The sequence below is a fragment of the Dromaius novaehollandiae genome, chromosome 15 (assembly GCF_036370855.1).
Source record: "Dromaius novaehollandiae isolate bDroNov1 chromosome 15, bDroNov1.hap1, whole genome shotgun sequence".
Taxonomy (NCBI): Eukaryota; Metazoa; Chordata; class Aves; order Casuariiformes; family Dromaiidae; genus Dromaius; species Dromaius novaehollandiae.
This window is the reverse complement of record NC_088112.1, coordinates 16,389,695-16,511,590: the sequence shown is the minus strand read 5'-3', so window position 1 is coordinate 16,511,590 and position 121,896 is coordinate 16,389,695. Positions and strand designations below refer to the sequence as shown.

The 121,896-nt window shown below is 53.9% G+C and overlaps 2 protein-coding genes across 15 annotated transcripts; one reads left to right on the top strand and one right to left on the bottom strand.

The window, feature by feature from the left end:
* Positions 1 to 913: 913 nt before the first annotated feature.
* Positions 914 to 66,274, bottom strand: ABLIM3 (actin binding LIM protein family member 3). Of its 8 annotated transcripts, XM_064521041.1 has the most exons (23): positions 65,801 to 66,271; positions 30,012 to 30,152; positions 27,152 to 27,335; positions 26,516 to 26,628; positions 23,405 to 23,531; positions 23,098 to 23,191; positions 17,197 to 17,284; positions 14,596 to 14,654; positions 13,808 to 13,879; positions 13,225 to 13,380; positions 11,720 to 11,749; positions 10,883 to 11,012; positions 9,871 to 9,969; positions 8,251 to 8,301; positions 6,277 to 6,411; positions 5,939 to 6,003; positions 5,417 to 5,564; positions 4,490 to 4,519; positions 3,776 to 3,834; positions 3,098 to 3,158; positions 2,307 to 2,314; positions 1,620 to 1,700; positions 914 to 1,084 (listed from the first exon to the last, which is right to left on the bottom strand). In XM_064521041.1, the coding sequence occupies exons 1-23, from the start codon at positions 65,811 to 65,813 to the stop codon at positions 971 to 973; spliced, it is 2,058 nt and encodes a 685-aa protein (XP_064377111.1). In that variant the 5' UTR covers positions 65,814 to 66,271; the 3' UTR covers positions 914 to 970. The 8 variants fall into 8 exon arrangements, with proteins under 8 accessions (XP_064377111.1, XP_064377104.1, XP_064377105.1 ...); XM_064521034.1 differs by lacking the exons at positions 914 to 1,084; positions 1,620 to 1,700; positions 9,871 to 9,969 and having other exon boundaries at positions 1,788 to 2,314; positions 65,801 to 66,274; XM_064521035.1 differs by lacking the exons at positions 914 to 1,084; positions 1,620 to 1,700; positions 9,871 to 9,969 and having other exon boundaries at positions 1,788 to 2,314; positions 6,277 to 6,396; positions 65,801 to 66,274.
* A 9,748-nt stretch (positions 66,275 to 76,022) lies between these two features.
* On the top strand, positions 76,023 to 100,757 carry SH3TC2 (SH3 domain and tetratricopeptide repeats 2). 7 transcript variants are annotated; one of them, XM_064521028.1, is made up of 19 exons: positions 76,023 to 76,322; positions 83,064 to 83,261; positions 84,784 to 84,903; positions 86,081 to 86,185; positions 86,456 to 86,583; positions 87,709 to 87,814; positions 88,193 to 88,336; positions 88,462 to 88,663; positions 89,332 to 89,405; positions 90,231 to 90,426; positions 91,294 to 91,430; positions 92,598 to 92,639; positions 92,743 to 94,446; positions 94,561 to 94,741; positions 96,299 to 96,449; positions 97,080 to 97,202; positions 98,223 to 98,373; positions 99,024 to 99,220; positions 99,583 to 100,757. In XM_064521028.1, exons 2-19 carry the CDS (start codon positions 83,228 to 83,230, stop codon positions 99,772 to 99,774), a joined length of 3,987 nt encoding a protein of 1,328 aa, XP_064377098.1. In that variant the 5' UTR covers positions 76,023 to 76,322; positions 83,064 to 83,227; the 3' UTR covers positions 99,775 to 100,757. The 7 variants fall into 7 exon arrangements, 6 of the variants coding, with proteins under 6 accessions (XP_064377098.1, XP_064377100.1, XP_025978508.2 ...); XR_010391750.1 differs by lacking the exon at positions 76,023 to 76,322 and adding an exon at positions 80,340 to 80,976 and having other exon boundaries at positions 98,223 to 98,369; positions 99,583 to 99,611; XM_026122723.2 differs by lacking the exon at positions 76,023 to 76,322 and adding an exon at positions 80,342 to 80,976.
* The last annotated feature ends 21,139 nt before the right edge of the window (positions 100,758 to 121,896 follow it).

Sequence of the window (121,896 nt, the reverse complement as noted above, 5' to 3'; positions counted from 1 at the left end):
CATCGTTCCAGCACTTTGGGAGGAGAAACTGGCTCCTTGGCAATACCAAGTTTTCAGGGAAAGCTGACAGCTTTCAGGGCTCAGGACTGCACTTTGGGGTTGCACACTTGTCCCCATGGGGGTCCCTGCCACTGCTCCTCTCCATGTCTGCCCCCACACCGGGGAGGGCAATAAGCACCGGGGAGCCCACAGTGGGATCCCCTTTTCCTGCAAATATACCCAGGACATTTTCCAAACTTGTAAGTAAATACATAGACCAGCTGGGTGAAGGGTAAGGGGGAACAGGACCCCCTCAATTTCCGTAGTAGCCCAAAGACAGGTTTGCAACCCCCCCCCCCAGCTCCAAAGCATAGGGCCCCAGGAGGCTGGAGACCCTGCTGGGTTTGGTTGTCTTTGAGGTCCTCCTTGGCCAGGTCCCTTCCTGGCAGGGATTTTGGGGAGACCAGAACTGGGCCTTCACCCGCCTGAGGGGGGATGGAGGGAGCAGTCCCTGTCACGGGAGTATCACGGCCCCGCTGTCACCCGTCCCTGGGGACCCAGCTCCGTGGCATCCCAGCCAGCCGCTGTCTGTGAATCCTGCCCCTCCTGCAGCTGGAGCAGGCTGCTTGGGACAACGTGTTGGGGAAAATCCTCCCCCCTCGCCATGGTGGGTTGGCAGCGAGACACCAAGTGCTTAGGGCTCATGTGGCTTTAGCTCCTGGAAAACGCCAAGGGTTGTTACAGAATCAAGATACCCTCCCTGCCAAAGAGTACAAAGAGGAAGACCCACCCACCCCAGGCTCCCGAAGGGCATTTTGGGGTCAAAAAGAAAAAGAAACAGCATAAAATTATCTGCAAGACTCCAATTCACTCTCAGGGGTGCAGAGGGTGCCTCTGTCACATCCAGCATTGAGAATCATACAGAGCTGCAGTATAGAGATCTTTCTATGTATATATTTATAGGTATGTATATATTTATAGTGCACTGCATTTAAAACAGCCGGGCCTGCTTCTTCAGCTCGTTCCTCTTCCACAGGGCCAGGCGGTCGAACTCGGCGATGGTCATGCCGAAGATCTGGTAGAACTCCTCCTGGGAGAGGTGGCGCTGGGGAGAGAGGGGCTGGTGGGCTGGGGCCGGGTGCTCGGGGGGTTAGGGGGCCAGGAGCTTGGGGGGCCAGGGCTGGGCTCTGGGACCTCGGGGGGCCAGGGCCAGGGGCCAGGCCATGCAGCTATGGTGAGCTGGGAAGGCGCGTGAGGGACCTGGTGGCATGCCACCCCCGGCTGGGTCTGGCAGGGCTGCGCGGGGGTGCTTCAGCCCCAAGCGGTGCTAACGACGCAGAAGAGGAGCTGCCTGGCTCTCTCCTACTCCGGCCGAATGCACTCACGCCGCGGGCACAGGGAGCAGCATCTCTGCCCCATGCATGGAGCAGTGGTGCCGCAGCACCAGCACGCTGACACGGGTTTGCTCCTAGGGAGCTGGTGGGGATGCTCTTCCCACGGAGGACAAGCAGCACGCGTGAGCGCCTCGTGGCTCCGTGCAGCCTGACGGGGTGAGCCTCAGGTGGGCAGGGGGCAGCCCACAGCACCGGGTACCTCTGAGCCTCAAGGATATTCTCTCCAGCGGAAAAGGCTCCCCTCACCTCTAACCGAGTCCTGTCCACGTCTTTGGGCAGCTGGTTCCTCCCCCTTGTCTTCACCAGGAGCAGCTCGTAAGGGTATATCTACATGGAGAAACGAAGACCACGGGCTAGCTCTGGAGCTAGAAGAGCATGCCCACGAGGCGCTCCAGGGAAGCTCTGGAGCTATGGGGCCACCAGGGCAAAGGCTGCTTCCAGGGCACTTAGCAGGGCTTGGCTGGCACAGCCGCCCACCGAGGCTTGGACAGGGCATGACTGAGATGGGGACTGGCTTTCAGGGTGACTCTAGTCCAGAGCCTCTTTTCAACCACCTTGGTGGCTCCTGAATGGCAACCCGGAAGATCTTGCTTGCTCTGTAAAACCAGGAATGATCCAGAGATACGTGTGAGTTAGAGCTGAGCTCACAATAGCCAAATCAGCCACCCCTCTCTGCTTCTTCACCAGGGTGACAATTCTGCTCTGCAGTTTGGGACCCTGGCAGGAGGGGAAGGACTCTGGTCTGAGTCCCATAGTCCCGGGATGGGGCTGTCTGGTGGGGCGCTTAGAAGAATGGAGGAGAATGAAGTCTCCACCACAACAGGATCTGGAGACACAAGGGAGCTTCTCTGGGACGTCTTCTGGGTGGAACTTGGGCATCTCCAGGTGGCAACTGCTCCTTGGAGCAGGGACCTGCCAGCAGGGACATCTTACCTTGTACTCTGCAGGGAGAGAGAAAAGACAAGAAAGAGAGACATGAGCCACTCTGATGCCTCCTTTGCCAGGATCCCTTCCCCAGAGCTGCACAGACCCCAGCCTGTCCCTCTAGCCTGATCGCGTTTTCTGGAGCTGCCTGCTGCAGGGTAGGTGACCTCACGGTATCTGGCTTCCTGCCCTACTGAGGTGCCAGCCCCCGATGGTGGGGTAGGATGGCCTGAGAGAGCAGCGGGCTGGTGGAGCTCGGCACCCTCCCTTGGCACTGCCTCCAGGGGAGCCCCGTGCTCGGCCCTGTGCAGTGCAGAGCCTTGGGAGGACTTGGTGCCTGAACGGGACCAAAATGGGCCTGGCTTAGCCTGTCACCAGAGCAGAGCCTGAGCAGAGGACTTCGTGCAACTCACTCACACCCAGGAGCTGTGCCTGGCTCCACTGGCAGTGCCTGGGCAGACAGGTGGGGAAAGAGGGGGAAATAAAGCCCCCAGAGACTCAGGCAGGGGTGGCTGGGGCCTGGGTCTGCTGGGGTGAGGCTTGGGGAGGACCCACCACCACTGCACCCTTTCTGTAGAAATGGATCAGACCTCAGAAGCAGTTTCAACTCCACTCCTAAGGAAACTAGGCTGCTACAGGGCAGCGAGGCCAGCTCTTCTGCCTTTTGAGGAGGCTGGCAGTGATTCCCCCCTGCAGGCGACTCCGCCAAAGCCCAGACTCCTGAGTCCTGGCCAAGAGGGCTGTGTCCTTGTGCAGCACCTCCCCTGCCCTGGCAGCTCCCCAGCCCTCTGCCAGCTTACCTCGCATCCCCCAGTTGACGGCATTCGTGCTGTCGTAGTGGAAAAGCTCAGCACTGGGAGGCTGCAAGGTGGATACACAGAAGAAGGGAGTGAGCAAGAGGGGATCCCCTCCGGCCTCTCAGCACATCCACAGTGCCTGCGCCCGGGCACCTCCCAATGTCCCTGAAGGGGGAAGGCACCCACCACCCCAAAGCGAGACCTGCTCCCCAAACTTAACAATGGGAAAACAGGCGTGAGGAGGGGAAGTGATAAGACCAGGTCACACAAAGAGGCAGGATGGGGTCTCCTGACCCCCAGCAGTCACTGCCCCAGGGTATAAAGCAAAGCCCTCCTGTTGGAAAGCAACATCAGCGTCCCTCTGAAAGGTGACCTGCAGGACAGGGCAAGAGATCTGCCATTCGGGGCAGACACCTGTCTCTTCTGTATTGCCTGGACAGGGCATTTTGGTTCCCAGTAGAGACTATTTTGGGTTGGCACAAAACAGGAGTGAAAGTAGGGGTGCAGAGAAGGTGGGGAGCAGGACACCCCGATCCTGAAGGTGCTGGGGGAACACAGGGGGCTTTGAGGAACCCTAGGGAGAAGGACAAATGGAGGGATGCTGGGTACAGGAATGCCTGGTGGGAGCAAACCAAAGCACCGCTACATGGCAGCAGCAGGGCGCAGGCAGGAGGCACTTACCCTGTGCAGCCCATTCCTCCTGTACGCAGGGAGGGAGGCCGACTTAGAAATGAGGGGGTCTGAAAAGAAGCCATCAAGGTGCATAAATGAAAGTGCAAGGGCTGGCCCCACACCATAGGATAGGACCTGCCCCACTGACCCTACCCCTGTGCTCATACAGCCCTCTCTTAACAGCTCTCCTCAACCCCTGTGCTCATACAGCCCTCTCTTAACAGCTCTCCTCAGCCCCTTGCTCAGGTCCTTCCCCACACATGGCAAATACATGCTCTTTTGTCCCCGAACGACCTACTCCCAGTCTGTTTGCCTTTCTAGCTACTGCCCCATCCCTATTCGTTTCTGAACTCACCTAGATCTTTCTCCTCTCCAGCTCTGTCTCATTTCCAGCCTGGATTTCCACCCCCTCCTCCCCCATTCTGAAATTTCTCTCTCCAAAATCCCTCTTCCATGGCAGCCCTCCCTTCTCATCCTTCACCCTGACAGATAGCCAGGTCCTTCTCAATCTCCTCCTCTCTTGGTTCCTCAGACCCTGTCCTCTCATGGCTCTGCTCCCAGCACTATACTTGTCCCTTAGCACACCCTTTCAAGGAGGTCTTTCTCTCTCCCCTTCTTCCTTGTTGGTCCCAGTGTCTCCACCAACATCTGAAATGTGAAACTCTGGTCCCTGCTGTCACATGGGACCAGGTGCAGAAGGGCCATGAGGGATCACAGACTCACCACTGTCAGCTAGGTAGTGTGTCCGGGGAGCTGCAAGGAGAGCAGAGCGACGGGTCAGAGGGGAAGAAGTGCCCTGCACTATGCAGAGCTCCCCACCAGCCCTAGGCCCCCGCAGGTACCAGCCCCACCAGGTGCTCCTCAGGGTGTTTGGGAGCTCAGCCCAGGTGACACAGCTGAGCATCTACCTGGGCAACCTTGAATAGCCTCAGCTCAGTAAAGGCACACACACCATGAGAAAGGAGAGCGCAAAGCGGGCATGGACAGCTATGCTTGCTACCAGGTTCCCAGCTCCCCTGGACACTCCCTGCAACCCCAAGAAGAGAGGGGGTGGGTGCCCAGGGTGCTGCGCAGTGATAGCATTGCAAGCGAGGAAAGGAGCTGGGGCCAGCCAGTAGGTCTGGGGTGCCCGGCAGATCTGGACATGCCGTTAATGAGGTACGTACACAGCGAAGTGTGTGGCAGGCTAGGTCCCATATGCACCAAGCCTGTTCCAAAACAAGTGAAGGTCCCTATTTATGCCTCTTAAGATTGGGGATTGGTTTGCCTCCCTACATACAGTTATGGAGTCCAAAACTACACAAAAAAGCCCTGTGTGGTTGTGTTGTGAGATTTCTAAGGGACTCTTCAACCTGGTGTTGCACTGGGAGGTGTTTCATCAGACCGGCCAGGACTGCAGACACTGGCTACGTGATGTCCCATCTCCAGCCTCATACTGCATCCTGGGCTGGGGGCTCGGGGTAAGGACAGAGCCCTCCAGAGAGGAAAAGAGTCACTCAAGGCCAACCCTGGAGCCCAGCCCACCTCTCCCACCCACCCCTTCCCAGTCCTGTATCCTTCCCTCTCCAATTCCCACAGTGGCTTGGACCCTGCCAAGGCGGGACGGATGGGGACTATGGCACAACAGCCAGGGGCTGCTACTGTCCTTACAGCCGTTCAGGGAGCCCTCGTAGCCAGCCGTGTGAAGGGCTTCCCTGCTGCTGGCCGAGCTGCGAGGAGGCGTCCAGGGGTCTGCGTAAGAGTTGGACCGGGCCTTCATCTCCTCCCTCAGGATCAGCCTGCCAATGCTGCTCTGGATCTGGGCATCGAGGAAAAGCTGCTTCACACCTCTCCTTTCATGGCGCCATCCCCTCCCCCCAGCCCACGAGTTGCAGGAGGGCCCAGCACCTCCTGACATGGGCTCATCAAATCCCACCTGCTCCCCCTTGCCCAGGGCCAGGATGGTGGTGGTGCCTCGGCAAGGGGCCATCAAGGTGTCCATGAGGAAAGGGATGCCAGAGAGCCCCGGGGCCACAGTGGTCCCTCTCCAGCAGGGATCTCAGTGCAGCATGGAGTTAGCCAGCAGAGGCTCAGCCCCTTGCAGGGCTCCTCCATGCAAGCTCCCTCCGTGGGCACCTTGCTGCCCAGTCCCCCACCCTCCCTGGCAGGCTGCAGGCAGATAGTGTCACTCACCTTGTGCATCCCCCGCTCATACCCGTCCTCCTCACCTCCTGACGAGAACCTCCGGGCCCGGGGCGCTGCAAGGAGACACACGGTGTGCTCAGATGGGGGCAAAGCCAGTGGCAAGTGGGGAGCAGACAGTCCCCAGCTGGATGAGGACAGACAGTTCCCAAAGCTTTCTAGGATTTTGGGGTGGCCCTGGCAGGATTTCTGCCACCCCTCCTTCTTAAGCCCACTCTTGGGTCCAGGCCCAGCATGGAGGTCTCAGGGGAAGTCTCTCCCCAGACATGGCTGGTGTGGTGGCAGGAATGGGTTTCCTGAGTTCAGCACTGCTGTGGCTGGGCCATTACCTTTGGGGGACCCTTGGAAGGACCAATACTCTGACTCCGAGTGGTAGTACGGGTCCGGGGAGTAGGCAGGGCTGTACTTGGATGACTGCGCAATGTCTTCGCTGGTTTTGCTTTTTGTGGCTGAAGGGAGGTTGTCTGCAAAAGGAGTGTGGAGAGCTGTAACAAGGACACCTCGTCCCTCTGGCAGGACTTGCAAAGATCCACCCTGGGATGAAGGCAAATCCTCTTCCCTCCCCTGTCCCCACTGCCTGGCAGCAATTTGTGTTCAGGACAGCGTGGAGCAGAGCTGGAAATAATCTGTTTTCACACTGCGGGGCAGCTCCTGGAGATAGGAGATAGAGGCAGCTGGTGGGGACAGTCACAAACACAGGGTCTGTCACCAGTATGGCTGGGAAGGGACCCAAATGGCTCATAGCCCCAGGCCCAGAGCACCAAGCCAATCTCTGTGTCCTGCATGGTGCTCGCCCCTACCCCAGGTACCAATGCCCCTAGTGTCCCCATGCCAGTGAGCTGTGCCCCTCGGGCTGGCCTGTCACCAAGAGATGGCAATAACTGCACAGGCATCCCAGCAGGGCTCCAGAAGGAAGGGATGGAGGAAGGCACATTCCCCATGGGGAACGGGATCTCGGCAGGTTATTGCCAGGGGAAGGCCGAGGTGGGCTGCATAGCAAGGTGGGGACCAAAGGTGCCAGCCCCAGCATCTCCGTCTCAGGCAGGGGCTCAGCTCCCCCAGGGCAAATCCACGGCTCTGCAAGGCCACAGACCAGGATCCTCCGCCAGACCTCCGTGGCATGCACGGGAAACCCAGCAGTGGTCCCTGCTCCTTGGGACCCTCTCCTCCCGCCCTGGCAGTGGAGCCACCTGCGCAGCACCCTGCCCCGGCCTCATAGCACCCTGCCCTGTCCCTGGGGCTGCGGGCAGCTGCCCTCAGTGGCTGCCCCACATCCCGCTTGCAGGTAGGGGCACCCGGGGGGCGGGGCACAAAGAGCTGGGCACTTGGCAGGGGCAGGGAGGTGCAGGTAGAAAGCCATCCCACCACCTCAAGCCCTCGCTCTCGGCACAGGGTTGGCACAGGGGACTCAGCAAACAGCAGCTACTTACAGCAGCGGGTGCAGCCAGCCAGCGGGACATTAGGGGAGGTGGGCAGGTGGGAAAGGAGAACCCACAGAGAGAGAGAAAGGAGACATAGGGTTATTGCTTCATGGGTGAAGGTCCTCTCCCCCCATGCATGAATGCAAACCAGGGAGAGTGCAAGCCACCCTGCTGAGAAAGGCCCAGGCCAACACCAAACACCCCTATGCCTGTACCCTCCCCACCCCTCAAACTCCCCCTCAGGGCCCATTTCAGCCTGGAGCATCAGTCCAGGAGCGGCAGTGATTTTTTTGCACGGTCCCATGTGAAACTGTAATTTACTTTCTTCATCCCATTCCTAAGACTGCTCTGACTCCTGGCCTCAGCAAGCAATGGCCACCCTCATCCCTGCTCCCATCGACCTCTGTGGCCTCGTGCCCTCCCATGGCTCCCAGCCCTGTCCCCTGTGCTTTGCCTCTCTGCTCCCCTGCTGCAACCCTCCACATCCCTCTTCTGATAACCCTGGCTGAGAGCCTCCCCTGCTGTCACCCCTTTCAGGCATTCCTCGTACCAGGGAAGATTTTTTTCAAAAGCTGCCTTTTTTTGTGCTTAAGCTTGTGCTTCGCTGCCTAGAAGAGAAATAGGAACATCATCCCCCCCCAAACTCCCAATCCCCAGGCTGTCACCTTTCTCCCTGCTCACATCTGCTACCATGTCCTGCTGACTCCTGCCTCCCTAACCAATGCCATCCCTGCTCTCCTGCATGGTCCAGTCTCACACCCCTGCTGGCCCCACTCCAGCTCAGCCAGACCAAAACCCGCGCTGTTTCTCTAGGCTCATGCCTAGTGCTCTGTCCAGCTTTCCCAACAAACTAGAAACTCATGAGAAGAAGGCAGACTATACCGTGTCGTTTATAGATGGGGGGTTTCCGGTAGATGTTACTCTCGCCGGCAGCTGGTGGAAGAAGAAAGAAAGAAAGGGAAGAAAGAAGGAAAGAAGGAAGGAAGGTGAGATCAGTATGAGTTTGCTGAGAGCAGACAGGACAGAGGTCCTGCAGGAGATGCTCTGCCCACGTCGCATGTCCATCACGCTCGACTGCCTCCAGGTCCAGGCGTCCTACACCGAGGGCAGAGCTGGGCCAGGGCCAGGCTGGCTCAGGAGACGGCAGTGAGGAGCGTGGTCCCTCAGGGCTGAGCGCCTCGGTGCTGGGGGGCGGCAAGGGAACCCTGCGGGGCAGCGGTGTGCACACAGAGGACATGCAGCGAGCGCCCGAGTGTCAGCATGCACCTCCGGGCGGCAGATGCTTCTCCTCCTGGCCCTGCTCATGGCTCTCCTCTCGGACCAAGGGGCCAGGGAGGAGGGGAGGGGGCACAGCTATAAACCACGGGCTCTGCCCTGGACAGGCACACAGCACCACAGCTCTTTCTGGCGCATTTTCTCAGGGGGTGCCAGAGCCTAGAAGAACCATCCACGATCCACCTGAGGGCAAAACAAAATTAGCCAAAGCCTCTTTCTGCAGCAGAGAGAGAAAAGAGCGAGCTGGGAGGAGAAAGCAACCTGGAGCCTTGCAGTGAGGCTACTGCCCCCGCGCAGGGGCCAAGCAGCTGAGCTGGCGGAGCAGCGAGGGGGCCATCCATAAACGATCGACCGTCAGCAGGAGGGCAGGCCAGGCCGGGCAGCGGGGCCAAGCCCTGATGGGGATGGGGTGGGAGCAGGGGACTGTAGTGGGGAGCCTCAGGGTGTCCTCCTGGCTGGTGGTCGTGGTGCTGTCCCAGGGTATCGGCTATATGGGGGGGTCCCACCCAGCTCTGGTGCAGCAGAGTGCCTACGGCTGAGCAGGGACCAGCGTGTGTGGCTTGGGGCTAGCACGTGCCTGGGGCTGCCACAGGACACGGAGGGTCCCTCCTCCGGCCCCCCGTGCACACTGAAGGGCGGCTGTGCCTGCTCCCCTCCCGCCTCTCCCCCCTCTGCCCGCTCCATCCCCTGTCCCCGTGGGCTCTGCGTGGCCGGGAGAGGGTGGTGGCCCTTACCTGGTGGCCCCCTGCAATCCCTGCAGAAGGGGAGCAGCCATCTGGCAAGCCCAGAAGACTCTGGGGGGAGGGAGCAGCGGGCCCTAGGGGGAGTATAAAATAATCATCTGTAAAGGATGGGTGTGGAAAGGCTGCTGGCAGACAAGCTTCACCTTGTGATCCTGGGGGGAAGGCAGGGGAGGGGGCAGGCTCTCTGCGGGGGACTTGTCTGTGTGGGGAGTGGAGGAAGGTCAGGGAGAGGAGGAGGAAGAGGGACATTGCAAGGATCAAGCAGACTCTGGAAGGCTCTGGGACCTCTGGGTGGTGATGGGGAGGGAGGAGAGTTCAAGCTGCAGGTCCTGTTTATGGATGGCCTCTACCAGGGGGTAGATCCTGCTGCCAGCTGGCTCTAGGCAGGCGGTGGAGCTACGCATGCGACACACGGGGAACAGCACATGCGGGCATGCGACAGACACGGTGCTTCCCCACGGGGCTGGGGCGCTCCAGAGCCTACCTGGAATGTGGAAATGCTTGGGCGCTTGGTATGAGGTTGGAGTAGATGACCTCACATCTAACTGGCTATAGTAGGGGGAGCTGCGCCCACTCTCTGTGCCTATGTGGTGCCGAGCAGAAGCAGCCATAAGTGACCGAGAGAGAGAACAAGAGGCAGAAGAAAATGGGTGTTAAATGCAGCGGTGTTAGAAGAGCAGGGAACTACCCAAGTGGTGGGTGAGATGGGGACATGTGCCAGGCCGTGGTCCAGGATGGGGTGTGATGGAGTGAGGGGAGATTTGCTGCATCTCTAAACGAAGGTGGGATGCAGAGGAAACCCCGCGAATGGATGCTGTTACACGGCAGCAGGTTCCCCCATCATTCATGAGGGGAAGACCAAACATACTGCAATTGGAGGCAAAGTGAAGGGCCCTTGGCTATGCAACACAGGAATAACTCCAGGGATGCAGGACCTCCAGACTTACTGACCTCAGATTTTCCTGTCCGTTCCTCCCCAGCTCTGAACGTCAGGAGACATGGCACAGACACACTCTGCTTCCTCCCTGGACATGCTCCGGGTGTGTGTGCACATGTGTGTGCATAAGGACCCCTTGCAGCACTGGCTGGGCACAAGCACTCCCGTGCATCCCCCCTCCGGAGTTACCAACCCAGTTGAGGGGCCTTCTGCCTTCCGGACTTCACTGGATCTTGGGGCTACTTCCCTCCCCGCCCCATCCTCCACAAGCCTCAGCTCAGGTCTGGGCCAGGACGAGGCCCCCTTTGCCTCTCCTCACTGCTCACAAGGTGAGATCGGTAGAACTGGAGGATGTACCCAGCAGTCAGTCACTGCCCACAGCTCCCGTTCCTGCTGGTCCTGAGGAACCCAGCAAGCAGCCTGCGTCCTTGGCCCGGCTGGCTTAACCAGGGCACAGACCACAGAGGTCCCCTGGGAGAAGCGGGGGATGGTTTGGTGAGCCCAGCACCACGGGGCATCTGAGCCTGGCCCAGCCTGGGGCTGCGGCCGATATCCTTACCTGAGCGGTAGAAATGGTGTGGGGATCTCGGGATGGTGGGTGACATGCCCTGGCGACTGTAGGTGGGAGAGTCAATGTAGCCAGGGCTGGAGGCTCGCCTCTGCCGGATGTCAATGCTTTCATAGATGTCCTAGGGGCAAGGCAAGGTGTGGAACAGAAGGTCTGGGTTAGAGCAAGTGCCCAGGCTGACAGTACACAGGGGATGTTGGATGGAGACTGGGAGGTGCCAGTGATGGCAAGAGTAGTGCTTTGCAGGCCCCTCTCCTTCAGGGGAGCGTCCCATGGCCAAGGAGCTTGGTGTCCCTGGCAGCCCGGAGGTCGCAAGGTCTCAGGTGTGATATGCTGGGCAGCATGCACATATCTGTCCTCGATGGGCTGGAGGAGAGGCCCAAGTTGCTCCTCCCGTCTGCCACCTCTTCCTCCTGGGCAGTGCCCCCCACCAGTGCACTCAGCAAGCCCAGAGCCTGGGGCCAGGAGATGTATGTCTTGCTGGACCGTCTCCCTCCTTTACTGCCTGGAGAACACCCCTTTCCCCCTGAGCTTGTTCCCAAATACAAGCATCCCCCTCCATGGCACAGAAACCACCCATGCAGCTGCTCTGCTGCGGAGCGGTGCCGCTCTCCCTGACGGATAGGAGCAGCCCTTTTGGATGAGGGCTCCCACGTCTCCATCACCCACCCGGCGTTTAACAGAGCTCCTGCCTCTGCATGACGCAGCAGTCCTGAGGCATGAGATGCCCTGCTCTTACAGCAAGAAGGATGCAGCACTGCGGCTGAATCACCCCCTTTGCTGCCAGCTGCAGCCAACCCTCCCCCGGGCAGCACTGAGGGCCGTTACCTGAGAGTAAGGGGACAGGGCTCCCAAGGACTGCAGGCAGCAGGAGGCAGAGGGGAGAGAGAGAGAGACAGCACGTGATTAATGGGAGCGGTGACAGGCCAGGGTCACAGAGCAGCTTATTTTCCCCACATTACAGCCCACTTAGTTAAAATACAACCTCATTACAGCTGTCAGGCACCGAGGGAGGCTGTTGGGACAGCAGGCTCCAGTGGTGGGTGATAAATAATGGCTTGTTCCCACCTCCACTGCTCAGGGTTTGGGCCAGGGCTCAGCTGGGCTCCATGGCTCAGTAGCCTCTGCTCTGAGAGAAACGCACAGCAAAGGCAACCGCAGCCCCCCGCAAGCCATCGGTGCTTCCAGCCCTGGATGCCACCTGCCTGCACATGCCCTTAGCCTCCATCAAGGCCCAGGGAGCTGGAGGGAGCTCTCTTCTCTCCCCACCACACAGGGCATCACCCACCATTAAACACGTCAGCCCTTTCGGCAGCAGCACAGTGGAGTTGAACTCCAGAAGAAGCAGCAGTTGGCCATCCCTGGCCTGCACCTCCCTGGCGGTGCTCCCTCGCAGACTGTGCCCATGCCCTGCAGCCTTGGTGGCACTGTTACTGGGTGGGCTGCAGGAAGCAAGGCTTGTGATAAGCCCTGGGACTGGAGATGTAAGAGATGTTGCTGCTGGCCTTTACAAAGGCCTCCTCCAGGACCACCTCAAGGGGCTCAAATCCTGCCTCAGGGCCCCTGATCTCTGTGTGAGCTGTGCAGACCCTCTGCTCTCATTGCCTTGGTGAAATCACCCAACAGCCCCCACCTGCCCTGGGAAGTGGAGCAGGGAAGCCCCACGCTGGGTGCTGCTTTGGCATCATCTCATAAGATGCTTTGCAACAGGGCACTGAGTCTGCTTCCCTGGCTCCAGGGCCAGCAACTGACACGGGCGTCTGTGCCAGGGCCAGGCAGCCTGGGCTAGCCCTGCTCCTCCCTCCAGCTACGGAGGAGTAGGCACCTTACATGCAGGTCGCAGGACGCTGGACTGCTCGGAGTCAGGTTTTGAGCTGAGCCATTGGGTGCACACAGAGCCGCCCTGCAGGCAGTCTGTCCCCCCATCCCGGAGGGATGTGTGCTTCTCCCATGGTCTAGGCTGCAGCGGGAAAGCCTCCCTGCCACACCAGTCCTGAGAGTGACTTCTCCTCCCTGAGCAGTGCTGTCTTTCTCTGCCTGTCGTGTTCACGGCACAGCTTGGGCAGGGCCGTGTAACCAACAGATGAAGTTGCTGGTCTCTCGCTTACTCTACAACAGCAGCACCAGGGTTTCTCTCCTAACCCAGGTCCTATTCCAGCTGATGCAGAGCCCTCTGGGAGAGGTCTCACCCTCCATCCTGCCTCACTGCAGTATTTCCACTCAGGTGAGTGGAGCTTCATGCAGTTTGCCCCACCACCCTGAATCAGGGCCCTGTTCCCTGCCCTGTCCCCAGGCTCCTGTGGCTCTGCATTGAGCATATCGAGACTCAGTACCTCCCCATAGCTATATCTCTCCAGTGTTTCGTCCGATGTGTATCTGTGATAGGGCTCGTACGAAATGAGGTCAGGACGCTGCACTTCATAGATGGCTTTAATCTTGGGAAGAGCTGCCAGGTCTTTGTAATTAAGGATCTCATTATCCACTTTAGCCTAGGGAGAGGGAGAGACAGAGACAGAGAGACGGAGAGGAAGAGAAGGCAAAAGAGGAGTGCACAGTGCGGAGCCGAAAGCGGAGCAAACAGAGCCCGATTGTCACCGCAGCAGAGGGAAGAGGTAAGGAGAGACCCTCCGAGAGGCAGCAGTGGGAAGGGGAAGAGGAGCTGGAATTTTGAGACAGTGGGACAACATCCGTCTGAGCGCTCCTGGTCTGTTCTCATGACAGTGCTGGCAGGATGCATCAGTGGGGTGAGGCAGCATGTCTTGCCCACTCTTTCCCCAAAAGCTGGGCTTGTCCCCTCGGACACCTCACGCTGCAGACCGGCATTGGGAACTGTTGCTCCCTTCTCTGAGCCTACCCCAAATCTGTGGCAGGAGCTCTCATCCCTCCCCATGTTAAGAGGAGCAGAGCTGTACTTACGCAGATGACTCGGTTCGGGGAGCCGATGCTGGAACCAGGGGGTGAGATGGAGGTTTCTGACGTTCTCCTGTGCTGTGGAAACAGAAAAGCGGGGAGCAGATGACAGCCCAGGTGGCCCCAGCCATTGCTTGAGGCAGTCTGGCCGGGGCATGGTGTGGAGGTACCTGCAAGCAGGCGCAACGCTGTGCACAGCGAGGAAATAGTTTATATCACGGCTCTTGCAGGCTGCCCTGCCATCTAGCTTTGCATAGCCAGCAAGGCCCTGGCCTCTTTCAGGGCCAGATCTGGATCCAGCGGGACAACCCTGCACTTGGCATGGGAGTGGCCTTGCAAGACACTGCAGGCAGCTGTCTCTGATGCCAGCCAAAGGGCGAGAGGCAGCAGCGGCATGCGGGGTGCGAGGGGTTGGCGAGAGGGCTGCTGTGCCCAGTGCCACCTCCCCAGGCATCGCAAGGGCTGCTGCCTGCCAGGACACAGCCTAGACAGCAGCTGCGGCCAGGACCACCCTGCTGGAGCGCAGGCCTGGGGAGCAGGTTCGGCTGGTCGTCATCTGCAAGCCAGACTTTGTCCCAGGCAGAGTGAGGGAGTGAGAAACCAGTCTGGCTTAACTGGGATGATGAGGAAAGGAGCAAAGGCAACCAGCCTGGAGTCCTGGTCTTGGTGCAGAAATCACCCTTGGCTTGGACACTGCTACAGCAATTTATCTCCAGGTGGGCTGAGAGCCTGGAGGTGAGCATCACCAGGGATGTGCCACCTCCCTGAGCAAGGCACCTCTCCCTGCCACCTACCTTCAGTTTCTTCTCTGCTCTTGCTGCCTGCTTGCAGATTGGATGCCACACTTCAGAGCCTGAAACGCAGGGAAGGGAGAGTGTTTTAGTGGCATATGCAGCCCAGACCAGCTGTTAGGGGACATCCAACTGCCTCTGCCACGAGCGAGCCCCATCCTGTCCCTCTCTAGTACTGCTCTGGAACCCTACTGTTCCTCCTGGGGAGAGACATACCCATGCTCTCCCAAGCAGCAGCTACACTGAGACACCAAGGCAACTTTCACTCCACCTAACCAGCATCTCGCTTAGGTGTGCAATTCCCTGCATTAAGCAGCTCCTGGAGAGGGGCAGCCCTACAGGGGCAAGCAGATGGCTGGAGGTAGGATTCAAACTGTCCCTCCATGGGGAGTTAGGGGTCAGACAGTGCAGGCAGTGTGTGCACTGACAGAGCGGGGAGCCCTCAGGATCAGGAGAGATGGGCAAATCTCCTGGCTTGGGCTGCACCATCCAGCTGCATCCAAGTCTCCAGAGCCACTGGAGCCCCATGCACCTGCTTCTGGGGGGTGTCAGGATCCTGGGGGGGTGCCAGGATCCCCAAGGGGTGCCAGGGCCATCCCACGGCAGAGGCAGACAGCTCTCTGCTCACGCACCACTGAGGACCTTGCCCTGAAGAGATGCTTTGAAGGCTGCCCAGACACTTCTGTCCTCACCCTGTCTGCAGGGAAGGAGGGAGGGAGGGAGGCAGGCGACAGGCGCCGAGGCCCGGTGAGGGGCGTTGATCTGCTGGGTCCCACGGCCTTTCCCAGGTGCCTCCTGCATCGCGGCACGGCCACAGGAATGCCCTCGGAGGGAAGGCAGGGCAGCGCCGAGACGGCGCCGGGACTGCAATGCTCCTCCACCTGCCGCTTCAGCCCCGACAAATCACTCTCTCCGATCTTTCCGCCCGCTCCCCACAGCCGCCTGGGTCCAGTTGCCTTCCCTCAGCCCCAGCGGCTCCGTCCCCTCTGCGTGCCCGTGCCTGGGCCGGGGGGCTGTAACTCACCTCCCCGGGAAGGAAGGGCAGGGGGAGAACCGAGTCCCCCTGCAGGCAGAGAGGTGGTGGGAAAAGCAGAGTCAGCGCAAGGGGCCCTTTCACCAGCTGCTCTGAGCTCCGGACCATGTCCCCACTATTAAATTAAGCAGTTCCTGAGCACTGGAAGTTAGTGGCCAACGCTAGTAAATTGCGATGACAGACCCCGGTGTGGTTTTGGCCCAGCCAGCCTGGCTAGCCTTCAGCCAGACGATTCCCAGTCACGGTTCAGGAGACAGCAGGGGCCAGGCACAGGTCAGAGCTTTTGGGAGGCTGTACGAGTTTAACAGCACGGATAGGCGCCAGGCTGTGCCAGGCTGGCTTCAGGCGCTGCACCAGGGAGCAGTTTGGGATATGACTCATTTACTAGCAGAGAGGGGACATCCCAGGGGCTGCCCGGCAGCACCGCTCGCTCCACGGCAGCAGCGCAGTGCAGCTGCTGAATTGCAGGGCCACACGGCGCTTGGGGCATGCACCATCCCTCGGATGCTCCCCGAACCAAAACCAGCAAAGCTGAAGAGCTTCACCGTGCTGCTGGCTGCATCCCAGGGACAAGCAGGTCAGGAGGGCTGGCTGGGCAGAACCATGGGAGCATGCCAGCCCTGCCGCCCGCCAAGGGGGCCTTGTTGGGACCCCATGCCTCCATCCCCCCGCCTCGCCCCGGCCTCTTGCCTGGCTCTGGGTGTGTCAGCCAGCCAGCCCTGCAATTGCCCCTTTCCCACCCACACGGTAATTAGTGACTCAGGGTGTCAGGCAAGCACAGGTTATGAGAGAAAACAAGCCCTCCCTCTGCACCAGCGACAGCCCCCCAGGCAGCTCCAGGCAGGGATGAGCTCCTGCGAAACCAAACCGCCCGGCTGTGGCAAAGGCTTAACCGCTCCAGTGCCGCTCTCAGCGTAGCCCAGGCAAGGGGAGGAGAACCGGGTGGCAGGGAAAGGGTCCTGGACCACATCCCCTGGGGCTGGAGGAGAGGTGGCAGCAGGGGCCCCTGCACTCATCGCAGCCTCTGCTCACCGGGCATGGGCCAGGGACACATCCAGGCACGTCCCAGCAGCACTCAGAAGGTATTTGGGGAGACTCTGAGTGAGAAAAAGGCCACCTTACAAGAAGCAAAATCTCCTCTAGGGAAATGCCTCCAGGCTCCTGAGATTGCAGGGAGCTGAAAGGGGCAGCACTGGTCCTGCCTGAGCAGTAAGGATGCTGGGCGGACAGGCCTAACCCAGGGAGGAGCTTGGGGCTGCGAAGAAATGGAGAGGCATCTCTGATAGCCCCAGGTGAGCCAGACCTGCAGGAACAGGCTCAGAATCGCTGCTGCATGAAAAAACCCTTCTGACATTGATTACTATGAGGACCTGAACCCCAGACATGCTGCTTTCCACCCATGGCTGTGGGGCAACCCCTCTCCTACAGCCAGCACATCTCTGCGCAGCCGTGCTGGTGGCCATCTGCCCCAGCAGGGTGACACAACGGTCGTGGCCGACCCACCGACCACCCCAGAATGGCATGGGAGTCCCCGCTACAGTGGGGTCCCCCCGTGACAGGGGTGTCCCTACCTGTAAGGTACATCTCCTCTCCTTCCGTGAACATCTGGTGGCAGCGGACGCACCGGGCGCAGGTGGGGTGGTAGTGCTTCCCTCCTGCCTGCAACGGCGAGCAGAGAAAAGGGGCCCCTGAGCAAGGCGGGAGGTGCTGAGCTGCTCACACGCCCCGAGGGCGAGCGGCCTCTCTGCTGCAGGCAATATCCAGGTGAACGTGGCAAAACTCCTGGGGCAGCCTCAGAGACCACTGCAACACGCAGAGAAAAGAGAGCCTGCTTCATCCAGCCAATGCTTCTGACCTGCAAGACTATGAAGCACACTGGCAGCCTTTCACTTTCCTTTAACTGTCCAAAATACCAGAAAGCAGGGCCAGGAGGTCCCAAACCCCCAAAGTACTTTGGCAAATCTCACCTCTAGGAAATTGTCCTTGGACTCTAGAAATAACTTTGATCCTCTGAAGTAACGCTTAGCAAAGCAGCCATGATTTGCACAAGCTCCTTCTCTCTATAACTCTAAGGTTTTGGAGAAAACCGGCAGGATTAAGTGCCCCCTGTCTACAGACCATTGCTGGGAAGGGAGAAAGATAAACCTCGCAAAGCAAAGGGAACCGCAGGCTTCATCCTGAAGCTCAGCCAAGCCGGGGGGAAGCCCAGCCCTGAGGCTGGCTGTCAGAGCCTCCCTGGCTGTCATTGCTAGCTCCTCTCCCATGAGCTAAAGAAACTTTTCTGTTGTCTCCTTCTGGGAAGCCATGCCCAAACTCCAGCGCTAACAATATGCTATTTTCCCAGATGAGACAGAGCTGAGCTGCTCCCTTTGCTCTTTGACAGGGATAATAGGTTTAATTGGTAGCTTGTTTCCACTCAAAGTGTCTGTTAGCATTTCAATTATAGGCTCATTTTCTGGGCTTTGGAGCTTGGAGGTAGGAGCTAGCTCAGGGCTAAGAGGAACCTGGGCTGTGCTGTAAGAGCAAAACCCAAAGGGACATTTTACCCTGATGATAATCTGAGAGAGGGAGAAGGATGATTTAAGGTGGCAGAGGGAAGACGAGGCTCTCACTGACAAAGGGAATAGTTATGATATATAAAGCATGGAAACAGTTTGAAAGGGGGAGGATCAATAGGGAAATTTGCTGCAAAGATTGCTAAGAGTCCGCCACAAGGAAAGCGTTGATTGCCCAGATAATCATCCGGGATTCATCACGCAGAGATTCTCTTCAGGGACGCAGATGGTAGCTAGTTACTAGCCAGGGGCTTTTTCCGTGCAGCTTGTGCAGGATATGAGTGGATGGGTCTTTGGCTGGGCAGAGGAGCGGAGTGGGAGATTTTGCTGTTTTCAGAGGTTAGCAGGGACCCCTTTTCCTTACATTACAGTGCACCTTAGCACAGGGAGGTCATAGCCTCGTCTTGCCCCTTGGATGTGACCAAGTGTGCCAAGGTGGCAGAGAGGGCATCAGCTCCCTGAAGTAATCCCTGGCTGGCCCAAGTCAGCCCACAGCCCAGATACCACTAATCCAGGTCCAAAAGCTTGATAACAAGGTGGGAAAGCCACCCTTGGGGTGGCAGCAGGGACAGAGCCAGCACTAATAAGCAGCAACAAAGGGCCCAGTCCTTCGGGAAGGAAAAGGTCCCTAAGGCAATGTGAGCAAGGAGCTTTCCTGAGCACGTGGCCCCATCCACAATTTACAAGGTCAAGACCTTTCATTTAACACTTTGCCAATCAGAGCACATCAGGCCAACTGATTCTGGGCCATAGAGATCCTAAATGAATTTTGCTGCTAAAAATGGCCAGGACCTTGTCTGGAACCTGTTGTGTCTTTGACAACCTTCCAACAAGTTCATTGCATTTTATACCAAACGCTTTGAGAAGGTGACTCATTCTGTACAGGCAAGGGAAGAGGCTCATTAAGAAAAGGCCAGTTCCTCCCAATCTAAACTCTGTGCACATAACCCGGCCAGAGCATCTGCTCGCTGCGACAATCGCAATGCACACTCCTCCTCACAGCAGGCTTCAGCCAGTGAGCGCTGGAAATCAATGGCAGTCATGCTAAACTGTCAATCTGAAGAGACAGCTGTAAACACATGGAAAAGAAAGATTAAAAACAACCCGGCTAAATCCCAGCTCCTAAACACTACAGGCCATTCTGCGTGCAATTCCAGTTCTTATATTTCAAGATGGCTAGAGACCACCTAAAGTTGGAAACACAGGCCCTTGATAAACTGATCTATTGCCTTCTCAAATCCTTCTCTTTGAGTCTGAGATGAGTTGCAGCAAGATAGTTTGCTGCTTTCCAACCCTCCCATAGCACCTCCTACAGCTTGGTGCACTGTCAGTAAGAAAAAACCTATATATATATATATATTTGTGTTTTCCTATCTAGACCATATAGAGTATATGAGCTGCTGCAACACTGTGCTAGATGGGAAGCCTGAGATGTTTAGCAGATCTGGGAGATGCAGATGTGGAGCAAGGCTGGCTGTTCCTCAGGCAGTATATACCAGCTCTTCACATGACAGAGCAGCTCCATCTTTTAAATGCAGACCTTCTGCAAAAACACCCAAGATTTCAAGCACCCACCACTCCTCTTCAAGGAGTAATCACTCTCCAAACTGTACAAACCTTGTTTATTTTATATTGATTACTATAACAGCTCGTAAAAAGCTAATAGATGCTGTTAGTGAAGAGACCTGTTCATTATCGCTTGGGGTTCCTTAAAGACTCATTAATCATTCGAGCCTGGCTGCACAGCTCTGAGCCATTTGGAAAGCCCAGAGGCTCATGGGATAGCATGAGAAGGCTCATTAAGGCCTAAAATTATTTAAAGGCACCCTTTCCATTTTGCGCTTCGCCGGAGAAGACTATTAAAGCCTCCAGTTTTACAGGAAATCATTCAATATCAGCTAGCAAGCATGTGCCTGAAGCGGGTAAGGAGCCTGTGCTTGGCCCTGGCTGCCGGAGGAGGCAAGCAGCCAGGGGCTCATGGTTGCCAGGATGGAGAAGGGCCATGGCCAAACAGTGCCCTCAGGCTCCATAGTGATCTCCCTGCGCAGCCCACCAGGACCCAAGCCCTATGTTCATCTCGGCTCTCTGACAGTATCTGAAGGAAGGTTACACCTAGGCTCTGCCTGGCGGGAACCTGGAGCCAAACTGAATTACTTCCAGCCCATCTGAGTCCTCTCATGCAAGGAGGGCTTGCTTGCCTGGGCGCTGGTGCAGCAGAGGTGCTAATGCGAGATAACTGCTCTTCAGAGCATCTCATGGGATTCAGCCAGCATCTTCCCACATCCTGGCACAGGGTGGGCAGAGCTCACAGTCCCCTCTGGCAGGTAGGAGAGCCAAGGCTCAGAGGAGAGCCAGGGTTGGAGTGCAAGAGCCCAGTGCTGTCTCCAGTTCGCAGGCAGGCTGTAACTACCCGCCAGTCTCAGCCTGCCTGCTTGTCATGCCCTATGGAGCTGCTTTCCATCTATCCTCTCAGATGAGCTCAGGCAAGAAAGTCCTACACTCATCTGGACTCACTGCAGCTTAAGCAGGCGAGTGAAGGCCCCCAAGAGCAATGCAGTGAGCAGCAGCAAGGGAGCGGTGCCCACCAGTGCCGCCAGACACGGCCCCCAAGCCCAGCCCTCTGCCCTGGACCCAATGGAGGTCCTGCAGGCCTGCCCCGTGCAGGAGTCCCAGCTCTGACTCCTCTGATTTTCCTCACACACACTGCTCTGGAGGGGCAGAGCATCCTGCACCCACACATATCTGTAGCCCCCAGTTTGCCTTGCTGCCCCAACCACCTTTCTTGGCTGGAGGATGGGATGCGGGAGGTGGCTGAGGATGCTCCTTTCTGGTAGGGGGTTACTGGGGACCAGACTGCCCAGGAGGAGCAGGGGCAAGGATTTGACCTCAGGGGAGTCTCTGGCTGTGCTCTGCTTCACTCAGACGCTTGCTAAGTCAGCGACCCTGTAGTGGGCAGCTGGCCCGTGGCAGCTGCTGTAGTGCTGAGCTCACAGTCGCTGCAGCCTGTGCTGGGATTGCTGCCGAAGCCCTATGTCAGCAGAAAGCCTTTCCAGGCAGAGAATGCTCCCTGAAGAGGAAGGTAGGGGGGAAGTGGCTGGAGGACTTTTGGGACTCCAGCTTCAAGAGAGGTTGTCCAGGCCAGGTTTGGTGCCTTCAGGCCAGCCCAGCCAGCAGGGACCAGGAAAGGTGACCACTTCTTGGCAGGTTGTAGTTGAAAGGAGCTAGAGATGTCTCGGTGCAGCTCCCAGCAGGCTAAATATCTCTGCGTCCAGGGTTTCACAAGTTTGTGGCAAAATGGTTCCCAAAGGAGAGCCCAGCACAGACACTGTGCTGGACTCTTTGAAGCTCGAGGTGTGTTGCATCTCCCCTGACACAGCCAACCACTTTCAGGAGCCCTCTGCTCTCCACAGTGCTTCTCACACATCCCCTTGACAGCTGCTGAGACTCCCCTCCATGGCACCCACTCCCACTCAGGCAAGGTGCAATGGTGGAGGATGCACAGCTTTGCAGGGCTGGTGCTAGGGCTGTCCCCCGAGAGCGGGCAGCAGGCTCTAGCACAGCATGGAAACGTGCACAGGTGAGCTCTGAGCACACTGTTCTCCCATGTTGCTGAGCCCCATGTGGGCCTGCATCATTTCAGGAACAGCAGAGCTTTCTCCAGCACCTCTAGGAAGGTCAAGCTGCGAGCCCAGGCCACCACAAACTCTGGTACAGGGCGAGATCCACCAAAAGAGCAACAGGTTCCCCTTTGCTTCCCAACGTGTACACATTGCTCAGGCTGCCGGCTGCCTGAACACCCTTGCTGCAGCCGCTCCAACCCACTGCCCCCACTGGCTGGCTCTCTGTGGAACCAGCGTACCTCTGATTTTGGGATACTGCTTCTTAATCACAGCCGCCTGAGCATAGCCGAGTGAAACAGGTGCTGGTCCTGCCCTGGGAGCACTTCCCCTCCTGCTCAGCCGTGCACATGGGAAGGTCTCAGGAGGGACTCCACAAGCTTTCAGGATTGCTGCCTCTCTGCTCACCACAGCCCAGCCCTTCAGCATTGCCAGAGGGGCCAAAAAATCACAGCATGTTTCACTCTGACATCTTTCTCTCTGTCTCAGACCATGTTTTCCATTTTTTTTTCCCTGCAAATGTCAGCGCAGAAACAGAAAGAAAGAATGAGCTGGGAGCATGACAGAGCATTCTCCATCTCCTGGTGTTGGGAGCTCGGGAAGGACCTGACCATCTGGCTGATGGGAAGGACAGCTCTTGCCCTGAAGAACCTCTCCGGCCTTCCCAGACAGCAATCCCACTCCCTCTGGCTCTGCTCTGGCAGCTCAGCTCTACCATTGCCCAAAATGCTCTCACGGCTGCCGTGCCAGCCCCCTCCCCGCCTGGTCCGCCAGCTTTGTGAAGGGCAGCCGGCAGGCTGTGGGGATGGCTCTTTGCAGGCGCTGCTGCAGCTCCTTGGCCCGCACACCGCCACCGTGTTGGATGTGTTGCCAAGGCAACAGACAGGCAGCGCGTGCGAGGGATGCACGCGGGGATGCGGTTTGGGCAAGCGTGTCTGCAAGTGAGCTGGTAGCACTAAGAAGGAGGGTGCGGTGACGGCCAGCTATCGCGGGTGCTACCATCTCTCGGGCCCCAGGCATGTCCCACCCTGGGGTCACCTACCGAGGCCACCACGCACTCTGGCTCCTGCCTCTCCGGAGGCCTGCAAGGAGGTGGTGGGCTCTTTCCCCCACTTTCACCCTCCAGATGAGGTGACCACACCGTGTCCACACCCAGCTGTAGGGATGGCCCCAGCCCTGAGCGGATGGGGGTGATACAAGGGTGCAGGAGCACGCAGCTCCCCACGGCACGCATCTCTGGGGGAGACACATCATGTCCCTGCTGCCAACCAGGATGGGTGGCCCTGGCTGTGAGACTCACCTCCAGGACCCTGCCGCTGATGTACCGGTCACAGGTCTCGCACTTGATGCCAAACTGGGCATGGTAGTCGGTCTCGCAGTAGGGGATGCCATCCCTGTGGGAGAGAGGGGAAACTGGGCGTGAGAGGGGGCTGGGCAGCCGAGGTGTCTCCTATCACGTGCCTTGCCAGGACCCCCAGTGCCCCCCCAGCATGGGGCCCTTGCGAGCCCTTGTGCCCGTGGCTGCTCCCCAGCTGCCCAGGGCAAGCTCCAGGACTGGCGACCGACAGCTTGCACGGCAGCCCAGGCTGCGAGGGGGCGGCACTCACTTGCTGATGTACTCGCCGGTGAGGATGATCCCGCACGTTTGGCACTTGAAGCAGCTGACGTGCCACTGCTTCTCCAGGGCCAGGAGAGACTGGCCTTGCTTGATCTCCTCCTTGCAGCCTGCGCAGTCTGGGGAGACAGCGGGAAGGGGAGCGCGTGAAACCGCCTGAGCTCCCCACCAAGAGGGCTTGGCAATGCTGTGGGACAACCCACGAGCCTCCTGCATTTGCCGGGCAACTCAAGGGTACCCTGGGCGCTTAACACCCTCCCTGTGCGAGGTGGGACAGGAACTGGAGCTTTGGATTTGAGCATGAACGGCAGGATCCGAATGTACACATCCATGCTAACGGGCTCACATGCCCACCCATGAGCAAGTGCACCCTTCACACGCTCAGAGGAAAGCCCTGTGCCCCTGCCCTGCAGGATCTCCTTTTCTAGGGGATGATCCTGCTGTAAGCATGCTGGCCCTGGCACTGCAGCCCCCTGGGGATGACTCCTTTCCTCTGCCAGTTCCCTGGATGGAAATACACCACCTCAGCATGTTCCCTTGTCCAGAGATCTGGCAGACGAAGCATCAGGCTGTGGAGTAAAGCCTTTGCTGGGGGTGGGACCGTGGAGCAGCACCTGGCCACCCCAACGGGCCACCCTGGCTGTGTGCCCACTGTGGCCGCCCTGGCACGGAGCTTTTCCCTGCTGGGTGCATGCTTAGCCCAGGGGTACCGCGTGGGCTGCTGGCACTGTGCTGTCCGTGACAGGTCCCCGGGTGGCTCTCCTCTGGGGGCAGGAGTGGTGGGAAGCGTCTGGCAGCGAGCGGAGCAAAGGAAGGGCTGTGCTCTCCAGCAGCCGCATCCGGCCCCGTTGCAGTATTTACGAGACTCCCTTCCTTTCCCTGTTTCCCCTGGCTCTTGTCAAGGCTGGGAGCAGGAAGCACATGGGCCTCAGACCCCTGACCTTGACTCCTCCTTGTCCTTTTCTCTCTGGCCTTGCAGGTTTTCAGACCCACAGGGCTGGATGGGGTTTCTCCTTAACTCCCTCACTGCCACACCCCTCCCTCCTGTGACGCCCATGGAGCACAGCAGCACCTTGCAAGCTGCCTGAGCAGGCAAGCTTTTCTGCTCACCTTGTCTTCAGGAAAATGTGCACCAAGTCCCTGCATGCCGGGGCAGCATTTTTGACCCCATGCCTCAGGCATAAAGCACGCTGACCAGCTCAGCCAGGATCCATTCCCTGTCTCATGCAACTGCTGTGGCCCTGGTTTTTGAGTTGCTCACAGCTCTAGGGCTGCAGGGAGAGGCACAGCATCCTTTTTCTAGGGACGGCCTCCTCTCAGAGAGCTCCAATGTGGGCTATGGCATCAGCTGCTTCCAACATCCACCCCGCAGAGGTGTGCCTCCCCTGTCACCCCTTCTGGGGTGGCACTGCCAGTGCCACCCTCGCCCAGCCGGCAGGAGGGGAGATGCCAGCAGGCTCACGCACATCTGGCTGCTGCCTGCAGCTGCCCATGAATAAACCATGGTGCCCTCAGGCAACCTTGCTCTGCAGGCTGGGGAGGAGCGTCTGAGCGCATTTCAAGAGAACGGAATGACTGGCAGGGGAAGGGAAGGGAGAGGAAAGGAGGCAAGAGGCAGAGCATGTGGCTGCCCATCCCTTCCCCATGTCCAGGACCCTGTAGCTCAGGCCTTGTGACAGGGCAGGGTTTTGGTGACCATGCGGTGGCATGCCTCCTGGTTCTCCCTGCCTCCCACGTGTTAGGCAACTTCCCCGGTAACTTGGAGGGCAGTGAAAGTGGGCGTATGGGGACAGCAAAGCATGGACCACATGTTAACCCTGGACATGGTCTCAAGCTAGTCCCTCTGCAAACAACAGCTCGACACCCAAGGGATGCTCTGCAGGGTGCTACGTTAACCTGGCAGCAGCCCAAGGCAGAGCCTTGGAAAGGAAAAAAGAGGAAGGAAAGACTGTGGGGCAAAGGCCATGAGATGAGTGTGACATGAAAAGAAAGTATCATTAGGAACAACTTGGGGTAAAAACCCAAGGCTATATCCCTCCAAAAGAGCTTTTCTATTGCTCTTGCTGAGTTTTAGGTTGGGATCAGTGTGAGGGAATGAGCATAAGAAGCTTTTCAAAGCCAGCCTGCTTGTGTAGACACTGAATAACTCAAGCCCTTGGGAAAGCCTGGTGTGTGTTTCTAGGCTGCTATTCACATACAGAGAGATCTTGGACCCCAGCACAGAAAGAAAGCCAGGATGCCCCTTTGGGTAGCCCGTCTTTAGCAGCTGAAAGCACGAGATCCAGCAGTTTCCCACTGCTGGGATCTGCTCTCTGATGCAACAGCATTAACTGGTTCATACCAAGGCACAGAGCTGCAGCAGGGAGGCCCAGGGATCTCCTGCCTTCTCCTGGCAGTGCCGCCTCCAGGGAATCCCAGCAGGGCTAGGATGTACAGCGCCCACCAGGAAAGCAAACCTCCTCTCCTGTCACTTGCTGCAAACCCACTTCTGGGCACTGCCACAAACCAAGCCCTGTCTCCAAAATTTCTGTTGCTGCCTCAGACAGCAAAAGGCTTGGTGGCAGCACCCGCCCAGGTCACAAACAGGCCAAGGGAGTTTCCGAAACCAAAAGTGAATGTGCATAGCATGAAAAAAATCTTGGGTGGAGCCAAGGGGTTACCCCGTTCCTCCTCCAAAACCTCCGTGAACACTCATCTCTCCATGCTGTGCTGCATGCTGGTCCTGAAGCCCTTGCAGGCACTTCCCCAAGCTCTGGTCTGGCCGGGCAAGGGGAGCTGTGCCCGGGAGTACCCCAGCCTTGGTCAGTATTCAGGCTGAGCAGGAAAAGCCTGAGCTGTTACCCTGTTAGAAAACTCAGAGGACAAGCCTTCCAATAGCTTAAAAATATATTTAAGGGATAGCAAACACAAAGTGGACTGTGCATCACAGCCAGGGTGTCTGACTTCTTACCCTGGCTGGTTTTCCTGAAGGCCCAACCAGCCCCTGTACCACCAGCTGGGAGGGAACCATCACCAGTAACCCTGATAACCCCAAGGATCAGGGTCTGAAGAAGGCTTGTGTAATAACTTTCCTTGCAGACGTACATGAGAGCAGTCAACTTACGGCTGGGCCCATGGATCTTGATGGGTTTGGTGCTGATCAGAGAATGGGAGCAGTTTTGGCAGACACAGTCCTTCCCGCTGAACGTGACTTTGTCTCCGATGGGGAATGGCTTCCTGTGGCCAAGGAGAAGGTGACGACGTGTGAGATGCATGCTCCCCTCCACACAGTGCTCCAGCTGTCCCTGGCTTGCCCGGCTTCTCTGCTGTCACCTCTGAGGCTCTGTTCCTCCCCACAGGGGTAAGTAGGACCCATTGCCTTGGGCCAGCCCCATGTGGAAGCAGAGCAGCCCAAGCACCCTCCTTGCGCTCAGGTGAGGGTGCAAGGGGAGGCAGCGAGCGTGCATGTGGGCAGGGCTGGGAGGATTGACGTAGGTATTAAGGCAGGCCCCCAGGCTGCGAAGAGAGGGCTTGGAGCCATTTCATTATCTGTGAAGGATTTCTACTAAGAAAATGCAGTGGAGGTGTCTGCTGAGGTGCCAGCTTCTGGAGAATGGACTGAAGAACTGAGGGTGAATGAAAAACCCTCTTCATCAGTGCCCGACCAAAGGTTGCATGGGGCAGGGCAGACCTCCCTTGCCCCACTGCTGTGACCCCACGGAGAGGGGCTGTGTGCCCTGCAGCTGCAACTTCAGCTCACCTGCACGTGCTACACACAAAGCACTTGGGATGGTAGGTCCTTCCCAGGGCAGAGATGACCTCCCCGGTGATGAAGTCCCCACAGCTGTCACAGCGGGTCCCGTAGAGCTGCTGGTAGTCGTGGGTGCAGATGTACTCCTGATTCTTAAAGAAGAAGCCCGACTGGGCCAGGTCACAGCCGCACACTGGAGAGCAGAACATGCACCCACTGCAGGGCAGTGTCACCTCAGTGCCCCTCTGCCACCCGGCCCCTTCCCACCCATGCCACTGAGGGTGCCCATGACCGTGCAGGGCAAGCAATGCTGCAGCAACACAAGCACACTCAGCAGGCACATCCCAAGCGCACGCCGGGGCAGCCAGGGCCAGCGCCCCTCTGCGCATTCCCCATTTCGGCAGCCATGCCACACGCTGCCTGGACATGCAGCAGCCTCAGGGAGGCTTGGCTCCTTGCAGCCAGGAGGATGTAGCCCCTAGAGCTTGTAGGACACCCTAGAGGACAAAGCTTTTTGCAGGCATCTTGGAGGGTTTTTCCTTCCCAGCAGGCCAGCTGGGGACGTCCCCCAGCACCACAAGATGTCAGTGTTGGGCTGCAGTGGGGTGCAGGATGGGGCTGATGGGACAGCAAGGGCTGGGCGCTCCCAGAGGAAACCCCAGGGCTGGGAGGGGAACTGGCTGGAACCTGCACACCTCGGTGCAGACAGCCTGGGAGGGCCCATGGCATCCCCTCCTGGCTCCTGAGAGGGCCCACAACGTCCCCCCTGGCCCCATGGTACCTGGACAGGGTCTGTCCCTCCTTGGGGTGTCAGAAAGCCAAGAGCAGGACTGCAGGGTGTTGGGCACATGGTGGGGCAGCTGTGGCACGGGCCATCTCCAGGCCAAGCCACTCACTGCATGGCTGGGGGCCTCTCTGGAGCCTGCAGCACCATGGCCATACAGCCAGCCATGAGGGTGCTGAGCATACGCTGCACTGCCCATCTCTCTTTCTGCTTTATTCCTTGGGCCTGCAGGCGTGTGCAGGTCCCAGGACACAGAAGTGGATCCTGTCCCTTCTATCCCTGCAGAACACCCCAGGGCACTGCTCTACTCCTCCCCAGAGCTGCTGGCAGTAGCCCCAGTTGGTACAGGGAACAATACCTGCTGCCCTCAGCAAACAGGGACTCAGTGCTTCCCTTTGAGTATGGTTGGACAGACAGACTGGCCAGCAGCTTTGGGACAGCAGCAAGAAGCAGAAGCAAGACCATTGGGGGCAGGTTGAGACCCCATTTGCTCTGGGACCCAGAGCACATCTCTGCAGGCTGCACTGGTTGTGGGTCAGGCTCCCAGGGCAGTGGGACAGGGGGTGGCTGCAGCGTGGGGGCAAGCCCTGGGCTGGCATGGAGCTGGGAAAGTGAGCCTGAGGTGGCAGGGGGTACGAGCTGTGAGGGAAGGTGAGACAGGAGGATTTCCGCCCATTATTTATTCCCTTTCACTTGGAAATCAGGCAGCAAACACTGCCAAGCTCTCCCTGCCGGCTCCTTGTCCCCTTTGAAGCCAGCGACTGTCTGAGCTCTTTGTCTGGGTGAGCAGTTTTCTGCTCCTCGCAGACACTCAAGCCGGGAAAGAGGGCAAAGGGGGGTTAAGCACCAGGCTGAGCACGTGTCAGCCAACTCTGAGGGCACCTGCATGACCACGTGGAGGCCTGGGGCTGGCCATGCCGCAGGGAGGGCATGGGGTGAGGATGCACCCATGGTCTCAGGCAGGGATGGTGTGACCCCAGAGGGAGAGTCCCCCACAGCCAAACTGTTGCTGCAAAGGGAGCAGCAAAGTGGTGGCCAAGGGGACAGAGATTTATGCCCTACTTTGCACAAGGTGATGGGAGCTGAGGAGACCAGAGACCTTTTAAAACCCTGGTAATTTGATGCTTTGCAATCTACAGAACAGGCCACTGGCCTTCATAAGACTGGCTGTTTTAATAAACATACTAAGGAGCCCTTAAGCATCAGTTCTGGGCTGTTAGCTTTAATGGCTCCTCAGCTCTCTTCCTCCTGCATCCAGCCACAAGGAGGTCTTGAGCAACCTCCATCCTCTGGAGAGGGCATCAGTAGCGTGGAGCTCATCAGGTGACTGGCAGCATGGCCCCATCCCCCCTCCGGGAAGGGACAGCTCCCACCACCCTCCTAGGATCAGCAACCCCCACCTCCCTCCAGGCCTTCTACACCCCCAGCATTGCCCGGGCAGGGGAGGCTCCTTCCCATGCCCAGCTCACCCACCAGGTACAGAGGGCCCAGGCCAAACTCTGCTGTTTCTGCAGGCCCCAGGGGCAGCCTAGCCCCAGTTACAGCTCTCAGCATTGCAGCACCTCCATCTCATCCCTGCCTGCCAGCGTGAGGGTGGAAGCGATCAGTCACCCACCCCCAGCCTCAGCCCGTCACAAGCAGCTCAGGGCTCTCCCCCACCTCACTTCGCCTCCGCCAGGCTCACAACAGCTCCTCCTCGCTCGTCGGGGGCAGGCGGCTGACGGATGTGGCTGCCCCTTGGATCACACATGGGCCGTGGGTGTATCTGGGCCTGGCATGGCACAGGCTGGTGGCATTCAGGCAGCCCGTGGTGACTGTGCCCAGGTCTTGGCCATCCCTAGGTCATAGACTGTTCTGCTGGTTTTGGTTTGGCGTAAGGGCATCGCTGGCCCCATGCTACTGCCAGCTCCTTCACCTCCCCACCTGCACGGCATCAAATCCCCCCTGTGAGAAACGGCCACCGCTGGGGGTGCAATCACATCTCCGCAGGCTGGGCTGGGCCCTCCCTGGCCCTTTCCCTTCCAGGCTGTACGTGGGGCCCGTGGGGCAGCTTGGCTGCCGGCTCTTTGGGCTGCGCCCTCCTACCTTGGCAGGTGAAGCACCTGATGTGGAAGTGATTGCTCTGGACGCGTACCACCTCCCCCTTGCACGTGTCTCCGCAGCGGTAGCACTGGATAACGGTGGAACTGCTCCCAGGGGTGTACGGGTTTTGCTGATAGGGAACTGCTGGCAGAAAGGAGGGAGAGAAAAGCGAGAGAGAGGAAGGGTCTGTTAGCATTCAGAGGACAGTCTGGGTGGTTGGGAGTCATGGCACTGACCTCAGCCTGGCTGGAGAAGACCCCTTCCATGACCACGAAAGGGCAGCCAGATGTTAGGTATTGCTAGGGAGAGGCTGTGAAGCAAAGGCCAGCCAAAAACATGCCAATACTCCTTGACTCTGACCCAGGCTTGTGTCCTCTGTCTATCTAGCAGGATGGGCTCTCCCTGTCCCCACAGGAGAGCAGCCACCAGTGTTTGGCTCACAGGTAACTATCTGCAGGCTCAAGTGCTGTTTCTCACACAATCCTTTTTGGTGTCCCCCAAATCCAGGCAGAGCTCCCAAGGCACTCTCTCATGTCCAAAGCAGGCACAGCAGGGATCACAGAGGGACGAACCACCTACATGCTGCCCAGGTCTGCTCAGCCCTTAGTTGGTCCTGGGTTGCTGGTGATACAGCCAAAAAAAGCACCAGTAAACACCAATCTGGCAGCAGCACGGGAAGAGACTGTTACTTTTTGGAGTCTCCCCTTGTTTGGTTAGGAACTGGATGAAGAAGTAATTTCACAAAGTACTTTGAAGGATAACAGCGTTTGAGGGTTTGGCCCAGGCTGTACTTGAAGCTTCTCAGTGAGCCAGAGTGTCCCAGTGCCGCTGCTCTTTGGGGAGCAGTGCTGCAGAGCATGCAACCACCGCACACGAGCCTGGGGGCCACAGCAGAGGGGAGGGCAGTCCAACCCCACAGTTGGCAGGATGGGCTCCTCATGCAAACCAGTGCTAAGGGCTTGAGCCAAGTTCTCCTGCTGCAGACAGAGAGGGAGGACAGCCGGGATTCACCTCCACTCCACAGCCCTCCTCCCACCGCTCTGCAGACCACCGTGAAGGGCCGATACACTGCAACCTCAACCCACGCTCCAGGGGAGGAACTGCACAGAGCAGACGGTCTTTCTGCTGCCTCAGCACCAGCCCCAAATACATGCACATACAGAAAACACTTTGGAGAACAGCTCCTGCCTTCCCTGGTTTCAGAGTTGCTAATGCACACGCTGCTCGTGGGAGCTTGGGCTGCCTGTCACTGAGCTAATCACTGTTCTCATGGGCCAAGCTGTAAAGGACTTGTTTGCTGTAAGATCCCAGAGAGCTGTGGCCTGGGCAAGACGACCTGTAAAAGGCAGGGATTTCAATAGACCTGAGACTTGTTGACCCAGTGCTGAACTGCTTTCCCAGGAACAAGAGAAACAGCTGATTGAAACCTGGTACACAAACAACCTTCCAGAGTAGGGAGGAAGGGGTGCAAAACAGAAGAGATCACTCATCAGAAAGGCTCTTCATTCACCGTGGGGCAGATCGTATGACAGGGAAGAGAATCAGCCCATTATTGGCTTCAAAAGCAAATAAAGAAAAGTCAAAGGGACATTAGAGACTACCCCACAGTAAAATCCCATCCCACAGGCCAAGTGCCCAGAGGAGCCAGTTTACCAGTCCCTGAGATAAGCTCTATGAACATGCAGCGCTGCTCGCTGCTATTGCCTGCGGGGACATGGCAATGCCAAAATAGGCCAGCCTTCCCTGAGCACCACTCCATCCCTTGGATTTATGGATCTGCAGAACACAGATTGGAGGCTACCGCCTCTTGGCTGCCTCCTGAGGCCTGACCTGAAAGCTGCAAGAAAAGCCGAGAAGCTTTTCTATGGGTCCCCCCCCTTAAGCCCTGCTGTGAAGCTCAGAGTCCAGACTTGGAGTGAACTTCCAAGAGCTGCTGGGATTTCCCTCCTGTGCACACTCTTGGAGACTAGGAGCTGTCATGGGCCAGCAAAGGCACTTTAAGTACAAAAGGTTATGGTGTCAGAGGTACTATAAGATGGGCCTGGAGTTCAGACCAGCAGAGACACTCTTTTTTGTGTCTGTCTCTAGATCTAAATTACAGAGGTTCTTCATTGTATTTGGGGCCTCAAGGTAAGGGGGAACAGGGTGGCCTTGCCCATGCTTTTTCAGGTATGTTTTGCAGGGAGGTGCAAGCTCTGGGAACACAGGCTCCAGGACCACCTGCAGGGGGTAGGAACCTGTGAACTCTGCAATACCCTGGCAGCATCCTGGGGGAAGATCCAGGGCTGATCTCACCAGGAGCTTCTCAAGGCTGGGCCTCCTGGTTGTGCTGGCCTGTTGCAATAGATGGGGAATCTCTTCTGTAGGGGTCTCCAGCAGAGCAAGAGTTACAGCACTGAAACTTTTCCTCCCACACATCCCATGCTCGCATCCTCTAAGGACAAAGCAGAAGCCAAGCCCTGAGCCACAGCCACATCAATCCACAAGCTTTGGCTTGAAAAGCACAAGGGATGTGGGGAGAAAGTCCAGGAATTAATCAGCATTTAAATAAACATTAATAATAATAAAATCAATGGCAAAAAATGCAGGCATCACTTGTTCTAGGCTTCTGGTCTCTAGGGGAAACTTCTTGGTGGCCATAGCAACATGCCACCAAGCCCCTGTGCTGACAGGTTTGACGGGAGAAAAGGAAGCAGAAAAAAGAGTTTAGGATGGAAGAGGTGCTTACAGCTCCATTACACCACTGGCAGATTAAATCAATACAGTTGCTCCTGATTTGCATCTGTTGAGGTGGGTCAAGACCTTGCTTAGGGCACCATCACCCTCCCGCCTGCTGGCTTTGTTCAGCATTAAGCAGAAAGCTCTCTGATTTGCGATTAACCTCAGGCCCATGCTGGAATTTTTCTCTGGGAACATTAATGCATTGTTTTGCTGGGGCTCTGCTTGTTTTCGAGCAGCCAGCTGCCCACCTCGTGGCCTCACGCAGGAAGTATTACACATCACAACACCCCTGAGCAGAGGGACAGCTGATCAGGGCAAAGCTCATTACCCCAAAATAATCCAGTAATAATGTAAGTAGCATTAGCAGCCTTGGAGGCCGAGATACAGTAGTCGGGGTGAAGGGGTGGGAGCTGCCCAAGAAATGCCTTAATCTCACCCCAGTTTGCCCCTGCTCTTGCTTATCTAGCAAGATATTAATCTGGCTTTGCATAGTGATTAATGCATTTGTGCTCCCAAACGTAAGCACACAAAAGACTATCCCAGGCTGGACTCTTCTCGGGCTGCCTCCACGTGCTGGCTGGTGTTGGGGTGGACTTGATCCACAGAGCACATCACAGCAGCTCCGTCCTGAGGAGCTGCTGCAGCCGAGGCCGGGCAGTGATCTGCCGTGTGGGCACGCGACAGATTTCTCACTGATCCAGATTAAGGTGGCACCTCCGGTCATGGATCGATGCCCCATGCGATCCACAAGACAGGCAGCAACAACTGTATGCAAGCAAGAGAGCTCATGGCCTGAGTGGTTTGGGTGGGTATAAGACAGTGCCTCTGAAGAGTGGCCAAAGCTGTAGAGAGGAGCTCAGTCCACAGGGAGGGTGAAGGGACAGCGCACGAGCACAGGGCAATGTTCAGCCCAGGAGGGAGGCATGAAATGCTCTGAGCCACCCAGCTGCTGACCACCGCTGGGTTCCTGTGCTGTGATACTGGGCAACCCTCTCCTTCCTTCTCAAAGCACCACCTTCCATTTCAGGAGGGTCAACTTTGTTTGTCTTCCTGTCCATCCTTCCTGCCCTGGATGGCAGAGTGCTGCGTACACTGCGGCATGGTGCCTGGCCCTCCACCGAGGGGCGGCAGGATGGGGAGGGAGTGCTGCACCCTCGTGCTGCCTCCAGAGCCCTTTGAGCACTTGGGGATGGGGGACGGATTGGAGATGAACATCTACCTCATGAAGTAGAGGCTCAAAGATGATGCAAATCCAGCCTGGTGCAGAGGGAAACAGGCTGGCCCCGAGCGGCTGTTCGCAGCAGAATGTGGCTGATCATGCTGTGCTGCCACCAGCGTGGAGCAAGACTGGCAGCACGGTGACCTGGGCCCAGAGGGGACTCCAGGCATCAGGGACAGCAGTGCCAGCTCTGGCAGCCACCTGAGAGCCTGGGCATTGCTCATTTTTAAACCATGCCAGGCAGAGGTGAAGAGCTGCAATAGGAGCTGCTGCCCACAGGGAAAGGATGAGGAGGGAAAGCAATCGCAGCAGCTCATGCGGGGCTGAACGGCTGGCACACAGCAAGCGCTGCTGGCTGCGAGGTGCAAAGGAGCACATGCTGCCGGGGAGCTGCTCAGCCCCACCAGCACCGCTCCCCACCCACACCCCCAAGCCACCTACCTCACTTAGGGCAAGCCAGGACCAATTTTAGAGAAGCACAAACTGCAAGGAACAAGAGATCAAGGGGTATTTCTAACACCTACCTGTTGTCCCATACTAGGATAAGGCCAAGTCCTGCTGGTTTTCTTCTACTCACCCCACTCCCTCTTTTAACCCATTAGCCCTCCAGGAAGGTCTATTAGGTAGAAACTGCTGCAGCTGAGTTTTGCATCATTAGCAATAGGTAATTGCAAGCTCCCACCCAGCTTGGAGATCCTGCCTTGACGTGATGTTTGCTATCAGCATGTTTATGCGACAGCACCTCCACAGGGGATGGGGAGGCCTGATTTAATTAATTACCAGTAATTAATATTTGCACAATACTTGGAGAACCACAGGTGAAGGGGACTGTGGAAAAGCAAAGCATTCATCCTTTAATTAAGAACAAGAGGTGGTGCCACCGTGGGAAGCTGAGGCGGGTGTGTGCCAGTGGCGTGGGAGGGGGGTGTCGCCAGGGGCTGAGCACTGGCACGGCTGGTACGTGCAGCGAGGGTATGACTGCTTGGGAGACGTCTTGGCCAAGTGCCATGGGTGTCAGCACGGGGCTGGGCCCCTGCCGAGGCCGCCTCCGAGGGGGATGCAGCAGCGGTGCATCAGGGCTGGACGATGCCTTCGGAGGGCTCCCAGTCCTGGGGTTAGCAGTCTCCGCACAGACGGGTCCCCGTCCAGTGGCTGCTGCCTCCCAGCCCTCCCTGCTCTTCCCAGGGCAGGCGAGTGATTTATCAAATGAATCCTCTGCACGTTTCCTGCACTAATTGGCCTATAAATTATCCACTCACAAAAACCCACCGGGGGCAGCAGAGATGGGGCTCCCCCTGCTCATAGCATGCCTCCTGGGGCTGGGACACACGCCGTGCTAAACCCAAGCAGAGCCACTGCGAACGCGCTGGAGGCAGGAACCGGCCACGGTGCCCGGCTGAGGGGTGGCAGCAGCAGACCCGGGCAGGGGCCACTGCTGATGGCAGCCACCGGAGTGCGGGCACGGCGTGAATGGCTGGGGTGGCCGGGGTGCAAGGGAGCCTTTCCCAGAGAGGCGGTCACAGGGACAGCGGCAGCAAGGAAGGGGTTGGGAGCAGCGGGAGGAACCGGGAGCCCTGGCGGGGCCGGGGCGGCTCAGGAAGAGGAAGCACGGCCCGGCCAGCGCCGGCGCGTGGAGGCGTCAAGGCCGAGGGACAGCGATGACTGGCCAGAAAGGAATTTCACTGGAAGTGCATTATGTTGAGGGAGAGGCTGAGGTGAAGCGCCGGGGTCAGGACACGCTGTGCCGGGCTGGGGGCAAACAGCGTGGGAGAAACCCCCGCTCGGAGAATAAGCGGCGAGAGCCCACATCCCAAATCCCCCCACATTGCCTCTCTGCAGCAGGCAAATCCCAGAGAGCACAGCCTGGGGCGGCAGGGGACAAGCTCACGGGGCAGCTCCGAGCCCCTCCGGAGTCGAGGGCGAGGGGGAGGATTTCCCCTCCAGGCTGGGCGCCTGGCTGCGCCCCGAGGGCGGAGGGGCAGGAAGGGTGGGAGCTCCCGTGTGAACAAGTCCATGCAGCACCGCAATATGGGCTTCTCAGCAGCAGCTGGGCTGAGGGGTCCGTCCTACCATCCAGCAGCGAGAAACGGCAAAGGCAGGAGGAGTGCGGCTGCGGCCATAAAAATGCCTTGGAGAGGAAGGGAAAGACGGGCTTGGAGCCAAACAGAGTTGCCCTTTCCCAAAGGAGCTTCTCATCTAATCCAGCTGTCCGAGGCTGAGAAAGTGGGCAACCTAACCAGGCTAAAGGATGCTCCTGGCCCGGCACGCCAGCCACGTGTTGCTGGTATCCCACCAGACCGGCCTCGAGAGGAGCGCTTCCTCCAGCCTCCCGGGCAGTCGCGGTGCCTGGCCGGGAAGGGACGATCCTGCCACCCCCCAGGGCAGGATCACCTTCCAGCAGACGGGAGGGCTCATAGCGGCGGCTTAGCACCAGCCCCAGCCACGCAGGTTCAGAGGTGCAGGCATGATGCTGCACCGGCCCGTGCCGCTCGGCCTTGGCACGGCTCCCGTGCTGCGCAGGGCACCACGGCAAGCCCTGCCGGCTGCCCAGAGCCAGCGCCGGGCAGGGTGGGGAGCAGGACAGCAGCTGGAGTCCTTGGCCCAGGCTGCTGGCCGTGAATTTGTGGCGACATTTTTGTGGCCATCCCAGTTTTCAGGTAGCTGGCCAGTGTTTTCCACCCATCTTCCTGAGTCAAAAGAGTCATTTGGACCAAAGAGAATATTATATATTTACCTTTTCTTTACATCTTAATTTTTTCTTTGGATCTTTCTTCTAAGTAAAATCCAGAAGTGTTTCATGATTCAGTACTAACATCCAGGTTTTTAAACAAATTCCTGCACCCGTCAGTTTCCATTCTAATTTTTCATCAGAAAAGCCCATTTGCAAAAATCAGCAGGTCTGTTTCTAAAAACTTGAACCAATTACAGATTTTTCAAAATTTTGCAGCAAAGTTCACGGGACTCTTAACTGCCCTGATCAGCAGTGTACATTGCTAGGGGGCTGGAGGGCGGCCCGCCAGCTCCCTTTGCAGGTAGTCTGGTGATGGGGTCACGCAAGGCTCCCTTCTCTTTGCACCCTGCAAGAGGAAGGGGTCCGGGGCAGGACTCCCTCCAGGAGCCCCATGGCACAGAACATTGTGCAGGTGGGATTACGAACTCCCGGCAAGTCCACGCCAGCTTCTTCTCTCCCCGCTTCCAGGCAGAACCATCTGCGGCTTACAGCTAAAAACCCTCTACTGTGTCACCGCTCCTAATCTAGCCCTAGGCTTCCCTAATTAGATCACGACCAATTATTGCTTCCACCTGCCTCCCGCTGTCCCCTTGTCCCCCGCTGCTGTCACTCCTGCACCATGTCACCTCCCTCGGCGTGACACAGGACATAAACAAGACATGGGTGCTGGCGAGGAAGGCAGCCAGCAGAGCTCAAGTGGCAGATGCCAGCTCAGGCGAGAGCACCTCGCTGCCAGCAGCAGGACGCGGCTGGGACAGGCAGCCGCGACTCTGCACAGCGCCGGGCCGGCACCGGCGTTTGCAAAGGGGGAGGGAGTCCTCTCCAGCCGGGGTATCACAGGGAGGACCTGAATGAGCATGGCTGAGTTTCAAGGAGCATAATGCCAGCTAGATCCTTCCCGGCTAAGCTCTGTGCATGTCCTCTCTTTGCAGCGGTAGGTCAAGGATCCCCAGCAGCGCAGCCTTGCTAACACCAGCCCCCGTACCCCACACAGTGCTGCGTGATGAGATGCTCCCACTTCAGCACCCTTGCTTCTCCTCTGCCAGCACCGCGGCCTCTCCTCTCCTTCCCCAAATCTCTGCCATGTGTCACCATCCAGCCTGTCAGCGCCTCCTCCCACCCGCTCCCTCTCTCGGGAGCACTGCCAACAGGGCTGAAACCCTGCAACAGGCTCCTAATGAGCTCAAGTGCGTGCTCTGACCTTGCTCCAGCCCCCCGACCTTGGGGCTCGCTGCAGATTTGAACCTAGGGATGCAGAGCCCAAAGGCTCCCATGCTGCCCGGGCAGGTGGGAGAAGGGAAGGAAGGAGGCCAGGTGCTTTTGCACAGCCCGGAGAGCTGGCAGCACCTTGCTTTTCTGCAACGACACCCGCACAGAGGGGCCAAAAGGGCAGGACCAGGCTCTCCTCTTGCTCTGCTCCCAGTGCTCCCAGAGGCTGCGCTGGGAAGAGAAGCAGCCAGCACAGGGGCAATTGCTTCACCGAGCTTATGTCAAGTTGTAGCAGGGAGGTGGGTGGGAAGCAGCAAACTGTCAAACAGACTCAAGTCGCGGGAGCAGCAGTGGCTGGGCAGGGATGTGGGAAGGCTCCTGCGCGCTGCCAAAGCCTCATGCTAACAGGCAGGACATGCCAGGATCACGTGCTGGGGTGGGAGCTGGCCCGTGGAAGGGAAACACTGCTCCTGCTCCAAAAAGAGAGGGGGGGAAGGTCAAAAAGCAGAGCCAGGGAAAGAAAAGAGAAAAGAGGAGATGGAGGCAGAAAGGGAAAGAAAAGGAGGGAAGGAGAGAAGCAAACAGAGGAAAAAAAGAAAGAAGATGGATGGAAAAGGACAGGAAAAAAGACAGAGTGCAATGAACAGCGAGGGCTCGTCTGTGCAGCAGAGCTCATTTCTGGCTGAGCTCATGGAAATTATTCTCTAAATGCAAGTGCTGAGGAAGCTGGTGATTGTCTCCGCGCACGGAGTAACCCAGCTACCTGGCAGCCGCCCGTGCCGGGACCGGCCCACGGCTGCCTGCAGGATGTTTACTTCCCAAGGCTCTAGCAGGCTGGGCAGAGCCCTAACGCGCAGGGGAAAACCCAAAGACCCCACTGACGCTGCCAGCTGAGGCTGCAACAGGTTTTGTCTCCTTCCCTGCAGGGCAGAAGCCCACAACCCCCCTGGGAAACCCCCACCACAACCACCCAGCCTCAGCCCGCCCCGGAGCGGCCCCACTGCGGGAGACGCAGGGTTTCCTGGGCTAAGGGCCCCCATATATCACTGGTTTGCTTAAAGCACCAGCTGCAGGAATCATGTGGTTCTAACAGATTCTCAAGAAAAAGAGGAAGAAGTTGCTCTTCCAGTTCTTGCAGCTGCAGAGAAATGTGAAGAGCTCAGTGCTGAGCAGCAAAACAGTAGGGAGCCTTGTTCAACGAGCTTTCTGAGCCTGACAGCTATTCCCTGGCCTGCTCGGAGCTGGCAACCCAGGGAGCACCCTGTCCACAACGCCCAGTGTCTCAGCCATGCCGTGGGGACTCCCAAGCTCTCGGCAGCAGCCAGGGAGCACGGCTTGGCCCCAGCACTGCAGGAGCAAGCTTGCGCTGGCTGCATAGCAGCCTCACACACAGGGTCACGGGGATGCAGTAGCACCCAGATGCAAGAAGTAGCACCCACCACTGATGCAAAAACTATTGTTCAGAGAAGGACGTCCTTTGGCCACCCACAAGGCAAGGGGAAGAGTATGAGCAAGGCACCCTGCAGTGGCTAAACATTTCCAGCACCCTTGGCCACGTTTGCCTGTGTGAGCTGGCCTTGCACCTGCGGAGCTGGGCTCAGCTCCCTCCCCTCTCCTCCAGGCTGCATGCGCTGCCTGCAGCTAGCAAACGAAAGATGCTCTCAAACCAGAAGCAGTGACCACTCAGAGAAGCTGGGGTTTTTAACAGCATTCGCTTTCCAGTGCAGAACCATCTTTTAAAGTTTAATTGCCGCTCACTAATCCCAGCTACTAAATAAATGAAGAGGCAGAGGGCTTGGTTAGCATGAGGCTGGGATGAGCCTCCCACCACCTGGCAAATGCTACAGCTCTGGGCCAGCGTCTCTAGAGAGATTCTGCTAATACCTTCCCTTTCCAGGAATCAGCCCTGTCGGGAACACTGCGCTCCGGTCTGGAGGAGAGCGAGCCCTGGGGAGTGCGCGTGCACACACGTGGGCACGAGCATGGTGGGCATGGAGTGAGGGAGGAGGCTGGAGCAAGGCAGGACATCTGCGGCACAGGGCTGTGATGTGGGACGCTGAAAGACGACGCGTGTTAGAAGTGACAGGAATTTAATGTGTGCAGTTGAACACACGTGCTAACGGCGACATTAGTGCATGACTTGTACTGTGTGTACATGCCCTCTGTGCCAGCACTGAATTTCTCACAGCTCCAACAAGCACTGCTGGGGTCTTTTTCCTGCATAATAATTGTACAGCTTGTCATGGCAACACGATCTTCTTGAACTGAAATTGCTGCCGGGATGCCTGGCATTAGCATGTTTGTTTGTCCGCAGCCATCACGGAGCCTGTTGCAGAAGAGCTTGAGGCTCTGCAAGCCGCCCCTCCGTGCTGGGCGCGAGTGGGACCGCGTGGGAGGCCAGCAGCCTGCCACCAGCGCCAGCATCCGGCTGCTGCCCACCTCTGCTCCCAGTGCAGCCGCTTGTGCTCGGGAGATGGGCAGGGCCGATCTCCCTCCACCGCGCTCGCCCTCGCAGGAGGAGGGAACGGAGCAGCCTGGCTGGGAGCTGCCGTCACAGCCCACGCTTTCCTAATAGCATCCAGACACAGAGACGCCCCTGGGATTTCGATACCACCGTGAAAACTGCTCTCCACAAACAATATTGTTGTTATCCTCACATGCAGTATCACACCCAGAGTGCCTGGCCCTTAGGGACCCTAGCCTACATCCCAGAATAGCCGTAGTATTGACACCGAGTGCCGCGTGCTACAGATAACCACCCAGGTCAGAGCGGAGAAATGCAGCCCCTCTAACGGCTCATGGAAAAGAGATCCCCCAGCACCTGGTGCGCAGTAGCTGCATGCAGGCTGAATGCACCGCAGCTGCCTGTATATCTCATTCGGCGTGCCCAGTCCCTTGTGTAGGCATGCTGTTTCTACCAAGCGTGGGTCTGGATATGTAGCACTCAATGGGGAATCACAGGCTCCAGGAGCTGCAATAAAACTCCAAAAGGCACAGCTCAAATTTCACAGTTACTATTTAATTCCCCTCCATATTATCCCCGAGAATATTTTAGCAGTTCTTGGCATCTTGGGGAGAGGAAGAGAGAGGATAGATTGCTTTTTAATTAATAATGGCTGAAATGCACGGCCTCCCAGGGCAGGAGCTGCAGTGAGCCCCGAGCAGTGAGTTACACCGAACGGGAAGGGGTGGCACAGTGGTACCTCGGCGGTAGAGGGGTTGCACTTGGTTCTGCCCCTGCCTGGACAGCCGGGAACAACCCCCTCTGCCCCCTCTCAGGGTAGAAGCAATGATGCTCCACACCTCCACAAGTCCATCAGTCGCTTTCCACACTCCCTTCTTCATTTTAAAACCTTTGCAGAGGATATTAGTTAGTCATGGCCTTGAAGCTCATGCCCCGCACTGACACAAGATCAGGCTGATGAAGGAATCCCAAAATAGCCCAGTTAAGAGGGAGACGCCCTGGCTATGAAGCTGGGGAGTGGCGGCCGTCCACCGGGTCAGTCACAGTGGTAGCACCCAGAGATGGCGGAGGTTTGTGGGGCTGCAGGAGCATGGGCTTAGCAGGGCTCAGGGCAGGACCGGCAGCCACTGGGATGGACAGGGAGCATCATGGCAGTCCCAAGCTTGCTTCTGGGGATGAACAAGACTGCTTCTTTCTGGTATGGCTGCCTGCAGGCCAGGCTCCTGTAACCAGCTGGAAGGGATGTTCCCCAGCATTTGGCTATCCAACAGCACCAGATCCACTGCAGCAGTGTAAAAGCCCCCACCAGCAATTTGGGACTATTGATGCTGAGTGCACCTGGGAAGCGAGACGCTTCCCCCAGCACATGGGATATGTGTCTCTCCATCTCCTCATGGCCACAATGTGACTCATCCTGTCAGCTCTGTCTGGTTTCCCAAACCCCCTGCAAGGAGCAGCCCAGCAGGAAAGGGCCCTGGCTTATGCCTGTTTCAGGTGCAGCAGTAAATCCCTCCTTGCTGACAGGAAGGTGGACAGGACTGGATCAGGGCTGCTCTGTCCTATTGAGCAAACCTGCAAGGCCTGGGGAGATGTCTGGGGGGCTGCAGCAGAGCTGCACCAGATCCCTGTTTCATTTCACCCTGTTCCCTGCCCACCTCTGGGCAGTTTTGCCCGAGCTTGGGTGCCTGGTGGCCTCAGATGCTGGAGGCTGGTTGCATTCACTCTCAGGCAGCTATCTGACCTGCTCAGCTCCAGGCTGAGCCAGCAAATGAGCTGAATGAGTTCAAATGAGCAAATGAGCTGGGGAGCAAAACTCTTCAGGGTGGACCAGAAGAAAGCAGGGAACATTAGGCCAAGCCCTGGACATGATAGTTACGTTCAGCACACCAGAAGGCAAGCATGGAGGCAGAGGAAAACTGCAGGAGCAGGTGGGAGGAGAAACAGGAGAACAGGCCAAGCCAGAGAGGGGAGAAATGCATTGGGGGCCTTATTGTAGTCCAGCAGCAGTCCAAGCAAAGCATCTCTTCCCAGCACTACTCCTGGCAGCAAAGTCCTCTAGAGAAGCATTGCTTACACACATAGGCCACTCCTCCCAGCACGTGCAAGGTCATGATGGAGCAAAAGGGCTAGATTCATATACCATGAGCCACCTGGGAGTTCCTGATGCCAGGGCCAGGAGCCCAAGTGCCACTGCAGTACGGGAACAGACCTAGCTGCGCAGGGGCTCCCTCGAGCCGATCCTGCTGTCCGGGACGAGCAGTGAGCTCACCTGCACCTCCCAGCCCCAAGCAAGGAGGGGGTTCATCCACAAGGCTGAGCTGGCATGTCCCCAGTCCACCCACAGAGACATTGGACCTGGGACTCCATGCAGGCGAGGCTCAGCTGCAGGGGGAGACTCCCTAGGAGGCAGAACAGCTCCTACGCACCCTCCCCTACCTCCCACACCTCTGCTGGCCGCTCTGGGGGCAGGATGCGAGCACCGGGAATGGGTTCGGCCAGCTCCTGCTCCTCCCTGGGGCATTCATGCCACTGCACTAGCACAGAGCTGGCACCGGGGCTCAGGCGTGCCAGGCAGCACCGGGCTGGCTGCCGGCAGAGGTCTCCCAGCCCCCCTTGCTCCAGGGCTGGGTGAGCTGTGGGGCTGTGGGGCAGCACAGCATGCACCTGGCGCAGTGCAGTGCTGGAGGGCTGTGTGCTGGGAGAGCAATGCGCCCATGCCCAGAGCAGGCAGTGCAGGCCACCTATCCATCTGCTTTGCTTTCAAGAAAAATGGAGCATGCTGTGGGGGCGAGGGGGTGTGAGGTGCGTGCTTGTGGGTGAGCGAGGAGAGACGAACGTGGCCAGCACACAGGCATTCCCAAGGGTCAGAACCAAAGCACGGGCACAACTTGGGAGCCGAGCTCTTCTCGCTGCCCTTCATCCAAGCAGGAGATGACAGAGGTGCCTAACCCCCGCGGGGTATGCAGGCTGTCAAACACCCCCAGGCAGATGCATGCACGCACGCACATCGGCGCTTCAACTCAGGAGGCTGCTAAGATGCTGGATCCCAGCCCAGAAAGCCAGAACAGGTTTCTCTTGAGGGATTACATCTCAACGCTGAAGGGTCAGCCACGATTTAGGAAGTGGGATGAAGCAATAATCACCCTGCAAAGGAGGAAGGCTTCACTTGCAGGCCTGATCAGGCCTGTCCCTCCTACGGTGAAGCAAGCCACAGCCCCGGCCACCCTCGTCACCAGACACCGCGGGTCAGTCCTGCTATTCTCCCAGGGCCACCTCACCCCATCTGAGCATTGCTGCTTGCCAGCAAGGGCCACGGCATCAGTAGGAATCGCTGCTCATGGTCAGGCAGAACCCTTGCGGAGAGCCCAGCGAATGGGGTTGCATGTCCAGTGCAGCTGCGAAGCCTAGGGTGACACAAAGATGCAGGAGCCAGCTCCGAGCTGCTGGGATCCCCTAGTCTTACCCTCCGCAGCTCAAGAGGGGCTGCCACCCTCCAGGTCCAGAGACCTCTCAGCATCTGTCAGGAGAGGACCGAACTCCTACAGTGTTGCACAAACACCCAGCTTTTGCATAGAAGAACAACTACGATTTGGTTAGGAATAAAACGAGAGTGGACAAACATGCTCCTGCCCTCTCATCCTTGTGCCCCTCCATCCGTTGCTTTCTAGACCTGACCTACTTCAGGAGGAATTCACTGACCGCTGCGTACGGCCTCGGGATCGCACTAGGGCTGCTGCGGCTGCTCCTTCCGCTGGCTTTTTGATGCTGTTCCCACCAGTCTCCCCCGCCTCCCTGGCAGATGTGCAGCACTTTCTGAGATCAGCATTTTGGGCTGTGGAAAGGTTTATTTGAGGCGGGTGAGCAGGGATCCCTGCTGAGAGGCTGAAGATGGAATTTCATCCTTACATCTGTTTCAACTTAAAAATCTTGCCCAAGCCGCTATAGATACAAATAAATTGTATATGACTGAGGGGGCGTGAGGCAGATCACTGTGTCCTGCACAGATCTACAGCAGCACCTACAGCTTGCTGGGCTTGTTGTCTCTGTGGTTCCTGAGCCACGGGCCTGGGCAGAGGACTATCCCAAGAGAGGGATCTGGGTGAGCGCAAACCCATGGTCAGGAGGTCAGGAGACACATGGCTCACCTTGGTGGCTCTCTAAGGAGCCCAGGATGCAGGAGGAACATCTGAGGCCACATCTTCTGCAGGACCTCCAGAGACCTTCCCTCTGGGAGCTGGGTGAATGTGGACCAGGTAGGGTGAAAAGGAGCCCTGCTGTTGAACTGGTGGCAGGAGGGGTCCCAGGGAAGGTGAAGGGACCCTCCACAGGGACAATCACCTCCCCAGCAGACCCAGCCTCTCCTTGTGCCTTGTGACATTTGCTAAGGAGGGGGACGAGGACGTGTGGGGTGGCCTGCAAGTGGGCCAGCCAGCTTGGCAGCACGACGCCGGCCAGAGCACATCTCCTCTCCTCCCCCGGATTTTATTCATGAGGCATGACAAGTGGGTTTGCTACAGCCAGAGAAACAACTCACCAAGCAGCTTCAGACAGCTAGAAAACAGGAGGGGGGAGCCTTGCCTGGGGATTTAACCCAGCCCCAAACCCACAAGGTGCTATTTTCTGCTCTGTCCTGCTGGGCTGGACAGGTTTGGGTTGCCCTCTGAGCAGATGCCCTTGGGTCCTAGAGTCAAGGGGTGCCAAATGCGCAGAGTAGAAGACTCTGAATTTAAGGCCATGATCAATCAGTGAAACCGTTAGCTCGTAATTTTGCTTAAGCCAAATTTCTTACTAAATAGAGTCTGTATTCAATCCTGGGAGAGAGTCCCTGTTGCATGGGAGCGTAGCAGGCCTCTGGTGGGGGACTTTCTCCCCTCTGCTGCCAGTTGTCTGAGCAGATCTGTGACCACCAGCGAGAAAGCTTTAGCAGGAGGGATTGGTCCCAGCCAAAAAAGAAAAGCCAAGAGAGTGGTAAGGAAGGGACTGGGCAAAGGAGCGGTCAGACTGGCGGATGGTCTCTGACATGGTGGCATTTCATGCTGGGCCTTGAAGGGGGGGACAGTGGAATCAGTGCTAGGGTGTTGGGGACAAGAGTTGACACAATGGAAACATTGAAGCTGCTTCTTTGCACGCACACAAATGTGCTGGAGACAGCCAGGACAGAAAGGAGCTTATTCCTGGCTGATGCATTGAGGGATTTTCTGTTTGCTGCTGTGTTTTGTATTTGTGGCTTCCCGTATGGAAATGCTTTTTCCCTTTAACCTCCACCCACAAGCCCAATGGATTTTGTTACAGTTTTCAAAACATATGGTACATACATCAAAAACATAAAGGATGCTATATTTAAAATATTACAAAGCAAGTGAGGAGCCAGCATTTTTAAACTAGGGCAGAGTCCTGTCTGAGAGTGAAAAATGTGGGGATTTAGGATTTTCTATAGCAGATCAGAGAAACAGCCCTGTTAGACTAGAGAGATAGAGGCAGGTTGGCAACCTGCCACCTTGCAACAGACTGTTGCTCACATAGGCTGGTACCTGCTTCTCGGAGAGGATTCACCAGTTAGCTGGGGAGTCTGCACCCTGCTCTTTCAGATGGGCTATAGGGCCTCTCAGTCTGGCATGTCTCCTGCCCTGATAATTCAGTTTAGTATCTTGCCAATACTTGGCAATGTGGTCTATATGTGATGCTCTAGAAAGGCAGCCTGAAACCATAATGCACTAAGCTCATTTCTTCCTGATTTCTTCTTTGATCAATTGATTCCCTGATGGGCTGAATATCTCCTGTATTACTCCACTAATCGCTCTGTGTGTAACATCACTCATCTGGCCAATACAAGCACTATGAGAAAGATAAATTTGCGCTTTCTACAGGCACAGGTTAGAGGACCAGAGTTTCCTTTGTGTCATTTCTCCAGACTGGAGCTTGTTCTCTCATTCTGCAGAGTAAGTGCAATGCACTGATTTGTTTTATTTTAAACCATATTCATGCTGGCATTGTAATTCCAACCTGGGAAACTGCATCATAGCCAGGGAATGAGGGGTCTTGGATTTGCTATTTTTAATTCCTTCTACTCCCGGGAGGGAACTGAAATCAAATCTCTATCCAGAGACACTGTATAGATATTAATGCAATGAAATGGGAATTTGGACTGGGGGTGACAGCTGGCAAAGTGAGCCCTGGAGTCACAGAGCGGACAATCACCCCATAAATAGGATGCAACAAAGGGGTATATGTTACACGGGCAATCTCAATACCATCAGTGCGTGCTCAGAGAGGCAGGAGGTTCAAGACCAGCCACCCTGCAGCCAGTCCCATTCCAGGGGATGAATTACGGCTTAGGGCTGGCGGCTAAACAGCGTCAGGAGCTACCCCAGCAGGCTCCAGATTCCAGTATTCACAGTTATATCCAGGATGCTGCTTTCTAAAACAACTGGGATTTCATCAGCTGTGCTCCTGGAAGGGGTGTAACACAGCCCTGGCGCTGCAGTGTGAAGGGCACTTGCCATGTCCCCTTGGAGCCCTGCTGAAACCATCATACCTTCTGCAAGCCACTGGGTCAGAACAGACAGAACATACACCTGTAGTCAATTAATATGGACTGTCCCATGCAAAACTATGCAAGCCTTCTTTCAAATAAGGAGCAGCAGAGTCCCAGGCCTCCTGGCCCCAACAGGGTCCTTGCAGCTGCAAGAGCATTACACACACAATGCTTACCGCCTTTCTTAAGCTACTGTAATCCCTACTCTAATTCTGTTAAAGGTAGAAAATGGAGCCTTTACTGGTCATAAAAATATCATATCCTCCTACAGAGCTTACACGAGACACCTGGACATACATATGGGTGGTAGAAAGGGGACAGCAACAGGCTCCAGAGCTGGTTGGGTGCCATGGGGCACCATGCCAGGGAGAGCCCTATGGCCACCAAAGGTCTTTCGGCACCACAAACACTGCAGGACAGTGCAAGGCATCAGCCAGTCACCCATCCCTCTGGACTGTGCTAGGAAAGACCACGTCAGCAGTCTCTCACTGCCTGTTTGTCCATCCCATCCACCCGGTCGCTACTGTCTAGGGTTAGGGTAAAAACCCTATAAGGCAGATCATATTTAAAAGCTTTGAACCTGGAAGAGCAAAGCCCCTTGACACTGCGAGGACAAACAAATGACACCCCTGAGGGGACATGCCCCTGCCAGCAGCACCCACAGTCACAGTGACGAGGGGCTGGCAGGCAGATACCAATGATGACCAGTGACCAATGGCAACATGAGGCTTTTTTGTAAGCCAGCACCCTCACAGGGAGGTGGTTTCATAGAGGTAAGAAACTCCCTCTGCAATACAGGGACTCAGAAAGGAGTCCCTGCCTCCATGGCACACAGCATGCTGGAGCATCCATGGGCTACCTCCAGCGCAGAGCCAGCTTGGGGCTGTTAGATGCTTGCAGTGGCAAGACCTGCTCTCAGCTGTCCATTAGCATGCATAGGTGCACACTCATGCAAGTGTGTACAGTCAGCCGTGGCCCCAGCCTGGCCTCCCAGCTCAACTGCGGGCAGCCGGTCCGGGCTCACATCCATCCTTCTGCCCAGAGAGAGGCAGATCCCTCTCTGGGCTTTGCAAGCACTCAAAGAGCTCCTGAACAGGCTGGCGGTGCGCTCCGGTCTCACCCAAAGCTGTTAGCATTTATCTTCTGCCATGTGTTGGTTTCAGTTGGCCGGAAACAGAGCTTTCAATATTAAAAGACAGCAGTTTTTGTTCTTCTTGCCATCTGTATGTTTGTGTATTTCCCTTACCACCGTAATTAGCAGGCTGGGCTCCAGCCAGGCTCAGGAGGAGATCTTAGTAGACGTCTTCCCAGCAATTCAAACAGCTTCATCGTTTCTTTTATGGGTCCCCTAACGTGGTCCCTGTCACCAAGATCATCACAGCTCAAGCTGCCACTCCGGGTGCTCTAGCAGAGGCCGTGCTCCAAATAGGCACTGGCCCGCAGATCTCCAGGCTCACACCCAGAGGAGCAGTGGTGAGGGCTGAAACCCCCACACCACGAAAGGCAGCGGGAGGTTTGCCATGCTGTCCTTGCACCCCCCACTGAGTCCCTGCGGCAGGGACCCACAGTGCCAGCGGATCCAGGGAGGCAGCCCTGGGCTCTGCCTGCCAGTTCTCCAGCCCAAATGCACCCAGGTCTCTCTTCCCTCTTTGGTGTCTGCCACTGCGGTTAGCTGTGTATTTTTTGCACAGAAAAGAAGAGGATGAAATAAATCAGTGTGGCCCTGACAACAAACGGAGCCCAATTCGCGTCTGGAATCTCCCTGCAGCTCCAAAGGAAGCTGGCAGGAACGCATCCCGCTAACCCGGGGCCAGCTGCCTTTTCTCTGCATCACGCCCCTGTGCTTCCTTCCACTCTGACCTATCAACCTGCATTAAGGCTTAGAAAGTCACCCAAGCTGGCCCAAGGGCGGTAAGGACTAAACGAAGCCCAACAAGGCATCAGTTCCCATCAAAGCCTCATTGAATGCCTGCAGAAAGGCACAACTGAGCAAGAGGAGCTGGGAGCTAGGAGTTGCGTTCCCAGCCCTGCCCCCGTGGCCGTGTCACTCCGACTGGCTCCATCAAAGCGTCTACATGGGCTTGGCACCTGCTTCTCTCTGCCCCTGAGCCGAGCGTATCAGCGCTTTGTGCGCCTTGGAAAACAGGCTGCTCCAGGTGCAACTTCTCATATGGTCGCTCCTGCTTCCCCAACTGCAAAATGCCAGCACAAAGATAATGACGAGGAAGGGCTGTGTGTGTTCATGTTTGCAAAGCACTTTTCTTTGAGCAGCTCTGCCAGAAGGAAACAGGGATGTTCTGGCTTCTCCATGTAGGACCACAGGAGAGAAGCGTTGCTGTTGCTCTAACTGCTCCGCCTTGGCAAACCATATTCTGGTTTAGGGCTGTCTGATAAACAGACTTGAGCTAGCACATACACAGACATCTGCCTAAAGCAAACAGCAGGACAGAAATGTACAAGCAAATTTGGCAACTTTATGTGAATTAAATGTGCATTTAATTGAGATTTATTGGGGGGGGGGTTGCAATAGCAATTGATTATCAAAACCAGATTATTTATGGGGGTTTAGCAACTACACAGGAGATTAATGTTGTTTCCAGAATAAATCCTCAGTAAATATATTTTTCCCCAGTAATCAGCTAATAACACGTCATCCTAATTATCTCATGAAAGGGGCACAGTAGCACTGACAAATGCTGAAAGGATATATTGTTGTCTGCAGAGCAGCACCAGAGAGCCACAAACCACGCTCTGCCTGCTGAACCATGGCTCGGCTGCTGTCCTCCAACACCAGAATATGGCTCATACGAGACACCCTCCCAGGCCAGAGGACGCAGCTGAGTCCCTGCCACCAGTGTCTGCCCTCCACGTATGTCCTGCCCAGAGACTGGACGTGGGCTCCAGACCCCACTTTGCCCAGAGATTTTGGGAGGTTTGAACCCAGAGGCCTGACACTGGCCAAGGCAAGGTCAAGTCACCACAGTCACTTGCCTGGTGAGAGATGATGATATTGAAAGGAGAAGTAGCCCAGGTCCTGGGATGGGAAAAGGAAGCTTATTCCCAAGAGCAAGAGGAAAGGCGTGTGTGTCCTGTGAAAGCTAACAGGGTACAGCCAGGTATTCATACAGTTTTATATTCCTCTCTGCTAGCAGGCAGTGGTGGGCCATTAAATCTAAAGGGATGGCCCGTGCTGCAGCAGCTCCTCTGTTTTCCTTAAGTAGCACTCGCTCATTAAAAACATATTTATTGCAGATTAACAGCTCCAGTGACGAGAGGCTAACAAAGCCGTGCTATGAAATTAGCCCTGCCGCTGCAGTAAGGCGTTGCGGGGCCCCATCCCGGGCGGGCAGGGATCGCCCACAGCCCCGGCCGGCCGGCGGGAGAGCAGCCTCTCCCCGGCACCAGGACATGTCCCAGCCAAGCGGAGCACGGCGTCCCCAGGAACCTCCATCCCCTGCTGGCAGGAGGGGGATCTCGGCGGTGGGTGCCAAGGGAGGCCGGTAGAAAGGGCTCATCCCTCCAAAGGGGCAGAGGGGTGCCCTGCCTTTCCCTGCACCCACGGCAGGCGCAGGACCGACCATCCTGGGGATTTTCATCTTTCGGCAGAGTCGCCATGGCAACCCCAGTATACAGCCGGGGCGAACAAAGCTGACAGGAGAGAAAAGGGGAGAAAAGACGAAAAGGAGAAAGAAAAGGAAAAAAGAAGGAACACAAAACAGCCCAAATTCACAGAGAGAAGGCTGGGGCAAGAGGGCATGATGGGGTGGGAAAGCACTGGGGCCTCTGGGGACAGGTAGGATGAGGAGGAGGAGGACGAAGAGAGCCACTTCCCCTTCTGCTGCTCACCTTGGGACGACCTTCAGCGAGGCAACCTGGCAGCCATTGCCTCCAGGGGTGCCAGTGCTGTGCCACAGGGACATCATCTGCTGGACCCAGTCTGACCTGTCCCAGCCCAGAGCGTCCCCCCGGGATCGGGTGCTTCCCTAGCACCCTGCCATTCCCTCTGTGCCAGGCAAGGAGGCACTGCCCTCCGGCAGGGCCGATTCCCAGGCTGGCAGACCAGCACCATGCTGTGGGACTACCCTTCGCCCTGGCAGGCAGTGGAGCAGGGTGCTGCAGACCATGGAGGCTGCAAAGAAGCCCTTGCGATGCCCTGATGCAGCTCTCCAGAGACCCCAAACCAAAGAGATCCCATAGGTGAGGGATTGAGGGGTGCCTGGGGACAAGGACAAGTTATTCAGCACCTTTCTTCTTTTACCAGTGCAGGTAGGCTGGCCTAACCTTTGGGTGACCACACGTCATGTGAGATTCGCCAGCTCAGGGCTGGTCTCTGCCCACCATAGCTGCAACAAGCTGTCCACACTGCACTCCCAGTGCACCCCAGTTTTGCATTGGGCATTTCTAAGCCCATCTGGGCTGCCTGCATCCCATGAGTCCCCATACACAAGTGTTTCAGGGTGGCACACAAGGCCAGACTGCCAAGATACCCGAGAGGAACACAGGCTGCCTCAGAGCAACACCCATGCTGTTTGAAGGGTCCCAACACTGCAACCACAGGCCATCTCCACAGCTGGCTGTGGAAGGAGTCTGGCGACAGCAGAGTCAAAGTACATTTTGTTGCATGGTTTAGGGCTTTTCTGAACCCCTAATCCAATGCCAGAATAGGAAGCAGAGATGCAACCACAAATACATTGACATAATCCCTTGCACTGCAAAAACACAAGCTTCTGCCATTGCCAAAGCATGCTCAGCTCCTGCCTCTCTGTACCACTTCATTAAAGGCAAAGAGAATTAAAACATAAACGTCAGGGTTGGGTCAAAAAACAGCAACTACAACCTCTCTCAGCTGGAATGGAAAATAACATCCCACTTGACTGTTTATTCTAATGAAATGACAAATCCCAAAGGGGAAGTTCCCCCTTCTGCTGAGCTGCCCTCGCAATAGCTGATTGGCAAACACAGAGACAGCGAGCGGACACTTCTGGAGGAGGAGGGTTGTCAGAGGGGTGGGTGTCTGCGAGAGCGTCCGAGAGCACCCCAGGAGCCCGGAGCATCAGCTCTGACAAAACTCCCAGGGAAAGCACTGCTGCCTGCTAGCAGCCACCAAGTAAAACAGCTCAGCCATTTTAGCAAATGGGGAATGAGAGAAGCAGCAAAAGTAATCAGGGTGGATGCTACGAAAGCAGCCAGAGATGGGCAGCAGGTGATAGAGCACCAGGAGACAGAGCACCAGGAGAGGGGGTACCAGCAATGGCACATCTGCACCAGTGCTCACACAGCCCCCGCCAGCCTGGTGGTGGCACAGGCCCCTCCTTGCCAAGCACGATAGCCTCGGAGGGGGCTTTGGTACCCCCGGCCCATCCTCACAGGTGGGAAAGCCACAACGCCCTGGCCCCCACTCACAGGGTGACCCAGCAGTCGGGCTGCGACACGCTGAGCGGGGCAGGAACGGGGCTTGGTGCCGGGGGATGTCGGGTCCGGAGCAGCGGGGTTGACATGGCAGAGTGAGGGACAGGGGGCAAGAGGCATGTCTGGAACAATAAATTCCCTTGGATGTAATGCAGGGGTTTTGGCAGAGACGCAATCCTCTCCCCTCCTCCTTCCCGCACTCGTGCTCTCCTTGGCTTCTGCATACGCCCAGAAACCCAACTTCAAAAGGAGCAGGAGGGGGGGCTGCCAGCACGGGAAGCGGCAGGCAGACAGACGCGGCTGTCTCTTGCTAAAAGCCCTCGGTGCCTTTCATCACAGTCTGGGGTGAAAAGAAAACGCAAACCGACTGGGCAGCCAAGCACAGGCATCAGTGCCGCTGCCAGGCAGCACCACGGCATCGTGCTCCCTGTGGCCTGGGGTGGCTGCAGGGCTTAACCCTCCCTCCTGGACAGGGCGAGGTGAGCCCTCCCCATCCCCACCGCCCGGGAATATACACGTAAATAAATCCATCTGTGTACAATAAGCACCGGAGATCCTCTTAGCGCTCCATGCGGAGCGAAGCGCTGCCTCCCCGCACGGGCAGCACAAGGCCCGTAACAAACCCGTTCACGCGCCCAAACACACCCGCGCCCGGGGCACCACTCCCGTCCCCTCCGTGCACCAGCCACCACCCACTGCGACGGCCCTCCCGAGATGAGGCAGCAGTTTGTCCCCAGCGGGCCCTGCTCCTCATTAGTGACAATTAACGGGTGGTCAATGGGCCCAGCAGAGCCAGCATTTTCCAGGGAACAAGTCCTCTTTCGGCAGGGGGAAAATCAACAGGTGCTTTGTTGTGCTTGTTTTTGTCTTAAATGAACCAAAAACTGCCTGCCAGGGAACAGAATTATTTCCTCAATCATACGCTTTATGGCATCTAACTAACCGAGCGGGAAGAGAGAAGTTTGGGACAGCCTCAGATGACCCATGCCAGCACTGCCAGCACGCTGCCTCCTGCGGGGTAGCGGGAGCTCAGCAGGGAGGACAGGCCTGGCTCAAAAAGCACCCATGCTCCTCCAAAAGTTATTTCTCCATAGCTGATACTGAGTCCTTGGAGAACTGCAGGACTGGACTTGGCACCCGGTCACATCCGGCACAGGGAGCTCTGGAGCCTGCAGCTGGGACAGACAGTCATCATCCCCAAGCACAGCACATAGGAGAACCCACGCAGCCGCACATCCCCTACCCTGGGTCCTCATGGACCCACACCATCTGAGCAAAGGGCCCCTTTCAGAGCAGAGAAGTTGGTTGCATGAAGGCACCTCTTTGCCCTTCCCCAGGCACCGGCCGGCACCAGGGGTTGGCAAAGGCAGCAGGGTAAAGACCTCGATATTTCGCCTTTGTGCCCCAGCAGTAGAAAGCGGTGAGCTGGAGAAAGGCTGTGGGAACAAGCACGCGGACCAACAGCCTCCCTCCACGAGCAAGGCCAGTGCACAGGCCAGGGAGCACACGCTCTCGCTGCCGTCCCCATTCCCCAGCGCGGCGCTGGGCAGGGCTAGCCCATTTCCAGGCCGGCCTCTGCTTCTTTGCTTTCCCAATTATTCGCCTAACTGATGAGGAAGAGAGGAAAGGGGCGGGGGGGGGGGGGGGGGAGGGGAGAAGCAAGCCAGGGAGAGCAGGGGGGTGATGGCCTAGATGTGACAGGCTGGTGAGTTTGACAGAGGAGTCTTGTTTGTGGAGTTTTCACTGCGCTTCGAGCGGGGAGAAAGCCAAGGAATGCTTCCCAACAGCCAGCACCAAGCGCGGCCCCGCCAGGCCAGCCTCAAAGAGTTTTAATTGCCGGCAGCACAAGCAGAGCAGAAGAGGGTGGCGGTGGCAGAGGGGTCCAGAGAGGACACAAGGCAGAAAAGCACTGAAGGCTTCTGCTGCAGCACAAGATCTGTCGTGCTCAGGCCTGTTCCCCCAGGAAGGGGAACTCCTGCCATCTCTCCAGCCACCCTTGCTCCAACAGCAGAGATGCATTTGACCCCACACTCTGCCTGCCAGGGGTTGAGCTCGTGGTGCTTCACCTGAGGCCACAACGCCGCAGGGTCCAACAAAACCACACCGCACTCTGCCTCAGGGGCATTTGGGACCACCGGTGCCTTGGAGGCTGGGCCAATCCTGCATGCAGGCCTGCAGCTCAGCTGGGGTCCAGGCAGGTGGTGATCAGCAACAGCATGTTTTGGACCTCTGCTAGTTTTCCGGGGGAAGGAGAGGAAGGTTCTGGCAGATCTCTGAGCTGACTAAGAGCTCTGAATGCCCAGTGGCTCTGCTGTGCAAGCCAAAGCAATTAGCATTTCTTGGAGACACTCCGTATAATCTTCCCTGAGCGATGGGGGAGGACTGCCACAAGCGCAGGGATGGGCCCAGGCTGCACAGCAGCTCTGGAACCACTTCCCGGCACTGGGGACACGGCACCGACAGTGACGCAAGGCAAAGCTGAGCCTCTCCTCCTGAAGGGGACCTTCTGCCAAGGGCCCTGGGACCGCTGTGCCAGCTCAGCATTGGAAAACGGAGCCTTTCCAGGAGCCACCACAGCTCTGCCAGGGCCCCAGATCAACCAAACCTTGCCCTTGGATGCCATGAGCTATCAGATCATAGAAACCCACAAGACAGAGCAGAGACCTCACCCCTAGCATGCCTCTCTTGTCAAATCACTTCAGCTCAGCTCAGGTGTGAAGGGTCGTGTTTTGGGGGGGCCAGGGCCAGTTTCATCTGTCAGCTCCCTGGCCGGGCTGATGCCTCAAGGCAGGGGAAGCAGCACAGATCAGCCTGGAGATGTTCAGGGTATCAAGCAAAAGCAGCAGCAGAAGCGAGCCCAGGCCAGCTATCTAAAGTCAGGGATTACTTCATTCTACAAGTAGCCATTAAAAGTGAGTGTGTTCAGCAGAGACGCCGAGCTGATGCTGTCCCATCCCTCTCACAGGCACGTGTGAGGAGCATATCTCACATCCAGGCTTTTTATAGGGTTTCCAGTTCCCGCTGGGCACACAGCGCAGCGGCACAGTATGACCACACCACTCCCTGCCCCCAGTAATCACTCACATGCCGTTCACTGAAGTCTTTCCATTCCCTCTCTGGCTGTGTTTCCTCTTCTCTCCTTATTAGGGATCCACCTACCCATCCATCTTCTCATTCTCTCCCGCTCTGCGGCTATTTTTAAAATGCCATAAAAGCTTTCAACTGGTAGCATCCTCAGGGATGCGAGGGATTTTACATGTAACCCATCACGAGCCATCATCACCACATCACTCACCGTGGAGGCAGTGACTTTTCTTTTTTAAAAAGCAGGGGAGGGAAGAACTTCCCCGTTCCCCACACAAGTGCCACCTGGCCAGCCTGGGAAGTGCCCTACGCTGCCTCCAGCGAGGTGCTGGTACCTCTGCTCGTCCAGGACCTCCCTCCCACTGAGGAGGAGGATCAGGACCAACCCGCACCCCTCCAAGGGGACAGCTGCAGCAGAAGGCAGGGGCAGCAGCACAAGTCCCCTGAAGTAGGCTATATAAGGAGATCATTTTGTTCACTGAAAAAAGGGCTGGGAGCTGGGGAATCACCTGGCTTTGTGCCTTAGTGCCCACTGTCTGTGGCTAGATGAAGGGAGGCTTCTTAAGATGGCTGTGTTTCTCTGCTTGTTCCCATGTACATATAAGCTAGGAAGCTGCCTGTAGTGCTTGGTTCCAATACTGGTGGTGAAGAGGTATGAGATATTCAGGAGGTAGGAGATATTTTGTCATTGCAATCAAAACTCCCCCTCCGAAGGCACCAGACAGCCCCAAGATCTGAATTTCTCTGGAGACAGTCTGGATGAATAGGGAGGACCAAGGGTTTTTGACCAAACCTTACCTACAGCCCAGCCTAGAAGGAGGGAGTGAAAGAGCATTCAGGGACCACGGAGGCACATCACCAGCACCAGGGAAAACACTTCTCTCCCTGAGCTGATTATTCCCTACAGAAAAGCCATTTTCCCCATCCTTCCCAAGGGAAGGCCTGACATGCATACCAAAGAAACCTCCGTGCCTCCATGGCCCAGACCCTGCCACACCACCTGGGCCCAGGCGCAGCCTGGTGCAAGCCGAAGGCAGGCTGCTCAGCCTTCGCTGCAGGGTAGAGGCTCCCTGTTGCAAGCTGCCTGGCTGCCTCTGCCAGCGAGGTGCACACATGCCGACCTCGCTGCAGGATGCCGGCCTCGGCTGTTGCCAGATGGGATTACGCTGTGCATAACCTGAGAGGTGTCCCACAGCGCGCTAATGCGATGACATGCTGTGTGTCACAGGCGGGACCTGCAGGAGCCCTTTTCCATCAGCTCAAATGACCAAATGTTGGGTGTGTCTATAAGGAACGCGGCGCATCGCCCAGTGCCCAGACTCTGTCACATCACTCTCAGACGATACTTGGGTGACGCGGCTATTTATAGCACGTAAGCCGTTAAAAGGAACTCCTCTTACCTTGCCCCACCTTCTTCATCCTCTGAGGACACGGAGGTGATGCAGACAGCACCGAGGCAGACAGGAGAGCAGTGAGATGAGAAGGGTCACCCCCTGCCCCCCCCCCCAGCCCCCAGAGCGGGACCGCGCAGGGCAGAGCTGTCTGAGGCAGAGAGGGAGGAGTTTGCAGGGACCAGCGCTTTGCTGTGATCTGTGCAGAGACGAGAGAGGCTGTGTGAGCGCAGGCGAGATCCCCGGGAAGCCTGCACTCTACCACACTCTGAGGACTGCTGCGATACAAGCAGAGAGAGGGAAAATCCGGAGCAGAGCAGCCTGCTCAAACAGCAGGAGAAGCCGGCACTGAGCCGCACAGCACACCTCCGAGCACTGCCCAGCCCCAGCGCCTGTGGCACGGGCTGCATTTGAGCTAAGCGGTAAGAGCAAGTGGGGTCTGCTCCATCCGCCAGGGTCTCCATGCATGAGCTGGAGGCTCTCTGGGAAGAGGGCCTTGCCTGTCCCAGCCCCCATTTCATTGTGGCAAGCAAGGAGAGTTTTTCCATGCCTTTGCTGTACTCAGTACAGGATTGCTAAATTGCAGCTAGCGGGGCAAGCATGAGACATGGGGACCTGCGGCAGGCCAGAGACTTGTCTGCGAGCCTGTTCGTACACAAGCATCCTCAAGTCCCTAGATGATGCAGACTTTGCAGCCACTGGCAGACAAATCAGCTGGGTGACAAAACCTTCTCTCACAGTGCTCCCAGCTATGTCCCAGAGACCCCAGACCACTGAGACCTTCTCTTCTGAATGGTTTTTGTCCCAGTTGGAACTGAGATGGGGCAACTAAGCTCTGCAAGGGCTGCCCAATGGAGGACTGACCCCCCTGGCTGTGAGTGACTTGTCATCCAGCATCAAGCACCTGAACAACATCACAGCCCTCCATCTGCCCCTATCCCCAGCCAGCCTCTGCCTCCCATCCCAGCTCTCTGCCAACTCTGAGCTGCCCAGTCCTCTGATATCTTCGGCTTCTCAAAGTTTATCAACTTGCTAGCTCCTTAATGGCCCAGAGCCAAGATAAGGAAAAAAGGAGTAACTTCTGGAGGAAGAACAACCCCCAAACCTATCCCTAGTTAGGTGCCATTGTGGCTGAGCTGGCTGGGGGATTATTTTGCCCAGGAAGAGCGTTCAGTGATTTAACACGGCAGATAACAGGCTGGGCAGCAGCAGCGGCAAAGTGAGTCTTGATCCACCCCTGCCTGGTGGGCAAGGCCATGAAGTCTGGTCATTCGCAAAGATGCCCCAGCATGACGGCAGCCACCCTCCTTGCAGGCCAGCTTGTGCAGCACCACACTCCTGAGAAGCTCGGATGGGCTGCAGCTTCTGGACACACAAGGGAAATGAGTTTCACACACAGCTTCCTTCCCCTCTCCTCCTCCCCCTCTTTTAAAAAGCTTTCAGTAGGGAAAAGTTCTTGACGAGGGGGTGAAACAGCCCCCCGGCCTGGCCGCCTGGCAGGGCTCTCCCCGCCTCCCCTGGGAATCTGGGCTGCGCAGGAGCAGCTGCAGCGCCAGGAGATTCCAGCCACGACGCCTGACATGTCCCAGCAAGTGCTGCTGAGAGAGGGGAGCAAACCAACACCAACCCTGCCAGCTCCATAGCCACTTTAAAAATAGCTCCCCCTTTGCAAGCGCCCCTGGGCAGGGCAGTCTTCCCGGAGACTCTGCCCATGGGTGTTCCCAGGTTGGCAGGAAGATGGTCACCAAGAGGAAAGGGGCCAGATCTTCAGGGTCAACCAGTGCAAATCACAGGTGGTGGGAAGGACACGCAGGGCCTTAAAACATGCTTTTGCGAATGAGAGATGCTACAAGCATATTTGTGAGGGGTACTGTACTGGCGCCACACACCTTGGGAACTTGCACCAAGTCCTGGCCTGGGTCCAGCTGCACACTACAGCCTGGCTATGCACATCTGAGAAAGCTTCCTACAATCCACTACTGCGATAACAGGTCAAATCCTGAAACATGCTCAGGGAAATCTGCCACGGGCTCCAGTTGGGCTAAGGGCAGGCTCTGGGTTTAGCAGGAAAAAAAAAAAAGCACCTTTCATGGCCCAACAGCAGTTTGGGGCTCCCCAAGGAGTGCCACCGCTTGCAAGAAGGAACACAGACCCCACCAGAATAGCTTCAAATCAGCAAGGCATGTACTCCCTTCTCACACAGCCCAGCTCTCTAGAGACTACTGTTCTCCCAAGGATTTTTCCAGTTGTCCAGGTCTCCAACACAATGGTTCAAAGTGGAAAAGGAATAAAATGTGCATGAACAGAAAAACAAGTGACGCTTGGGGCTCAGAGAAGGACTTTACAAAGGCAAAAGGGTAAGAAGAAAGGAAGGTCAGACAGGCTACATAAGGAAACCACAGCACTGGCTCCTTTTTCTTTCGGATTTCAGCCCCAAGCAGCAGATCAGTTCCTAGCCCAGGGCTTATGGCTGATATCAATAAAAGATTCAGTGGACCATACCTGAAACTTAAAAATGTATAAACGCTGGCCTACGAAAAGCCATAACTGAGCCACCAACAAATATGTGGGAACTGTGTGCCTGAGGTTGCTGCCACACCTGATCAGTTTGGCAACGTTAAGCCTCAGATAGCCCTTTTCTAGATAGCAAGGCATGTCCATCAGGGTCATGCACCATGGCACTTCTCACTCTACATCACTGGGGAATCAGCCTGTGGACACAAAAGGCAGAGAGGCTGGACAGAGGACTCAGGATGGTGTACATGTCCCCCAGCAAGAACTACCTTCTCCAATGCAGGCTCCCACCACCCAGCTGTGCCTGCCCTGAGCTGCTCACAAGTAGGCTTCCTGGGGCTGAAACATCAGAACTTAGGCTCTGCCTTTCGTTGGGCTATTGAGATCACTTCTAGTACCCCTTCCCTCTATGAAGGCCCCTTCTTCCCCCATCACTCTCCTCCTGAGACCTTGCCATCACCAGCCTACCCCTAGGATGCTTTCTGGAGGTGCTGCAGTGCTCACAGCTGAGAGGCATGGATGTATTTAGTCTAAAAATATCTAATTAGATGTTCCAGCCACTTCATTATGGCACCATCACGATAAGACTACAGGGTCTGGCAGCAACTGGGTGGGTTTGCTTCCACTCCTTTGCAGATTTGCAGGGAGCAAAGGCAGCACCACTATCCTTGTTGATAGCAGGACAGTCTGTCATTAGTCCAGCCTGCTGGCATCACAAATACAATTATCTAGCTAAACTGATCATCACTGTCATTAGGAAACTTGCTATTTATTTTATAAGAGCATGGCAGGCCCTTGAAATAATTCAATTGATTCGATTGACTTTACAGCACGCACTCCATTGGCCTGCAGGGCCACTTTCCATGGCTGCTGCTCTTTGAGGGGCAAACTGCCAAGAAAGAAGGTTTGCAGGAAAGCCTGAATGTAGCTTGGTGAGAGGAGAGAGTCCATCCACCAGCCTGAGGACAGAGAGAAGCTGCCTAGGTTCTGTGTTTTCTGGGTTGGCACCAAAATGAACACAACGGACAATTGTCCCTTTCCTAGGCTGCCCCAGGAGAACAGAGGGGATGATTTGCAGAAGGCTGTTTGTTGCAGTGGAGTCGGGGTTCAGTATCAAAGGAGGGGAGCAAGATGGGAGTGGAGAGCCTGGAGCTCCCCTCAGCACCCCAGTTCTGCAAAATTCAGTGCTGCAGCCCTCCCTGGAGAAGCATGGACACTAGGCAGTTCATTTTGGAGCTCATGGTTAATTTGGGGGAGACATACTAGGAAGGTAGTTTTTCATCTCTTGCAATGCTCTGTATAAATCTCTCCCTGCCTACAGATGCACCTGCATCTTTCCTCTTTGTCCCATCTCCAAGGATGCTTTGAACTCCTAGTCTACTTCAGTCTTCCTTAACGCTCTCTCACCCTTTTGCAAACCTTCTCCATATTATTCTGCCCAGGAGAGAAGACTTCTACTTGGGGACCAGCCTCTTCCCTGTCACGCAGCTGCATGTGAAGAGCCTGCCCACCTTCCCAGCAACTGCTGGCAGACCAGGGGATGAGGAACGTGAGGGCTCACTCAGTGACAGAGCCCATCTCACCAAGCCCTCAGGGGCTAGGCATTGACACCGCTGCACTGGGCAGCATCTCACCCTGCTGGGTCCCCCTTGCTGGAGCCATGCTTTGTCCCTTGTTTATTGCTTGCACGTGGTAACCTCCAGCATTGCAGAGACTCCTGGAACAGGGAGCATGGGTGGGTATTGTGGTACAGCTAAATGAAATGGGAACCAATGTTGAACAGGAACCTTTGGTGCTAAGGCAGGAGAGGCTCATCCAAAGGCTCATGTGTACCAGAGCCCCTCAGGCCTGGCGTAATCCCTGCAAAAAACAGAGCCTTCTCAAAGGGAGGAAACTAACACTGCTTGACACACGGATGGGCTGATCCCTCTGGGTTCGCTGCACTTCTAAACACCGGAGCAATAACATGTCCTTAGCAGGTCCTACCCCACTGGGTGGGGAGACAAGACAGTGAATCACCCTGGCTGATGAGCTGGAAAGGGCAGTGCTAGAGCTCCTAGAGACATGCAGCACCATATGATTCCTCTTTAATTACACAGGGACTTAACAGAGTTTGCTGGTAAACACCTTGTAACCACATGTGCCTAGAGATTACTGGGTAATTATACTTAGTGGATCACCATGTAACAGGGAGTATGATTTAGAAGACAAAAATAACCAAGCAAACATGCTGCATTCATCAGTATCTGTCATGAAACCTTCCTGCCCAAATGCTTAACCAGCCAGCCTTTCCTCACATCTCCTTTCCCAGCTTTTTGAGGATGGTCTGGGGGAGCTTTCTACCTCATACACCAAACCCTTTGCAAGACCTTCCCCTGCTCTAACAGGCCATCAGCTGCTCAAAGGGAACAAGACAGGAGATAGGTTGCGCTTGTTTTTTTCTTCTCAGTTAACTTGGCACAGGGGCAGATTCTAGTTTTCCTCTTCAGGGCACTTGCTGGAGACAAGGAGGAGACTGGAAGATCTTCTAACTTCTGAGCCATTTTCTACCTCCCATTGCAGCCCTGGTCCAGAGCCTGCCAAACCAGATTTGACCCAGGAGTTTGCCAGGGTCCTCTGGGAGTTTTGCTGCATCTTTGCTTAGACAGGAGTGGCCCATAATGGCAAGGGGCATCTTGCTCCCACTGAGACCAGTGCCAAGACTCCCAGCAGCCTCTGTCCCACCCTGACACAGATGGTGTGCGAATGCCAGCTCCCACAGGTCCCTCTGGCATGGCTCGTGATCTGCTGTCTTTGCAGGCTGTACTCACTCACTGCACAGACCTACGGCACCCAAACACGGTCGCTACCTTCAAAGCAGCCAAAGGGATTATTCACATTCATTTCAGTGAGTCTCAAAGCCCCAGGGCAGTTGACAACTTCAGTCCTTTACCTTCTAGTGAATGCAAACCTAGAGTCCGCTGCATTAGGCCCTCTGCACAGGGCCAGTTTCTCAGGGAGACGTTGAAGCCCAGAAACTGGAGGATTTTAAAAGGTGATTTTAAGGCACCTGCTCTTTGGCAATGGTTTGTACCACAGGATCCAGCTTCAATGAAAGTGCAGCGCAGCACTGACGGACCTATTTATAACCTTATGAATCTATTTGCAACCAATTAGCAGTGCTAACTGGAGTGGGAGGTATAAATAGCGTAGCTAATGTAAATATCAACACTGCGCCCTCCAAACGCATGCTGTGTGCCTGCTGCACTGGGAAGGAGAGGCTGCTTTCCTGGCCAGGACCATCCTTGCACCCTCAGGCCTGCTTGATCTCCTCTGCAGCCCCAGGACATGAGTTTACACCCGAGATCAAGGGCCTTTTCCTCTCCCCTAGGAGCAGCATTTCCATATGGCTTTGCCTTCCCAGCATCACAGGAGAGGATGACGCAAGGCATCCAGCCCTGGGACATGTTTGGAGGTGGAAAGCAGCTCCCCTCCCGCAGCAAGGGCATCCAGGGTGCCTGCGTGCTGTGCCAGCAGCAGGGTCGCAGACACCTGCGCCGCCTGGCCTGAGGATGGCAGATCCTGCACAGAGCTCCCCGGAGGCCTCGCCAGAAGCTGTGCACAGCAGCGTGGCTTGAGGCCAGCACAGTGGCCCACAGCCCCACATTTCCTGCCTCACATCAGCTTCAGACAGGATAGAGGTGTTATCAAAATCCAGGCATTAAAATGGAAAGAACAGGTGGGAATTCACAGATCTGATATGCAGCTGGGGACAAAAAGTCACTGTATCATTGATTTACCAGCCCCGAAACACCAGTACTGCAGCCGCATCTGTGCATGGGGCTATGATCCAGAGGCACACTCCCTACAACATGGATTCATCATCCTCACAACCCTGCAGCTAGTCTCAAGCACCAGGAGGGATCAGATTTGGGAGGCTGGAGTGTAGCTGAGCCAGCTGGGCACACAGGCTGGACCCTGTTGCTCCTGAGCCCTCAATCGTTAACACCGCAAGTGCTTGGAAATGAATGCAGAGAACAGCAGAGGCTGGCCAGGCCTGGGAGGCAATGCCGTGCACGCCGGCTCTGCAAGCAGCTCGCTTCTCTGACCAACAAGTGGCCCCACGCACCTCTCGGCAACCAGCTGCTAACAAAGGGCTGCAAGCCAGAGCCATCGCGGGTCGCAGCCAGACGGCATCAGCAGGGCGAAATCAAAATGGCACAGAGGACACTGGCATGAGGCTCCTGTGCTGCCCTTCCGCTCGCAGGCACGCACGGCCCTGAGCGATGCGGCGCAGGGCAGGGCAGCGCAGGGCTGGGTTAGGCAGAGGCAAGAGGAGAGACGCAGCTTTCGGCAGCATTCGCTCCAGCTGTGGAAAACGCTGACAAAAGGGGTGGCCTCGTTCCCCGTGCCTTGCTCACGGTACAAACTAGGAGAGGAACATCGTATTGCTAAGAACAGACATAAGGCGGTGTTTGGGTGTGGAAAGCCCCACTTTGATACCCTCAGCTACTTAGGAGAATCCTGGGAGTCTCACAGGGCAGAGCCCAGTATCCCCCAGTACTTGCACAACCCTTACATGAAAAAGGCGGTTCCCTAAAGGTACCCACTGCAAATAATCAACCTACAGCACTGGAAACAAACAGCAACAGTTATGAACTTCCCAAACCTTAACTAAAACACATGGCTACACAGAGAAAGGTAATGGTAATATTTATGCAAAAATTGCAGAGCCCTACGGAGTGCTGGGCAAGAGCCATGGTACCAGCCTGCTGTTGGGAAAACAGGGTAGCCAAAGCAGAGCAAAGCGATGTGCCTAAGGTGACAGAGCAAGTCAGTGTAGAGGCAGGAGCGCACCCCGGGAGACTGCTGGCTCTCTGCCCTCACCATTGCCTGGTGGCCTCCCTCCTAGTTATGTCACAGCAACAGGCAGACAGCACACCTGGCTTTGGTTGGCACCTCTGCCCACACAGGGGAGGACCCAAGAAAGGAGCTCTGTGGTGCAATCAGATAGTTATGATATGCCGGCTTCATTAACAGTCCTTATCATTATCAGCATCCAAGCTGGCTATTAAGAGCAGGAAAGGAATCCCCCCCAGAAGGAACAACACATTTGTCAAAATTTGCTTAGAAGAAGCCCTTTTACATCCCTTTGTGTCTTACCTAACCATGCTGGTCATTGAAGCCAGCAAGCACCATGTACCATCCCACCTTGCCACACCACCTCTACATCAGACCTGGAGTTCATCACCCAGAGAGACAGAGAGGGAGGAACCTTTTGTTATCATGCATCTAGCAGGGTTAGGAAGGAATTGGTCCCTATTGTTTCCTATCCAAGCACTGCTGGCCTAGAGGCTCCCCCCAGAAGGGTCATGAGCCCATGTCCCAGGTGCAGCTCGTGTGGAGGGCACCTGGAAAGTTTTCTTGCCTCTGACGCAGTCCAACAGATCTGGAATCACCTGTTCTGTTGCCTGCAACGTGCCAAGGAATTTTTCATGCTGTTCTGCTTGGGAACCACCCCAAACCTTCAGATTGAGAAACCTCAACATGCAGATGGGATGGAGAAGTCACTGCTCTGCCACTTTCTGCCTGGGGGAGTTCCCCTTGCTTTGCATAGCCTGCAGGACCCAAAGGAGTGAGGGCACCTATCCCAGGAGAAGAACACTCAGGTGGCAATCAGCATTGACTGCTTTGGCCAGGGGCTTGTTGGAGTGTGTTTTTTTAGAGGAACAGACCAAAGTTCTGCTAGCAAGGTGGATACAGCAGTCACAGATAATAACAGGGAGGAAAAAGAAATTGATTGTGACTTGATCAAGCCTGATCAATCTCTCCACACTTTTCAACAAGGACACAAAAAGAAGCAATGTTAGCAATGAAGCAATGTTATTAATAGGTGCCAATTATGCTATTATGCAGTATATTTCTAAGCTCTGCTCTGCTTCTTGAGCAATTCATACATAGCACATGAAAGTCACTGTCCCTGTTTCTCACACACACACACACACACAATAGAAACACCCACATCTCCAGCTGCAGGAGAAGGTATATGTTTTTCTGTATTACACCTGTGCTTTGCTCAGCTCCCTCCTTGCCCTGGGTCTCTCCTTGCCCTGATGCTGCTCCTCCTCCCCGTTGACTGTTCCCCCAACGCCTCTTTATAGGTAGGCGGTGGCATTAGCAAGTGAGCCTACTGCCTGTCAGAGTGCTCCTGGCTCCCCCTCATCATGTTGCATATCGACATTTTAGTCCATGATCTGCCCTCCAAACCCCAGAAATACAACCTAAAAAGTACTCAGTGGAGACAAGCACCATGGCCCAGCCCACAAGAAAGAGAAGGGCCAGCAAAGCCACACACTGTCAGAAAGCAAGAAGCAGGGAACAAAAAAAAAAGAAAAAAAGAAAAAAAGAAAGAAAAGAAATCCATCCCATTAGGCTTGTCAAGCCTGGTGTGACATTTTCTTTCTGATTCCTCCCAGCCAGAACCATGCAGAATCAGCCCTGTTCCCATAGCAAAGGCAGGGGAAAGCTGTACTTACTGCTAGTGCTCATCTTGGTGGTCCTCCTCTGTCCTTCTCATTCAACAAAGAGGGTAAAGACGCTCTTTAAATCCTCTTTTTCTTTCTGCTTTCTTCCCCCACCCCCCCCCCCACCCCGTAAGTGGGATGGGGCTTCCTCTCTCCTTCCTAGGAGGAATATTTCTCCGGGGTTCCCTGGCTAGTTCATCCCAAGGTAGCTCCCCGATCCAGCACTGTTACCTCCCCAGGCTGCCTCTGCTCTTACTCTAGGGCTGCCGGACGGCAAGGTCACGGGCGGGGGTGGCTGGGGAGGGGGCGAGGTGAGGCGGAGGCCTGGAAGAAGGCGGGGAGGGGGCGTCTCTGCCCCAGTGAAGGCTCCACGGGCGGCAGAGCCTCGCGGCGGGAGCTGCGCGCCCGGGAAGGAGCTGTCATGCAATGCGGAGCGGCGCCCGCCGCCGCGCTCCTTATAGCGGGGGGTGGGAGCCGGGGCGGGGAGGGGGCACGCACGCACGCAGCTCCCGCTCCCCGCCCTCCCGCCCCGCTCCGCTCCGCGCCGGCCGGGGGTGCCGCGGGCCCCGCCGGCGGGCGGAGCACGGGCGCGGGGCTGGCGCGGGGCAGCGCGCGGGGCGGCAGCGGCGGCGGCGGCGGCGGCTCGGCCCCGGGGCGGGCGGCGGTGCCCCGCGGCCACGGCACCGCCGCCATCTGCTGGGCAGCGCTGCCGCTGCGGCGGGCACCGCCTGCCCGCTGCCCTGCCCGCTGCCCTGCCCTGCCTGCAGCCCTGCCCGCTGCCCTGCCCTCAGCCCTGCCTGCTGCCCAGCTGCCTGTCCTGCCTTCAGCCCTGCCTTCAGCCCTGCCTGCTGCCCAGCTGCCTGTCCTGCCTTCAGCCCAGCCCACTGCCCTGCCTGCTGCCCAGCTGCTTCTCCTGCCTGCAGCCCTGCCTGCTGCCCAGCCATCAGCCCAGCCTGCTGCCCTGCCTTTAGTTGTCTGCTGCTCTGCCCACCGCCCGGCCTGCAGCTCAGCTCCCCTGCTCTGCCTTCAGTCCTGCCTGCAGCTCTGCCTTCAGCTGCTGGGGCCCCCAGCCCCTCCCTGCCTTGGGGATTCCCCACGTGCACACAGCGTGGGGCACCCGCTCACCCCAATCCTGCCAGGGAGCTGCTCTCATCAAGCCCCTGGGCCTGTCCCCCCTCCTGGGTCAAATATGATTTATGCTGAAGAAATGGTTCTCCTGTTGCGCCAAAGTTCCCTTCAGGTAGCTCCCTAGATTGTCCCTGGGTCTCATGGCCAGCCCATGCAAGGCACCCCAGGCGTCTGTCCTGCACAGGGAGCAGGGAAGAGGCTAGGGGTGTCTGTACTGCACCTGGCTGGAGGATGGAAAGGAGGCTTTTCCCTCACAAACAGCAAGGAGCCTTCTCTGCCGGCATCACAGGATTCCTGGAAGGACTTCAAAGCCACTAGCTCTTTGTTTTGTTTGTAAGACGCTATCTATCAGAAAAAAGCGTTACCCAGCAGAGCTGCTCCCAGGGTGCAGCCGGCTGCGAAGTGTGAGCAGAGATGGGGGCTGTGCCAACCCTGCCTGAGGAGCCACCGAGAAGCTTTGCTGCAATTCAAAGAGCTGAGCTATGATCTTGCCTCTGATGAAAGGGGTTTCTTTATGCAGCGTGACAAGCACTGCATCTCTCCTGCTCCTCGGGCTGGAGTGCCTCCCAGAGAAGGCCTTTTGCTTTTCCTTTCTTTTGCTGTTTTGTGGAAGCAGATGTTTGTGGTGACATGACAAGACAGGTAGCAGGTCATGTGAATTATGCCTGTGCTGTTGGTGATGCAGCCAGCTCACCGGCAAAACCTGCTGCCGATTCCCTTCAGCCCTGTGCCCTCAAGAGAGGGCTGCTTGCTTGGGTGGGAATGGCAGAAACAGCAGTGGGAGGGAGGGGAGCTCAGGAGGCTGAGATGGCCCTGGGAGGCTGAGGGACAAACCAGGAAGGGAAAAGCCGTGCTGCCAATACAGCATGGTGGGGGATCACTTGGCCCATCCCATGGCACTGCTTTGGTGTCCTTCACCTGTAAAGTTCCCCTGTGTTTGACAAGCAGCCGGGGTGTTGCTTCCTCAAGGGAGAGTATGTGACACCAATGCAGCGAGGCTCCACGTTTATCGTATCAATAACATCCATTTGTGGAGTCAATAAAGCAGACACAATGTGAGCTGGTCCCCATGGTTCAGCAAGCTAATTAAGCTTCTTCCACTGACCTGGTTTCCAAATCTTGTTAACTTGCTGCCTTCAGAACAACTTGAAATTTCCAGAAGCGACAAACTGGGATTGCAGGGAGGGCTATGGAGGAAGACAGAGGTGCTTTGGCAGAGCTCAGGGTAGTCCAGAACTCTTCCCATTTCACCTCCTCCCAGCAGGCAGTCCAGGCATTGCTGAGCTATGTCACAGGGAAGGTGCTACAGCTGCAGGCTGGAAGAGCCAGTGAGGCAGCACGTCCAGTGCCCAGTGCCCTGGAGCACTGCCAGTTCTGGAGACGTACGCTACGGAGAGGTGGTGTGTGTGAATGTAATGCTCCATGCATGAGACTCTACAGGGCTGTAGTTTGAGGTTCTGGAGCTATTTTCCTCAAGATCGAGGAGTTTCCAGTGGAAGGGACTTGGCAGGACCCTCTAAGCAAGAGCTACAGCAAGCCAGCAACAGGATTCAATAATGACAATAATGTGTTTGGTGGGATGGCCTCAGCTCATACAGAGCACAACCTGATCATACAGGTTATGGAGAAGGAAAATGCTGTATATGTACCAAGTATTAATTTTTCCCCACCTTTTTGCCTAGAGGAAAGATAGTGCCCCTCTCTTACAAGAGCTACTTAAAAGAGCAGGCTGTTGTGATACCTGCAGGTGCTACACCTCAGGCTGGGCAACGTGCTGGAGCAGGGGCTCCCTGGGGGCAGGTCTTTTCAGTGCATGGGCAAAGAGATTCTTTCTCCACTGGCAGGTCTGCAAACTCTTCCTCAAAGGGCCAAGCTGGCCGTCTTCCACCACCCATGGTCCTAAGTGGCAGAACCTCTGTGAGCTGTTCTGGGGTGAAGCCATCTACAGGCAGTGATACCTAGGCTCCCTTACAAAACCTTGCTTCCAGTCATTTGTAATTGTGTGAAACCATCATCACTTGAGCTGATGTTTTCTATGCCACAATCTTTCTTTCTCTTACTCTCTCAGTCTGAAAAAAGACTGGGGAGCATTTGAAGGAAGAACATGCATCTCACCAGCAGTTACCCCAGGGTTAGACTACCCCCAAGAAAATCCACCCAAATTTGTCTAATTGATACAGGTATGGAAAATCATGGTTTGTTCAAGCTTCAAGGCTTGATGGCAGCTGGCAACTTCACTCTTTTAACTAGTCTTTGGAGCACATTCAGCAGCAAGGGCTTGGGTCTGCTTTTACTGTAGCTGCTTGGGGCAGCAGATGCTGGGACTTGGACTGGTGCCACTTGTGACTGATACCCAAAAGAAGGTGGAAACAGGCTGAGTAGAAGCAAGAGGAAGAGGTGCTGTCTGATGGGGCTGGAGTACAAGCATTTCCTTTCCGGACCCTGCAATTGCTTTGGGATTTCTGGGTTTCAGCACTCGTGAGCAGGGAGCTCTAAACCCACCGTCTCCCCAGCTCAGCCAGCAGCTCTCGTGCAGGGCTGTAGCGAAGGCCTGCAGGGCAGTGGTCTGAGCCCCTGGTGGTCAGCATTGTGTCAGGATTTGGGGGAAATGCCATTTCTTTGACTAAGGAACCTGGCTGTAAGAGCTGTCTCAAAGAATGTAAGGGATGCATGAGACACGAACTCAAAAATGAGAAAATGCCAGGATGTTAATGCAGCTTCTTTCATCCCTTTGTGTCCATGCATTACAACAGTCTTTCACAGCAATTATTACATTTGTATTTTTCCCATAAGATGCCTGCCTCATTCAGTACGCAGCATGTACAGAAAAACACAGGCTGTGCAGTGGAAGCTGTTGCCTGCATCATTCAGTGAAGAGAGACATGGCAGTGATGGAGGTAGGAGAATGGAGAAAAAGCAGTGCTAATTTCATTTAATTTTACTGACTGCTTCCCTGGACACTGGGTTTCTTATCCCTGCCTCTGCCTCTTTGTCCTCATGAGACACCAAGGGAGTCACTTGAACCAAACTTTTCATGTGTGGTCGATACCTCTCTGATTGTTATTTCCTGGATGCCTGACTTGAACACCGGTTGCCTGATTATTGAGAGAGATGCATGTGAAATCAACGGGAGCTGCAGTCAAAATACATGTTGTGCTATAGCAACACTGGAAACTCAGGAAAATCAGGCCCACAGCATCTCAGGCCAGTGGTCCAGGAAGCCAACACCTGAGCATTTCTGTTCTGGCTGTGCTCGTCTGCTCTCCCGGGGAGGGGGGTCCTGTCACCGCGTGTCTCCGACTGGCAGGGCCCGTCCCACTCCCACAGTGTGGGCTGCCATAGCAAAGCCCTCGGGGAAGGGAATCATTCCTAATTCTGTGTGTGACTTGGGAACCAGGGGACTAGGTAACGGAGAAGCTATAAGGGAAAAGTCAAATCGCAATTCCCAAGGCTAGGAGAGGAGAGGTCAGAGAGTTAAAAGACCATGTAAACATCTCTATACTCAAAGTGTTTGGGGATGGCTCATTAGCAGCCTTAACTCTGGCATTTCCAAGTGTTTTATTTGAAGCCATAACATCTCTGTTTGCACACTTGGTGCAGACACATGCATACATTTGCATGTTTGCAAACACATACAGGTGCAGACATACAGTCTGCCTGTAGGAGTCACAGGCTTTGAACCCTTTTCCTTTGCCTTTTGATTCATGGTGATCTTGGTGACAACCTTCACTGCTAGGCCCTGTGAATCATAGTTATGAGAGGAGTGGAAATGCCTTGGCCAGAGATCCCAGCTGTAGCCCTTGCTCGAGGGTATCGTGGCACAAATGTGTCTGTCCCAGAGGCACCGGCTGGCTGAATGCATCCGTCTTGGCCTGAGCTCCTGGCAGACTTGGTTGCACAGACACTGGCAGCACGACGCTCTGACTCCTGAAGAAGATTTAAGCCCAAACAATGTTGGTGTGATGCCTGCAGGCACAGCACAGCCCAACGCCCTGTGCGAAGCACTGGGCAAAATTGCAGAGAAGCAGGACTCTGACTCACAGAAGCTGGTAACATTTAACAAATAAAGCCTGTAAGTCCAGGGCTGTAGAGTTCCCAGTTGGCAGCAGAAAGGGCTAAGGGGTCTGGAGCCCCCATTGTATTGCAGTGCACCGTCTGTGTCATGGGATGGAGCAAATTCTGCAGCACCGGGTGGTTCCCTTGCCCAGTTTTCTCTTGCCTCCTCCATGAGATGGGATCTGCCACAGGTCAAGTGAGGAGTGGCCAGATGCTGCTGTCCACTGCCCTGGTGCAAAGCTAGGCCCACTCTTCTGATCAAGACAGAATTAATTTCCAGGTGATGGAGACAGCATTTGGCTTTAAGACTCCCTGGAAAACCCAGCAACTAGGACAGTGGCAGTAAATCAGGCAGTGGGTGTTTTAATAGAGCAGATGGGCCTGAGAACTTGTGGTGAGACCTGACAGCACATTTGGTGCTTTATCCAGCACAGGTCCCTGCTCCTGTTCCTCAGACACAGCAACTACTGAGTCATTCGCCAGTGGTTTGGCTTTCTTGCAGTTTACACAGCAGCACAACAGCTCTTCCCAGCAATTCCCAGTGTCAGCAGGAGGAGACACAGACAGAGGCAGATGTTCCCCAGGCTGCCTGCATTAAAGCGATAATCAAATGATAGATTATTTTCAAGCAAACTCACATTTTCAGACATTAATTTTAGTGCTGTGCAAATGGTTTCAGGGAAAAAAATACTACCACTCAGACCATGAAGAATGGTGGTGTGAGCCAGATCTGCTGCAGGCAATGCTGGAATGCAGTTTTGGGTGGCACTGCTACGCTCCACATCCTGGAAGCCACCTCTAACCTCCACGGCCGGGAAGGGATGTACACGCAATGCACGGGAGGAGCTACAGGTCCTCTCGCATTATCCATCTGATCGTGCGCATGGGCAGAGTCCCTAAGTCGAGTCTCATGAAAGTTTCCGTATCGAAAGCAGATCAGAGAAAAGAGAAGTGCTGTGGAAGCTAAGGCATCTGGAGTGACTTGTCATGCATGTCGGGACTGCTGGGCCTTCATCTCCCCTCCTGAAAGGTCAGAAAGCGGGAGAGAGGTGCTGCAAGATGTGCCTAAGGGGAAGGGTGACAGCAGAGTTTGGCATTACCTAAGGGACTGGAGATGAGCTTTTGTCCTGAAATCAGTTACTGAGTCTTCAACGTCTAGCCTTCTCGGTGAGACAATGTCCCTGGCCAGCCCACTGCTGCCTCAGCATTTCAGAGGAGCCAAGGGGCACGCAGCAAGGCCAGGGCTCCCTGGCAGCATCAGGGCATGTTGCCTGAGGTCAGGTCTTTCAGGGCTGCTGTTTCCTCCCCTCTGTGCGTGCAATGAACTTTGTGCATCCTGCTCACGCGGCTTCGGCTCCGGCCCCAGTTCCTCAGAGGCAGTGGGGCGCCGGCGGCAGCTGCCCCGCAGAGCCCGGCTGCGAAGCTGAGCGCTGCCAGCCGCGTCAGCAGCTCCAGCGAAGCAGCATCAGCAGAGTGATGCAAAGGGAGATTTATACCAGCTGAGGCTCTGGCCCCCGAGGTACCTGACCTGCTTTCCCATTGCCAACTATGCTTCAACCCGTTAAAGGTCATAGGAAGTTGGGTTTATTTTTAGTTTTCCTTTTCAAGTTGCCCTGGAGCGGTGAGGGCTGATGTAAGGAAGAAGCATCCTCCCTCCCATCAGCTGTTAGGTCAAGATCCCAAGATGTTGCTAATGGATGGCCTTGCCCATCGCGAGCTCCCTGCGAAAAGCCCAGCCCTCGGGCCCGTCCCTCTCCGAGGAAGCCCGCTGGCACACCTCCCGGTCTTCCTGGAGCTCCGCGGGGAGCAGCGCCGACCCGTACTTATCAGCCGACCCGCACTTATCGGCAGGAGCAATTTAGCCTTGGCAAATGCTGCTGCTTTCTCATTGCTGAAGTGGCATTACCCCAAGCACTTGTTTTTCCTTTTGTTCCTCGTATTGTTTCACGGGGAAACTCAGAACCAGGGTGATTCCTGCAGAATTTGGGGCACTTCAGGTGGGAATGCCGAACTCCTTGCAGGGCGCAGGCTGGCCTGGTGACACAGCAGGGGTTTTCCTCGCCGTCCTCCGGCTCGGCCAGTCTCGGCAGGGCCTGCCTGACCCCTGCTCGGGGCCCCCTTTCCCAATGGGCCTGGCTCAGGAGTCCCCCCGTGCGCGCTGGGAGTGCGGTCGTGTCGCCCATCGCTGCCCCGTCTGAGCTGAGCGGGATTGCTAGGCCTGGATACGCAGCAGGTTCTCTCTTTGGTAGGAAATCTCATGTTTTCCTTTTTTTTCCTCTGTTCTATAAATGGAACGAAGATGCTTAAAATAAATTCGCAGAGAACACCACTGAGACAACACAATGGGATCGAATCAAAGTGTTTGGATTAATTAGCTTAACTGGAACCTTTCATTCTGATTTCAACTTCAGCTTTATGTACAAAAAAATTAAAGCAACAAAGCTTTGTGAGTTGAAAAATCTAAATGTTCCACCCTGAAAAATATCAAAACGAGACATTTCAGCCTCACTGGTATGCTTTGTTTCTTCTTGAAATGAAATGACATCAACACCAACACCTTTTCATGTTGCCTGCATCGTTAAAAGAGCTTCAAAACAAAATCCAAATCAGCATAAGCAAGTAATATCTTAATTAGTTTTTCTCTTTTTCTGCCAAAGGAAAGTCTACAAATACTGATTTCTTTTTCCACCCCCGAACTATGAGCTGGCCAAAATTATCAAAAGATTTCTTTAAATATTTCCCCTTAATTTATGGTTGATACATGGAGCTTGAGCTGAGTGAGACAGATGAAGTGATTTATATCAGTCACGTCACTGCTCAGGCTTCTTGGTGGGCGCTGCTCCTATCAGAAGATTTCTGGTGTTATTGGCTGGGGGGAAAGTGACATTAAATTTGTTTTTTGGGGCTATTTGTGTGGGAGACGTATTTACTCAGCCCCTTACAGCTCATATCATGTGAATATTGAAAGGAAAAGTAATATGAAGGAGGCTGGGGTTTTATACATGCTTTTGTGGTCTCAAGGTGAACAAAGCAGAAGTTTTAGTGAACATTTTCCTACTGGATGAAATTGAAAAATGAAAAATAGGAGATCTGGGAGGGGCCATGCTCAGCTTGTCATTTTTCATTCTCCTTTCTTGTCCTTTTTATTTTTATTTCTGTTTCAAAGGCAAAATAGGAAAAGGGTAAAAATGGAGGAAGGGAAAAATAAGGGAGGAAAAGAGAGGCTAGAAGGGAGAAAAATAGGGAAACAGTGAAGTTAAAATGAAATATTTTGAAAATATGATTTTCTAGACCTATTTTCAAATGATACCTATTTCCTTCGGAAACCTCTCCAGTGAGAACAATTTTGACATTTTGACCAATTTCCCCTTCTCATTTTCCAGCGGCTCTATTCAGTGCAGCATCTGAACCAACCTTTGTGGAAATCTCAGGTGGGGCTTGCCTGGCGCGTTAGCTGACCCGCAGGGCCTTTAGAGCAGAGACAATAAAAACACCACTGGAAATAAGTGTGCCTTTCATGGACTGCTCATTATCGCAGCACACGGAGGATGGGTTTTGCAAATCAGCAGCCAGCGGTTCCTGGCCCCTGTACTCCCAGCAGGGGAGGGATCCCGGGGGTGCTGCTGGATCCGGCCGGTGGTGCTCATGTCAGTGCTGAGCACGGTGTCGGTGCTCAGGACTCTGTTCCCATATAACAGAGTCTCCCCTCATTTTCCCTTGCAAGCCAGGTTCCTCGGCTGTAATCTCACAGCGCTTTCCCCATTTAATGTTTATTATAAGGTGGGAACTAGCTGGTTATTGACAATTTTATCCTTTCTCTGTGATATGGCACTGGTTTTCGCTCCTTGGTTAGAGGGTGGGGTGAGACCGCGGAGTTGCGAGGACTCATCCCAACTCCTGTCGTGGTGCTGGGTGACCTTCTGCTTTCTGGGGCTGTGCTGTGCCACATGCCCTGATCCGTGGCATAGCACCGCATAGCACAGCATGGCACGGCACGGCACAGTGCCGTGCTGCAGCCTGTGGCCCCGTGGCAGCGTGCGGGCTGCTGGTGTCCGTGGGCTCTGGGCAGCCGGACTGTGGCCTGGCTCCAAACCAGTTTTTGCAAGGCTTGGTTGGCGCTGGGACCAGGATGCTGATGGCGCGGTAGTTGCTGCCATCTATTGGCACTGGCAATTAATATCCTGCAGGGAGAGAGCCCTGCTGCTTGGCATTTTGCACCTCCATGGGCTTTGCGGCTATTAGCTAATGAATTCTCCTACAGGGCTGCAGCTGGGAAGCAGAGATGGAGAAGCAAGGTGACCCACATGAGACCACAGTGAGCACAGCAGGCAAGGCAGGGCTCAGGCGTTCCCATTTCGAAGCCCACGAGAAGGTCGCTGGAAGAGATGCGTGCCTGTCCCTGCAGGTCCCAAGCTCTGCCCTCGATGGGGGCAGTCAAACCCAGCAGCCCCCCGCCCTGCACCGACACGAGCCCCCTGGCAACACCGGAGGCTCCTGCTGAAGCAGCGAGATCTGCCTGCCAAGGGGCTGCATCCCAAACCTGCCTTGGGAAAGGGGATGGGAGCCTCCGAAAAGGCTGATCCCCCTCTCTGCCCTGCTAAACTAGGCTGCGTGGAGTACCGCCAAGGCTGAGACCTGTCCCTGCACCCGGTGGCTGCTCTGAATTCACGGCTCCCCGTTCCCATCCCCTTCGCCGGGCACGGTGACCCCAGCGGCACCGCAAGGCCAAGGCAGGGCCATGTGTCACGTCGTTGGTGTCCGTCACCGCATGTCCGCCCATGGCAGAGCCGGGAGCTGGAATATGACAGCCCCTGCCGCGCTGCTTCGGTCTGGAGATAAGGGCAGCAAGTGCCGGCTGCGGTGCTCGATACGGCCCAGCACAGACCCTGCGTGCACTCTCCAGGGGGAAGTGCCGCCGGCTTGTTTTTGTCTTACGGCCCCAGCAACAATGGTGCTTTTGGGTGCCTGCCAGGAGCCGGGCACCGACGCTGAGCAGGGGCCTTATCAGCCGCATTTAATAAGGTCCGCGAGCGTTTCTTATCGGAGTTCCTGCCAAGGTGTCCGCAGGGCGCTGCCCGCCGCGGAGGCAGCAAGCAGCCAGCCGGTTCCTGTTCCCCGCGGGCCCGTTTCGTCGCCTCCCAGGTGGGCAGCCCCTTCCCGCGGCCGGCCGCCCTCCCTCAAGCGTTCCCACGCCCGGCCGGGGCAGGCAGCGCCGCGGGTGCTGGGCCTGGGAGCGCCGGGCTGGGACCGGAGCAGGAGGGACCGGTGGCGTCCGGGATGTGCGGCCGCGCTGCAGAGTCGGCCCTGCGGGGAGAGGTCGGCACCCGGAGGTGACGGCGGGACACCGCAGGTAAGTGGAGGAACTGATTATCAGTGATTTTACCTTTGCTACAAGCCTGCACAGCCCCCTGCTTTCCCCTGCAGCTGCTGAACGGCCCCGTGGTTACTGCTGCAGCCACATCCAAGAGGAAGCAATGTGAGGATTGTGTTCTTAGCCACCTTCAGCAGAATGAGTGTTTTTATAAAGCTTCATTTTTCAGTACCCCTCTGTCCTTCAGTTTGAGCCCTGCTTCCCCCCCCCCCCCCCCCCCCCCATCTCTGCTCACTTTAGCAAGCAGAACTGACCTTTGGCATCAACCGGTTTCTGCAGAGCACGAGCAGCTCCCAGACCAGCCTGTGACTTGCAGGAAACCAGCTCAGATTTGCATCTCTCCGGCACGTAGTCCTAATGAAATGGCTTTCCAAGCCTCTGTCAAAGAAAGGCGCAGTGCCTTTTTTTTTTTTTTTTTTTTTTCCCCCCAGTTTATTGGACTCCCCAGTACCTGTGGACTTCACAACAGCCAGTTGTGCCCCCAGGGGACACATCAGCTCGAGCTACCTCTACTGTCCCCAGCACAATCTGGTATCAAAGGGCTGCTGGGGCCTAGGGAAAACCTGCCCAGCATGCATGACCATGGTGCAAAGGCTAAACGAGGCTAAACGGCCCCTTGCCCACAGTCCTTGTCCAGCCGCTGCTCTCCCTTTCCCTTCTGGCCCTGTGGCCAGTGAGCAGTCAGCTCACATAGGTCAGCAAAGAGGCTCTCCTTCAGCTCGCTCTGGGTCTGCCAAGGTGAGCCAAGCCAGGAGGGCTCCTGGCACCCCAGCTCCTGCCTGAGCTCCCCAGCCTTGATGTGGGCACCAGGCATTTATCCGCACCCCAGGCCCCTCCTGGTGACGTTCAGGGAGGCCTGGGAGTCCCTCAGGGGCCGGCGGCTGTCTCCAAGCTACCTGCCATCAATTCTCCTGCATTATTGATAGGGTTAAGGCCATTTAATGCTCTGGCCATTGCAAGGGCAGAGATATTTCCAGCTTGGGATAACAGCAGGGATGAGGGGCCAAGGAGAGAAGCCATGACTGGATGGGCACAGCAGGAAGGGTGGAGCTCATGGACCTTTTTGCAGCAGCTCTTCCATCGGCAAAGAGAAATCAGGCGGTCGAGGGAGGCTTTCCACCATTTGGGGATCATCTTCTGCTGCTGTAAGTGCCAGAAGTATCCCATCCCGCCATCCCTGCTGCCAGCCAAACGTCAGGCTCTCAGGGGAGAAGGAGGAACCGGAGGGGATTTCCCTGCTGGCTCCCAGCACAGGCAAGGCTGCAAGGTACTTCCTGGGTAGATGTTCCTCGTGTCGCCCTGGGGAGCAGCATGGGAGCTTGCAGGTTGTGGGGCTGATTCCTGCGGTGGGGACCATTTTGCTATGGCAGGGGCTGGGCTTCATGGCAGAGGGAGGGCCTAGAAAGGGGTGTCTGGAGTGGAGAGGGGGCATGAAGGCTACACAAGAGGCATCAGTTAGAGAAGGGCAGCAGAAAGGGCAAGATCTTGTTCTGCATTTGTGGGGGAAAAGGTCACATGAAGAGCAGCCCCATCTCAGAAGAGTGAGGGGGTCTGGAACTGCACTGCATGGGGACCTGGGACGAGCTGGGGATGTTGAAAGCTCATGACACATATTGTCATTTCCCTTTGTGTCCTCTGCTGGGGCTGAGGGGTCCTTGTGCAGTATGGAGCGAAGTTGCTCTGTGGTGAAAAGCCTGGCATAACACTTCTCATCCCTATAACCTTGTCTTAGTGCAGGCAGGGAGAATCATGACAGGAGACAGAAAGAGGTGGGATAAGTGTCTTGAGAGTATGCTATGCCGTCATGAGCTATTTGCCAAGATCTCACAGAGGACATGATGTCCAGGCCACCTTTCTGCCCCTGTGACCTTGGAAGAAGCTGCTCTAGAGGCAGAAAGGTTTTCCCACAGAGCGCTGTGCCTAAAAACTGCTGTGGGGTGTGAGGCTGTGGCCGTCCGCCCCAGCTGTCCCCAAAGCAGTGCTGGCACCAGCAGGGGCTATAGCTCTGCCATCGCCTGGGTAGGGTGCCCTGGCAAAGCAACGCGCTGGAGCGGAGGCTGCAGGCACGGCCCCAGCGATGCTGGAGCAGGATGTCTAGGGGAGACAGGCAATAACCGAAAGCGCTGGAAGAGCTCAGTCTCGGAGAGACACTGAGAAACAGGGACTGTGGGGACACGTGCTTACTGCTGCCCTTCCTAGCTGCCTCCTGTACCTGATCATTCAGCAAAGCCTGTCTCTGCAAGACACCTGCACATTGTGTAACACAGCGAGGCTTTCCCTGAGGCCCCCAAGCCTTCCCGCAGGCTGAGTAGGAAAAACCCCCAACCTGTTTGCGCAGAGGCGTAAGCTAACAGAAGGATACTTTCAGCAACACAGAGTGCCTGGCAGGACCTGCAATGATCTTCAAACCCTTGAGCTCAGCTGACCGGCTCTGGTCCTTCCTTCTTCCTTCCCGTGCCTTATCTGCAGCCTCCACTTCCCTGCTCTGTCTCCGAGAAGTCTGGAGGCTCTCCTGGGCGGTGGCAGTGCACGCTGCTGCCTTTGAAAACTTGCTCATGGTTGGAGAGCGCTATGCAGGAGCAGAGAGGATGCTTGGAGGTTCATAACCAAATACCAGCATGGAGATCTCAAAGCAGCAGCCCAGACTGCTCCTCATATGCTGCCAAATCCCAGATGTTATCAGCCTGACAAATTAGTCTGGGAGCCGTTGCCGACTGCAGTATTTGTTGCACCAGGGATCGAAGGCATGCTGCCCTGCAGAAGCACAGCCGATACACACAGTCTGTTTTCCAAGAGCACTTACTTCCTCTGCTTCTGGCTGAAAACAATGCAAGCCGGAGGAGAGGAGCAGGCCTCAGCATTTCTGAAAATGAAGTGCTGGAGTTCAGCTTAGTTCAGCCCTAGAGTCTGCTTAACCCTTTAGTTACTGGATGAACCAAATTTCCCTGTGCAGACAGCAGCTTTGGCTTGTGCAGCCCTGTTGCTGCACAGAACACAGATGACTAAAAGGGGTCTTGGAAGAGAAAAAATTCTTGAGGGGGGGCCATAACGGAAAAGAAATGTCTTTAGGATCAGGCTGGTCTGCCACATTTCAGTGACTTGCTGTGCAGGGTTTGCTGTGGAATAGCTGCATTTCCCCTCTGGACTGCATCTGTGCAAGAGCCCCCTCCTGTGCAAGAGCCCCCTCCGTTTGCAGGAGAAGGCCTGTTTGGGGGTGTCTCTCAGCAGCTCTGCGCCCATTTTACAGAGGGTGAAAGCAAAAGCAGAGAGTCAGTGTGAGAATGAGAAAATGACGCTGCCGGTCCTGCTCACTCCTGCCACAACAGGCTCGGGACTCTGCCCTCCCTGTGTGGCAACGTGCAGTGTGGGCTCGGTGTCTCCCAGCCGTAGTCCTTGCTCGGCCCGGGTGAGTTTGCGGAGGATGAAGGAAGGAAAACACTGCCCCAGCTGACACCAAAACAGGTCTCCCCGCACAGTATCAGAGGAAAAAAAAAAAAAAAGCATGAAACAGAAATTCATTTGATCTGAAACAAAATGTTTCATCGTGTTTGTTTTTTTTCTCCCAACTGAAGTCAGGTTTAGGCTGACTTCCTTTTTCTTTCAGGTTCATTTTTAAATAACAAAATGAAAAGCAAAGGGGGGTTGTTTTGAACCTGCCAGGGAATGACCAACTCTTGAGCACTCCCAGAAGGAAGCAGGCATATCAGAAAAGGTCGATGTTAACTCTTTCATCGTTTTCAAAGCAAACAAAAAAACCCCCCTCCATATCTCTCTGCACGGACTGTTTGCAGAGTGCAGCCTGGCTGCACAAATGCTCCTGGGTCCACAGGTCTCTCATTCTGTTGATCTGTATTTATGGTGTCTCAGAAAAGAAGGAAGTTTTGGTGATGAGCGTCTCCCCGCTACCTCCCCAGGATGCCCAAATCCTGACGTAGGTAGAGCTTTTCCTCTGGCGCTTTGCTGCAGCAGGGGCAGGTGAAGTGTGACGAGGACAGAAAGTCCCGAGCCTCAAGGACTCGGGGACGGGGCGGGAGGAGGGCATGGGTGCGTGCCAGCACAGCCGGCTTACGCAAAACAGCCGCTTGCAACAAGCTGGACCCGTGGCTGGTCCAGCCGCGTGGACACCGATCGGCTTGAAAACCACCCCAACCTGTTCCCTGACTTTCCGCCCGCAGGCAGCCTCGCCGGCCCTTGTTTACTGCAAACCCAGCACGCAGGTAGTCCCTGGGGCTTGCACTTCCCCTCGGGAGCCGGCAATCCATGGACACGCTGGGCTGATTACAGCATAACTCCCTGGTAACTCATTGACCTCCGTGTTCGGCGGCTCTGCTAGGAAACGGAGGTTCCCAAGATGATAAGCCACTCTCAGAAGAAATTCCTTTCCTTGTGCGAGGGAGCGTCAGCGCTGGGCTCGCTCGCCTGCCTTGCGAACACGTACACACCCCTGCGCGCACACACGCACACGCACACGCATAGGCGCGCTCTGCGTCTCCGAGTCCGGCAGCGCTCCCTCTGGGGACCCTGCTTTGAAAGGTCGGAGTTTCGCAGCCAAGACTTCTCTGAGAGGAAGACGATGCTTAGGAGCAATGTTGGGGAGCGGAGCGAACCTGCGCAGATGAGTGCTGAGGAGCAGGTCAGTACAGCCGCTCGCACCGCTTCACCCTTGCGGTTGCCTCCGTTGCGCCTGGTCTCCCGCTGGATGCCTGTTGCGTGCCTGCGTGGCTTGTCCCCAGCTGCGTAAACATGGCCAGCAAGGGCAGCTTGCAGGTGTTTCCAGCAGTCCACTGCAGGGCCATGGCTACATAAATCCAGGCTGGGGAGGAGAGCATGGGTTTTTGGACCCAAATGAATCTGAGGCTCAGATATGGAGGTAATGGGGAAACTGGGGAAGAATAGGTTTGTTTTGGATCCTTTACACATAGGAACTGCTCTGATAGGAGAATGAAAGGAGAAATCACAGCTGCAGACATGCTAGATTTAATGAAGCAAATTCGGCTCAAATGAAAGGTGGTGTGTGATAACCCTTGAGATGGACAGTGTTTGCAGTGGTTGTATCCCCTGAGCAAAGGTTATGTGGACAGCAGATGGGCAGGGGCCTGTCTCTTGCTTCACACCCTGGGGAGAAAAGTGGGGTCTGCTGGTGAGCAGCCTCCCGTTGGAGCAGCCAAGCTGGCGCTGGCTATGCAGGGGCTGCAAAGGGAAGAGACCCCTGAGAGCTGGCTTTGACAGCAGTCCCCACCGGGCTGGGGAGCCAGCCCGTGCGAGGGCCCCTCACAAGCTGCTAGTGCACTTATTAAGATAGGGCTTTTCCAGGATGCCCAGGCTGAGACCTTCAGCAGGAGCAATGGGGGATTTCCAGAGGAGATCGAGGGCATGGAGAAGTAATCAACAGGGCAGGCAGCAGAACTGGAGTTTTTTTGGGTTGCTGCCCAAAAGGAAGGTTACATGTCAGGTCAAACAGGAGGCTGATATCTTTGCCTTTAGAGGGTTGGTTTTGGTCATTGACTTATTTAGGTAAATTTAAAAGCAAAAAGAAATTTCAATACCACAAATGATGATATCTTTGTTTAGAAGGTGAAACATAATCTTCTGTTGATATTTAAAAAAAAATCAGTATTTTGCCCGGTAAAAGACTTTGATGCACAGCTGTTGCTAAAACAAATAGCATTCTGAGTGACAGAATGTCTTCCTGTAAAGATGCACCTGAACTCCTCACAGAAACTTGGTCTGTGTGCTCTGAATGCAGGTAGACATGCCAAAGTCCGCATCTGGATGTGAATTTCCCTGGTTCCTGGATCTTCATAATATCTCCAGGTTGACCTGGGGAGTTTTCTAAATATGGAGCTTTTCAGGGTCTCTGTGCAACAGAAGCAGACAGTTTCCTTGCCAAAGGGAGAGCCAGCGCAGCCCTTTCCCAGCAGCTCACCTTCTCGCAGGTCCTCTCGGCTGCACTGCTTTTGGGGCTTCATGGGAAAGAGGATTAGCTTGACAGCAGCGTGCTGGGAGACAGCAAGGGCACTTTGCAACCTGATGTCTGGAGGTCAGGGGGGAGGGCGAGCCGCAGCGAGATGTGAGCAAGGAATCAAGCTTGGGGCAGAAAGAGACTCTTACTAGAGTACGGACACCACAGCTCATCCCACAGCCAAATATTCCTCATGCTCTTCCTCAGGGGTATGCAACAGGGCCTGGCAGCCCCCATCATGGCACAGGAGTCTGTCTGGTGAGCAGCTACCCACTGCCTTCTCTGGAGAAGCTCAAGGCCTCATCATGCACAGGGTGGTAGTTTGGGCCTCTGGGAGAGCCAGCAGTGCTTGTGGAGCACACCACAGCAAACAAATCACTGCTGTGGAGGCTCCAGGATCAGCCGATTGCTGAAGGTCTCATCGCGAAAAAAGTCCTGTCTGTTGCTTCTCTCCCTAGACTTTTTTTTGCAGGGGCTATGTTGACCTTCCCAGGAGATGATCTGCAGGCATCTGCCGCCAGTACACACTGGGGACTAATAGCCTGTTCAGGAGTCCTAGTCCTGGAGGCTGGGAAGGCCACAGGGCATGTAAGCAAAGAGGGAATGAGAGATCACCCTGGCTGCCCAAGGGATGCAGCTCAGCAGCCAGATAGGTCCCTCCTGGTGTTCACACCTGGGAATCAAAGAGTTCTGCCATTCTTCAGTAACAAGATGGGGCTTTCTAGCCTTGTATGTGCCAACAGTATTTGTGCTTACAGGGAACCTGTTTTTGGCTTGCTTGGATGTAGCTCTGCTCCAGTGAGCTCTGCGTGGTGTGGTCAAACCTGCCCTCGTGAAACGGGAAGAGTGCTGCCGCGCTGGCTCTGCTGGGCGGCGGGAAGGCCAGTCCAGGAACAGCCACAGAGCAAGGCCTGGATGGAGGATGCTGGACAAGCCACAGCGGGGTTTCCCTGCAGGTGAGACAGGTGCTTGCGGCAGCGTCAGGACCAGGGTTGCCTTTGGGGGGGAGCTCGGGGTCTGCATGGGGATGGAGCTCTCCAGAGGGGCTGGCGTGAAGCTCGGGCAGGCTCTGCAGGCCACGGCACTCCCTGCGCAGCAGCCAGTGGGAGGAATGAGAGGAATGTGCCACGTGGGCCTGGTGACAAGCTCCCAGAAGTGAGGGCGAGAGGGGAGGCTGGGGGAGCGGCGGGGCCGGCACCGGGCAGGCACACCAGCTGGTGGGATGGGCCCAGCCCCCCCCCCCCACGGACGCTGCCCCATCAAAAGACACATTGTGCATTGTAAGGAGGGCCGGGGCTGAGCCGCAGTGCCGGCTGGGCCGGAGTACCCGCGGGCTGCGAGCGGCTTGCTGCCCCCGTGCCAGTGGCAGCGACAACCGCCGACTCGGTGCTGCCGGTGATGGTGTACACATGGGCTGCTGCTGGGGGGCCCCTTGGCACCAGGACCTGTCCCTGGGGTGCACAGGTAAGCTGCCCGTGGGGTCCCATGGCTCTGCTCATCTGAGCAGGGCTGCAAGACCTGTGGCTGCAGAGCTGCTGGGGGAGACCCTGGCATTGCGCGCTGGCTCCCTCCGGCTGCTTGCTTGCTCCTCCAGAGATGGTCCCTGCCTCTGCTGGGCAACTGTCATGTTCCACTGGATTTAGGTGCATGGGGAAGGAGATCGGACATTTTGGCCAAGGAGGGTGACAGAGGGGGTTGGCTTATTCCTGTGCTGTGGGTTTTCAGGAGCCCCCTTGTTACCCCTGTCCTGCTGTCACTGCTGCCAGGAGCACCCTGCACCATTACAACACTCGCAGAGGCCCCTTGGGTACTGCAAGTCCCCAGGGCCAGCAGGGAGAGGTGACAGTGCCCTGCGAGGTGATTCCCATGCCAGCATGAAGGCAGCGCGAATGATCTAATGAGGCTGTTAACGAGATGGAGAACAGAGGCAGTTCAGGGCCAGCTGCTCCAGCTGCATGTCCTTGGGGAAAGCCGGTGCTGGCACCAGCAAGTGCTGTGTGTCTCTCAGCCCAGGCTGCCAGGAGCACAGCCCATTGCTCCCGGGACCTGTTGCTTGGCTCCATGTTAGGGTTGGCCTGGGAGAGTTTCCTGACCGATGTTACAAAACATTTCAGCACCAGGCTGGCAGATGAGTCACTGGCACAACTGGCAATGACTCCCTGCCAGCGGTTTCAGTTTGTCTTTTGAAAGATCTCCCAGTTCCCTTTCTGAGCCTGACCCGAACAAAAATAAATGCTGAAGTGGTGAGTGCAACGAGGATCAAACCCGTTTGTCCTCTCAACTGAGCTGTGGCCTGGTGCCTGCCCAGGCAACCGGCTCTGCAGGGAGCCACCAGCGCACCTTGTCACAGCACACACGCCCTGCACCCACTGCCCCTCATTCATTACTGCTGTCCTTGAATCATATGGAGACCCCCTGGGCCAAGACCATCCTCCTGGGGTGCCTCAAATGCCTCTCCCCACAACCCATGTTCCCCAGGCGAAGAGTGTGACTGCTGCTGTCCCAGCTCATCCGTGCTCCTGTCCAGGTGGGATCACCTGCAGCGCACCGCAGCCGAGCGCCGGGGAAAATGGTGGCAGGAGAAGACCATGGCATCAGGTACCTGGCCCCAGGGAAGGGAGGGACACCTCAGCCGTGCTGACCCTGCCAAGCCGAATGGCATTTGCCTGGGGCTAACCAGATGCGGAAAGGAAAGGAGGGACATGTTAAACGCAGTCAAACCCAGCCTAGGTGGGAGCCAGGCTCTGTTTTAACTCTGCCTCTGACTCATTTCACTTTCCTATCTCAGTTTCCCACCTCTGTGGAAGGGGATGGAGTTCTTGGATGAAGTCCTTTAAGTGTGTTTAAATTGTCTGTTCAGAAGTGAAATGTAGAGGCTTTTCTTTCAAAGAAAAGCCCATTCATTACATGTCCAGCCTTGGGCGATTCTTTTCTACTGCTAACTACAAGTAAGGTTTATAATTCTGTGTGCAAATCACAATTTATTTTACTGACTAGCAAAGCTGACTAAATGAAATGAACTTTAAAGTATAGTTATGCTCAAGAAAGTGACTAAAGCCACTGGACTGTTCCAGCTCCAGACCTCTAGGTACAGAGGATTTCTAGGTACAGAGGACTTGCCTTACAAGCCCTATTTGATTACTAACAAAAATTGTTTTTTAATCTTATTATCCCTCCACAGACAATGCAGCTGTGGAAGAGCAAGCTGGATTTTTATGTGCCTCAGCCATTATTAATATAATTACCAACTGAAGTTTCACTTCCAGAATCTTTTCTGGCAATAGTTAGTGATGTGTGAAGCAGAGAGAATGTGGCTTGGATTGCCAGCACAGGAGTGGAGAAAATCTTATTTCAACTGTCAAGTTAATAAGCAAAGCATTTTATAAATCCTTGGCTCTCCTGTGCTGGAGAAGTGTTCTTACTCTGAGATCCCCTCCAAAAAATGTCTCTGTTATAGAGTCACCTTGCTGCCAGATCTGCTCCATGAGGGTCTGTCCCTAGAGCAAGAAGGGAGTCTCCTCTCTTCAAGGTTACTCCAGCACTGGGAGGAAGCCAATCATCAAGGATATCTTGTAGTTAGGACACGTTAATCCGAGAGTTCTTGCTTCCACTTTTGAGCATGATTTTAAGGTGATACCAGATTCGCACAGTTCTTCAGCCAGATCTGCAATGTGACCCATGGACTTTGCTTTCAGGTGACATGGTTAGGTAGAATGTTCTAGACCTCTGCCATAAAATTTGACAGAAGCTGTTCTGTGTCCCACCTCCCTGCTAGGTAACGCTGGGGAGCCAGAGCCAAGTTATCCTGCTACAGAGGCAGCAGAAGGCTTGCCGGACACCTCTTCAGTGTTGCTGGCTGTCGGGGAGGGCTTTCTGCCAGGTAAGATGCTGCCTTCAGCATCACACAATTTGCCAGTGGTTGTATGTAGCAACGACTGGCACCATAGCTGAAGACCCCTGGCATTCCTTGAGTTTCTCATCTTTGTTGCTAGTATCTAGAGAGAGATGGTATCTGTTTATGTTGTTTGAGCTCTGTAACCAAGTGAGGGCTGGAGGCATTGGTGGGACTGATGGCAGGGAAGGCTGAGCAATGGAGGGGGCTCTGCATGGAGCTCCTTCTTCCCTTAACCCTGCACATTTCCTTTTCAAGAGATTTCGCTGCTCTTCTCTGTTGAGAGTCGCTCCTCCCGGTGCCTCAATTCCCAGCTCCAGGAAGCAGTCAGAAAGAAGCTGTGGGCTCTGGAGAATGACGACAGAGAAGTCTGTGCTCTGTTCAAGGTAGGAGCCCCAGCCCCTGGCAGATGAAAGCATACCACTGGAAGGCACCTGCTCTGCCTGGGATGTGGGATGGGGCACCAAACCCAGCAGAGAAAGAACAGTTCCTCCAAGGCCCCTGTAGGTGTGTGTCCCTGGACACAGCAACTATGTATAGGGGATGGGAACAACAGGGGAAAGAAAACAATGATGGAGAGGTAGACTCAAAACTGAACCTCATATCAGGAACATGACTTTGGAGGCACTGAGCTGCCTGAGGAACATGCACATAACACTATGGTGAGTGCTAAATAACAAGCACTGCATAGTGCTAGGTTCATCAGAGCTGTGCAACAGGATTAGGTCCCTGGTGGAACTGCCTATCTCGTACTGGAAATCAGCCTAGATGAACAAAAGATAGGCAAAGTGTGCAGGGACAGCACAATTTCCTCTCAGGCAGCATCCCTGGAGATTCACAGAGATTCTCAGAGTATTGTGGTTTCATAAAGGAAAATCACTGCAGGTAATAGAGACATTCCCTGGCCTGAATTCTCCTTCTCTGTAGATCTTTAAGGCGCTGGCACCGCAGGGCTCCCTGCAGAGCTGTCCAGAAGACCTGGAACAGTGCAGAAGTACTAATGCCAGCAACAGTGAAAGAAGAGCTTCTACCTCAAGGCACAGTCACTGCTCTCAGCCTCAGACACCTTGTGGTTGTAGTCTCAGAAGGACTGGATTTCTTCTTGACTCCACTGGAGTTGCAATTTGGAAGTTGTTCCTGTCCTGGCTGAAAATTAACTCATGCACAGAATGATACAGGGGCCTGGATTTCAAAAGAACAGTAGTTCTGGTGTGTAAGATAGAGGAAACGATCTGGAGCAGGAAATTCTGTTTCTTTGCCCTCCCATGGCTGCACCATAGGGAGCTGGCACTGTGGTTACTCCATCCCTCTTGGCTGACAGACTCAGCTGGTTGGAGCACCTTCCCTTTAAGCCCAGACAACAGGACCAACTCGTACAGCTCTGGCTTGGAATAGGCTAATAAAAGATTCCCTATTCTCATTCCAGGCTCTAATATTATTACCACACTGCCAAGAACTCCTGTCAGACCCCCAGGATTTCCCCTTATTCTTGCTTTGTCTTCTCTGTGTAGGAGCTCTCAGCCAGGCTGGTCTGTGTACAAGCGCAGGAGGATCGGTTCATCCTCACCTTCAAAACCCTGGAAGAAATCTGGAAATTTTCCACATATCTGACTTTAGGTAAAGTATTCAAGACATGAAGCAGAGTATGGGAGACAAAAAGAGACAGCGTGAGAAGAATTTTGGGAGAAGGTGTTCTGTCACATGAAAGATAGAGTAATATACCATGGTAGACAGCTTAAAGAGGAAGGAATATGGATTGAAAGACCTTGGTGACCATCTACAGATTTATGAAGGCATTATCTGGCTCAGTGAAAAAGACACGGGAGGGTGCCTTTTGTGTAGTGCCTTTGCTGCACCTGGTGGGAATGGGGGCAGAATTAGAGGCTGTTGCCTCACAATGTGGTTGTAAATGGCAGATTGGGAGATATTCAAAGATCATGCGGCCATTCCAGCAAAGGAGGGTGCTGACACTGCTTTCCCCCTTTGGTCTTTCAGGCTACGTGGCCAGCTGCTTGGAGCAGCTTCTCTTTGACCAGATGTTTTGGCTAAACTGTGCTCTGATGGAGGACACAGAGATCAAAGTTACTGTAAATGAAGATCGCCTGGCCACCATATATCTGGGGCTGCTACTCCAGGAAGGTGAGAAGTAGCACACATGTAGGGACTTCCTCAAAAGCATCTCAGCAGGACTGCGTTGTAGCTCCATTATGGGCCCCATCTTGCACTGATGCAGTTCACCTAGGCATGACTCTTTCTATCTGCAGGTAACTTTTTTTCCAGGGCAGTGCCCAGTGTCTGCCAGCCAGAAGAGGAGGGAGAGGATGGTCTGAGGCTCTACAGGAATGAGCTGATCCATGTGAAGAACACTGGAGAAGAATCCAAGTGGGAAGGGATGTCCTTATTGACAGGTCAACGAGGCCTGGTGCCTGTGACAGCTCTAGAGCCAGTACCTCACCCATTTTACCAGTAAGTAGACTGTTCTGTTACAGTGCTCAATCCAAGATTAATTCCTGATCCTGGTGCAACAGCACAACACCAAGTCTGGGATGAGGAACTGCTCTTACCTCTGACAGCGGGCAAGGGCTGCATAATTTTATAAGGACATACATAGTATATACAGCCACTGGAACCAGTTCAGGTTCTGTTCATGGGATGGACGAAGGACTTAATTCTCATCTTGTTCTGGTGTGATATTGATTTAGGTCATACATGAAGTTATTTGGAATTTATAGATGAGTAATTGGAGAAAAACATGGCCCAGGGCTTAGGTAATGCCAGTCAACATGAGGCCTCATGCCAGACACCTGGCTGAGCCTCAGAGACACCTGCAGCTCCTTTTGTATTCATACAGTGAAATTCTTCCGTGGGCTGGCAAAATCATCCTGTTCTGCAGGATGCATAAGGCTCTGCAGGATGCAGAAGACACACTCAAGGCTGCAGGTCCATGTCCAGTAGCACCACAGCAAGGGATTACTGGGATGGCTGTGCTGGTCATGCTCCACATGAGCTCCAGCGCTCGCAGGGGACAGAATATTTTTCCTGCTCATGTGAGGTCCTCCGTGGTGGGTGGACTGAGGACAGGACTGCTCAGGGAGGACCCTCTGGTAACCCTCTGGTTACCCTTTGCCTTGCAGGTGGTTCTTGAAGAATCATGCTGTGAGTTTTGGCATCTCCCAGGAGATAAGTGGGACAACTTCTCAGCCAATTGGTGAGTGACATCTGTGTAACATGGCTGCTTTTCCCAGGCAAGGACACAGCTTTTGCAAACCCGTGTTCAGCCACAAATGCAAAGGGCAGATCTATTGTTCTGACAATGATACTCCATTGCAAAGTGCTCTTGGGAAAACTGTATCTTTGGTCTCTCTTGAATGGGGAACAGACCCTGGGAATTGCATGTGCTTAGAGGGCTGATCTGAAGAGCATAGAATACAAAGAATTGCTAATGACATCCTTTTGCTAACTTTGGTTTTTCTCTTCTCCTACTGCAATTTTTTCTCTCTCCTAGAATCCTTTCAGGATGGAAGTTTTAAATAATTAGGCTCCCACTAGTGTGCACACAAAACCCATGCCAACCATTCTCCCATCAGCCCCATGCAATTCCTGATCAGACGCAGGCACCATTCAGAGCACACTAGACATGAGAGGTCAGTGCAGGTGTGAATTTGATGCATAGTGGGATGGACATCTGCAATGTTAAAGATTTACTTCTGGCAGAAAGCTGAGACAGGCCAGCTTCTGTGAAGCTCCAGCAGTTTCATTTTCCCAGCTACCTTCCAAACTACAACTCTCAGAGGTTTCGTTCTTCAGCTTTGCAGGGTTTTATCCATGCCTATTGTATATTTTATCAAAATACTCTTCTCAGAAAGAAACTGCAGTGGTCTGAGTCTGAGGGGAATAAATAAATCTTAGGGGACAAAGAAGCAGCCTTCTCAAGCTAAGCTTGTGGTCTCTCCTTGCCTAGTTTTTTTCTAGCAAGGAAGTTTAAACAGCAGGCCTCACACACTGAAATGCAGTTGTTTTCTTTGTTTCTCAGTCAAGGGCAGGTGCACAGCCAAAGAGGACCACAGAGGAGGAACCTGGGATGAACTGAGTTTCTCCAAGGGAGACAGCATAGAAGTCATTGGCTTCCTTATTCCAGGACTGCCGTGGTTTGTGGGAAAATCTCTAAGCAGTGGGAATATTGGCTTTGTCCCAACCAGATGCATAAATCCTGAGGCCTGTGAACCTCTGTAAGTTTACTGCTACTTTCTACATGAACTTATGGTTAGGAGGAGGGGAAGGGTGGACTCTGAGTCCCAGCTCAAGTATATGTGAGAATCCAGAGCAGGTTATCTGACTTGCAGGGCCTTCACAAAGGATCCATTTTAGGTTTGCCCAGAAGCCCAGGCCAGGCTCTTCTGCCAACAGGTTGCAGGAATTTCTGACAAGACAGAGCTATCATAATTCACTTGTCTCCAGGGTTTCTTAGACAGGAACAAATCTGGCACTGGATTAGACCTCACTTTAGGCGAAGACAGCCCAGTACAGCGATGTCACTGATCAGCGGGCTCCACTGTTTCAGCTAGAAATGTTCTTGACTTTGTAGCTTTGTCTGAGGGGCTGTGAGTCTGGCAAGGATGGGGGACAGTCAGCACTGCCAAGAAAAATGAGGCTTGCTTTGCTTCCTTCTGCTCTTTTGTTTTTTTGTGGGATGCTGAGGCAGAATAACATGGTTCCTGATGAAGCAGAATTATACACCCTTCTAAGGACATGACAGGAGTTACTGGGGGAAGGAGAGTGACACAGTCCCACTCTGAGGACCCTGGCAGTTGTGTCTGTGTTGGTTTAATTACATAGCTCCAGTTTGATACCCTTCTGGAGACAAAGATGACCAATGGGTTCCTTCCTCTGGCATCCATCGGTTCCTCCACGGAGAGGCTGGGTCTGAGATCCCTCATGGGGAAGGTGTTCAGACTCTCGCATCCATCTGCAGAACAGCTTTCCTGGTGGGAGGAGGCGGAGGGATGGGAAAGCCCATCTCCACCCCGCAGCACAGCAGTGGTGTCAGGGGAGGGGAAGACACTGACTGTTTTCTCCTGATGTGTGTCTTGACCTAGGGGAAAGGGCTTGGTGTTTCTGAGTGAAGAAGAAAAAGTCTCCCTCCTGCGCATCCCTTGCAATGGCAGTGAGCAGCACTTCACCGCCCTGCTCAGTGACCTGGCACGCACTGACATCACCTCTGTGTACCGGCTCGGTGAGTTTCCCCTCTCTGAGGTGCCCAGCCCCATCAGTGCCCTTGGAGAGCAGCTTTGGGCTGTGTCTACAGAGCTCCTTGCTCCAAGCTGCTCAGGTGAGAGAACTGCTGTGGCTGGAAGAAATTCTGAGCCCCCTGCTCAGCCTGCGGGTATCTCAGCTGTAGATACCCTCCAGAGCTGGTCCCTGCCACACTGCAGTTTGGAGGAGTTTTCTTTGCCTCCAGGGATCCTCAGGACCCCTGGCAGATGCTGCTCTGGACTGATGCAGGCTGTAGGTGCTGGCTGTTGACCACCTTTCAGTAAGAGGTGATCCTGCTGAACTCCTCAGAGAGACTGGAGGGTTAAGAAAGGCTTTGGAAAAGGATGAAATATGAGGCAGGGAGAAATCAAACTCTCTCCTGTCCAATGGAAAAAAATGACTATGTGGCTTCTCCTGAGAGGTCTGTGCAGAGCCCAGTCTCCTGCTGTTTTTTGACCTTTGGGTGTATATTGAAGAGCATTGCATAGCTAAAGTGACAATGATACTGTCTCTGTGCCCAGAGCGGGAGCCAAGAGCCCAGGGTTCCTGGGTGCTGTTCTCAGTGTCTCTGTATTTGCGGTGTGGCTTTTGGGCTACAGCTAATTACTCTGCCTCAGTTTTCTGCCTTCTCACTGCCTAGAAGAGCAATGTGGTAATGCAGGGCTGAGCCTTGGGAAGGCTTGGGGCCTTGGTGGCTCAGGCCACCTTTCAGACCAGGCAGTTCAGCATCCAGATGCTCCAGTGAAGGTATAATAAGCCTGGGGGTAGAGCCTGTCAGAAACACATGTATATCTGAAACCTCTGAATAGTTACAACAAAGCTCTAAAGAGAGACACAGCCGATAAAACCTACCTGGGAAAAATAAAACCTGCTTGTTCCTGGGTAACTGTAGTTTGCCAGGGCTCACCCCACCACCACATGACAGCCATTCTCCATGTTTTTATATGGAGACCCCCCAGAAGCAGGGGTTGCAATTGCAGCTGCGTGTGCTGTCCAGGGCCAGAGGTGAGCCTGTTCTTCCAAATACAGGTCCTGGGGTTTAGTAGAGTAGTAGCAGATCTCTTTAAGGTTTGAGTGCTGTGTCTGCATGCTAACATTGATCAAGCTTTAGGCTTCTTGTTTTCTGTTTGTCTCCTTGTCTGTGTAGATGGTTTTGAACCCACAGCCACATTCCCCAAAATACCATCAGGTGAGTATGTGGAGGGGATAGAATAGGATGTTTTTATGATGACTTCAGAGAGTGTATTTTGACATAGGGAAACACCCCACTGTGATCTGCCTGTCCCTTCCAGAGGCTGTTCTCCAGGGCTATAAGGATATCCAGCTGCTCCAGTCTTGGGAGGAAATAAACAGCTTGGCAACACCTAGCACCTCCGAGAAGTCTAGCCCAGGGAGCGAATCAGCCCCTGCTACACTGGAAGATATTTTCCTGGAGAAGCCAGATGATTTTGATGATCCCAAGTTCTTCATTGACCTGAATGTTGGACACATGGAGGATGCTGATGTCTTTGACCCCATACTGACCTTCCTTAACCAAGGCAGTTATGTGCCCAATTTTCAAAGCTTCTATGATCTCAGTTTTTCCTTTCTCAGCTCCACTTTTTATGGTTTTTCTGATGAGGATGAACTGATCTTGTACCTTGAGACCTCCAGGAACTGGGCCAAGAGGACTCATTCAGTTTGGGCTCATGTCCGGCTCTGTTTCCTCTTGGGTAAGCTCTGCATCAAAAAGGTCAAGTTCTCCCAGGCCCGAGTCTACTTTGAGGAAGCCCTGAGCATCCTGGACAGGGGGTTTGGGGATCTGCCCCTGCTGGCTGCATTGCATGTGAACCTTGCCTCCATCTACTTGAAACAGAACATGAAGCACAAATTCTCCTCCTTGCTGGGGAAAACAGTGACTTTGCTTGTCTGCTTGCCTGGCCACTCTTTCAGCTCAGAGAATGAGCTGGAGGTCATGAAGTACATCCTGAGAGAAGCCATTGCTGTGGGTAATACTCCTTTGGAGGCCCGGGTCTGCTTCCTTATTGTCAAGCTCTTCCTACAATTGGGCAAAAACGATGAAGTTCTGCCCTTTACTGAGCGTCTTCAATGCCTCGCCACCACTTTACTCAGCCCAGACACCAGTGCTGTACCACTGGATGCCACTCCCATCTTGAGCTACTTGTATGACAAGAAGTACTTGCCAAACATTGCACTGGCCTCCGCCAGGTTGTTTGTTCCCAGTGGTGTCAAGGGGGCACCAACACCCATTTGGAGAGCTGGCTTCATCCTCCAAAATACTTCCAAGCTGCTGGGAAGTCAGCTAGAAAGGAGCAGCATCCCAGCAGTGGCTTGCTTCTATCTCAAGCAGGCACTGAATTTCTGCTGTGAGAACAGAGCTGTGCCCACCCAGAGGACTCTGTGTGCCATCTTGTCTCGAATGTATCTCCAGCATGGCGTGTTGGATGGGGCGGTTTGTTATGCAGCCACAGCTGTAGCTCTCAGCAGGCTGATAGGCGAGGAAGAGGCTTTTGAGTCTTCTCTCTGTTTGGGGTGGATGTATCTCCTGGACAGCCAGCCGGGCCCAGCTGCAGAGATTATGTGGCAGCTCTTACATTCTCTGCATGGGACAGACAGTGTGACTCAGGGTGGAGCTGTCCACAATCTGCTGGCCATTGCCCTCAAGGGAGAAGGGCAGGTGCAAAAAGCTGCAGAGAATTACCTCTGGGCCCTACACAAAGCCAAAGAAACTGGGAACAAGAGGAACCAGGCTATTACCCTGGCTAACTTGGGACAGCTGACCCTTTCACGTGGGGCAAGCCAGCTGTCTGAGATCTACCTGCTCCAGTCTGCTGAGCTCTATGCTGAACTCCAGGGCACTGAAGACCTGGAGATGGAGCTGGGCCGGGTGCTGCTGTTGCTAGCACAGGCCATGATAAACAGGCAGAGGATAGACGATGGTAGACTCTGTTACGAACTGGCACTGCTTTTTGCCCTGAAGTGGCATAATGTGAGGAGTGAGTACAGCTTTGCTGTTGGGAACCAGGGCAGTGCCCACCTCTGTGCGGCACCCTGTTAGATCCCTAACACAGCCATTTGATCTGTACTTTTCCCTTCCCTGTACCATGCAGGTCAGCTTCACATCACTGAGTCTCTCTGCCATTTCTACAGCAAAGTGTCCCCCAATCTCCAGGCCCGCATTACCTACCATGAGCACTGGGTATCTTTGGCACAACAGCTCCGGGAAAGAGAGATGGAAGGCAATGTCCAGCAGGCCCTCAGCCAGCTCTATCAGGCTCTGGGCACATCCAAGTAAGTCCAGCTCATGGCTTTTTCCGGTGTAGATGCTCATAAAGGGGTGTCTCTGCTCACCCAAAACAAGAACAGTGGCTTTTCTGAGGTATTTGGAGCAAGGGTCTCTAGTGAGAAGGGATGGAAGGTGTGTGGTGGTTCTAACTGCGCCTTCTGCATGCCACTGAAGTTAGTGAAATGCTGAGATTGGCCAGCTGTCACTGTGCAGTGAAGAAGAGAACAGTTTAATGTCAGCCAGAACTCTGTGATAGCTCGGCAAACACTTAGCTGTTAGCTGGGATGTGACTTGGGTTTGGCCAAACACAGTTTTCCAGAAAGACATCCAGCCTTGATCTGAGGTGACACAGAGACAGAGAATTCATCACTTCCTTTGGTGGCTTATTCCAATGATTAATTGCTGCTCACTAGTAAAAATAGATTCCTTATCTGTTATTTGAATAAATCTGGCTTCAGCTTCCAGCCACTGAGTCTGCCCTTCCTAGCTCTGCTGGAATATTTTCCCCAGGGATGTACTTAAAACCCCATATCAGCTCACCTTTCAATCTCCAGTTTGACACATGCAGGTGACTGATTAGATTAGGCATAAAGGGAATGAAAGAGACTTGGACAGACAACAGACTTCCTTTATTTTTTAAAGGCAAATGTGTCGAATAGTGGAGAGTTAGTTCCCATGTCCCCAGAAGGACAAATGGGCAGGGGTTGTCATTAATTTGGATGTTAGGTCACAGTGAGTTCAGAGGGAAGGAATTTAGGAAGCAGACGCCTGTCATGTGAACGGTGCTATTTAAGACCACAAAGTACCACATTCGCTGAACTCAAAGGACAGCTGGAGCCCAGTTGCCAGCAGGCGAGGCACCAAGCAGACAAACATACCTGGGGCACTGCCCATCCCTGTCTTCCCCACGGTGTCCTTCTGGCGGCAGTGTGTCCAGTCCGGTAACTCTGTCCTGCTGCTTGTCCCTTTGGCCTCTGGTGACCAGTGGCTTGCAAAGGGGCTACAAGGCCTTGCATGTTTGGCCACAGACCGGTCTCTTTGGCTGCACCGAGGGACAAACAACAAGCAAAGATGTGGTTTTGGGTACCAGATACTGACTGGAAAATGCAGGCATGCAAGCACTCACAGTCTGTGCTCCCATGTGTAGCTGGGAGTGCTGTGCATTGGTGTGACTTTTGCGCTTAGCGTAGGGGTGGCAAGTAGGGTTTGCGGATGACCCAGACAAAACCCTCTTTGTCAGCTGAAATGAGCAGAAATGGGGAGCATCTTCTTTGGGAGCAGGCTGCCACAGGGCTGTGCTGAGCACTGGAGGATGGGCAGCCATCGCAGGCTGGCCTAAGGTTGCCAAATGACACACACACATGCACTAAAGCATGGAGACTTTTACCATTTTACCAGGACACTGATAAGAGCTGTGACTGTCCATTTGTCTCTAACCAATGGCAACTGTAGGAGGAGAAGATGGGATTGCCACAGGGGAGGTGTTGGGGTTGGTTTGCAGCCGTTTGCTGGGGGTGTCCTGTGATTTCTCTGTAACGCTTCTTTGCCTGTTACCATCATAGAGCTTTGAAACAGTCCCTGGACTGCACCAAGCAGAGTCTAAGGATCTTCATTGATCTTGGGGAGACAGTCAAAGCAGCAGAGGCCTGGTTGCAGGCTGGCAGGCTTTACTATCTCATGCAGGAAGACGAGCTGGTGGAAATGTACTTCCAGGTATGGAGGAGGTGGCTGGACTGGTCCCCATTCCCATCCTGGCTAGCTGTGTTCCCATCACAACTAGTTGTGGGTTGGTAGGAGCCACTTTGGGCTGGGAATCTTGGAAAGGAAAGAGGCTCTTCTCATGAGCAGTGGAAACCTACTGCTGGAAGGAAGAGCATGCATGTTCTGACTGGAAGATGACACCAGGGCCAAGAGCATGATTGGCACAAATACCTGCTCTTCACAGAAGTTAATGTACCTGCTCTCATTCCTGCTGGACCTGCCCTTTCTCTGTCTAGGCTATCTGTTCTCCTTGTTAATCATCATGTTGGCTCCATCACACCATAATGAAAGCCCAGGGCTGGGGCAGGTGCTGGCTGCACTGTCTCAACTCAAATCTTGATGCCTTTGGATATCTCAGTTGATCAGTCCAGCACACTGACCCAGCACAGTGATGTGCTATCTGGCTCCCAGCTCCATCCTTGCACACATCACTTGCAAATGCATCATGACAGGCCCACATAGCTGCTCGACAACATGTACACATGCTGTTTGGAGCACTGAGACTCATGTCTATGATGATTTAGTTCTCTGTTTTCAAAAGCGTCTCTTTCCAAGTCTCACTCCAGTTCCTTTTCCTTCTAGGCAGCCATTCAGACTGCTGTGAAATCTGGGGACTTCTCTTTGGCCATGGACCTTTATGAAAAAGCGGGCGATACCTTTTTTAATGGCAGACGAAACAGAGATCGAGCAGTGGAGTATTATAGGGTATTGACCCCTCTGAGCATTTCTGTCCTTGTGTTCCCACTAGGTGACAGCCGTAGAGAGCTCTCCCCTAGGGCTGGCTGCAACACCACATGGCCAGGCTGAAAGGAAAGAGAGTGGAGAGGGACGGGGTAATTCTGAGTGTGCCAGAGTGAGAGCATTGCTGTGTATGGGGCAATGGGGAAGCCTGGAGCATAGGCACATTTTGCAACAGCTTCAGGTCTCCCCAAAGTTCATTTGAGAGTGGTAGGAGGGTTTCCAAGAAAGACTGCCCTTGTACTCTCCTAGATAGCCTCCGACCAACGGCTGAGGATTTAAACATGGGCTATTGAGTAAGGTGTGATCTGAAGGAATGCTTATGGCCCAGGAAACCAAACAAGAATAAGTGCACCATATGGAGGCTAGATGCTGTCTGACCTCCTGGATGATGCACAGAGGAGACGTCACAGGACAGGGAGCTGAGCAGGGAAGTGCTGGTAGGAAATGCTGAGGATGGATGTGCCTTAAAACCTTTTGCATTCCTCTAGGGATTCCTTTAGCACCTAGCTAAAGCCTTCAGGGAGGTGTCTGCCAGGCTTTGGGGAATTATACCTTATTCTTCCAGTGTAGACCCCCAGCTGGGACAGGCAGGCAGCAGCAAGCACTACAGTTTCTACACAGCCTGGCCCTGGTCATGGTCCAAGCAGGCCCAAGGGCAGGGGCCTTACGTTATAAAACCTGGCAGCTTTAGATGTGAGCTGGCTGCTCCTGAGGGCATGTTCAGAGTCTAAATTTCAGGCATCTAAGGAACAGCAGAGATGTGAGGTTCTGAGGACCACACGCTGGGATATGAAACTCAGTTTTAAGAGGAAGGAGAGGCTAGAATCAGGATATCCAGCACCCTGCTATAGCACTAAACCACCCCATAGACTGACTGCCTTGCCAAGCACTAGGTCCATCTCTTGCAGTTCTATCACCTCTCCAAGGAAAGTGCAGTACCGATACCTCTAGGAACAGGATGGACTCACTGTTTTCTCTCTTCAGGGAGGTGCTGTGCCCTTGGCCAGGAAACTGAAGGCCATTAAGACAGAGCTACGGCTGTTCAATAAGCTAGCAGAACTGCAGATTGGGCTGCAGGGCTATGAGAAGGCACTGGAGTTTGCCACACTGGCAGCCAGGCTGAGCACCAGGGTGGGTGAGTAATGCAAACCTGTGGGGTACAGGGAGTTACCAGTTCCTGGAGAAGGGCCTTCCTTTCTGGATGAGAACAGTGTGCATGTGAAAAGAGGATATTCATGCTTTCATAAGACCTCTGGACCTATTCTTATCCTAAAGAGTAACCTCTTTTTAAGACCACTTCCCTTTTTAAGCTGTGTGATAGCCACATGGAAGTGCTCTGCTGTCGTGTGGTGGGACTGGGCTGAGCGGAGGCTTGTTGCTACACCAGGGCCTAGGAAGTATGATGAAGGCACAGAAGTCAACCGTTCCTCTCTGCATTGATTCTTCTGATAAACTCATCCCTTCCCATTGCGAGAATAGTTTAAACAGGCAAAATACCAGCATAAGTGTCCAAGACAGAGCCAGTCTTGTAATGGCCCTTTCTAGCACCCAAGAAATGCTCTGGTTGAATGATACTCCCTGGGCAATCTGTCCTGTCTTGATATCAGTAACCCTTGCCCATGGTTCTGTCTTCTCTGGGCCATCTTCAAACTTGTTGTCTCCTTATGAAGATGTCTGCACATCTGGGCTGTTCAACAAATGCATCCCCAAATGGCTCAGGGTGCAGGGCTGGGAATGATTTGGGAGCGTGCTGCAGGCTGACTGTATCAGCAACTCTTTTTCCAGGAGATCAATTACAAGAGATGGTTGCCTTCCACCGCCTGGCTACAGTCTACTATTTTCTGCAGATGTATGAGATGGCTGAAGATTGCTACCTGAAGACACTTGCCTTGCATTCTCCCTTGCTGCAGTGCACTGAAGAGGCCCTGTACTACTCCAAGGTGTACTGCCACCTTGGCAACCTGACCCTGCACAAACTGAAGGTAGGAAACCTCTTTCCATGATGCTGCCTTGAACATACTGGTCTTGACAGAGAGCTGAAGGTGGAATATCATATTTGCTTACAGAGCAGCCACACATGTAGATGGCTGCATCCTGTGACCCTTCATCCTCCAGCAACTTTAAAATAAATATGCACAATGCTGGCACACCAGGTTTTGAGGGGGGGAAAGGCAGTTTGGAAAGAAGTGCTGGCATTTAGCTGTGACAATACAGAACCCATTTCTATTAAGTCAAGTGTCACAGGGTTCTGCCTGGAACCACTGGGCTCTGCTCCAGTTCCCTCACACTGCGTGACCCTCATTTAAACCACTTCCTAATGCTTGCCCCTGTCCTTTATGGTTAGGATGAACAGGATGCAGCAGGCTACTTCCTCTTGGCCCTTGCCGCAGCGACTGAGGTGGGAGACCAGGAGTTGCAAGGCATCATTCATGCCAAGCTGGGTCATATCTACAGTGCCCCTCTCTGTCACGTGGACACACCAGGATGTACCATGTATCGGGCTAGGTGGCTGAGCGAAGGAGGGCACGTCGTCTGACCAACCACCAAGGTGGACTTGAATATAGCCAGCAAAGGCAACTTTCTGCCTCATTGCTGGCACAGGTCCATGTACTTTCCAGAACAAATGGCCTGCAGAAGGTCCTGTGCAGCATCCTGAGAAGGTCAGCAGTGTTTTATCTCCTCATCTCCAACAGACATGGGACCAAACGCTTGGCACACTGTCCTCTGAGTTTCCTCCAAGCCAGAGCAGTGCTGTGAGTCTAACTGTCCATCCACGGCAGCAACCTGCACAGAGAGGACAATGTGGGGTATTACCACAAAGCAGGGCGGAAGGAGGACTCAGTTGCCAGCCTGGACCAGGAGTCTGGTGCCGGAGAAGTTTGGTGGAGTGGAGCTGGGCACTAGATGGCACTGCAGGAATGTGGCTGCCTGCCGGGGACAGCAGGACAGGGGAAAGTGCTGCCCCTGTGCTAGTTAGTGTCCTGTCCTACCTGCCTCCCACTGCCTCCTGGGTCCCATGGGGCAGCACAGCCTGCAAGCTGCACTCCAGCCCCAAATGTATTTTAACTTAAATAGCAACTCCTTTATTTATTTATATCTGTTTTCTGTCTTTTTTGCTCTGAGAAGGCCTGTGACCCACACTTCTGCAGAACCACTGGCCTTTTCCAGGTCCTCTTTTGTACAAAGCACCGCCAAAGCTCTTGGCAGTGAGAGGCAGAAGTAGGAAAGGGAGGAAGAGTGAAAATGGCCAGACAAGCCTTCCCTGGGTAACGGTGGCAGACTGCTCAGCGGGGAAGGAGAACCCACCATCACCAAAGGGTGGGGACAGGCGCAGGCTACCTAACCTGGGGCCTCCATCAGCAGCAGGCCATGAGAGCACATAAGAGAGCACAGAAGATCAGAATAGGTCATCCATGTAGCCAGGCATCCTGTCGCAGCAGTGGACATAACTGGATGCACAAGGAAGAGTGAAAACAAGCCAAAAATAAACAATAATCTAGTTGTCTCTACTGCTGAGAATGTTTTCTGATTTGGATGTGTTTTTTTTGAGTTTAGTAGCACTCCCTGGATTTCCACTCTGCAAGCCTGGCCAGGCTCCCCTGGACCCCACGTGAACTTTCAGCATCTAAAGGCTCCTTTGGCAAGGAGCTCCTCTGGCACCCACTCCCATGGTGTGAGTGCTCCATGGTTCCTGTACAGGAACAGAGGCTGAGCCACTGGTCCTGCTTTGCCATGCCCTGTCACCTCCCTCCCAAGCCATCTCTTTTCTGAGCTGCACAAGCCAGTATGGTTTTCTGCACCCAGGAGGATGGAGGAGAATTGGGGAAGCTGATGCTTAAGCTCATCATATGGGCTTGCTTTTTGCCAAATGATGAATCCCTTGGGAGGGAGGTCCTGATTCGAGGCAGGTGGGATTTTAGCGGGGAGAGGTGTGTGCTTTGTCTTTGCAAAGGCTGTTGGCAAGTGCAGACAGAACCCAGCTCTCCGGGTAGGCAGCAAACTACGTTCAGATGCTCTGAGTTACAATGATTGGAGGAAAAAGAAAAACTCCCCTCTGGAAAGAACAGGTGGGAGTGGGAGGCACCGAGGAGGCTGGTCCTGAGAGCTGCTGGGGTTCAGCACTGCAAAGAGACTCTCAGCTTTCCTCTGCAGCCCTTCTCACCACCAGAGAGCAATAAACACCAACAGTTGCAGCCTTACTCAGGCGAGTCCCACTTCCTTGTTAGTAACAATCCTCAGTTTTCAGTCTGGAGTGGTGCAGAGTGAGGAATGGCTACTTCTTCATGCTCATCTGTAACAGGCTTTTTGCTTAGAGAGCTTGACACCCAGCTGGGGCCTCATAGAGAGGCCCTGTTGCAAGTCCTTCTATCTCACTTATATGGCCCATTACTTGTAAATGTTAGCACACGTATTTTCTCAATTCTCTTTGCAAATACTGAGTCCATTTTGCCCTCCTAATCCCTATGAGGCATCCATCATTTGGGCAAGGAATTGTTTACTGCTTGTTTACCAAGCATCCCTGCAGTGCTGTTAGAGGAACCTCAGCCCTATGTCCAGAGGAGGTAAATCTTTGTCCTGTTTGAAATACAGCAAGCTCTTGGGAGAGACGATCCAAGAAAATCCTCTGCCTTGCTCCACAGGCACTTTTCCTGAGCACTGCGCAGAGATGTCTGCCCCCAGTGCCCTGTGGCTTCCTGGGTGCTGGAAGCTCAGCATGCCAACAGCCAGGCCCCAGCACCTGGCCTGGCACCTGGGGAAGCTCTCCTGGCTCCAGCAGCAGCTTGCCTGCTGCAGCTATTTCACCTGACATTGGAGTCCCTTCCCGTGGCAGCCCAGCCCTGGGCTCAGGACTTTGCACACAGAATAGTCCTGTCCTCCTTTCCAGGAGATGGCTAGAGACTCCCTCAGCCCTCCCAAACATAAGCCTGCGCGTGCACCGAGGGAACCACATCTCTGGCTTATTTTCAGTGATGTACAGCTGCATCCCAGTCTGTGCGTGGGCACAGAGCTGGTCCTCTCCAGTGGTATCCCATGGCTCTCCTTCTCAGATTACACACCTGCGAATGAAGGCAGCCTTGGCAAGGTGAGTATCTAATGAAATGAGACTTGGAGAGGATGCTGTCACCTGGCTTCCCTACAAAACACAAGACCCTTCTCTCCCCCAGCAGCTGGTGTTCATCTCCCTGCTGGCAGGGAGCAGGCACTCACTGGGACTGCAGGGGAGGTCTGGGGGGCAGCATCTCTCATGCAGCAGAGAGGTCAGTCCTTTGGGTTTTCCCCTGAACTGAGGCCTGAGGTCACCGTAAGGCTGCTGCCCAACCACCCCAGAAGAACATGCTTGGCCTTCTCAGATTGTGTGGGGCTTATAATACCAGTGTTTATAATGACTGATATTGCACTGCTGTCCAGGCTCTGCAGCTTGGGGTCCAGCTGTGTGTGGCCATGCTCGTATCTACAGACAGAGTCCCCAGACCCACACTGGTGGCCAGTGGCTGTTGCAGTTTTTGTCAAAATTAAGCCCAGAGGATGATGAATCATGCTGAGAACATTCCCACTAAATATCCCTTCCAGAGCCTGAGACATTTTTGCCTAACACCAGTGAGAAAAAATGGGCTTTGTTTAAACAAAGAGGGTCAGTGTTTCAGCTGGACTAAATCAGCTAAGTCCCATGAAGTCAAACAGAGATGTTCTGATTTGCAGGGATTGTAGATCTGGCCCATGGTTTTTAACTAGAAGTGTCCTCTTTAAATCACAGCAAATAACTTTGTGGTGCCTGGGAAAAAAAGGAGACTCGCTTCTTGGGAACATCCCATATAATATCATTTCCCTTCTGTCTCATCCACCTGCCCCTCTCCCACATGCTCTGACAGAGCTAGGCTGTTTTCCTAGGGGGATGAGAGGTCAGGGTGGCCAGGGATAATTAAACACCATAATAATACTTGGAAATAAAGTGAAACTTGGAGGAGACAGTCATGCACACCAGCTCCTGGGCCTTCGCCCAAGGGAGTGTGAGGATACAGCGTTCCTTCAGCTGTCGGCACAGTTCCATGAGCAAAGACACACAGATGCATTGGGACTTTGTGCCAGAGGAAGGTGAAGGTCACCAGGCAATAGGACCGGAGATCAGGGCAGATCCTGGGGCGGCCAGGTGCCCTATGGGGCAGTGCAGCTCCACTGGGGAGAGACCGGTGCCTATTGCAAGGGAGGTATAGGAGAGGCAGCCAGGGAAAGGGGGAGATGATGGCACCCTCACCCTCACCTCTACAAGAGCACAGTGGTCCAGCCCTGGGGTGCCCACCACAACGGGTGCTGCTCAGGAGCAAAGTGGGCTCTGCATCCATCCTTTCCCCTCTAGTTCTTTGTGATCATCCAGTTTGACCCGCTTCTGGGACATGTCCTTTCACAGTTAATTAAAGGCAGCAGGCTGTCCTTCTGCGGTTATCTTCTCAGCCCCAGTGTAGGGTGTAACTGTGCCTCCTTGATGTCAGAGCCACCTCACGCAAACTTATCCTACAGTAGGCATTGATCACCAGTACACAGCCCTCTTTCACCAGCACTAATTCCAGTCCAGACAGAGGAGAAAATAGGGGAAAGAGGAAGGATGAATCGAGTCTCTTATCACAGGTGTCATTATCTTGCTACAGGCTTGTGACTTAATTCCAAACCACATGTGACTATCTGCTCCATGCCCAGTCCCAGGAGTTACCCTCCCTTCAGTCTTTAGCCAACAGAGCTGGAAATAGCACCAGAGGGGACCTTGTGTAGCACCATGTGCCTTCACACAACAGCTATCAGCAACATCTTCCTTTCCACAACTTTCAAAAGGTGAAGGGTGCTGTAGGAATCTCCTTGCCTTGGCTTCACTACTTGCACATTCCAGTGTTTGGGCCTGGTGCCGACCTGACTTGCTCTCATCTTTCACCGGTGCAATCTTCCAGACATTAGCAGCATCAGTCTTGATGTACGCCCACATAAGAGCCAGAGCTGGTACTCTGACCCCATTTTTGCTTAATGCCTCAGGGGGCCATTTAAGGTCTGGAATAAAGAGGGACTGGATTTTTTTTAACATATGCTCATTCTTGGACAGTGAAAATATCATGACAAGAATAATTCCTGGATGATCTTAGATCTGGTTTTAACCTACTGAGGCATTAGAAAAAAAGGAAGAGCTGAATATGATAGAGACAGAAGCGTAGAGATGGCTAGATTTATTTGGATTTACACAGAAACTACTGTTTCCTGCAGAAATACAACACCCAACAATAGTAATTATTATGATCAAACATCATTCATCATTCCTTCATTGTACAGCACTGCAAATCTTCATTGGGCTGTGCTGGATGGTGGCCAGGCTGGATGTAGAGGATTTCCTATTCTCATTTGTACCATATAGCTTGGACCCAGTCATTTTGCCACTCCCTGCCTCAGATCCCCACTGGCTAAATGAGGGACAGAAAACCTCTCTGAGTTTTGTATCTCTCAGCTAGTCACAGAAAGTGCCCACTGCTCAGGAGGGAAGTCTGAATTTCAGTCATGGGCTGCACAGATCCAGGGCGAGGGTTGGAGCCACCCTTTCCACCAAGGATGCAGCACCTGGGCCTCTCCTTAACAGCAATAATAAACTAAAGCTAATACAGTTGCAACCATCAGTCCTATGAGCATGCTGTGGCTGTGCAGAGCTATTGTGAAGCTCAAAACACAGATTTTGTAGTGGAAGACACTGTCCATGGCTGTTACATGGACAATCTGTCCCCATCAGGCTTGGACTTTGGCAGAAGTATTGTGGCATTGGCCTCCAGAGCAGTCTGCCCCTGCTACAGGCTCCTCAGGGAGGTGGAGGAGCAGGCAGCATGTCTAAGGCAGAAGTAAACTTGAGCTCATCTTCTCTCGGAGGCGGTTGGTCCTCTTCAGCCAGCATCTGCCTGCCTTGCACTGGAAAAGTAATGAGAAGTTGGTAAACACCAGCTGTTCTGCTAAGCAGAGGTGGGTGAAGTATGTAAACTGGGCAATTTAGATTAAAAACTGTTTATTTTCACAGCAACATGGGTTTTCGTTCAGTGATAATTGGAATCATAAATATGCATGCCAGGAGGCGTATCGGAGGTTGATGCTGACAGCCTGAGCAACAGCCAAGAGTCACTAACTGTAGCAGCATGTGCTTTAATAAACCTGCCCTTCCCAGGATGCGTCTGCTGTGGTACAGCAGCAGCAGCGCCAGGCAGCCCCTCTGTACAAGCTGAGACACTGGAGCTGCTGTCCGCATGCCTTACACATGCGTTACTGGTCTCCTATGCTGAGGCTGAGAGACCAGGCAAGAGCTGCCACTATGGTTTTGGTCTGCGAGGATGTATGAGGTGCTGTGAGCTGTGAGAGTTGGTCCCTGCCCTGGAAGTTTGCCATGTCCTTGTGGAAGGGGAGCAGCACAAGCTGAGAGAGAGGAAGGACAGGGCAGCTGGGAAATGACCAATGACTGCAGACAGGGAATAATGAGGACAAATTTAAAATACTTTCAAGCTGAGGTGAAATACTTTTTCGTGCTGAGATGGGCAGGTGCTGGGCATGGGTCAGAGCTGGAGTTACCATCCTTGTTGTCACTGATCACATGGATATCACCTGGACATAGCCAAACTGCAGCACTGATATCCAGAATCACCTTCTGCCCTCATGAGTGCTTTGCACTCATCAAGACTGAGCTGGAGACCAACACTGGATGCTGCGCTGGGCATTGCAAGGGAAAATATCTCTTTGGGAGAGGAACAAGCAAACTGGTAAACACGAAGCAGATGATGTTAACCCTTCCAAGCATATGGCTGGCCAAAACCATGTGTGCGTGTGACTGGCACACGAAGGAGGGCACCTGGTTCTGCCGTGCATCAGGCTGCGACGAGGCAGAAGTGGTCCAAGAGCAGGAGGTTGTTTGCTGCTCCATGTTCCTGCCTTCTCCATCCCATCCCAGCTCCACTGACAAACATGCTGGTGCTGGTGTGTGCTGAGGGGCACTGAGGGATTCCAGGTCAGCTGCTTTCCTCATAGCTACCCCAGTTCTTGTGTGACGTCCTGACCACCATGTCTTGTCACTGAGAGGGAAGCAGACAGGGAATCTGGCAACAAGAGTCTCCCCTCACTGCAGTGACTAAAACAAGCATAGGAATCAGCACAAGCACCAACAATTCCTGTCATACTACTTAATAATGTTGACGGGAGAGAAAAAAAAAGATTCAATACTCAGCTGCCACAAAAGCCAGAAGGATATAGTCCAGGAATCAGGAAGAATACAAAGAAAGGGGCCCCTGAGCAACAGACAGTTTTTGAGAAAGGGAAAACAAATTCTTATATAAGCAGCACATAAGGGATTTTGGTTTTGGTTTTGCTTTTTTTTTTTTTTTTTTTTTTTTGCATTTTGTTTTTCTCTTGCACCTGCTGTAGGTCAGAGATCCTCTGACATGGTGTTGGGGCCATACAAGAATGCATGAATATACATTGGCACGTAGGGAGCAATGTCTGCAGCCTTTAGGTCTTGACTCTTAGGTTTAATTCTGCCTAGGACATCTTCAGTGCCTTACAGCTGATTTCGCAGTGGCAGTACAACCTTTCCTACCACTATCTGTGATTTAAGCCATGCTTGATCCCAAAATATTTGTACAGTATTAATCAGGTTAAAAGAATTACTCCAACATTTTTGGAAGCATTTGCAGAAGCCCCTAAATGACTCTTAGCTGTGCCAGGCTCACGTTCTTCTGAAAACTCTCCCAGGCAATGGGCACAAGCTCCAAAGGAGTTTTGTATTGGTTTTAGTGGAGTTGGAGGTTTTTGGTCATTTGGGGACTTCAATAAAATGTAAGATGCTTGCCACTTAAAACAGACACTTGTGATAATAAATGGGCTTGCCAAAAGTCAAGGAACTGAGACATTCCTGGGGAAACTAGTGATCATGGCTTGTCATCACTCATTTGGCTATAATGGCCTCAGCTTTTCCACTGAATGCTCAGTTTTGAGGCTCCCTGTGTTCCCCATCACAGTGGGATATAATATGATGGCCTCAGTTTCTTCTGCTGCAAAGCAGAGCTGGTGGCACCAACTTCATCTGAGTCAATTGCAGTCTGCTGCAACAACAGTGGTCCTGCTACCTCCTCTTCCCTATCCCATCCACTGGACTTTCCCACCTTGCCCATCTCTCGGTCTGAGAGAAGAATAAACTACATGCTCTTGTGATGGCTAGACTTGGACTAGATCATGCTGGAGGGCAAGGCACCTGCAGAGATGCTGTGTCCCCTCTTGGAGGATGGGGCAGCCAAATTCAGCAGCAATGTCATTGCTTTCCGACTCTGTCCTGAGTCTGAATCATCTTATGTCTATTTTTGGAAGCTGTTTGGTACTCAGGAAGCTCCAGGCTTTTGCGGTCTGCTTTGCACTTGGTTTCTTCAGCAAAGTAGGGTTTGTGAGTCTGTCCTGGCATCTGTCGGTCCCTTATCAGCTTTGTTTTCCTTCTCCATCCTGCTGAATTCATCCTCCAAGTTCAACTTCAGTCCCTGTCTGATCTTTCCTCCTCTCTGAACGTATCTGCAGTTTCAGCTGAATATATACCCCACCTGGGCTGGTTTCTTCTATACTCGCATGCCAGAAGCTGTAAGAGGTAGCATTCAAGTAAACCTCCCTTTTTCTGTACAGAGAAATACAAGTTTTACATTGCCCTTCAAGCTCCTCATTACTCCACTACTACTGAAGTCCAGTCAACTGACGCGACTCCTTTCCTCCCTTCTTTCTGCAAGCTTGGCTATAGGTGCTGAATCTCCTCAGGTCATGACGTGAAGGCCTTTTGGAGGTGTGGCCCCTGGGTATGGATGGCCGGGGAGACCTTTGATTTGCTCCTGTAAGTTTCCTTTAGCAGTCCTGGCAGCTTTGCCATCAGCTTGGCTATTACAAGCAGGAATTTGATGTGACTGAATTCCCAGGTGAATTGTACAAATTCACTGTAAGAAAATGTGAGTCTTATTGTCTGATTTCACACTGGTGGAGGTATCTTGCCAGCAGAAATGCTCCATCACTTGCTCATGCCCCAGGCTTTGGCAGAAATCCAGGTTCCAGTCAATGGTAACGAGGTAGTTTGGGTGCTGTACAGAGGAAAGGTCCAAGGTCTGCTCAGGACAGTCTGTATTCCTATTTTCTTTGGCTGTTTAGCCAGCATTTCCCCAGATGCATCACGGCTGCACAGCAGATCTCAGATTTCAGTAGTGTGGTGTAGCCTGGGTGTAACAGCTCTGGCTTTCTGCTTTGTTTTCCTACCGCAGAATGACTCTGAGGAATCCTGAAGAGAGCCACTGGCCTGAGAGGTGCAGGTGCCCTCACTTCATCCTTGAAGTGCCTTAGTCTGGGACTGACATCTTAAATCTCCTTGACTGTTCTCAAGAAGCAAGGGACATTTCTGTCCAGGGACTGGCCATCATCATAAACTGGTAGACAGGAGAACTTGCAGGTCTTTGTTTAGTATGATTTGTTTTCAGATTCCTTCCAAACCTGCCTTGAAAACTGGCACATAACTACTTTTTTTGATGCCTTGTCTCTGTGTTCTCTGTATTCATATCAGATTGGAAATCTTATGATCTTGCTCATCTGTTGCATTTTCATGCTGGAAGGATGCAACTGATACAGAGACACTTAGGCAAAAATGTTTGTTAGACATTTTACAAATCTTAATAGTTTCTGAATGGACATCTGGTGATTTGCATTTGCTTTCGGGCAGGAAGGCTGTTGCCTTTGAAAGTCAGCAGGTGTCCCTTGGAAGGTGCCACGGTCACTGAAAATCTCATCTCGTTTTTGCCCAAGCTAAAATCTGCTCCTGCCTCTCCTAGAAGACCGGAGCCATGGCTGTGATGTGTGGCATTTTGGTGCCTTAGCCCAGAATGTCACTGCTGTGAGTCTGTCTCTGCTTGCTGCTGGCAGTCAGCTTCCTTCACTTTGGTCTCAGATTTGTATCTCTCTGCATCTGCCTGGTGGAGATGAAAATGTCACATCAAGGACTGAGAATGGCTTATAGGCTTTGTCTCTTTGGTGAAGGACTTTTTTCTTTACTCTATTGCCTCCCTTATTTTTCTCTCAGTATGGTAGATCTTTCCTTACATTGTCTGAATCATTGTTTTTCTTTTTATTGGTACCATTGCTGTAAGACTCCCCAGTCCTGGAAATCTATCTTGGTGTCCTTCACACTGTGCAAATGGAGGCATGCCACAACACATCATCTGCCTTAGGGACCTCTTTGTGTTTTTCTTTTGCCTCTACTGTACAAAGATTTTCTCTGAGGTTCTGGTGTCACTCGGTTTGGGAACTGGCTGACGTGGTATTGCCTGTACTATCTGAAGTCTCTGACTGTGTTGCTTTCCATGGTATTCTGGGAATTTACGTCCTACATCCAGTGCTCTGATTGAGCTGTCCCAGTCACTTCAGCATGGCTTTGCCTGGTTATGCAGTGCCATCTCCACTTTCAGAGCACTAAAGAGGTTTCTACAAACTCACAAATTCCCTGATGTCCCAGTGCCATTCTGACACTGAATTTCAGGCTGATCTGCATGCCGCTGCCTTGGTTTGTGACTGAGCTGGTCTGTACTCCAATTTCTTTTTGCAAGTTTGCAGTACCCGCAGTGTCAGTCATGGGCATAGTCTGAAAATCTCAGTCATATGGCTTTGACAGCGTGCCTCCTTCCCTTGCTTTTCTGCTCTGCAAGTTTTAGGATAACAATTTCTCTTGCCACAGTGACTGTACAGGAACCGTATGCACATCATTTTCCTTTGTCATGTTTTTTCTCAGCACCACCCACCGACCTTCCTTTGCCATTAATCTTTCTCTCCTGCTTTCTATCTCTGCATATATTCCCAGATGAATTTTGCCTTTTTCCCTGGGATTTCCTCTGTTGAACTGTGGAATATTTCTTAGTTTGTTTCACTGACCCAGTAAGCCCACCCCTATGTGTCCTTTCTCAGTCAAGTTCAGGTAGCTTTCATCCCTCTTCCCATCCTATAGCAAATAAATGCAGCTCTGAAGGCTGGATTATCATGCAGATCAGGTGTTTTATGAAGTTCAGCCATAAATAAACCTGTTGTTTTCCATGTTCTTGATCACAACTTTTGATTAGATGCTGCTCACTGACGCTAATTTATGGTGGTCACAAAACCGTATTTACCTGTCATTTATGCAGCTGGGATGTTGCAGGGGCCTTTCTGAGCTGCTAACAGCATATGCACATGTGGCCTTTGCGCATTACTGCTCATAACATGGCTGCTCTGAATCCATGACCCTTTTCCACCCAGGCTTGTTGCAGTTCTGCAGTTTCCCCATTGTACTCTAAAGAATCCCAATTGCAAAACATTTCCCTTGACACGTCCGAAGGCATGGGGCCTGGAGGCTGGTGTGCTGCTGTGCACACTATCTTCTGGGTCACTTTTGTTTGTTTTCTGTTTGCCTTGCTGGATTTCATGTCTCTGATTGCTTGTGCCCATGGGAGCTGGCTTCTCTCTGAACCCCATTTGGTGCTTCAGCCCAAGAAGCGGGGGAACCGTAGCAGCATGGCTGTGGGCACTGCTCCCCAGGGTAGATGAGGCAGATGAGACCTCTTTCCTTATGCTTCTAGCCAGCTCTTTTCTCACGACTACATGACTGCATGAATGTGGCATTGGACCCAAATCACTATGCCCTGCTGAGAGGCAGAAGCCATTTGCTCAGGTGTGGGTGCTAGGCTCAGATGGTCTCCCACCTGCCCAGGGCGCGTGGCACTGCACACTTGCACTGGCCCAGCACACAGCACAAAGCCCTACTTCCTTCCTCTCCACAGTTCTGCACTGTTTCATCCAACACTTCCTTCAAGTCCTGGTCCAGAGCCATCCCTAGCGTCCTAGGTAGTGCCCTTCTTGCTTAAGCATCCTGCTGGCCATGGGGTACCTGCTGCCACACCTCTGGCAAGCTTCAGAGCCGAATTCCAAGGTGACATGCTGAGGAAGCTGCAGGTGCTATTTCCTATTGCCCAGTCGCACATCAGCCGTGTGCACACTGCCATGGGGGCCTTAGTGCAGCAGGCTGACTGGAGGCAAGGGGCATCAAGAGTCTGGTTTCCTCGATTCCTTCCCAAGGGAGTGATCTCCTTCTGCTCTTGGAAGAAACAGCAGCACAGCTGCTCACTTCTGCCATTTCTGGATTTGCCCAATGTGGCAAGCTGAAACCGCCAGCTTCTAGATTTTCCCACAGGACTGCAGGAGGCTTGGAGGTCCTGTGGCTGGCTCTGCCCTCCCGGTGCCGACCCTGGGCACTGGCTGCTGAGAGCTGCAGGAGGCACTGCCTGGCCTCAGCAGCACTGCTATCTGGTGTTTTGGAACAAGTATCCAACTCAAAGCACATTTTGTAAATACCCAATGCCTGGATGTTGTGTTTCTCCAAAGTGACTGCACTGCCTGAATCACAGGGAAGGGGCAGGAGAGGGCTTCTTTGCAGAGGACAAGGAGATGAAGGTGCTCATGTGGGAAGTGATGTGAGGTGGGTGTGAGAGATTGGGACCGCAGGGGCTATGGAGGAGGGAAAAAATAGCAAAGAGAAATGCACCTTTTCTGATGGCTGAGTTGCTACCAAGCCCCCAGCACCACCCAGCCCCGTGTGCAGGGTGTGTGTGTGAGAGAGAGCGCCTCGGGAATAATTAACAGCTCCTTAATGTTTCCTGCTCTCTGGGCTAAAGGTCATTGCCTCGGGCAGCATCGCAGACACGGCTCAGCTCTCACAGGCATCCTGAACGAGTCACCCTGCCAAACCACAGCTGCCATTCCTATGTGATTGAGGGAGACAAGCCCTTTCCTTTCCCTTGCCTTCAAACAAGGGTGAGAGGCCTTGGCTGATGCAAAAATAAATATGAACCATGATCAGGACAAAGGCAAGTCCCAGGGCCAGATGCTATTGTAAACAGTGCCTTTCCTCCCCTTCCCCAGGCACCATGCTTTCCTGGAGGTCCCCTCCAGTCCTTGACAGCTCAGCTATTCTCCCTGGATGTGTCTTCCCTGCCTTGTTTTGGGTGTCCTTTTCAAATAAGCCCACAACTGGACAGATGTCCAAGATAATGCTGTCCAGTATCTTTGTGAGAGGAATAGGATCAAGGCAGAGAAAGGGAGCTGGAGCCACTTTTCTATTCCCTGTGCTATGGAGGATTTGAAGTATTGTTCTGGCGTTCATTTATGTACTACCACACCACTTCCTGGACAATCCTCTCCCTCTCCTTGCCTGGGAGCAAAACCCATCTATATCTGTCATCCAAAAGAACTGCCCAGGAGACAAAAGTGGAGCTGCTCAGCTCGCTGGTAGCTTATTTGCATTGAGCTTTGGAGCAGATACTGCTCCTTCTCCCTCTCTTTGTACTCATAGGCAGCAGAAGAGGAGGAAGATCTGGCATGTGGACAAAACACAGATGCTGGCCTGAAATCAGGTCCAAGCATTTTCTTCTGGGTTCACCAAGGAGCAGAGGCCTGGACCATGGAGCTAGAGGTTACAAGTGGGACTCTGCACTTCCACATGCTCAGGGCTGTGCACCTGGAGGGCTGAAAGCAGATCCCTGGCCGGTCCTTTCTCGGCTCTAGGGGCAACCACGAAGGGAGGACCACTGTTCAAACAGCCGAGACAACAGCTTTCAAGCCAGGGTGCTGAGAGGCAATGGAGAGACCTCTGGAATGGGGAGGGATGGCAGCAGCAGTCTCCTCCCCAGGTACAGCTACACGTGTAGCCATGGCCAGAAAGCCAAGCCCTGCTGTTGGCATGTGGATCCCGAGCCTTGGCTAAGGCACTAGTCTGCCTTTCCATATGGAAAGGATGATCTTCTATCTCAGCAGCGTGCCCAGGTGTAACACGCTTCCCTGTTCTTGCTAAGCCATCTGTGCTCAGTGCATTTCCCATGCTCAAGAACCAAACTAGCTTAGACGTGACCACTTGTCACTTGTCATCTGAACGAGTGGAAAGGAGCTGCTGGGCAGGATGAAGGTGTCTGCTAAGAGGGGAATTCTTTAGCAGTGAGAAGCTTTGTAGCCTTCCTGTGGAATGGAGGATCAGATCTTCAGTGATGCTTGGGGGTGGCTCCAACAGGCAGATACAGCACAAGCCACTTTCAGAAGGGTGAAGGTAGCCTTCTTCAGTGCCTCCTTGGGTCTGGGTGCTGGTATCTGTCTAGAAGAGAGGGATCAACTGTCAGACATTCTTCCAAACTGGTGAATGGCAGGGACACAGCTGTAGGTGATATCTAATCACACTGGGTTTCTTAGATTGTAGAATGGCTGATCACATGGTCCACAGTGGCCTGTAGATACGGAGATGAGCTAACACTCAGCTCATTTGGAAATGTGGCACACAGCCAGCCTTGTCCATTTATCTTCTAAGAAGCATTAATTAAGCTGGATTTACTTGGCTAAGGGACACCTCAAGTCAAGACATGTCTTTGGTAACTGTTTGCTTATTGCTTCTCATATAATTAGAAAGCAATAAATGATAATCATTATCAGGTTCCAACACTGAGATTGTGTAAACACTTAAAATACCCTTCTGGAGCTCAAAAAACTGATCTGGGCCTGCTCAGAGAGTTGCTCTGCTTCCACCAAGCCAATGGCCCAAACACTTACATCCTCGTCCCTGGAGAGAGGCCGGCAATTATCACATGGAAGGAGGCTTGTTGGAGGGGAGGGCTACGTGCCCAGGCTTCTGCAGCGCTGCCCTGCCTGGCTCCAAAATATACCTACACCAAATGCTTCATGAGCTAAGCAGCTCAAGGCCTTATCTTCTGAGCAATCAAGTGCCAGTCTCTATGGATTATAATATGGGTCAGTATCCAGGCCTTTATTCTGTAAACTACTGCATATTTGTATGCTAATATCAATACAAAATGAGCTTTGTTACTGAACTGACAACCAGCAGGGACTGGACTGGGGAACCACCACAGCCCAAAAGAAGGTACAGCTCTTCAGGAGGTGTCCTTCAGGCTCATATCCTCTGTGCACTCAGCACGGTCCGGATGGTGCATGACACTGTGACTGATCCACAGTGTTTCAGTACTTCAGTGTGGAATTTGCAAAAGTCTTGAAAGTAGGTGATGCTCCAGCAACTGCTAGATTACAGCCCAACTTTTTTCCTTATGGCATCTTCTAAAATCCCAAATCTTTTGTCCTTATTTAAAATTTTTACTGACTTTAATTCCCAAAGTTATCATTCTGGACTTCACAGAACACTAACACTTATTCCCCTATTGGCCCTTGATCTCCTGGTTTAGCTAGAGCTGTCTTTTAGTGAGACATTCACTCTTGAGTTTAAAAGCCTGCAAGTAACAGTGAATCACTGCATCCCTGAGGATGTTAGTCTACTATTTAATTACTTAGCCTGCTTCCTATTCTGAATTTGCCTAATTTCAGTTTCCAGGCCCTGGATCTGCCTGTGTCTTCTGCTACTCCGTTGAAGACCTTCTTACCATCACAAAGCTATTCCCAAGCTGGCATTTATAGTCTCTAATCAAGTTACCCATCTGTCTTCTCTTTTTCAAAAAAATAGATTAAGTTTCTTTAATCTGTTACTGCACGTCCTACTTGTCAAGCCCTTTTTATTTTCTTGTGCATACAGTTAATCTCTGCAACAGTTGTAAGTGTCCTATATGTGCTGAGGGAGCTTTTTAAAGAGAGGAGAAATGACTCCTCTCCAAAATTGGCTGAATTCTGCAGTTCAGATTGGCATCACACTTGCAGGTTTTGATACTGTTCCCATACAAGAAATGTGTTTAATGTTCAGTTCCACAGACTAATAAACATGACCCTTTTCTGGCTTCGTGTACTTAGGCAAGATGATGTGTTTACAGAGCAAGACTCAGTCCCTGTCCTGAAGTTTTTACAATCTAATGTAAGACAAGATACAACAAGCAAAGCCATTTATAAGGACAGATGAGAAAGGACTGGAGAAATGACAAGAGGGACACTTGGATACAAATACCTGCTTCGTGCTTACAAAGACAGTTAAAGCTACTTCACATTTTTAGAAGGACAGAATTGAATATTCACATGAGGGAAGCATTGGCCACCGACACATTGAGATAGCCAAGAGCAATGTAACTCTGGATAAAATAGGTGAATCTGAGGATTTGAAAACCTATACGTTGTACCCTAGAGCCATTTTGGCAGCCATAAGGGATCCCACTTGTGCTCAAGCTGCCTGTACTCTCCCATCTCTGCCAGCCCCACCTGGACCTCCCGGACTCCTGGGTGTCTCTGGGAGCATCAAAGACCTGTCCATCACCTGCTGGACCATGTTGAGGTCAGGCTCTGCAGACAAGGCCCAGGGGCAGCCAGGGGCTGCCCACACTCCTTGGAGTGGAATATTCCCTATTTTTCTGTCATATTCTGGAGTTTCTTGAGGGAGAGGGGAACATGGCACAGCACAGGACCTGGTAGGGTAGAAGCAGGCTCAGAGGAGGATCTGCTTCTGACAGTTCTGCTCAGATGCATGTGCCGATAAACAATATTTCAGTCTGGCTGCCAAAGAAACGGGTAAATAAAAGGCTTAGCTGAAAAGAAATTGGAAAGCATTTGTGTTCCCTCCCCTGACACAAAAACCCAGAGCATTTTCATTTTGCTTGACCACAAATATTGCATTCAACCCTCAGAAGAATGGGACAAGCAGGAGAGCAGCAGAGTCAGAAGACCCTGAGGATTACCCATGTCCTTTTGAGCCACCCTCAGTCTCTCTCCAGGGTGAGTGGCCAGTGTCTTCTTCAGCTGCTCTTTATCAGTGGAAATATTGCTCTGCGAGCTCAGGGACAGCAGGACCCCAAGCTTGCTGTGTGGGGAAGAGCTGGCTAAGGACGTCAGGCTGGAGGAAACTGAGGCAGGAGCAGAGGAGGAATGGAACATGGTGGGGAGTATTGCTACTGGGATGATTTTGGAGGAGGAGGGACAGTCATCTGGTGCATCTCTGACACTGCTTTCTTGGCTCTCATTGCACAACAGATTGGCTGCGCCAAGCTCAGGGCTGCAGTTGCAGCTCTGGGAGCAGGCTGTGAACAGCGACAAACTCCTGAGCGGTGCTCAGTCACTGGCAAGGAGCAGGGCTGCGACTGTACTTCCTCTTCACACACCTTCCTGGCAACAAGTCAGACTCATCAGCTCTCAGCAATTTCAGACCGTCCAAGAAATTGAGAAATTGAAAACTTCTCTCTGGGAAGTTCAAATCTGCAGGAGGAGAGCAGCTGTCGGAAACCACAGCCACAAGCTCTTACACCGTCCTTCCAGTGCTGGAGCTTCACAGGTATGGCTGTGTTGGACACAGGCCCTGCTGGGAGCTCCCTCCTTCCATGTCCAGGCTGGACCAGGGCTCCAGGAGCAGCATGAACAACACAGGAGCATGGGCTTAACTAGTTCATCAGTGAAACGGAAATACTTCAGACAGGCAGCCCCTGGGATAACGCTCTTCTCAGTTTGTTCTCTTCCTCTGGATCAATACAGGGAGCTTTGCCCTGAAAAGGTTATTGTGCATCCTCTGCATTTTAGGGTGATTGCAAGCTTGCATGGGAAAGCCAGGCCTTGCACCCAGAGGGGTGGCCTGGAGGATGCCAGATTTCTGGGTGACAGCATCAAAAATTCAAATGCTGGCTGAAAAAATTTACAAGCCTGGGCTGGCAGGTGGAAAGGCTGCACGTGGACAGGCAGAAAGGGGTTACCATGGCAAAAAGCACCCACTGCTCTGACCGAGTACGTCCATACTCAGTCATTCTGGACCTCTTCCAGAGAGTAGCCCAAGCCGGAGGCTATAGAAATCACCTCCACTCACTGGAGCCAGAGCTGCTTTTCATGCAGGAATACATCAGCTGAACTTTGTTAATTTAGTTTTAGTAACACAGTAATTGCATGTTTATAAAAAATAACAAATAAAATAAACACTGAGGTTCAGTAACTGCCTGGGAGACATGGATAGATTTCCTACTTATCATCCAATCTTTAATTGCTATTATGCATTGTTGTATTTAGTTTCCTAGACAAAAAACAATGAAAACCAAAGAGACATTAGATACCTATAACTGAATTTACATGTAATTGCTTTATTAGCTCAAAGTCTGGAAGATTCCAGGAGAGTTATCGTAGCACATGCCCTCAAGGTAAAAGTGATCATGCTGGCTCTACAGCAGCCTTGAAGCCATGTGGCCACACCGTTGGTCTTGAACACAGACAGATTCCTGGAGAAATGAGCGATTCTCTTCTGCTCCTCCTACTGCTGTCCTCATGGATGGGTGTCTGGGGAAGACAGAAATCCCTGCAAAGTGCCCATGTGGTTAAAGTGGACCCTGCAGTCTCTTTAGAGGTCTTAGTTATTCCCAGGTAAAAACATACCACGACCACTAGCATGAGGAAGGACTTGCATTTAGTTTTGTGTCAGGGTAACCAGGACCAAAGATTTACGTGTATCAGTGGATCCTACAAAGTCTGAAGGGCATCATTCACCTGCACTTGGCCCAAAGGGGAGTCTTGTTGACTCCCGCTTTACTGTGGAGGGACCTAGCCCACAGCCTGACCCTGCACTTTTCTGCATGGGAGAGCTCATCCAAGGCACAGCCCCCAGCAATTTCTGCCTCTCCAGAGGGCAAACACAGCCCAAAGGCCTTTAGACAAACAGTCAGGGCACATCTGCAAGCTACTGAGTTTAAAAAGTCATTAATCCCCGAGGAGTGTTAACAGGAGACAGAAGATAAAGGGATTATCCATCTAATTTTGCTGCTTGTAGCAGGCAGCTGGTGTTACCACTTGCTGTTCAGAAGCTGACTGGTGAAATCTATCACCGAGAAAACTTGTGTTCTGTCTTGCTATAAAACTAGCATGTTATTATCTAGGCTTTGTTTAAGCCTTTTCTCTTTTAGCTGAAAAGTTTGCCTTTGTTGCTGTAAAATGTAAGTAATTGCACTGATTTGGTGAGGCAGAGGTAAAGTCCAGTGTAGGATGAGCACCAAACAACACCCTTTTAAATGCATGGGAAGGGAATTTGTTGTCCATATTTCAACGTATATTAGCACATTATCTATGAAAGCTTGCCACACTCCTGCTGCTTTTCAGTGTGCCTGAAGGCAATGCCACACTGAAGTGCTCGGTGGCCCTGCCATTTCATTTGCATGTCATGGCTTCATCATATGTCTTGTTAGTTAATTACAGGACAGAACAGCAAGCAGGAGTCAAAGAAGCCCCACAAACCATGTGTGAAAATATCAAAAGAGCTCAGAAAGCAAAGCCCAAGGTCCTGCCCTTTGTGAAACCCGCACTTGGGCATCCTGTTCCTGTCATTCGAGATGAACACGGAGTACAGGGCAATACTTGTTCCATGCCAGGACAGCTCTATTAGTGGGAAAATACACTGCACCATTGCTTAGCACAGTGCCTCAGTGCCCCAGCATGCCTGAGGGGACCTGTCCAAGCATCACAGCCAGCAGCACGCCATGGCCCCTTCCTTAAGCCAGGAGCCCCTTCATTGTAGACCAGGGGCAAGGACGAGTCTCCCATGAGGGTCCCATGCCTGTGTTTTCCGCTTGTTGCAGTCCCTGGTGTTGCTGTCCTCCTCCCTCCAGTGGTGCACCCTGGCCACTAGCGACTGCACTCCAGCCTTCACCGGCAATCCCCAGCGCTACATCTTCTCTGCAGCACAGGAGCGGGGTTGTGCTGCTCTGGGAAATCCCAGATGCCTGTTGGTCATGTGGTGGGTGATGACTGCTCCGTGCCTGCTTTGCCGTGGGTCCCTGCCAGACCGATCACTTCTATTAATTTCCTTACCAATCAAATGGCATTTCCCCAGCTGTGCGGCGATGGACTCCCAGCCTTGTGCCAGGGCAGTCGGGGAAGCAGGGGCTCTCAGCCCCACCAGCGCTGGAGGAGGACGTCAGGAGGTCCTCGGCCTCTGGCTACTGCATGTGTTTGCAGAAGAGAGGCTGAGCCACGGGCTGCCAGTGGGCATGCAGCGCAGGGAGTGCTGAATGAGCCTCTGCCAAAACCAGTTTCAGAAGTGAAAGATTTTTTTGGAGAATTTGGAGGAGCTGGAGGGCAAATGACGTTCAAGTAACTCATGCAGCTACTCAGTGGAAAGATATAAAAGGAAACATGTTAAAAACCAGGGAGAATTTTTTGTTCCACATCAGAGGAAAATGAGAGGCCAGATTATTCCTGCAACTCCTAATGGCACATACCAATTACACAGGTGGAATCAAAATAGGCTGCCCTGGGCCACAGCTAAATCACAGGATGAAGCCGTTGTGGTAGAGGGAGGAACAAACCCGGTCACACAGCCAGTGGAGCAGCTTTTATCAGCACAAACTCCGACAGTGGCTGTGGAGAGGTGCCTGAGGTCAAGCTGGGATGGAGCAGAGCAAGAGCATCTCAGAGTCCTGCTGGCTGCAAAGCAGGTATGGGGATCAGTAAACCAGAAATTATTTCTCACAGCTTAATTGAAGTTTTAGATTGCTTTAAAAAGGAAGAAAATACTTTGGATCTGCTTTTTAATCGCCTCAGATACTGAGTCTGTTTCAAGGTGTGTGTGGTATGTGCCAGGAGGGGAGATAGGAAATGGCCAGCTCCTTTTGCTCTCTATCTACCAGAAGCTGTAACCAGCAAGTTACCGCCAGGTACTGCTGTTTCTAGACCTGTCTAGAGAAAGCTGCTTTATTCCAAGATATATGTGATGTTTCTCCCCAAGTTTTGGTTCACTCCAGCACCCCTCCAAAGGAGCAGGGTGCTGAGGAAGGACAGCATTCTTCAGGCTGATGCGGTTTCTTGGCCCAGGACATTTCCTACTCTCTGCATTTCAGAGAACACACAGAAACATTTGAAATTAATCCTGGAAAGAAATGGAGTGTTATTCTTTCTGCCTTTCAGAGGCCAGACTGTTTTTTCATCTTACGTGCCTTCAGGTGAATGATGGCTGTCACTCGATACCTAAGGGCCAGGTCGACATCCCGACTCCCTAGGTCTGCGGCTTCCCAGCTCGGCGAAGGCGGCTCACGGTGATGAGCTGGAGAACCATGCAGAGAGCACATGGAAGGGATGGGGGTGAGCACGCTGAGCACAGAGCGACTCCTCTCCGAGAGGTGAGTCCAACTCAGAAAGGAGGCTTTAGTCCCTCACATTATCAGACATATCTGTATAATCCATTCCCTGAGTAATCAACCAAATCATATACTAAAGTGGAGCAACATTTTTCAAAGAACATGTTTTTCAGCCAGAAATGACTTTTACTACAAATGAATTTGAGAGGGAGGTGAAAGCCGCAGATTAATCAATTTGAAGTCCAGAAAGTACCGTCCTGATCACTCAGTGTGGTTATGCAGCCTCCTGCACAGAACCTCTCCACGTGCTTCTGACCTGCAGTGCATAAAGGCATTCTAAGTGAGAGCAAAAACCTTTTCTAGAGTGATATCCAGGCTTGACTTAAAAACTAGGAGGAGTGGGCAAACCATCATTCCTAGGAAACTTGTTCAAATCTTTTTTTATTTTCAGCATCTCGTTTGTAGTCTGAATTTATCTTGCTGCATTTTCTAATCCCTAAAGCTTGTTATTCCTTCAGCTACTGGCTTAAGCAGCCTTCGACAGTCAGAAATCTTTCTCCTGAATAATACACACATGCCCTGACTGCAGACACATTTCCATTGCCGCTCCCAGCAGGACCTGCACCCTGCAAGCCTGATCTGGGCACATACAGGTCTCTCCGTTTAGGGGGGTACATCCTTGTGATTCCCTGCATAGACCCTTTCTAGGAACTGGGCTGCTGGCTCATTATGCTATAACATGTTTTTCCTTCAAAGCCCCAGGGACTGAACGTAATTCAAGCTTGCCTTGCTTGAGTTTCCTATGACCCCCTGTGCTCTGCAATGCTTTGGACCCATTAGTTTAGCTGATCCCAATCAGGCTAAGGCGTTAATCCTGTGGGGTTCCCGGGCAGTTGTGTATGCCATGCAAACCTTCCTGAAGGGTGAAAGAAGCCTCGACAGGAAGGATTGGGATTATGCCTTCGTCTGAGACTGACTGCTGTGGCTGCTGCCCCATTGCTATGGCATTTCTGGAGCTGGAGGACTCACACCGTGGGTGGCACTGAGTATTTTGTAGACATGTTCTGGAGCCTCTGCATGGGGTTAGCAAGGCAGTTTGCAGGCAGGTAGGGCTGTGGCCATTTGCGCTTGATGTGCTTTGTGATCTGCCCATAGGTGATACAGAAAATAAGCCTGAAGTAAGAGCAGGCTTTCCTGAGGAGGGATCTCCAAACAAAACTGCATTGATATTTCATCACTGCCCTCAGAGAGCTGAATTCCTCATCCTGCAGGTCCTGGGAGACCCACACGCCAGCACTGGCACAGGCTCACAGGCAGCAAGTGAAGCTGGGGTAAGTCCTCCCTTGCAAAACGCATACAGCACTTTCTGGAGCTTGCTTTGCCATGTGGCCTGCAATATTGATTTCTAAAACCCCCCTGCTGGTTATTTAGTTTTGAAATTGAGCAGTGTACTTGGGAACTGGGGACTGCTCTAAATTTTAGGGAGTATATTGTACCTGACTAATTTTATGATCTGCATTGGCTTTTATCTTGGCTTGCTATTAATTTAATAGCAAATCTCTGTGTTTGTCAGTTTTGATTCCTAGGGTACCATA

Excerpts from the sequence above, each read along its gene's own strand:
- ABLIM3 (XM_064521034.1), bottom strand. Across the intron at positions 23,532-26,515 it reads CAAGATCCATGGGCCCAGCC|ACTGCGCAGGCTGCAAGGAG; the intron begins GTAAGTTGACTG and ends CTGTCTCCCCAG. Across the intron at positions 13,880-14,595 it reads GAGCAGAGAAGAAACTGAAG|CACAGGAGAACGTCAGAAAC; the intron begins GTAGGTGGCAGG and ends CTGTTTCCACAG.
- SH3TC2 (XM_064521028.1), top strand. The coding sequence starts at position 83,228 with ATGCTGGACAAGCCACAGCGGGGTTTCCCTGCAG. Across the intron at positions 86,186-86,455 it reads CGGGGAGGGCTTTCTGCCAG|AGATTTCGCTGCTCTTCTCT; the intron begins GTAAGATGCTGC and ends TTCCTTTTCAAG. Across the intron at positions 98,374-99,023 it reads CAGGCTGAGCACCAGGGTGG|GAGATCAATTACAAGAGATG; the intron begins GTGAGTAATGCA and ends CTCTTTTTCCAG.